The sequence below is a fragment of the Rattus norvegicus genome, chromosome 15 (genome assembly GCF_036323735.1).
Source record: "Rattus norvegicus strain BN/NHsdMcwi chromosome 15, GRCr8, whole genome shotgun sequence".
Taxonomy (NCBI): domain Eukaryota; kingdom Metazoa; phylum Chordata; class Mammalia; order Rodentia; family Muridae; genus Rattus; species Rattus norvegicus.
Genome location: NC_086033.1, coordinates 24,180,878 through 24,325,056, shown reverse-complemented (window position 1 = coordinate 24,325,056; position 144,179 = coordinate 24,180,878). Strand labels below are relative to the sequence as shown.

At 45.0% G+C, this 144,179-nt stretch overlaps 1 protein-coding gene and 1 long non-coding RNA gene across 13 annotated transcripts in view; one reads left to right on the top strand and one right to left on the bottom strand.

Annotated features, from left to right (window-relative positions):
• Positions 1–37,814: 37,814 nt before the first annotated feature.
• Tmem260 (transmembrane protein 260) lies at positions 37,815–111,399 on the bottom strand. Of its 11 annotated transcripts, none has more exons than XM_039093467.2 (16): positions 111,002–111,243; positions 106,682–106,713; positions 105,841–105,992; positions 84,810–84,987; positions 83,067–83,180; positions 79,680–79,859; positions 76,658–76,698; positions 73,690–73,773; positions 72,135–72,249; positions 70,342–70,511; positions 61,085–61,256; positions 57,384–57,532; positions 54,397–54,573; positions 52,055–52,108; positions 49,177–49,267; positions 37,815–41,706 (listed from the first exon to the last, which is right to left on the bottom strand). In XM_039093467.2, exons 1-16 carry the CDS (start codon positions 111,147–111,149, stop codon positions 41,683–41,685), a joined length of 1,881 nt encoding a protein of 626 aa, XP_038949395.1. In that variant the 5' UTR covers positions 111,150–111,243; the 3' UTR covers positions 37,815–41,682. The 11 variants fall into 11 exon arrangements, 10 of the variants coding, with proteins under 10 accessions (XP_038949395.1, XP_063130465.1, NP_001163946.2 ...); XM_063274395.1 differs by lacking the exons at positions 37,815–41,706; positions 111,002–111,243 and adding exons at positions 43,193–46,394; positions 111,268–111,399; NM_001170475.2 differs by lacking the exon at positions 37,815–41,706 and adding an exon at positions 43,193–46,394 and having other exon boundaries at positions 111,002–111,211.
• A 27,431-nt stretch (positions 111,400–138,830) lies between these two features.
• The window catches only part of LOC120097124 (uncharacterized), a 13,735-nt gene continuing 8,386 nt past the window's right edge, over positions 138,831–144,179 (top strand). Inside the window, exons 1-3 of one of the 2 annotated variants that reach the window (XR_005494380.2) lie at positions 138,831–139,107; positions 140,074–140,305; positions 140,409–140,521. This is a non-coding gene — a long non-coding RNA (uncharacterized LOC120097124). The remainder of the gene's footprint in view (positions 139,108–140,073; positions 140,306–140,408; positions 140,522–144,179) is intronic. The other variant, XR_010058131.1, reaches the window with a different exon arrangement.

Genomic DNA, 144,179 nt, shown 5'->3' with positions numbered 1-144,179 from the left:
GCCTCTCCAACCCCACCCCCAACTCCTACCCGGCCGAGCTTGCCCTCTGAAATACAAAATGGTTTCCTTTCTCTGGGCCACTGTTGTTCCTGGGCCACACCCTGGTTTTTCCTGATCTTATCTTCAAGAACTCATAGTCAGTGATTTTAAAGTCTGTCAAGGTTAGATTCACTAATTTCTAAATTTAGCCTTTAAGGTAAGAAAGAACTCAAGCGACCTACCTTATCTCAGGTGGGGATTGTCCTCTTTGTCCCTACCTGCCCAGGAATCACTGCTCAGTGGGCCGACCAGCACCTCAGAGCTCTTCCTATAAGACATGCCTACTTCGTTTGAATAGCCCAGCGGCTTTGTTCTCTTGGTTTCTAAACTCCTTTTTCTTCCCAAACTTCCCTACATCCAAAATAAAACCAGCCAAGCAACGACTGCCAAAAAAAACCCCTAAGTCCATTTTAACTTTTGGGCTTGACAGAAGAAGGACTGCACGATAATATTTTCTGGGATCAGTTTTTATGTGTGAATGTGAATCGGTGCTTGCAAGAAGGAGATAAAACTTGACTGTGTGAGAGACTCACTGTAGCAAGCAGCTCCTGCCAGCAAATCTCCAGCACACGACGGAGGCCTGGTCATTGTGAGCCAGGTAGACGAGACAGAAGGAGAGACAGCCCAGGCCTTCCTCATGGGCCTGCAAATGAATCAGTTGTTTGGCAATTACTGTTCCTGACAGCAGATCTGCGTTCGTGAGCTCTCTTAAGATAACATCTGAACTTGCTTCGCCCTCCTTACACAACGTGGGCGGATTCAAATCAAGGAAGCCCCACAGCCGGCAGACATGTTTTATTCACCTCACACTCGAGGGGCTCACTGACTGGAATTCAATAGAAAGTGTTCTCTGTGTGAAAGTAATTTCAGAAACTAATCTAGTTTATGGAAATGAAAGGCATCAAAACACAAAAAAACACTGTTTCTCTACAAGTGCTTTGCCTCAAATATTTGACATGGAAATTTGTATAATCCCTCTGGGGGCACATGGGTCTCACCAGTGTTAACATCTTTCGAAATGAATTTCACAAATGTTTATTTGCCATACCAGGCTGACAAATAATTTAGAATATCGAACTATCTTCCTGGAATCAAACGCGATGATATGGATCTCCAGCTGTGGAGGTTAAGAGGTGTGAATTTTAATTGGGTCCTGGAGATGACGTCATTTTCAACGACTGTTCCCACGGAGCAGAAGGTATCATCACTAACATGATCGGGGGCTCCAGATCTCCTGGCTATTTAGGTAACGCACCTCAGAAATGGTAACAGATCCTCAGCCGGGCATGATCTGCTTCATTTCCCACAAAGGAAACCATTCTTAGTGTACCAACCCGGAGGGACCGGAAAAGGAGGAAGGAAAAAGTAGACAATGTTGCCAAGTGGGACTGTTGCTTCTTACAAGGGCTTTTAAAAGAAGAGCAGCGGGAGATGACCCTCTCAAAATATTCCTGAGGGGAAGCTGAGCCAGGAAGAGGAGGAGCCTTATGGTGCCCCATCATCCACCGAGTCTGAATGTTCCCTGTTTTATTCCCTCGGGAAAGCACTGGATTCTTGTGTGCAAAGAAGGAAGTAAGAACAAGCCACGTAAGGTGGTAAGAAGGTTCTCCATGAAGTAAGAAGGTTCTCCATGAAGCCTGCCTCTGGAACCCACACAATAGAAGGAGAAAAAACCGAAAACAACAACAAAACCAACCCCCTTAAGTTGTCCTGAAATCGCCCAGCATGAGCTCTGACATGCATGTATGATAAATAAATCCGTGGCAGGGGGATGACTCAAAACCCATGTGGCCCTGGGAGAACCTTTGTCCCCTGGTGTGATGAGGGTCTTCCCTGGAGCCACAGTTTTATGAGTTAGAGTAAGAGAGTTAGAGTGGGCACCATCTTTACAGCTGGTCCAGCAATCCCAGCATGCATTTCTGCACACTAGCAATCCCAGCATGCATTTCTGCACACTAGCAATCCCAGCATACACTTCTGCACACTAGCAATCCCAGGATATATTTCTGCACACTAGCAATCCCAGCATACACTTCTATACACTAGCAATCCCAGCATACATTTCTGCACACGAGCAATCCCAGCATATACATCTGTGCAAGGGTCACAGCTTGCCTAATTCTGCTCGGTAGGTGAGGAGCAGAGCCAGCAGGAGACCCAGGGCTCGGCTCCATGGTGTAACATCTTTGCCACCTTGCGAGCATCATTCTCAACCTCCAGGATCTCTGAATACTGAGAATTGTACCCAGCCCTGAGGAGTCCTGAGGGAAGGCCTAAGTTAGGTCAGAGGGGTACATAGATCTGCAGGGATTTTAACAGGGAGGTGGGGCTATGTTCCCTCTTTTTGAGCCTTGGCAGGCCCTGTAACTGACCGCTGAAGCCTTAACCCAGCTTCTAAGAGGACAGATAGTTTTTATATCCTTACTTCATGGAAAGAGAATTCATGGAGCGGCCTGGAGACCCACAAGGCAGGAGAGGGTGCCCGAGAAAACTGTCTGCTAACTGTGGGTGCCGGCCACAGGAGTTACAGGTTTTCACTACTGCATTGAGAAGTACAACAAAAACAGATAAAATCAAATGCTTGCTTTGGTCTTGTTTTGGTTTTGGAGTCTGTCCTGGAGTCCAGACTCACGATTCTTCCTGCCTTGGCCTCCAGAGTTCCAGGATCACATTTACTCGTCTAAAAGTTAAATTTTCATTTGACTCAAATATTGAAAAAAGCTGGAGCTGGAGAGGTGGCTCAGTAGCTGTGAGTGCATGCTGCTCTTAAAGAAGACCAGAGTTCAGCTCCTAGCATCCATGGAGGGTGGGTCACAGCTGCCTGTAACTGCAGCTCCAGAGAATTTTTTTTTCCGGAGCTGGGGCTGGGGACTGAACCCAGGGCCTTGCACTTGGCAAGCACTCTGCTCTACCACTGAGCTAAATTCCCAACCCCCCACCCCCCACCCCCGAGAATCTTTAACCCTTTGCTGGCCTCTGGGGATACCTGCATGTGTGTGGGCGTTCTCACTCACAGACACATATACATAAATAAATTAAAAAAAAAAAGTCCAGCCAATAAGTGTTAAATACTAACATAGCAAAAGCTAACAGTAATAATTATTGTTCTTGGTAATGTTGGGGATTGAGCACAGGGCCGTATCAGGGTCCACTACTCAGCTACAACCCCAATCAACAACATTATCTAAGTGTTTTATATTTCTTTCTCACATGACGTCATCAAGGCCCAGAGATCTTCCTTACGTACAGTGTGCATCTGTCCAGAATAGCCACAGGCAGATGCTCGACAGCCGGACTGAACAGGTGTATTGATCTTGTCACTGCTGTATACTGGGACCCCTTCCCCAGTGCCACACAGAGGAACAGTTCCTCTATACATGAGCTCACATCAAAACGAAAACTCAGGCAATCCTCAAGGTGGAAGCCACCCAGGGTATGCCAAGATGCAAAACTCCCTCTGTGCTGTTTGGAGGCCTGAGGTAGGTGGAGAACTGCTCCACGCTTTTCTATGGGCCCCAGGCCACCCTCTTCCCCAGCGATGTCTCTACCCCTCTGTGTAAAGTGAGCCGGCCCTCCGTCCACCTCGATTCAGCAGAGCACCTGCATAAGCGTGCACACGTGCAAAGGAATTCAGCAACTTTTCCACTTAAGTTCACATCTGTCTTACTTAAACACTTCCGGTTTCTCTTTGTTTTATTACTGTTGTTTATTGTTCTTGGTGTCGTGTGTGTGTGTGTGTGTGCGTGTGTGCGTGCGCGTGCGTGTGTGTGTGCGCGTGCGTGTGTGTGTGCATGTGTGTGCGTGTGTGCGCGTGTGTGTGCGTGTGTGCGCGCGCGTGTGCGTGCGTGTGTGTGCGTGCGTGTGTGTGTGTGCGTGCGCGTGCGCGTGCGCGTGCGTGCGTGCGTGCGTGCGTGCGCGTGTGCGTGCGTGTGCGTGTGCGTGCGTGTGCGCGTGTGTGTGCGCGCGTGTGTGTGTGCGCGTGTGTGTGTGCGTGCGTGTGCGTGTGCGCGCGCACACTCGCGCATAGGCATGAGTGCCATGACAAGTGCATGGTTAGAAGATAACCTTGTAGAGTCTGCCCTGCCCTTCCACATTTCCTGGAGTTCTGGAGACTGGGGTCACCAGGCTTACACAGCAAGTGCCCTTATCTACTGCTCTCTCTCTCTCTCTCTCTCTCTCTCTCTCTCTCTCTCTCTCTCTCTCTCTCTCTCTCTCTTCCCCTCTCTCTCCCCCTCTCCTTATGAAACAGGGTCTCATGTAGCCCAGGCTGGCCCTGAACCCACTATATAGCTGAAGATGAAGTTCCGATCTCTTGCCTCAGCCTCCCAAGTGGCAGGATTATAGAGACGCACCGTGACGCCTGGATAATTCTGTGCTGGGGTGGAACCCAGGGTTTTGTGCATGCCGGGCAAACAGTCTAAACTGAGCTAGAACATTTCTCTTCTGTGTCTAGAATAAACCCACCTACTTAAAGCGTCCCATTCCATCTCACGCAGGGATCCCTCTTCCTCTGGGACAGAGCTTTGCCACGTAGTTCTGGTTTGTCTGGAACTTGTGTAGACCAGCCCCTCAAACTTGTGGGGGTCCCCCTGTGTCAGCCTGTCAAGTGCTAGGATTTCTACTGCTCCTGTCCCTCCAGCAGACAGACACCATAGGACTCTGCCAGTCTTTTCTTGGCCACTCCCACCGCTAGGCTTTGTCTATCTGCTTTTGCTGTGGGATATGGCCTCATACCACAGCCCAGTTAGGCTAAAACTTGCTTTGTAACCCAGGTGGCCTCAACCTCACCATAATCCCCATGCCTCAGCCTCCTGAGTACTAGAATGACAGGCATGAGCTACCAGGCTCAACAGTTTCACCTTTGCCTGGCTGATTTCCCTCCCTCCCCCTCCCCCCTCCTTCCCCTGCCCTTCTCCTCCTGTTCCTCCTCCTCCTCTGTGTTGGGGGTGGGGTGGGGGCTTCAATATATAGCCCAGATTTACTGAATTCAACAAGTAGTCCAGGCTAGCCTCAATCTCGTGTGTGACCCTCTTTTTTTTCTTTTCTTTTTTCTTTTTTTTTTTTTGTTTTGGTTCTTTTTTTTTTTCGGAGCTGGGGACCGAACCCAGGGCCTTGCGCTTCCTAGGTAAGTGCTCTACCACTGAGCTAAATCCCCAGCCCCGTGTGTGACCCTCTTGATCCAGTTTCCCAAGTGTTGGGGCCACAGGCTGAGTTATCCCTGGCTTCTGGCCACTGTTCTGAAATTCTCTAGGCTCCATCTCTAGCAGGTCCAGCCACATTGCGTGCCTTGCCTTACCTTACGGGGAGGGAGGCCCCGCCCAGGTTCTTTGCACTGAATAGACCAAAAGCATGACTGTGAGTACTTCAGGGCTACAGTTGTGAACCGATGAGCAGCCTCCGGAGATGCCTGGGCTCTTCCATCGTTTGGGTAAATCTGAAGGCTGAGGAGAGCAGGGGTAGAACTGAGCTGCTGAGCGCTTCCGTCTTGTGACGTCGTTCAACAGTTCTTCTTCCTCTGTACTTTGGTCCCACATGAAGTGGTCACCATTTAATAAGTACCGCCGCCAAATGAGTGTGCCTTGCCTTCTTGGAAAACCCAGCATCTGATTTAGGGGCTGGGCTGCCTCGGCTTGGCTTTCGTAGGCCCGCGGCTCCTAGAGCTGCTGCCCTCTGAAAGGCTCCGCTGCTTTTGATTCAGTGGCCCCGCCTTCTTCGTGTTTTACTGGATCCCACACATTTGTGTTTGGCCCCGTGAACATACACACTTTTGCTTTAGAAAAAAAGCGAATTGGTGCTGAGATGAAGTCAGTGCGGCTTTTAAAGTCTCAGGCGAGGCAGGTACTGGTTCCGGCAGATCCAGAGTGGGACCAAGAAATCCACATAAGGAGGTAAAGAGGGGCTGAGGAGGCGGACCCTTTGGTTTGTTTCTTCTTACGTGACACAGAAGTTCCCTAACTCCCAAATGTGGAGGGCCATCAGGAGTGTCCTCGATTTTCAAATAAACAAGCAAAGGAAGATGAAGGTAAAAAAAAGACGGGCCAGGCCACCGTTGATTGTTCTGCGAGGAGGAAGCATGCGCCATGTTGCCAAAGCCAACCTCTTTTCCCAATTTCCCCAGCTGCTTTGTTGACATAGCAACAGTGGATTCTGAGAGGGTTGTTACAATGTTAATATGTATTTCATGGTGGGTCGGCCCTGTGTTCTCCCCTCACCTTGGGATGCAAGCTGGAAAGGAGGCGCTTTTGGCTCCTGGCCACTGAAAATCCGAACGCCAAGGAGCAAGTGAATCCATTAGCTCTCTCCCACCACTGGGTGAAACTCCAGCCCCGCACCCTCCCAGGACACAAGGCCTTCCTCGGGGAAGGGCTGACTTCTTAGCTATTTGACGTAATAGCTGCACCTTGGGGTACATTTCCGTCCTCCACCTACTTGGGGTGTTAAATGTAACACCTGTGCGCCATTGTGCAGAAAATCAATTATACCTTGGGCCCAGTGATAAGAATTCATCCCCCTGAGCTCAATTTTTTAAAAGGTTTCAAAAGGCCTCCCACCTCTTTCCCTCTTTCCAATGCAAATGAGCAACGCTCGGGAAATTTGCATGCCAAATTCCAGCATGAGTTTCAATGGAGTAAACGGTCATATTTATTAGTCATAGCAGTCGATGAGTAAGCGGTATTTAATAAACGCACGTTGAATGGGCTGGCCTTTCTATAGCACTTAGTTTTCAATGCTCCCTTCTCCCTGCCCATCATTCATTCCATTCTTAAACAAGCAAACAAACAACCCAAAAAGCGGAGTGATGGGGACACTAGGGAATTGAGAGTTTCATTATTACTGAGGAAGAAAATAAGTTCTGAGAAAGATTTCTTTTTTTTTACATTTTTTTTTATTAACTTGAGTATTTCTTATATACATTTCAAGTGTTATTCCCTTTCCCGGTATCCGGGCAAACATCCCCCTCCCCCTCCCCTTCCTTATGGGTGTTCCCCTCCCAACCCTCCCCCCATTGCCGCCCTCCGCCCACCAGTCTAGTTCACTGGGGGTTCAGTCTTAGCAGGACCCAGGGCTTCCCCTTCCACTGGTGCTCTTACTAGGATATTCATTGCTACCTATGAGGTCAGAGTCCAGGGTCAGTCCATGTATAGTCTTTAGGTAGTGACTTAGTCCCTGGAAGCTCTGGTTGCTTGGCATTGTTGTACATATGGGGTCTCGAGCCCCTTCAAGCTCTTCCAGTTCTTTCTCTGATTCTTGGTTAAAACCACAGAGCTGATTCATGAGCTTGCTGTCTGCTTAGAGCTTGAATTTGCCTCCTAGGGCGCCCTGATTTCCTCTGCACTACAATGCCTCGTGCCATTTTCGAAGGGTCCTAGGGACAAAACAAGGGTTATGCTAAGTGACTGCAAAAAAAAAAAAAAAAAAGAGTATATCCAATAGTAGCTAACGTCTATTAAAGGCTTACTCCGCACCTGTCACGGATATGATCATCTCATTCCACTTTTTACATCGAGCTCTTTGGTTTGCACTAAGTGTAGTTTCACAGGCAACGGTGGGACTCAGCAGGAACGATGGCAGAAGCCCGCAGTTCCAGCTACTGGGGAGGCTGCAGTGGCTGGGTTACAAGTTCCAGTATTGCCTAGGCTGTGACTCCATCAAGTTCAGTGTGAGCTTGAACGGCTCAGTTGGAAACAGTGCCCAAAAGAATTGTTTTTAATTAACAAAAGAACGCAGGGATGCCGTGCTGGGTCCCACCCTAAGTTCCGGGTCTCTCCAGTGAGATCCTACGGATGCTTTATGCAGTTTTTCTCCAGATCAGGATCTTGCAGAAATACAAACAATGTCAGAACACTGGCATCCCTAGAGTCAAGAACACAGAATCCCATCAGGACACGGTCCCTCGTTGTGCTCTTTCAGGCCAACCCGCTTCTCTCCTACGAACACTTCTCCCTGCCTGTGACAACCTCGGTTCGCTCTGGGTACCTATAGTCACCGTAAGAGTATAGTTCAGACGGACTAAGCAGGAGGTGGGCTGTCATGTTCTCTCTCACTAAGGATCAGACTCATCAAGATTACTGCATGTGCTATAAATATCTTGCAGATGCCGTGTGGATGTACAGTGCCGGCTCTAACTCGGGATAAAAGGTTATCGGTTTGGTTTTATTTTTTTACCGAGTCACAGAGCTTAGCCGACAGAGCCCTCGCCTCGCATGCCCTCAGCCTTGCGTTTGGTCCCCAGCACTGAGGAAGCTGGATTTGGTGGCACCTGGAATCACAGCACTGGGGAGGTAGAGGCAGAAGGATGAGGGATTCAGGATCATCTTCAACTGTGGATCATCAGAGTCAGCGAGGAATAAGAGTGAAACCGCCCCGGAGTAAAAACTGCTGTAGAAAGCGATATTGTCAAGACATAGAACCCGAGGCTGGGCAGGGCTTCTAATTCAGATTCTTCTTTAGCTTTCCCGTAGCTTTCACTGGACTTTAAAGCAAAGGCTGGAGCTTGGGTTCTTACAATGATGGGCAGCTTGTCACATTTGCTTCTAGCCATTCTAATAGATGTGCATGGCTGCCTTTTTTCTTTCTTTTTTCTTTTTTTCAGAGCTGGGGACCGAACCCAGGACCTTGCGCTTGCTAGGCAAGTGCTCTACCACTGAGCCAAATCCCCAACCCCGTGCATGGCTGTCTTAACAGTGGCTTTATTTTGCTTTTCCCTAATAGTCAACCACAGGACATCTCCCCACATTCTTGTTTGTATTTGGATAGCCTCTCTAATGAAATTGTTATGTCTCTTGTCCATTTTCCATCAAACTGTTTGGCTGTTTTATTTTTTATAAATTGTTGAATTTTGAGAGTTCTTTATATATGCTAAATAGTATTGTTTTGTTTGTTTACTTGGTTGGTTGGGGATTTTGGGGGGGGGAGGTGGAAGTTTCGATAGAGTATGTGACTTTCAATATTTCCCCCTGTTCTGTAGTTTCAAGATAATGTTTCTCTGTGTAGTCCTGGCTATCCTGGAACTTACTTTGTAGACCAGGCTACCCTCAAACTCAGAGATGCCTGCCTCTGCCTCCAAAGTGCTAGGACTAAAGGCATGTGCCACTACCTCCTGGCTCCATATTCTTAACAGAATCTTTATTTTTTTTAATGATTTTTCTAAAGATTTATTTATTTCATGTATGTGAATACACCGTAACTGTCTTCAGATACCCACAAGAGGGCATCAGATCTCATTACAGATGGTTGTGAGCCACTGTGTGGTTTCTGGGATTTGAACTCAGGACCTCTGGAAGAGCAGTCAGTGCTCTTAACTGCTGAGCCATCTTTCCAGACCACGGAGCAAAAGTTTAACTTGGAGAGAGGTACAGAGTTTTGTATCAGAGTCTTTGAATAGCAAAAATAAAGAAATAATTAGTTTATTTTATGTTCTTAGGTGTTCTGCTGTGTGTATGTCTGTGTGAGGGTGTCAGATTCTTCAGAACTAAAGTCATGAGCCACCATGTGGATGCTGGGAATTGGACCAGGACCCTCTGGAAGAATGGTCATGACTCTAAACTACAGAACCATCTCTCCAGCCCACGGAACAAAAGTTTAACTTGGAGAGAGGTACAGAGTTTTGTTCACTTGGAATTGCTGCCTTCTGCCTCAGTTTCCCTAGAGCCGAGGTCATAGGCATGAGCCACCAGACCTAACAACATTTTTAAGTGTGGAGTGTCACTTCTTTTGAAAAATGTATTTGTATATATAGATCTTTTTCCCCCAAAATATGTCTGTGTACCTGAGTGCCTGATGCTCAAGGAGGCCAGAAGAGGGAGTTGGATCCCTTGGAACTGCAGTTACAGTTGGTTCTGAGCAACCATGTGGGTGCTGGGAACCAAACCTGGGTCTTCTTCAAGAGCAGCCAGGACCTTCAATCTCTGAGCCATCTCTCCATCCCTAAATCTAATACCTTAATTTTTTTTTCTTTTTTCTTTTCGGAGCTGGGGACCGAACCCAGGGCCTTGCGCTTGTTAGGCAAGCGCTCTACCACTGAGCTAAATCCCCAATCCATACCTTAATTTTTTCTTTTGGACATTCATGTTTGTGGTGTCAAGCCTAAGATCTCCCTGCCTAGCCCCAAATCTTAAAGATTTTCGTGTGTGTGTGTGTGTGTGTGTGTGTGTGTGTGTGTGTGTGTGTGTGTAGCAGTAAGTATTTAAAAAATGAATTCACTATCCCACACTATTGCTGGCTCCAGTGGGCCACACGACATCCTTTGGGTATTTTCATCTCATTCAGTAAAGCGTCTCAACTGCCTTGCTAAGTTTCCAATTTCCATCCCACACTGTCCCCAGCTACTCCCTGGCCCCAGCAGCAGCCACCTTCTTTCGACTCTCTGCTGTCATCTCTGTTCACAGTGCCAGCATCCGCCCCCTGTGATTACAGTCACAACTTCCAGTAACCTATTGAAATCAAAACACTAGAAACTTGTAATTTATCAATCGGATTTATATCGGTAAATTCTCACCCCACCAAAAAAAAAAAAATCCACACATTAAACTCTGAACCAATTAACATTAATATAAACTGCCCACCTAGACAAGACAAATTGTCCCATAAAAATCCATCCCTCATGAAATATTCATAACTACCGGTGGCCCTTTAAGGCCACACAGATCTGGGTCGTCATCGTCCTCCTCCATCTTGGTTCTTCCTCTTCCCTCCTCTCACTCTTCTCTTCAAAGCTCTGTGCCCGCCTTACTTTTCCACTGTCCAATCACAGGCCTTGTCTTATCTTGTGCCTGCCATCACCTGCGTATAGACAACAACAACAGCAGCAGCAGCAGCAACAACACACACACACACACACACACACACACACACACACACACACACACATTCACTTTACATTTTTTTTTTGTTTGTTTTTTTGAGACAGTTGTTACCATGTAATCCACGATGTTCTCAGTTTTCCAGGAATCCTCCGTCTCTGTCTCCTAAATTCTGTGGTTAGAAGCTGTTTTTGTTTGTTTTTGGTTGGTTGGCTTTTGTTTGTTTGTTTTTCACTCTCTACTTAACTCTGCAACTCCCTTTAGGGAAACTGAGTCAGAAGGCAAGAGTTCCAAGTCAGCGAACCTCTGTCCCGCTCTCCATGTTACAGTCGGTGGATAAGGAATATGACTGTGGGGGCTGGGGATTTAGCTCAGTGGTAGAGCGCTTGCCTAGGAAGCACAAGGCCCTGGGTTCGGTCCCCAGTTCCGAAAAAAGAAGAAAAAAAAGAAAAAGAAAAAAAGGAATATGACTGTGGTCGAGGGATTTTTTTTTTTTTTATCAGAGTTTGGGTTTAGCACGAGGTCAGCCAATAACTCCAGCAACAATTTTGTTTTGTTCCCCCCCCCCTCCGTTTTCCAAATATTTGAATTATAGTAGACCACTGCATCAGGTATATGTGATGCTGGGCACTGAGCCCAGGACTTCATGCATGCTAGGCAAATTGTCCTACCAATGGGGCCACGCCCCCGATGACGTCACAGAACCCGGCCTTCCTGGAATTCATTGTAGCCTTTACCTTCTTGCTGTGGAAGTTCAAGAAAATCTCTGCTCTATTCACTTTGTTCACTTTGCTTTGATTTAGAATTTTCATTAGTTGCAACCAAAGTCATCCTGATGGGGCTGGGATGTTGATCTGTGGCAACTGACACGCTCAGTTCCACCTCAGTGCTAGGAAAATAATCCCGATGAACCATGGTAGTTCACTGCCCCTGCCTGCGTCACGTACACGGGACTTACTTCAGGTCCCTGCCATTACTGCTTTTGTGACAGAGATGCTGTCGAATGCTCAGTTTCTCATCTAAGTAAGGGAGAAGCCAACTTCTTAAATATAATTTATTTTACTTTACATCCTACTCATTGCTCCCCCTTCCCAGGCACCCCGACCCACAATCCTCCCCCATCACCCCTTCCCCTTCTCCTCTGAGTGGGTGGGAGCCCCCCGGGTATCCCCCTCCACCTTGGCACTTCAAGTCTCTGTGAGGTTAAGCAGAGAAGCGGAATTTTAAATTAGAAGCCATGTGTGTTGTTACATGCCCATAATCCCAGCACTTGGGAGCCTGAGGCAGGAGGATTATAGTGAGTTTGAGACTTTGTCTCAAAAAGCCAATAAATAAATAAATACCATGACTTTGAAAACTCTGAGAATATCTGGGAAATACTAGTTTATTGTTTCTGAATCTCAGAGTAACACGCTAGGAAATTAAAAACATTGAGAGATTTATTTATTTTCCTCACTGTCTATGAAAATTAATTATGTCATTGTTAATGTCCCTTTTAAATGAAAATAAAAATAATAAACATTTATTTAATTAAAAATTAAATATAATTTAAAGTAAAATTAAATTAATAAATTTTATGTTTAATTTTGGTTTTTCTTTTTGAGCCAGGGTTTCTCTGTAGAGCTCTGGCTGCCCTGAAACTCACTCTCCAAGATGGCCTTGAACTTAGAGAACTGCCTGCCTCTGCCTCCCAAGTTCTGAGATTAAAGGCATTCCCTACCACTGCTGGACTAATTGATTTAATTTTCATTTTTTAAATTTAATTACATGAAAATAATTAAAATTTAAAATAATAAATAAATAAGTACATTGTTTTTAATGTGAAGATTTGCAGTTTTTCCAAGTCTTTCACTATAGTTAACTCTAAAGACAATTTGCTAGATACCATGGAACACACTGCCATCCTGTCACTTCAGAGGTGCAGACAAGAGGACCAGGAGTTTAGGGACATCTTTAAGTGTATTGCAGGTTCAAGGCCAGCCTAGCTACTTGAGATCCAGTTTCTAAAACCAACCAAACAACCGAACAACCCCATGAAGTCCGTGAGAGAATTGTATCTTGAGCTGCAGGATGGTGTCTCAGCTCTGTCATGAAGATCTTGTCCCCGACAAGGCTTTCCTTGCATTGAATTGCATAAAAAGTTATCGTATATAATGTTTCTGACATGAGCAGAGCTTGTGGACCTGTTTAAAAAGATCTGTCCCCTTCTTGCTACTTGCCTACCACAGGATGACTTTTGTCTTTTATCAAGGACTCTACACCGGGCTGCTAGAGCCCCGAGTGGTGTTAAAACCTTCGAAAAAAGACCCTAGCAATCTAGATAGAGTTCTCTTTATTTTCTCCATAGGAATCCTGGAGGAACCTCATATAGAACCAAATTATACACAAAGGCTGTGACTCATGTTTATCTGTCCCACCGGCTATTTATCCATTCATCTACTGAATGAATGCCTTTGATTTTGAGCAACTCTCTTACTTCATGGTCCATGCTGGCCTCAAACTTGGGCACCTCAGTTCCCTAAGTGCTAGAATTATGTTTGTGAGACTACACACAGCTTCAACATGGTGCAGATATATCTCTACTGTAGTCCAGACACTATAGCAGGCATGGGAACACATGAGTATACTGTCCCTAGACAGTGTAATATAGGAGACACAAAAGCAAGTCACGGCAATCCAATAGTAAGTACAAAAGCTGTAGAAGATTGTGCCTTGGTCAACGAGGAGACCTAGAGGTGGTCTACTGCCCTAGCACGTGACCTATGCATGCACATTCTACCCTGGAGGCAGCCGTAATCCTTGTATGGACACCCCAGCACTTAGAAGGTGGGAGCGGCACTTTGAGTTCAAGGCCAGCCTGGGCCACATAGCAGAGCTACGTCTAAGAACCAAATGAAGTCAAAGTACAGGCAAAAAAGACTCCTGGGTCGAGAAGGATTCCCTACCTTTAGTTCTTCCAAAAAGAGCCTGAGCTACAGAAGGATGGGCTGTTGTTGAGAAATGACCCAAGGCACTGGGAGAGAGACCCAGGAAGACACACAAGAAACAGAACAAAAAAACAAAACGAAACAGTATAAGAACACATAACAGATGGGTTGGTTAGTACAGCATGCAAATGGGCTTTACCCTCCCCCGTTACTCTCTTTGCCCAGAGTGGCTTTCTGAAGTTCCAGGTAGAAAGACATACCAAAAGATCTCCCTACACCGGCTCCTCTGTCTCCCCACTGTCTCCCTCCATGCAGCGTGGACTCCCTCACACTTTACAAGTGAGCCAGGTGGCTGTGCTGGTTCATGCTGGCAACGGAGGGAAAGAAGCCCCAGAGTAGAGTGCAAGAGAAAGAGAGCAGAGCTGGGGAAAGAGGGTGCCAGGCTGCAGTCGGGCATGGTGGGGTGCAGAAACAGTTGGAACTATACACTGTGCCTGAATTGACACAAGAAAATGGCGTTAAAGCCTTGAGTGGGGGTGGGGGGTTGGGGATTTAGCTCAGTGGTAGAGCGCTTGCCTAGGAAGCGCAAGGCCCTGGGTTCGATCCCCAGCTTCGAAAAAAAGGAACCAAAAAAAAAAAAAAAAAGCCTTGAGTGGGGCCCGTACCTTTCATCCTGGCACTTGGGAGGCAGAGGCAAGCTGATCTTAATGAGTTGAAGGCTAGCCTGGTCTACATAGTGAAACTTATCCCAAAACAAAACAGAACAAACAAAAACAGAAACAAAAGAAGAAAGAAATGGCATGGGAGGTGCCTGGATTAAAGAGAAATTTAATCTGTGGGACAGTTAATCAAGGTAATACCAGGCTAGTGCCAACCATGAACTTATGGGCATTCATCCACTGCTTGCTTGCTTTCTTCCTTCCTTCCTCCCTTCCTCCCTTCCTTCCTTCCTTCGTATGTGAGCACACTGTAGCTGTCTTAATATTCACTGAAAGAGGGCATCGGTCCCATTACAGATGGTTGTGAGCCACCATGTGGTTGCTGGGAATTGAACTCAGAACCTTTGGAAAAGCAGAGCTCTTAACCACTGAGCCATCGCTCCAGCCCCCCTTTCTTTCTTTCTTTCTTCCTTCCTTCCTTCCTTCCTTCCTTTCTTTCTTTCTCTCTTTCTTTCTTCCATTTTGTTGGGACCCACCCGGCAAGCATAGCTGTAGCCATTTTGTCCCAGCTATTTCATATTGTTGCTGTAGTGTGCCCGCCAGTCACTGACACAGAAACAACTTCACTCAGAGCAGGGTCACGCTGACCACACACCCTGTCATGTTCTGAATGTTATGAGGCTTGCTGGCCTTGAGAAATTCCACAACCATAAGCCTCACTCCTGAGTGACACTCCTAATTAGGACACTGCAAATTCAAGGTCGACATGAACTGTTATGTCTAAAATGGCTTGAGTCAGGGCCGACCACTGGGCAACACTGTCAGCGCCTGTCCATGAGCTCATTGTGGTTTCTGTGGTTTTCTTCTTTATGAGCTGGCCCTGAGAAATGTCCAGTGCACACAGCGTTTAGCTCTCGACTCTGAGCTCTTGCCCTGATGGGTCAGTCTTTAGGTGTATGTTCAATAACCATTCCTGTCTGACATCCGAGTTCATGTGGTTTGTGGGGCGACTCCTGAACCCCAACAGTTCTTGGTGCAGTAATTGAACCCAGGACCTCAAGTGTGTTAGGAAAATGCTCTACCACAGGACCATATACATTCAATTTTAACCAAGCTTTGTACTAGACTGAGTGTCCTGTGGCTTTAGGAAAGCCCTTCATGGAAACCATCCAGGTACAGGCAAGGTTTGATCAGTCAGTAAGGGAAGAATAATGTGGGAGCAGTGAACAGGGTCGGAGAGCCCCACAAGACCTGCTCAGATCACAGATTGCCAAGAAGATTCTGGAAAGAGGCCTGAGGTCTTCTGCGGAGAGGAGGGAAGTGCTACAGCATAACCACCCCTTCCGCCCCCCCAATGACCCCTCTCAAGGAGACATTCAAATAAATCAGCATAAAGACAGGAGGTCATCCGGGGTTTCACACAAAGCGGTCTGACAAGCGTGTAGGCCGTCGGAGAAGGTTGCGTTTTTTAGCGTGGCTTAGCACAGTTTCTCAGCTAACACTGCCTTGCAGAACACAGCAACAACACACGTCTGAAATATAAGCCACGCTTCCTCAGAAGGCAAGGCCAGTTTCTATGAACACTGGTCATGATGAATAGCCTTCTCCCTGCCCAACCGAACTTGGGTTTCACTGGAATTGAGTTACACCGCTGCAGCTCTGAACACACGATACGCCTCAGCTGGGAGGCGGGGCGTCACCTCAGTGGTCCGCAGCTCTGCACTTTAATAGGGTAGCTGTCAGAACCACTAGGCATCAACTCCGACTCCTCTGTCCCTGGTGTTGGAAAATACCTCAGATGCATTCAAAACTAAGTGCCCAACTGTTTACGACAGAAGACCCAACATCGCTGGGAATTCTCCACGGAACCTGGAGAACACGCCCGGCACTGGCAGTGTGCTCAAACCTGAACATTCAGGTTTTTAAAACTTAAACCCAAAGGGGCAAAGACATGTAAATGATTCACAGATTTAAAAGGAGTCCCCCACGTCTCCGAGGTCGTAGGTGTGTGGCTAGTTGGGACGGTGACTTCCTACTTAACTTTCTATGTGCCAGGCCCTGTATGAGATGTAGTTAATTCATTTGATCCTTACAAAAGAGTGGAACGGGCCAGTCTCCTTATAGCATAGCTAAGGAAATTTGACTAAGCAGATTTGCCCAAGATCACACAGCTCAAACAGGACCTGGGATTGGGAAGAATGATGTTTATAGGTCATTTCTAATACCCCTCCCCTATCCCCAAAGAACCAATACCCTCACCCTCTCCAAAAGGGCGAGTTTGTGATGTTTCTAATCATGTATTCTAATGTGTCAGGTTGGTTTTTTTGTCTGTTTCGTTTTCTTGTCTCTAGGGTTCTTGTTTATTTGTTCGTTCATTAGGGTATTTGAGACAGTGTCTTTCTATGTACCCCTGGGTTAGCTTAGAAGTCACTAGGTAGACCAGGCTGACCTTGAACTCACAAAGATCTATCTGTCTGCCTCTGCCTCTTGAGGTTCTGGGGTTAAAGGTTTGTGCCAACACCTGTGTGAGCTTTTGGTTTTATGGGTAGACACATCACTTTTTGTCCGTCATGGCCACTGTCCTGCAAAACTGAATCACCCCAAGGTCCCCATCACTCTTCGGTTCCGCCCTTTTGGAGGCTGTTGGAACGGTGGGGCTATGTAATCCTGATGTATCTTCCTTCTATGATTGGACTTCTCAAGGACTGTCATTGGCTGGCTACAGCTGAGGACAATCGTCTTTCCTTTTGGTCTTTGAAGGATATTTGATTGCATCCTGTGATACTGAGGATGGCTCCAGGTAGACAACTTATGACCTGGACTCTCCTCTCTGAGGAGGTATGACACAATGGGTTTGCCCTCTTTCCTATGGAGCCTCCGTGCTTCACATAGATGCCCACTGAACTCTTCGAACGCCATCTTTCAAGCCCAGCAAGACGTTTGAAATCAACTGAATGAACAACTTCACTTGTAAATCTTTTAGCAAGTTCTCCCATTGTGGTGTTCTTCTTGGTAGGCCCTTAGCGCCATAGCTGTGCTCTGTGGTTCTGTCATGCTCCCCCCCTTACTCCCCCCCCAGCATGTGGTGGGTTTCGCCTCCTCTCACAGAGCACAATCAATATTCTGTTATTCCCTGTCATTTAGACGTTACTTGTGCAACCAGCAGTTTTAAAAGAAATGACATCAGGAGCTCCGCTGTCTACGCAAATCAACAAGCAGGAGAAACAAGGAGTGGATTACTAGAGAAATCCTTTTTGTTCCCAACTGTAATCAACAATATTGGATGCGCAGGTTGTCCATTTTAAAAAATTTAATAATGGGTTTTGGTCTTCTCGGTTCTATAAAAAGGGCATTTATAAATATTAATATGGGATAGAATGGAAAGAACAATACATAACAATAATGAGACTCGCAGAATCCCATCACATTTGACACTACCATGTCACCAGCTTAAGGATTAGCAGGTTAACCTTAGAGTTAAAAATATTGCTTTATGATTAAAAAAAAAAACCCTCAGAATAAAAAAAAAAGCTCCTTATTGCACCGTGTGTTCCCTTTGGTTTCTTTATTCCTCCCCAGGTTATGGGATCATTGCTTCGATTGACATTTTGGGGGAGAGCAAGCAGGCTTAGAGGAAGGTAGGATCTGCATCCTTTCTTGCCCGAGTCACTCTGCGCTCGCTTGCCTTTTGTCTGACTCTAACCCCTGACACCACTTGAGTCAAAGCCCCCCCCCCCCCCCCCCCCGCAACTAACACCCTATTTAACTGCGCTTCCCCCACACCGGGCTCCAAAAGCTCTATTTTAAATGATAAAGTTACTCAAGGTGTCAGTTTTCCTCAGTATTTCTAAATGCATCTAGTTTAAAAAAAAAAAAAAGCAGCAATTTCATAGCAAATCCAAGTATTGAGATCTAATCACAGCCTAAGCTGGGGTGTTTTGTTTTTTTTTTTAATTCAAATCCGAATCACCAATATAGCTTAAGATGTAAATGAAGTGCAGAGAGAAACAAAGCAAGAAAATCTCCGATGGCCTTTCTAGCTGCTATTTGATGCGGGGGACCTTATCAGTCACTGAAGGAAGCTAAAAGGCAGTGGCGGTCTGGCTGCAAAGGCACCAATAGCTACCGTCCTCCCCGAGCCCCCGCCAAACAAAACACTCTCAGGAGCCTTAATATAAAACGGGGGTGGGAGTGGGGGGGGGAGGTCAAACCAGACAGGCTTTGCCAAATAAATCCTGAAGATCCATTCTAATTTCCACCTTCGGATCTTTTAAGTCGCCCTGGATGGTCCTTATCATACGCTTTCATTCAAACTTTGTGACTTGGTGTTTTTCAACCCGATAGCTTCACTTAAACTAGTTCTCAAAGTGTCCGCTAAGCCGCTACGCGCAAAACTACTTTGCCGTCATGGCGGCTTCTAATATCACCTAAACGCAGGCAGCGGCTCGGCGAATGAACCTGATCTACATGCGCTCCGTCTGAGCCTGGGAATTACTTCGCTTTGGCTTCGACTGGATGTTTCAGGAGGAAGGGGCACAGTCCTCTGCCGTCCAGACCCTAAGCCCTCCTGAAACCAAACACTAAATTATCTGCCACCCTGTGTTTGTCCTGGAAGCAATCTACACAGAACACGACTTTATCTGCTAAGATTTCCAACTGGGATTAACAGACGGCTAAAACATTCGGGGGAGGAGGAAGGGACCCACAGAGGAGGGAAAAAAAAAATGAAAATGAAGGTCTCCTCCAACAATGGTCGGGGGAATCCAGAGAAGACTCAGGCTAAGCTTCCACAGTGAGGGTTCTCGGAGAGGTGCATGAAGAACCAAGCTTTATTGACGTGAAGTTAGGACCTTTGGCCATCCTGAAAATGACTTCCGAGCTGGCTGGGTCTCTCTGGGTGAGAGTTACACACTCAGCTTCCCTCTACGCTGACTGAGAGGCGCCTTTATTTCTGTTTATCGCCGTGGTCAGGGTATGTTACTGCAGTCAATTATTGGCAAGGAGTTTCCACAGAGGTGGGGATCATTGTTTCTAGGGGGAAAGGGGGATTAAGCACAACATAATCAGGAGGGCAGAACAACAGATCCCAAACCCCTGTTGAATCTACTGTTGCCAGGGCTTCAGCTCATACCATGACCCCAGATGTTCTATCCAACACAACAGGACAGCCTAGTTCAGCATCCAGCTGCTGGGGGCTGGGGGGTGGGGTGGGGGTGGGGACAGAGTAGGAAATCAATGTCTCACAAGCTGGCCTGGCCTCTTTTCATGGGCTGTCTTCAGGTGTGGGGGAAAATTGTAAGCTTTGACACTAAAGCCTGTGATAACATTGATAAGCTCTCAGGTCTTTGCAGTCCACCTAACATGGCTGAAGCCTGTGAGCCATCAGCTGGGCGTTGGGAGTCACAGTATCTTCCTTCCAGGATGGAGAAGGAAAATACCCTGTCCTTGAAGCGTCTAGTCTGGCTCTTAGCACACGATTGATGTTGATATGCAAAATAAATATAAATAAATAAATAATAACATCAGGGTACTTATTGCTGTGACCTCTGACTCTGCAAGTGGCAAGGGCCAGCAGAAGTTTCAGTGCGCAGTGTCTGTCATCCTGTTGGGAAACTTCCCACTGTGGCTGAACCGTTCTGGATTCTCCTCAGGACTTGGGGATGGCAAGCATTTAATGCTCTATCTCTACCTGCCCCCCCACCCCCCAAAGCCTTATCAAATAGCGCACTGTAGAGAAATAAGGCACAGCGAGGCCTGGGTAATTCCCTGTGAACGCGAGGCAAGTGAAAAGGCCTGTGGGAAAGCTCGTACTATATTACTTCCTTCCCTCTTCCCAAGTCTCTTTCTAAGATGGCTGCAGTTGCTTCTCAGAAAGCCAGCAGTTACAGAGCATGCTCAGTGCTGCTCTCCCGGTTGAGTATCTCAACGCTTTTAGGAATTTCATTCAGATAACTGAAACTCTGTGTTGAGAACAGACGGGCACAGAAGCCAAAAGGGTGTGGGAGGAGTCCGTCCCTGGGTGCGATGCTTGCAGTCTGGGAGCACCCGGGTTTGGAATATCACTTCCTAGTTTTGATCCTCTTCGCTGATGCACCAGAAATGGGTTAATCATCTCTCACTACCCCCACAAGATGAAACCTAGAGACCCCTGCATGCTAGGGGAGCCCTTTACCAATTCAGCCCCATCCCCAGCAAGGGGTAAGTCACCTCTTTGAAGACTATAACAAAAAGTTCAAGAGCCTGGGTGGCTGGGAGAGGCTCTTCAAAGAGGACAAAGTCCTGGGCAAGGGGTCAGAACCCCTGGCCCTGGCTGTGTCAGACGCACTGTTGGATCTCTCAACCACATCCACATCCTTCAAATGAGGTGGCTGACACCATTAGCAGGGATTATCTCCGAACGGTGAGATTATAGGGAGAGCTTTCACTCCTCACTCAAAACGGCTTTACGTTTTTCCCCTTTTGAAATGACTACTTATTTTAACGATACAAACTTTAAAAAATGTTATCACCCGTTCACTTAATTGTGTATATGGGTGTGTGTATGCTTTCGAGGGAGCACATATCGTGACACATGTGGAGGTCAGAGGACAGCGTGAAGGAGTTCGTTGCTTCCCTCCATTGTTGTGAGTTTTCAGTATGGGACATGGTCACGGGCCTTGGCAGCAAGCGCTACTCACTGAGCCACCTCAGTGATGGACCCTACGACATAAACTTTTCATGGAATTTTTCTTCCAGGGAGACTACACTGGGTGTTGTGGAGCAGGGATGCCACCAGTGGCTGTCTCTGACCTAACGTGGCTATGGCTGGACATTTCTGTCTCAAGGTAATCTCCTTGGGTATCTCTAGGCTTGACACTTGATGCTTGTACCCTTCCGCCTTAAGGCCTCCGTAAAGTTCAGATCACTGGTTCTCTCAGACGTCTACATCTAGCGTGAGCACCTGCGCAGTGAGCCCCTAAGGATTCCTGAGCCAGGTTCCAGGGGCTGCTAGTTTGGGTGGCACCCAGAAACCTGCACTTATTCTGAAGCACTCTGGCTGTTTCGGTGCCACCAGGCTGCCACAGTGATATTGCCTGTGACATATCAATATTACTAGGTGATTCCTTTAGGGTGTCTCAGACCAGAAAACATAATCAGCCAAGGACAAACCATGCAGGCAGGTGACCTTAAACACAATCATGACCTGCCAGTGCCCCACACACAGGTGCAGGATTAGTGACGGGCCATGCACGCCTGGCCCGGCGTGTTTTGACAATACTGTGCTTCCTTATCCAATCCACAGAGCACTGTTCCTTCTCTGTCCCCACGATGGGAGGACAGCCGGCAGCAAAACTAACATGCAGTTACAACAAACCTCAAACAAACAAACAAACAAACAAAAAATGGCTGGGCACGAAGTGTTCTTGGTTTCCAGAGAATTCAGTCCAATTTGCCATCCATATCAAGGTTGGCTTTTGATGCTGTTGATGGGAAAGGCTGTGAACAAAACAGCCTTTCTCTGCTAATTAATTCCCTTCGAAGAACTCTAAAGATCTTTAATTACACAGTTTGAAAAGCAGCGGTCACCCGATCGGGGCGATCACCCGTGTGGCGTTCCTCACTCTGCCCACCTGAATGAAATATTTTCTTGTTTTCCCGGCTTCGAACACCTAGGATGGGCTTGCAGTAAATCCTGTCAGCTCTGTGCCTTACAAAAGTACTCTGATGTCAGGTATAAAGAATGCCACCTACAGCTTAATGTCTGAAAAAAAAATTCCTAGGGCTGCGAACAAGGAAGGGTTTTGTCTCCTTAATGCCCAGGGCTCGATCAAGTGGAGATACTGCCCCCATCCACAATCTATGAGTGAAATTAAAGTTGTTGAAAGACATGGAGTAAACCAGAAACCTTTGTTTCTTTACCAAACAGGAAAAAATTAAACCACTAAATGTTTTAGCAGATTTACTCAATTTCCAATTAAACCACAAAAATCTATTACTCTAGAGCTTCAGGTAAGCAGCACCTCTCTCTCTCTCTTTCTCTCTCTCCCTCCCTCTCTCTTTGTTCCTCTCTCTCTCTCTCTCTCTCTGTTCCTCTCTCTCTGTCTCTCTTTCTCTCTCTCTCCCTCTCTTCCTCTCTCTGTTTCTTTCTCTCTGTCTCTGTCTCTGTCTCTCTCCCCTCTCCCCCTCTCCTTCTCTCTTTCTCTCTACCCATCTTTAAATGCACACACATGTGCAATATGACATAGCGAAACAAACCATTATATATGTATTTGTGTGTGTGCATGGTGTGTGTGTGTGTGTGTGTGTGTGTGTGGTGGTGGTGTGTGTGTGTGTGTGTGTGTGTGTATCCTCAGTGTTTGACCTGCAGGGAAGTCGGGGTGAAGAGAGGGTTATACAAGCTTGAGAGTGAACGAGGCCAGCCCAGTGGTGGTTTGGGAGAGGGCCTAGATCAGCCTTTGGGAAAACTTGAATAATCTACCACCTCTCACCTCCCAAGTCTGGGAGGTTCCATTGCCCCCAGCAGGTCCAAGCAGCAAGCTGGAGAGCGGGGAGGGCATCAGATCCACTGTACAAGAGCACCCTCTGCCAGCTGGCACAGAGGACTGGCTGGGGAGGCCTGTGGGCCAGAGACAGGGGAAAGGGCAGAGCTGTTCAAAGCCTAGGAGGCCAGGCTGGAGAGAGACCCCATCTTCAAACCTAGACGGCACACTCACCTCTGAACAATAGCCGTGCAGGCGGGGGCAGCGCTCATTTCCAAGGGCTCTTCACATTAATCCTTCCCCAAAATCCAGTCCCTAGGAACCTGAATGGTCCTCCAGACACCCATTCAGTAGAAAATGATGGGTGATTTTTGCCCTTGTCTCCTGAGATCTCCGGTGAGCACCGCTCTTCTGGCTGACATGTGTTTGTGAAGATAAAGTACAGGGCTACTTTAGGGGCTCTCCCAGGCTATTACAAAAAGCAAATGGTGCCAGCTTGGGCTCTGTGTGGCTTTTCAGAATTGAGCTGTTACTTTTTTTTTTTTTTAAATATGCGACTCTTTCTGAAAAGGATTTGAAACAACTTAGAATAAAGACAAACACAATGAGGTCATTCAACCAAAATTAAAAAAGCAGAGCCTTGAAAAGGAGAAAGGGACAAGCCCTGGTTATTAAAATGTAAGGGAGTTCCTAGGAGTTAGCATCAGATCACACCCTGAGCTTCCTGGCAGCCAGTGCGAAAAAGGGTAGCCAGTTAAATAGTTTATACAGTCTACTGGCAGGAAGGAGGATGGTTCCCGGGAGGAGGTGAGTTCTTCCTTTCTGCTTTGTTTTAGACCGGTTTGCATAGGGAACTCTAAAAACATCATACGTATTATGTCTTAATCAATTCATGAAATTATTATTGTAGAGCTCCTTTCTTGCACAGCAAATACAGAAATGGTTCTGGTATACCTGTTTGCTTTTGTTTCCTTCCTTCCTTCCTTCCTTCCTTCCTTCCTTCCTTCCTTCCTTTCTTCCTTCCTTTCTTATTTTCGTTCTTTCACGTGTGTGTGTATTTTGTTTTGTCCTTTGTTTTTTTGTTTTTTGTTTTTTGGGTTTTTTTTTTTTTTGGTTTATTTTTTTGTTTCCCTCTTATTTTGTTTCTTGAGACAGGATCTCATGTAGACCAGGGTGGTTCTGAACTCACCACGTAGCCTAGAATGGCCTTTGACTCCTGGTCCTTTTGGCCTAGCGCCCCCAAGTACTGGGACTACAGAAGTGTGCCATGACGTGACACCTAGCCTTCATATACCTCTTTCTTGCATAATTTTCGGCATTTGTCGAGAGTCTACACCACAGCTCAGAAATGGTAACTTCGGAGGGGCAAAGAGCGAGGGAGGAAGAAACCAACTTGGCCGAGGCGATGCAGGCTTTGGGTGTTTCCTTAGCTGTTTGGGAAACACCTACTAAGTGCCAGGTTCTAGGGAGGTGTACAGATCAACAAAGAAGTAGACAAGCCCTCCTGTAGGGGTGTGGTGTGTAGGGAGGGGGTGTGATGATGTAAACAAATGCTTTAAAGCCCTCTGGGTCTCCCGAGAGGGGCGTGAGCAGGGGGAGCGACAGGGGCTTCCGGATTGAAGTCTTAGAAATCCCCCGCAGACCTGAATGCATGCTGATGATCGCTGGGTTCTGGCTGAGCAGGGTTAACGATGCCTACTCTGTGCTTTACCAACCTCACGGTTGGCTTCGCTCTGCGGACTCAGCAATTCTGGGAGTCTAAAGACAGAGGGCAAGATTCAGAATGAGGCGAGAGATGGTTTCTCCTCGCCTTGTTCTCACGGCTTGGCCTCTACTCCAAGTGGCAGGCTTCTTTTCTGTGTTTTGAGCCAGAATTATCCATTCCTGGTGTAAGTGGACCCGCCTTCAGACCAATCGACTCGCCACTGGCGTTAGCTTTCCTGCAGTGATGGATAAGTGGGAAGGGGTTGCCGGCTCTCAAGTACAGCCGTCGAGTGTTTCCGCGGATTCCCTGGGACTCGGAGATTTGAGTAGCTGAAGACTTGAGGAGTCTTGCGGAGGCTGTTGGGATATGTCTGTTGGACTTCAGTGAAGATATCCTAATCCTTGGCCTTACTTCTACAGTTGGATTTAATTCTGCTTCTGTTTCTTTAATTTTTCGTTTTCCTCTGGCTGACCTTGACCTCACAGCAATCCTCCCGCCTTAGCCTGCTGCCCTGGAATTACGGTTGTGTGTCACCAGTGTTTTCCTTTTGCTTTTGTGTTAGTCTGAGCTCTTTAGCAAAGCGGAACAGACAGCAGAACAGTGTGTGTGTGTGTGTGTGTGTGTGTGTGTGTGTGTGTGTGTGTGTGTGTGTCTGTGTGTGTGTGTGTGTGTGTGTGTGTGTGTGTGTGTGTGTGTGATATGTTCTAGGATTCCCAGAATGACGGAGAACTAATGGGGGAGGGGACGGCTGAGCATCTGCCCACTGGTAGGTAGCCTCTCAGTTTACATGAATACCTATAGTACCAATGTAGTGCTGACTGCCTGGAAGATACTTGGAGAGTGGCTTGTCTGAAATCTTGGGTGGAAGACAGAAGAAGCTAGATTCTGACATCAGTGGAGGATATCTCATCATCATCATCATCATCACCGCTGCCACCACCATCATCACCACCACCATCATCATCAACATCATCACCACCACCATCATCATCCTCCTCACCAGCAGCAGCAATGGTATAGCACATTGGCCAGCAAAGAGTGAAGGCAGGCAGGCACAAGCTGTGGCTCTTCCTTGAAGCTCTTTGTATCTAGGCCGCCCATCCAAAGGCAAAGGTGCTACTTACTCACTCTGGGGAAAGTCTTTTCTCCTCAGCTTTTCTTTCCCAGAAGTGCCCCCAGAGGGTCCAGTTGACCGGCAAGGTTAACCATCAGGGCAACTTGTTTCGTTTCCTCTCTTAGTCCTGCTTATGCCTATCACAAAAGTATAGCAACGAAGTCATCCTGTATCTGATTGTATCCACATTTAGTTCACCTTCCACACTGTCGCTATAATAATATTCTTGAAAGTAAATATATTAAACTGGGGGAGGGGGAGGCCTGGATGGTTTTATATGTCATTGACAAGGTGTCCTTGCTCAAGTAAATAATCTACCATCCAAGCAGGCAAGCATAATTAAATGCAGTGGGACACACACACAGAGAGAGAGAGAGAGAGAGAGAGAGAGAGAGAGAGAGAGAGAGAGAGGAAGAGAGAGAGAGAGAGAGAGAGAGAGAGAGAGAGAGAGAGATCATGCAGTCATGCAGGAGAGGCTAGAGAGATGGACACTGTGTCCTGACTGCTATTCCAACCAACTAAAATTCAGTTCCTAGCACCTACGGGCAGCTCACAGTCCTCGTCTTCTGGCCTCCAAGGACACTGAACATACAGCATAGACGCACCCATACATAGGTAAAGAGAAAAATTAACCTTTTTAAAAAAGAAATAGAAAGAGGATGACTCTTTGAGAAAAAAAGAGGAATTTGGTGGTTTGGGGAAAGAGATCAAAGTAATTCTACATATTATATTGCACATTATATATTATATATAATTATATATTTAATACATAATTCATTATACAAAAATACAATATATGTGTCATATATATAACATAAATTATTTAATATATATAGTATATATACTATATTATATATTATATAATTTTATATTATAAATCTTATAAAATATAAATATATTATAAATATTATAATATATATTTATATTATATCTATTTAAAAAAACAAAATTATGCCAAGTCATCTATTTCAGATTGTATCCATTTAGTTCATCTTTCACACTGTAGAATAGCTATATATTATTATATAATATATTATGTAATTATATATTATATAATACAAATACATATATATTGTATATATATGTATTTATGTATATATATATGCATGACAAGACCTGAGGCTTGAAGGCTTGGAGGTTGGAGAAACGAAAGTGTAGGTGATGGTTCTGAGACATCACCACACCAGGGAAATGGGCTAGACAGACATCAAGACCATGTACAAAAAGATCATTGGAAGAACTGACAGCATTGTCTCATTGGCATCAAAGAAAAACATCATCTGTCTCATGCCCCAGGACAGAGTGGAACACCTAGAAGATCGAAGAAGCAAGGTACCCACCACGCAGACGTGCCGAAGGTTGCCAATGACACACCGGACTCTGGAACATCATTTTTCCAAGTCGAGAGAAAGCCAAGTGGATTTCTGAAACTAATTGCTGTATGTCAAAAGGTTTTATAAAACATACATTTATATAATATATATGTATGTGGGTGTGAAATTGGGAGATAACTTAAAAATAAACATTATTCTCTTACTTAGCTCTTATTTGGCATGCTGTCACTTACCAAGTAAACACCTTTGCAGCCGCATGAAAATGAAATACTTAGGGCCTAGAGAGATGGCTCGAAGGTTAACAGCACTTGCTGTTCTTCCAGGGGACCCAGGTTCAATTCCCAGCATCTGCATGGAGGCTCACAACCATCTGTAACTCCATTTTCAGGGAAGCTGGTGCCTCTTCTGGTCTCCACAAGTGCCAGGCAAACACTCAGGCAAAGATGGTTACACATTAAATATTTTAAAAATGGAATATTCATCTACATACGAAAGTACACACACACACCACACACACTAATACACATACATACCACACACCACACACATATGCACGCACACACACATGCACACACACATATGCACACACACCCACAAACACACACCATACACACACACATGCACACACATGTACACACACGTGCACACACACATACCACATACACACACCACACACACACACACACCACACACACCACACACACACACCACACATCACACACTACACACACACCACACACACACACACACACACACACACACATGTACGTTTAAAGGAAGCTTACAAGACAAGGAAGAAGACCGTAGAACAGCTAGCCTCAAAAGAAGAACAGAGAGCTGATGGCGCTGAGCGTCACGACTCACGTAGAACTGTAGTCAATCAGCAGCATGGTGTAATACAGACGGCAGTCAACAGAACAGAATGCTGCCACAGAAACACACGGACGCAAGCAGTCAGCTGAGCTCTGACAGGAATTAAAGGCAAGTCTAAGACGACATCTACAATTCCCCATGCCAATCGCCATCCTTGAACACAGCCTTTACTTATTCTACAGAAGTTAATTAAAGTGGCCCATAGAAAGTGATAAGAAAGTTACCACGATAACTTCTACTACATAACATGAGAGAGCCCAAGTGACCTGGACTGGGTCAAGATGCTCTCTTTTCTTTCCTCCTCCTCCCTCCCCCCTCCTCTTCCTCCTCATGTCGTTGTGCATTCATGACATCATTGAATTCTCTCCAGCCCAAATGCACACAGTTTATGATAGAGAGGCAGAGGCATAGAGAAGTGTGGCACTGGGGGAGAGACAAATGAGAAAAGAGTTGGGAACACAAATCTCCTGCCTCTGAGCTCCCAACCATACACGATCCTTAGCTCTTCGTGTTTCCTGTGGTTGCCTGAAGCCACAGGAAGCAGGGATGATGCTACCTGAACTTATCCAAGCCCATTTTCCAGTTCCCGTTGGGAGTTTAGGGTGAATCAGAGGGCCACAGGTTTGCAGTTAAGCAGTCCTGGCCAGATGTAGCCTCCCCTCCAGATTTAGTACCCCCCATCTCATCGCATCTCTTTTGCATGCTCTCAGTAAGCTATCAGCTGTGCGAAATCTCTTCCCAGAAACAGGTCCTCCCTCTGGCTGGCACCAGCCTTTTCCTTTTTGCATGTGATTTCTTAGGAAATTCCAATTTCTTGGGGACCGCTGTTTCAATACTCTGACAGCCACAGGGAGGAATACAATGTCTCTTTAGAACATCCTCATTCCTGCCGATGGTTACAATATAGTCCTAAACTGGGTGACAAGGTCACAATTAGTCCTTCGTCTGTCCCATCCACAGCAGAGTAGCGTCGACTCCTGGGACACTTTTCTTGCTTACTCTTGACTTAGAGCTGGGCGGGGTGGGGGTCATGCCTATGCCAGTGGAATGTTGGCAGGGATTAGAGACACGCTGGCAGAGTTAGCCTTTACCTGCTAACTTATTGTCGTGATGGGGAGGGCGTGCTCTGCTGACCCCAGAAGAATGAGACACGGAGCAGCTAACAGCGAGCCCCGGCTGAGTCTCATAGGATCGGCCTCACTCGGTTACAGATGTTCAAGCTAGAAGTAAATTTTGTATGCTGCGTGCCATCTGCCTTTGACTCTCCTTCCACAGGAACAGCCATCCCTTTGGCCTGCTTTGGCTTTCTGATGGCGCTTGTGATGTCATTCAGGGTGACCTCAAACATCCCTTGCTTCATTCTCCAGACCTGCCACTAAGGCCGGCTGTCCTGTTTCCTCTCCCTCCTCCTGTGTATCTTCTTCCCTCTTCGGATTGCACTCTGTATCTCTGGCTAGCCTAGAACTCAATATCTAGAACAGGCTGGCTTTGAACTCACAGAGATCCACCTTTCTCTGCCTCTTGAGAGCTGGGATCACAGCTATGCTCCACCACCCCTCGGTTGTCATTGCTTCTTTTATCTATCCCATGCCCCCCCCCCCCCAAAAAAGCCACAGATTGTGGTTTCTTTTCTGTTTTCTGGAAATTTTTTCGTGTTTTCTTTTACTTACATTTAGGGACAAGGTCTCTTTTAGCACAGGCTACCCCAGAATTCTGTATGTAGCTGATGATGAGTTTATCTTTCCATCCTCCTGTCTCTGCCTTCCAAATGCTGGAGATTGCAGGCATGCCCCACTACTCATCCTGGCTTGTATTCTATAATACCTGGCATGTAGCAAGTTGTTGAAAATAAGTGAGATAATAAGATTAAATGGTCAATGGTAAAAGTAATGAGGATCTTAAAACGTTGGGACATCTGGCCTGCTTGCCTTGAGTACACTGAGATAACACCTAACACAGCTGATATCAGGGTCCCTGCCTCTGCAGGACTCACATGGTGGCTCTCCATGGATGTGAGAAGCTCTGTTAGTGGCCTGCAGGCGTGTGTGGATCTGCAGGACTGCCTCACGGTGGCTCTCTGGCTCTGTGCACTTCCTGTCCCCCTTACAGTCTGTGGTTCTTCTTGTCCTGTCACAGCTGCTACTTTTCTTGCTGACTTCCAGCTTTGGCAAGCCTCGGGGCAGTGTGTCTCTGGCAGTCTCTCTTGGGCCACTGGGGTACCTGGAAGGTATTTTCAGCAGCTCTCTTCTGGGAGCAAGACTTTGCTCCAGGCCTGCAGGATCCTGAGGACATATATACCCTCAGACACAGGGGTCTGAGGAAAACCAGAAGGTGCTCTGTTGGCCACCTTTAGCTCCTCTCCTTTCTAATCAATGTTCTGGTGAGTGCACTCACATAGTGGCCTTTGCTTGACTCTCTGTCACTTACATAAAGGAAACAGAACTTCCCATCACCCTTTGCTTTCTGTTCTCTCCTCTTCCTCACCTCCTTCCTCCCTCTTTCCTTCCCTTTTTGCTTTCCTTCTTATTTATTTATTTATTTATTTATTTATTTATTTATTTATTTATCCATTCACTCATTCAATCATTCATTCATTGACCCACGTGGCCCAGGCTGGTCTTGAACTGCTGATTCTCCAACCTCAGCCTCTTGAATATGATGGTAGCAAGACTTTGCTCCAGGCTTGAGGACCCTGAGGACATATGTACCCTCAGACACAGGGGTAGGTGTGTGTCACCTTGCTCAAATTCACTAATTTATTTCTAAATGCACATTTATTTTCGCTTCTAAAGGGAACTGCTCACTCTTGCACACCGTTTATAAATATTCCTTTTCGAAAACTATGTTTTTATTTCTGCAATTGCGTAAAGAACATGTACTCCAGCCACCTTCCAGATGCTGCCTGTGCCTGTAGAGGGCAGGAAATTAATACTGTGCTTCCCCACCATCCCTGCAGTGAGGCTTTGGACACGAGTGGGACTCCGTCATTCAGATCCATCATGTGGACCTGGGGGTAACTGCATACAACTGACTGTATTTCCTGCAGGCAAGCACAGATAAAGAGATTTGGTTTCCCTCTTGTGTAACAGTTTCCTCTGAGACTGAAACCTTCCATCCTGCAGAGAAGCTACTTAAGAAGGAAGGTAAACTACTCAAAATAGCTCAGGAAGTCCCTGAAACTGACCAGATTCACTAGGCCCCTCCCTCTCAGAGAAAGCAAAATCTGCTGAGAGTTATTTTCAGGAGAGCTAAACTGCTAAGAAGACTTGAGACAGGACAAGCTGCCAAGAAGACTGTGAGACTAGACCAGCTGCTAGGAAGAGTCACTCGGAAAGAATTCTCACCAGCATGTTGGGATGGCGGCAGGTGGTGCAGTGTGCTAGGACTGGTCTTTGGGTCATTTCTATAAATAATCCCTCACCTACACCCCTTTAAGTAATCCCCAAAACCTCAGGTTTGTTCAATTTAGTGGCATCATATTTTCTTTTTCTTCCTTTTTTCCTTTTCCTTTCTTCCTCTTTTTTCTCTTTCTTCCTCTCCTTTCTCTATTTCCTTCCTTCCTTCCTTCCTTCCTTCCTTCCTTCCTTCCTTCCTTTTTCTCTCTCTCTCTCTTTCTCTCTCTCTCTCTCTTTCTTTCTTTCTTTCTTTCTTTCTTTTTCTTCCTTTTTGAGATAGGGTTTCTCTGTGTAGTCCTGGCTGTCCCGGAACTCCCTCTGTAGACCAGGCTGGCCTCAAACTCAGAGATCTGCCTGCTTCTGCCTCCTGAGTGCTAGGATTAAAGGTGTGCCAGAAAAAACAGTTTTGTCATACACCACTTATGGTGAAGAGTCGCTGCCTGTGTGGTGAAGGGTGAGGCCAGTCCTGGTTTTGTGGGTGTGGGTTCTGTCTGGTACTGAGCTGATTCTGCAGGTAATAGTTTTCGGTGCCTCCCTGACTGTGGTAGCTTCCTGGGAGCGGCCTCGGTGTCAGGCTCTGGAGCACCAGCTCCCGTTGTGTCAAGAACTTCCTGGCTCAAGAGAGCTGCAGTTTCAGATGGTCTGGCCCGGTAGAGTTGAGTGAAACCTCTCTATAATAATCCCAACAGCCATCTCTGCTGTCTGTCTGTCTGTCTGTCTGTCTGTCTGTCTGTCTGTCTGCGTCCCCCACCCCCACCCTGTGCGTGTCTGTGTGTTTGTGACCACCATCTCGGCCGCTTCTTTCTTAGCAAACCAGCTGAGGTCAGGTCTGTCCTTTACAAGAAAACCCATATGTATGGGTTCTCATTTCACAATTCACCGTGCTCCTCGGCCTAAGGCCTAAACCACGGATCCCGCAGGCTGAACTCCTCTCGCCCTACCCTCCTGCTGACAAGCAACTTCTCTCCTTCCCAGCACACACTGGAACATGCTAGTGAAGGAACTCTACACAAGCAAAGTCAAGTCTCGAAGCGACCGTGGTAACAAGATGCGCAGCGCCCAACCCTCGAAGGGAGAATCACTCAGAAAGCACAAGAACAAGAAATCCTAACAGACAGGAGGGGGCCAACGAATCATTCTTTCCTCTGCTGGCCCAGCTTGCACTTCTCTGCCATGTCTGTCTGTCTGTTGGCCCAACTGCCCATCTGCCTGTCTGTCCACCTCCCCCCCTCGCCCCCGTGTGTGTCTGTATGTCAGTGAGGAAGCATGCCTGTGGTTGCCAGAGGACTAGTTCAGTTGTCACGTCTCTGGCTACCTTTTCTCTTAAGACAGGTTTTCTGACTGGCCCGGAATTTGCCTAGTAGACTGGGCTGGCTAGCCAGAGAGTTCCAGGGACCCACTGGTCTCTCCCTCTCCAGGGCGAGGATTACAAGCATGTGCTACCATGCTCACAGGTTTTTTGTTTTTTTTTTTGTTTTTTGTTTTTTTGTTTTTGTTTTTGTTTTTTTTTCCTTTTTACAAGTTCTAGGGAATTCAAGTCAGATTTTCAGGGTCACAGGGCAAGTGCTTCCTTGACCAAGACAACTTCCTTCTTTTGCTCTTTCTCTTAAAAAAAAAATAAAAATAAAAATCCAAAAGAAAACAAACAAACAAAAACCCAACCGTCTATTGTCTTCTGTAATAGCTACTCACAGTGCAAAATTTAAAACTACAAAGAGCATAGAGCACTGGTTCTCAGCCTTCCTAATGCTGCAAGTCTTTAACACACAGCTCCTCAGGTTGTAGTGATCCCCGACCATAGGATTATCCTGTTGCTATTTCATAACTGTAGTTTTCTTACTGTTATGAGTCATAATGTAAATATCCGATGTGCACCCCCCCACACACCTATATATGGTCGGGACCCACAGGTTGAGAACCCTGGCACAGAGGGGCAAGGGGAACTTTGGTCACATTCAGGTGCTCCTCCCTTGCCTTGCAGCTCCACCTATGGTTCTTACATCCCCTGAGGTGGCATCTCCAGATGCATTGCAGAGCTCTGGGGTGTGAGAAGGGGCTGTGGGGGGGGGGTGACAACCAGGATTCCAGGCCCATCACATTGATGTCTGCAGGAGGTTTGGTCAGACAGCATGGATCTGCCCAGTCCCTGCCACCGGATACTCAGGAAATAGTCAGTTCTTGGCAGGAGGAGGCCTGTACTCTTTTTTGTCTTTAGTTTTTGCCTGTTAGGTTTTATTACACTCTGTTTTCCTTCAGCTTTGCCTTGCAGTCAATTAGAGCACTTACGGGTGAATGTTTGTTTGTATATGTCATGTAGCTGTCCCTTCGGGGGTGGCTCTGTGCATCTGAAGCAGGAGACTATGTTTGTATTTTAAACTAAGTGGAACGGGCCAAAAACCCCTCCCAGGCTGTGGAAAGTTACCACCGAGGTGTGCATTTAGAGGGCCTGTGGGTGGCTGGGCTGGTTTAAGGCGCTTGCTGCCGTGCACGTCTGGCCACCTGAGCTGGATCCCTGGAACCCACCAAAAGGTGAAGGAAGAGAGCCAATGCCACCAAGTTGTCTTTGACCTCCACGCACACGCTGTGGCTTACGTGTCCACAGGCTTCAGGCATACGACAAATGAGTACATTTAAAGCCAAAATAAATCTTTAAAAAAAAAAGAGATAAATCTGTGCGGCTATAAGAGAGGGTGAACCTTGGCTAATCAGTGTATTGGCAATTCTCTTGTTCTCCGAGATTCACACCCTGCTTTACAACTCCGTGCCTGTCTGTGAGTCTTCAGGTCTGCTGTGCTACAGGAATTAGCTTCACCAGCCTTCGGAATGACTTGCCAGCCAGCCCCTCCAGAAATCTGAAGACATAATTCTTTTCTTCTCCAAATTTCCCATCTCTAAGCCTTCAAATTCTCCTTCAAATTTTCATCTGTAAAGTTAATGCGATCCAATAAGAAACTAATGTACTCTTGAGACGCTGACACGCTCAGAGCCATTTTATCCTGCCCTAAAGCCTGGAAAGTTTGAATTTTCCAGATTAAAAAAATAGTTAGAAATAATAGAATAATTCACTGTACTGTAACAATTAAATCCGACAACTGAACATCACGCATTGGTAAATACAACGTTCGCGGCAGCCGAAAGTCTCCCATGTACTTAGAGTCAGAAACAAAGTTCTAAATCGAAAGTGTCTATTCCCAACCACATCTCAAAATGTAAATAAGTATTCAAGCATGCGGCTACATATCTTTACAGAAGCAATTACAAACAAGTCTTATTATCAGTCTAGGGTAGTCTCCAGTGCACGGTCTTATCTGTTCTGCCCCCTACTGGAAAGAGCGTGCAAGGCTGGCATTACTTCTGATTAATTTTTGGCATCATTTCTCTGCGTCTGCTTTAGGAATTCAAGGCGTGAAATTTATAGTAGCAGGTTTAATATTCCATCTAGCCAAAATGATTTTGCTATAAGGATTTTACCTTTGGTGGAATATTTTGGGTTTGTTTCCCTCGCCGCCTTAAAAATATAGATTGCTTCTTGCTTTTGTGGCAACCCCCTGTCCAAATTCCTTTTAAAGCTGTCACCTAACTCAGTACGTGGCAGGAATAATTTCATGCTGAGGGAAATGTATTTAATTCCACATCTTGTAAGAATAATTACTTAGCATAATGCCACTTAAAATGTATTTTTATCTGCAAATGCTAATGAAGCTACAAAAGTCTGAATCATCTTTTGAAAGAATTAGGGTATTAAGGGTGCTTTGCCTCCACTCCCTTTTCTCCCTGAAGAAGAATCCAGAACCCAGGGACTAATCTGAGAGTAGATCCTGCTGGCGTTGAGCCGGTATGAGCCTGCTGGCTTTGGGGGCCATTTAGGCACAGAGGCTTCCTCAGAGCCTCCCCAAGCTCTGAGGAACTTTAGGCTTCCACAAGATGCTCTCTTCTCAGCCAGGACACCTGAATGACCACTGGGAGGGAGGAAAGGAGGGAAGAAGGGAGAGAGCGTGGGCCCAGGACCCATGCAGGCCACCTACCCTAATGGCCTGTCTGGTAGCAGCAGGCTGTGGCCCTTGTCATTAAGAATCTTAGCTCTTTGATCACTGGTGTGACCAACTAGCAAAGACCATTGTCCTCTCTATTGTTCTGCCCAAGGCCTGAAAGCACTCAGCAAAAGATGACAGAGTCAGGGGGAATAGCTTCCTGTGTGGATGCTTCCTTTAAACCCCTTTATGTTGGAAAAGTCCTGGAACTACAGCAACGTCACAAAGGTGATTCCGGAAGCACCTGTCTCCCCACCTTCATCGTGGGGATGTCCCACAGAACTCCACAGAAGCACACACCAGCACGAGGCTGTGGGCTGCCCCAAAGGCTTTAATCTTCCCAGTGTACACTTTGCTGCCCTGCCTACTCAGTCTTCTTAGCTCTGGGACTCCTTTCTCTGCTTCTTCTCGTCTTTCATGATGTCAGGACATCTGGACGGTGCTCACCAAGTGTTCTGTTAACTCTCTTGTTTGAGCAATGTTTACTCACAATTAATGAGTGGACATCCGGGGAGAGGAGACTACAGAAGCAAGGATTCTTTGTAGGTGCTCTGTGGAAGCAGGGCTGAACAGGGACATGTGCCAAGGCTACCTGAGATCAGGGGCCTTTGAGGAACCTGAGTAGTGGTTGTAAGGAGAGCAAGGTAGGTATGAGGCTGGGCCAGGGACACACTTGTCGACCCTCTCATTGCTTTTTCTATTATCATGGCAGATGGAGACCTGGGAACACTTCTTTGCTTCGGGAAGACAGCATTGATTTTATCAAGATCTGATGCCGTTAAGATCAGCAGAAGGACAAGAAGCAGCCAAAGAAGGCGAGACACTGAGGTGTGGGTGGTGCGTAGCAATGCACCAAAAGGAACGTGCTGGCAAAAAACTCTTTTTGGGTCTAGTGTAGCGCTTTGTGGATCCATCAGGGCTCCAGATAACCTGAGGATGAGAGGCAGACGTCTCAGTGGGTGGAAGCCAGTGACTGTGTTGAGATGAAATGGTAACTATTTCTTAAGCTGTGTTCCCAGCGATTGGATCCCCGTGCATGGGTCAGGTTTGTTAGTGGTAATGGGATCCTTATATACTTTTATACTTGCATTTATACCTTTTATACTTGCATTTTGCCTTTCTCCTCCCTCCTTAAAGGGCAACTTCCTAGGGTTTAGGGTCCCTGCCTGCTTAGTACCTATCTGAAAGCTGCTACTCAAGCCTGGTTCATTTTAGGGCTCAGGAAATGCTTTATTAAGGAATTTTTCTTTAAATGAGTGGATGAATAAACTTTTCACTTAAAAAAAGATAGGTGGGGCATGCTACTCTTCCCTCCTGAGAAATCTACGACCTTCACCTCAGGCAGGTTGTGAGACCCCAGCAACGGCCATGTGCACTGGACCTTCCTGCCCTAGGTGAGCAAGTATGTGAAGATGCTGGGAGGAAGGACTGTTCTCTTCAAAGTCTCTGGGCTCTAGAATCTGCGTCATTTGTAGGAAGCTGAGTAGTATCAAATGTATAGATGGCAACTTCTGAGACTGAGAAGCCGGGAGAGGGTGACATGGTTAGGTTTCCTTCTGGTAGCCCATAGCTTTGGAAAATGAATATAAGGAGTGGTCATCGTCGTGGGAATGGTACCATGTGGAGTAAATCATAAACATGTGGTTTTATATATACATGCATCTATCTATCTATCTTTTATCTATATCTATCATCTATCTTTTATCTATCTGTATCTACCATGTCCTTTATTGATCACCTATCTCTCTGTTTATCTTTTGTTTGTCCTTACACACATGCAAGGCTGAGATATGTCTCCCTAGCTGATGGGACTAGTTTCATTTACTTGCTCAGAGATCTTGGTTACCCTTTCGTGATTACCAATTATCTATATAATTTTGACAGCCTTTTTATAGTTGTCATGGCAATTTAAGTTGAATTATTAAGATTTTGAACGGGGTTGGGGATTTAGCTCAGTGGTAGAGCGCTTGCCTAGGAAGCACAAGGCCCTGGGTTCGGTCCCCAGCTCTGAAAAAAAGAACCAAAAAAAAAAAAAAAAGATTTTGCACACAGAGCTGGGGAGATGGCACAGTTGGTAAAGGACTTGCCACACAGCATGGAGACCTGATTTGATTTGCAGCACTCATGCAAAGCCCTGGGAATGCTGCATCCTTGAGATCCAGGCCACCAGAGAGATGGATAGACACAGGAGATCCCTGGGGCTAGCAGGCTAGCCAGCCTCATTTAACTAACAGACACAGGTCCCAGCGAGAGAACTTGTTTAGAAAAGCCAAGGTGATTGGGGTTAGAGGGATGGTTCCGCAGTTAAGAGCACTGACTGCTCTTCCTGAGGGTCTGAGTTCAGTTCCCAGAGACCACACTGAGGATCCATCCACACTCAGAACCATCTGAGGATCAATACGTACGACTGACCTCTGGTTTCTATACACATGCATAACGGTGTACTTGCATACACATGAACATGCACCACTCCTCAGAATGTACAAATTTCAGGGTATGTATTTAGTGGGCACATTTAAAGCACGTGAGAAGTAAAGTACCAGAAGGCCTGCCCCTCTTCCCCTTTATTTTTTTTCCCTAAGATGAGGTGATAGCCCTCCAACTCACCATCATGCCTGGCCACAAGGAGGCTCTGAAGACTCAAGGGACATAAAGCAAATAACCATTTTTATTGGTAGCCAACACAGCTGCCAACTCTTTGAGCAGCTGTCGAACAGAATGCAAAACTTATTGATCCTTACAGTCCCACCGTGGAGTCTACTCCAGCCCCGTTTCACAGAGAATAGAATTAAGACATGCAGAGCTTCCCGGGCAGGGGTGATGAATCCCAGCACTCAGGAGGCAGAGGCAGGCCAATCTCTGAGTTCAAGACCAACCTGGTCTATGAAGTGAGTTCCAGGACAGCCAGGGCTACACAGATAAACTGCCTCAAAAAACCAAACCAAACCAAGCCAAAGATGCAGGACTCAAAAAATCCTGCTGCTAAGTGGGGCACCGGGAGCCTAGCTCTAACCGCTGCATGATGTGTTGCTTCTAGAGCAGTTCCAGAAAAGGTTTGTGCTCTCTAGAACAGTCTGCCTCCTGAGACTGTGGCTAGGAGAGCTGGGAAGGATTAGATTCCTGTTCTTGGCTCCAAAGGAGGCAACATGAGCATTGGGGACAGGCTATTTCATGTGCTTCTTCACGCAGTATACAGGAGGACCTTGCAACGTCACCTCTCCCAAAGTCCTCACAGTGAATGCCTGCAGGAAATACTGTCTGGCTGGGGGATGTTAGGAGAGCGGTGAGGGTGTTTTGGGAGGTTTTTCTCAGAGCAATGCACTGTTTTAAGAAAATACAGTCTCAGGGGTTGGGGATTTAGCTCAGTGGTAGAGCGCTTACCTAGGAAGCACAAGGCCCTGGGTTCGGTCCCCAGCTCCGAAAAAAAGAAAAGAAAAAAAAAAGAAAAAGAAAATACAGTCTCACAGGATTCATAGAGCTGTTCAGCACTAATTCTGTGGGATGTTAGGAGACTGCCTTGAAGTAAAGCTGTTTGAATTTGTTCTTGGATAAGTTCATATCTTTCCTTGGTGCCAATTAACTAGCAATGTTCAACAGAACTGGGCCCTTTAAAGCAAGTACTGATTTGTTCGTGAGAGAACAAGCGAGAATAAGAACACTGTGGTATTAAATGCTGGCCCTGTGAAGCAGGCTAGCTCTATGTCTTTATCAAATACACAGGAAGCACACAGTACAGTTTGCATGGTTATAGACGGGAGTCTTAATTTCATGCGAGGCACCAAATTTACTTGCCTCCCAAAGATGAAAAGCCAAATTACTTTCAATTCTGAGTCAATAAAAAACTGATGTGGCCGCTGAAGCAATTCAACTGATGGCTAACGTCACCAAGACTATTGTTACAATAGAATTTACTACTATATTTTTTACAAACCATATATAAAACTCAGCCAGATTTGGAAGTAACACTCACCAGGATGGAACTGAAAGCTAGATGGTTCATTAATTAACAGCACTTGATGTTCTCTAGCAGAGGACCTGGGGTTTGGTTCCCAGTACTGGTACATTCTTCTGACTTCCTTAGGTACCACACACACACACACACACACACACACACACACACACACGGTACACATATATACATACATGCAGGCAAAACACTCATACACATAAAATGTTAATGTCTAAAAATGATTAAAAGCTAGATATGTATTATTTTAATATTTTATTATTATGTATGTGTACAATGTGTGTATGCATGTGTGTGTGTGTGAGAGAGAGAGGGAGAGAGAGAGAGAGAGAGAGAGAGAGAGAGAGAGCACATACATGCCATGATATGTGTGGAGAGAGTCAGGTCTCTCTTTCTACATTTTCCTAGATTCTCGGAATTGAACCCAGGCTAATCTTGTGCAACAAGCACTTTATCCACTGAGTCATTCTCTAACTCAGTGTCCTTACATTTTAAATAAAGTGGCTGAACCAATCAGAAGTCATAAATACTAGCACATGTGTTTTCAGCTACTGTGGGCAAAGTCAAACTCCAACTGAATGACCAACACAAGGGTACATGGCTTCCTCAAGTAGGTTGTGTGTTGAAGTTGACTTAGGCAGGACGAAGAAATGGAAAAAGGAGCCCAACTGTTTTCAAATAGAGCACCTGGCTGCTGAGTCAGCTGGAACATAATTTATGACAATAAGTCCTTGGATCGAAGTGACTCTTATCACACAGAACCCTTTTAATTTGGATATAGATCCCTGAATCCAGAAAGAGCAGGGAACTTTCCAAGGAAAAGCCAGGGATACATCTGGTCCTGCTAGAAGAAGAAAGGGAAAAGAAATCACATGCTGGGAGGTTGGACTACAGAAAGAAGTTTATATATTGGTCTACATACTCTCTCTCTCTCTCTCTCTCTCTCTCTCTCTCTCTCTCTCTCTCTCTCTCGTGTGTGTGTGTGTGTGTGTGTGTGTGTGTGTGTGTGTGTAGGCCAGAGGTTGATAGAGGTGTGTTTCTTGATTAATTCTCACCTTATTTTTTGAGACAGGATTTCTTACTGAAGCTGGTGCTCCCCAGTTTGACTAGACTGGGCCAGGCAGACCCGGGCATCCACCTGACTCTGCTTCTCCAGTGCTAGGATCGCACACACCTACCCCCTTTCTGTGTTTGTTTGTTTTGTTTTGTTTGAGACAGGATCTCACACTAGTGTAGGCTGACCTGAAACTACATAGCTCAGGCCGTTCTTCCACTCTTGGTAATTAATCTTCCTGTCTCCTCCCAAGTGATGCGATTAAGGTGTGACCCACCATTCCTGGCTTCTGTGGACAGAAAAGATGTGGAAGTCTGTATTCAGGGATCCCTTACTGGTCATTCTGGCATTAAGTTTTCCAAAACTGGTGTCTATGAAACATTTATGTTTACCATGACCCTTAATAAGAAATAGATATCTTATTTTTAAGGCAGTGTATTTGCTATGTAGCCAAGGCTAGCCTCAAACTCACGATTCCTATACTTCTGAGTACTGAGATTACAGATGTATACTACCATGTTCTGCAAGGGGTAAATTCTATGTTGCGACTCAATCCATACACTCAGATGTAGATATTAATAGCTACGTTTAGTATGATGTTATATATACCCATGTGCATATATGCAAAGTGAACTGAGTTTTATAAAATACTACCTCAGCTCAGCTTCTATTTCGTTAGGAAAAAGCTGGCTGGTTCTTATTATGCTGGCTTTATGATCCACAGGTTGACAGCCACTCCACCTTACATACGGAGAGGCTGTCCTGGCCAGGGCAGCTAAGTGCACAGGTCAGTGCTTCCTGCTCTGATTGCTGAAAGGTACGCGGTGGTGTCAAGACCAGTCATAGAAAATGAAAACGCTCTGACTTAGAATTCAGCAAGTTAAGTCAGAACCACTGAGAGGAGGCCTTCTCCACCAGTGAGTCACGCTACCATATGTTGGCCTCCAGCTGTTTTCCTAAAGATTTATTTTCACGTGCGAGTGCTTTGTCTGCATACACTTGCAATACGTCCTCTTTGCTTTTTTTTTTCTTTTTAATTCAAGAGCTTTAAAAGTGTCCTTTTAACTTTAGCTTCTTCCTTTCAAAGCTGATCTTGAAGGATGACATGGTAAGACGATTTGGGTCCTCAAAATCTTCAATATTTCCCATATTGGGGTTCAGGACTTGGTACAGCTGTGTCAAGGGGCCTTCTTGTCTTTTGGGATACTTGAGGTTCTGGGTGGTGGGCGATTCGCCAGGGCAGAGAATCCTGGTCTCATTTCCCAAGCTGTGTGATAGCTTTAGTTTTTTAGCACTTTCACAGCTAAGCCACAACTGCAAGCATTAAAGTTTCTTCCAGTGGTTCAGCTGCGTAAGGGAATAAATATTTCATTTAGTAGAAGAAATTTAAATTTTCCACTTTAAAATATTTCCTTACAAAATAATCCCTTTAAGGCACCACTTCTAAATAGACAACGTGGATAAAAAGGGGCAAATTTCATACTGTGTTTGTTTACTTTGTAATATGCAGCATAGACCAACATAAAGACTTGGTCCGAGGCTGGGGATGTGGCTCTGAGGAGGGAGATTGGTCTACTGTACTTCCGTTCTTCTAACAAGACTCAGACCAGACATAACCAACTCCAGACAGCAGTTTTGAGAGGATGAGCTCCTGGCTTGGGCTTAGGCCTCTGGTTTTGTTGTTGTTTGTTTTTTGTTTTTATTTACATCTGAATTTGTGTGTGAGGACACATGGGCAGAAGGGCCAGTGTTTGGATGCTGTGAGATGACTGGGGAGCAGGGGAGCCCCTGACCTACATGCTGGGCTTCTGACTGTTATCTTGAAATGAAAGCTGAAAACTTTAAGCCTCTTCAAAATATCTACATGACTGAGAATTGGTTTCAACCCGTAACACACTGGTTCTGCCAGGAAGTTGCCCTTTAGAGGCTGACAATTGCTGGCTTCACGTTCATGGTGTGGGGACCTCTATCTGCCCTCCCACCAACCAGTGGCCGCCTTTATTTTTTAACGGCATGAGCTAATCTTTCTAGCACCTGCTGTGTTGGTGAAGTTACTTCTTTTTTCTGCTGAAAAACAAAACAACAGCCTTTTCAAGATCCATCCAGGTTAGCGAGCTTCCCTACAACCAGGTAAGCCCACTGCAGTACTCTCTCACTTTGAAAGATATCACCCATGCTGATCCAAATCCAACAGGCCTTGGGAGAGGCCTGGCAATGACGTCTTCATTGAGCGCGAGCAGGGCTGAGCCTCCTCCCCTTGTTTGCTCTGCAGGGTTGTGCCAAGAGCTTGGCTTTTAATGTCCCCAGCATCCCTGGAAACCTCACTTGTTTGGCGGGCAAGCTTAAGAATGGTTTTGCGTCCACAACAGAAGTTGAGGATAAGTGGAAGCCGTGTGAGTCTCTCGGGGGTTGGGAATGACTTCCTTTACCTAGCTACAGCATGGAGTACTACAGAATCTTATTACCCAGTGATAGTGCATTTGTAAAATTATATCTGAAGTAGAACAAAAGCATTTGCTGTAATAGGATTCGTTTTTAACCTTTGAAATTGAAGTGTTTTTTTTTTTCTCCTGGATATTAAAAGCACTCATTTAACTGCTGACAGATATTAATGGGAAGTATGATTAAGGAATCACAATGTTTAACTTTTAATATGGAAATATAAAAATCTACTCTTCATACCCTAATCTGATGACACCGAGTTATTAGCAGAGTATAATAACTTGACCCACCCCCCAACCTGGCTTTAATTAAATCTCTTAATGGCTAAACATCATAGCTTCATCGTCAGAAAACACTGAGAATACGAGTAAAGTACCATTTGCAGACTCTATTGCAAGCTTTCAAATTTTTTAATACATTATAATTAATTTTCTTTTCTTTTGGCTACAATTGGAGTAACAGAACGAAACACGTATTTTTTTTTTAATGGTTCTTTTAAAAAAACAAGAGGGAACAGGCTCTAGGAACTGCGCATGCTCTCGAATTCACACGGCAGGAAGCAGAGAAGGGTGGCAGGTAGGATGTGTAGGAGCTTTGCTAGTGAATATGACAGCCACAGTGTCCTGTGCCCTCTGGTGTGGGCTAGCCCCAGGGTCCAGGCAGCAGGCACTGTGGTGTGGAGAGACAGACAGCTCTGCTGGCTCCTCAGGCTAACCTGCAGGCAGAAGTTGGCTTTGTGGGGTTCCTGTAGATCTGCCAACCCCTGGCACTCCGGGGACACGGAGGAGGATGCTGGCCAAATCCTATACAAGAAACCATCTCCTCACGCCCTCCTCAGCCGGGGGCTGGACTGAGGGGAGCCCTTTATCTGATTTTATGCTGTTATGCTCCAGCCAAGGAAAAGCGAGAACACAAGGAAAAGCAACTTTAGCTTCACACAGGAGAAAGGAAAAAAGTTCTTCCATAGCTGACTGGGAATGCAGGCTAGCAAGGCTAACCGTCCTTAAATGCTAGTTCCATTCGAAGGTTTTTCGTTTCCAGTTGGTTTTAAGGAATTTACATAGTTGTGGTGATTTCGTCTCACACTATTTATATTATTGCTTTGTCCAAGCCGTCTAAAGTCAGTGCTGTGCCAATATCAACCTGTGCCAAGCGCTAACACTCATGTGCAAAGCACACTCAGCGGACACGCCTACACGCCGGCACACATTTGAAAGGTGTTCTCAGGTTGCCACTCGTGAGGCCAGATGGAAAACGCTCCTTTTGATCAATCCCGGGTGCATATGTAGATCCTCAGAGGAACAGCCACACATATGAAGGATGTTCAGAAACAAACATGGTTGCCACACATACTCAAGTGATTTTTCTGAACCAATGAAGGCTTTCTGAAGAAACGTTTGGATTTTATTGTCCTTGTCCCCTAGAAAAGCTAAAGTCATAATCTTCCATAATTTCTTTGAGTCGATAGCCTTGGACAGTTTACCGACGCTTCCTCCGATTCTCACAGCACACTGAGCTCCAACAGGTTTTTGTTTTAAGGTGAACCAGGTTTCTGGCTCGTCCCTGTGGAGAAGTTACTTTCAAGTCAGTGAAAGTTCTTGGCCCATGATTAAAAGTCTTTGCCAATTAGTACTCAACAACTTCAATTCGGTTTTTTCTGGTTCAAGATGAGCAGGAGCCTAATAAGGCTGTGATAAAAGGGCAAAAGGCACCGAGAGCCAAAGCGGATTAATGAGCTCCTCCACGTATTTGTCTTCCTAACAGCTGAACTGTTACAACTATTGACACTCTTCAAAAGGCTCCGCTCTGAACCCTGTCCAGGCACTGCAGGCTCCAATGGACATCTTCAAATCCACAGAAAGGAGGAGCAAGAGCTTCCCCTGTGTGATGCCAAGACCAACAAAGCCCCACGGATCAGGTAATGAAACTGCAGCTCCCCCCTTTGAGATTTATTTACTGGCAGCTGACAAGGGGCAAATTCAGCTCGAATTGTGCAGTCAAGGCCCTGTCAAGCTTTTAGAGGTACCCTTGTCTTGAAGCACCTTCATGACTGGCATTTCACTCAAAAGCCCTCGGCACTGGTCCTTAACAGCTTATGACATCACAAAGGACACTCCAGACAGATGCCTACATGGCATCCTGCAGCATTTTAAAAGAGAATTAGTGGTTTTAATTATGGTCGTGGTATGAAAGGGAGCCATGCAAGCTCCACGGGGGACCTTTGATCAGACCCTTTTGCTAGTACAATGCTACGGAACTGTGACTATGCCTGGTAAGGGGCCTTTTCTTGCTGAATGACTCACCAGTGATCTTTGAATGCAGACAAGCTTCTAGCCCTCCCTCTTCATTAGTGAGCATTTCTATACAGGGGCCTAGATAGTGCTCGGAGTCTAGGAGCTATACAATCAGGGGAAGAATCCCTACAGACTCGGGCCTCTACTTAGGAAGTGCTGAAGGACTCTGAGTGACTTTATTCATTAAAACAGGTTGCTATTAATTAACTGTCATAATAAAATAAAGAACTATTATTATTTGCATTTCTTGCTCTGTTCTCTTTAGTAATATGTATAAAAGATGTTTGAAACAGAAATGGATTTAGAGAACAACTTCCTCACTCCCGCTCTGGCCCACGCCCCTTTGTTCATCAGGGCAGCCACTTACTAATTACTGGTCTAGATCTGTGAATCCAAAGAGGAGGACGACATAAATATGAAATTAATTAAGGATGTATAAAATGCCTCTTTACTTTGCCCATTTCTGCAACAGAAAGAGTGAATGTGAAACCAGTTTTCCTTTTCGGGGCCACAGAACTAAGATGGTCAAACTCAAAAGTTTAAGACAAGTCAGATACTTGGTATGTAGTATAAAGTTTAAGACTAAGATAATTATAGTTAACAAAGAGAAAAGAAATGGTAATGAGGTATATAGCAAGAATCGTTTTTTAGAAACGATCTTACTTTCAGGAAATAGAAAATGGCTTTGGTCTGCAATGAGTATTTCTTGAGAGTTTACCTTTGGATCCCAGTAAGGGTGGCCAACGGTTTAGGTCTGTGGAGACAGTTCCTTCTCATCTAGAACCTATGGTCAGTCGCTCTGTGAGGACTGCAGATGCTTATGAACGCTTCCCATGGACATGCTAATTTGGCAACGTGAGATAAAGAGGATTTTGCATAAGGCCTACATTTCAGCCATTACTTTCTTTCTGCTGCACTTGATAGCTTTACCCAGGAGATGCTGAGGTCTCCCCTTCTGTGGTGCTGCTTCTTTACTTGAGGGGAAAACTCTTGGACTAGAAACTTTGGAAGTGGAGCGGTAAGCAGAGCTACCCCCTGGCTGGCTCAGACCTCTTTAGTATTTCTCAGACTTCGCAGTTCTCGTCTTAGATGCTTGAGAGCAGCCATGATGCTTGCTCGCTGGGGGTCATTCTGTGCTTTCTGAGTATAGAGGTGAAAATGTCTGATGGTTTCAGACAGCAGGACTTCAGGGTCCTCGCCGGTCCCTGGAAGGCGCAGCATCCGCTCACAGGCGATGGCGTAGTTCTTGTGCCAATTCACTGGGTGTTCCTCTTGCAAGTACACGATCTCCTTATAAAGCTAGAAGACAGCAAATGTTGGGGTTCCATTGTTATCTTGGTGAATTTTCTCATTTCAAAACCAGAAAACAGAGAAGAATTAATAACACGAGGGGAAAAAAAAATCCAAGCAGCCTACAGTAAAAATCTAATCACTGCCAGGTCATGCAGAAAACACAGGGATGCTGCGTAATTACTGCAGTCGCAGGAGGCAAATGTGCTTCGTCTGAAGCTGCTTCTGGGCCTTCGAATGCTGCAGGACCCGAGACTCAGTGTGTCAGGACACAGTGCTCTTCCTCCAGAAAGCTGTTCTGGGAAAGGAGTTAGTTCTAACTGGAGACAAGCTATTTACTCCCAGGCCGAGTGGCTGAACCTCTGAATTTAGCTGCTGGGGGGAGGGGGCGGGAGGGGCAGCTTTCTTTAGTAGATAGTGTAGAAAAATGAACCTGGCGGAATTAAACTTCTATTTCGCATTATTTATGTGGATTTTTCTCTACATGAAACAATAGGAGTATTAGCAACAATCCAATCCAAACAATTCCACTGTTATCAAGTGTAGGAGGCATAGGAGAGTGGAGAGATTCCCTGAAAGGGCAATACTGAAAATCTTCACAGCACCCTACAATTTACCATCTTAATAGCCAAAACCTTGCTCATAGAAACTCAGAACTGTGAATTTCCCAATTGCAGAGGCAGTAGAAGCAAGCAGAATAAATTAAAAAAAAATTGCGTGTGTGCTCACGCATCCATGAGGGTGTGTGAGCACCACGGGGCACACATGGAGTTCAGAGGACAACTTTTGAGGGTTGGTGCTATCTTTCCATTACATAGGTTCTGAGGATCAAACTCTGGTCATCAGGTTTGGCAGCTGAACTATCCCACCAGGGGTCTAGAACTTTTGATACTGAATTTTCCAGAGGGAATGCATTAATATTTAACAAGGGGCTAAGTGGAGGCTAGTTTGCAAAATAAAACAAGATAACACGATGCGTCCTTCCTTAGGAATTTCACTGTCAAGTTGGCACTGGTTAACTAGGAGCGCTCCAGTGGACTCTCCGGATAGACCAGAGCAGTGGTCCTTTAATTAGGGCTGTGCTCATGATATCAGGTAGTTGAAATGGACCAATTAGATCATCTTCCTTATCTCCCCCACAGCAGCCAGATAAATGCCTACTGTGAGACAGTGCCCTTGTCAAGAACTCCACAGTCTGTGACTGCCCTTTGGGGATTTAATAACCCCGTCAGTCTCCAAGCTCCTTTCAGAACAGTTTCCTTTATTCCTGCACATTGAAGACTCACAGTTGACATTTAGGCTGGAGTGGGCCTAGACTCTGACCCTCTTAGCTGCTAGACAGAACTCTACAGGCTGCCTTTAAAAATTGAATCCCTCACTGTTCTTGAGTGGGGTACCCTGGAGGACTCTGCCTTTGCTCCTGTAATTATCTCCTGTGGCCCACCCTCCCTCCTTCCCTTTCTTGATCTACTATCCTATTTGGCTAGCTCATCCTGATATTCCAACATGGCACCTCGTGACCTCTCTTCCCAGCACTCAGGCTCAGTCTTTTAGGTCCCATAGCACTTCTGTCAGCACATGTAAGCATCATCTGTGAGGGAGGGGTGGATCATGCTCAACATCCTTTCTGAAGCCTGCCGCCTTTGTGATAGCAGGGACAAGACCATTCCTAACACACTGTGCAGCACGGACGGAGTAGGTGCTCAACAAATGCCGGGAGTGAGGAACGAATAAAAGTGAGTTAATGTTCAAATGTAGGAGCACAGTGAGTCCTGCTGACTGGACCCATGCTGCTTTACGTCAGCAGCAAGCAAATGCACTGGCTGATAGAACCACGGCAGCTGACCAAGAGGGAACTTGGCTACTCATGTAGCCAGGGCCAGGCTTGGTGTGCATGGGCCCTTATCTGGATGTAAGCTTCTACATGGCAAACTGGCTGACCTCGTGGTGGGGCCAGTGCTAGTACTGCCAGACTACCTCAGACCAGTGCTAAAAACCAGAGGAAACCAGAGCTCTGTCAAACGTGCTACTGCATGGCTCTCCTCTGTGCGCCTTTCCTGGGGAGGCTGTACGATGTCTTCTGAAGGTGTGATGGCCCCCAAGGCTAGTCAGAAGACAAGGCTCTTTCTGTGGCTTATCTGTCCTCAGGACTCCTTTATCAGCCATGGCCTATCATCTCATGGGTAGCCAACGTCAGGTTTGCATGAGGTGACATGGCGGAACTCGTTCTAGTAAAGCCATTATGTAAGTTTCCTCTTGATGCTGTAACAAACAACAGACTCTGGCTGAAAACCACAAAGGCTCACTGTCCTGCACCTGAGAGAAGAGGCTGAGGGTTGGCAGGGCTTCACTCCTTCTGGAGCTCTGGGGAATCTAGTCCTTCCAGAACCTTCTGCACCTGTCACCACAGTCCTCCTTCCATCTGCAGGGCTAGTGGATCCCATTTCCAAACCTCTCCTGGTTTCCCTTTGTAAGGCCCCTATGATCACAGTGAACCAATGGGTTACTCCGTGATAAGCCTGATCTCAAGTCCTTTAGCTCAACCACGTGTTCACTGTGCCCTTTGTCACAGAGGCAGTGGCACAGTGACCAGGCACTGTGGGGTGAAGGTGTCATTCTACTTACCCTGACATTGTTTACGACAAACTGAATGGTTTCCCCATGTGTGCCGCTTTATAATGCTCAAGATAACCTGGGCGCATACGAGGGTAAACATTCCCTTACATGCCCTGCCTCCACCCCAGGCACTTCCGCCTCCCAGTCCATGCCCTGCAACAAAACTGAAATGTACTTTATATGCGTGAGTGTACAGTTGTGCTTTCACGTCTGCAGGAACTGCGGCAGACTCTGCCAGGCTGAAGATGAAAAATGGAGTCTTCATCCTGCGGGGTGGGGGAAGAACCCTCATTAGAATCATCAAGATGGGGGATGGACACATATTTTTGTGTGTGCATTCTTCATTCTCTCACATTTATGGACATTTAATCTGAACCAACAGTAATCCAAAACATCAGGCTCACAGCACTCAGGCTCACAGGCTCACAGCACTCAGGCTCACAGCTCAGGCTCACAGGCTCACAGCTCAGGCTCACAGCTCAGGCTCACAGGCTCACAGCTCAGGCTCACAGCTCAGGCTCACAGCTCAGGCTCACAGGCTCACAGCTCAGGCTCACAGGCTCACAGCTCAGGCTCACAGCACTCAGGCTCACAGCTCAGGCTCACAGCTCAGGCTCACAGCTCAGGCTCACAGGCTCAGGCTCACAGGCTCACAGCTCAGGCTCACAGCTCAGGCTCACAGCACAGGCTCACAGGCTCACAGCTCAGGCTCACAGGCTCACAGCTCAGGCTCACAGCTCAGGCTCACAGGCTCACAGCTCAGGCTCACAGCTCAGGCTCACAGGCTCACAGCTCAGGCTCACAGGCTCACAGCACAGGCTCACAGCACTCAGGCTCACAGCTCAGGCTCACAGCACAGGCTCACAGCTCAGGCTCACAGCTCAGGCTCTCAGGCTCACAGCTCAGGCTCACAGCTCAGGCTCTCAGGCTCACAGCTCAGGCTCACAGCTCAGGCTCACAGCACTCAGGCTCACAGCTCAGGCTCACAGGCTCACAGCACTCAGGCTCACAGGCTCACAGCTCAGGCTCACAGCTCAGGCTCACAGCTCAGGCTCACAGGCTCACAGCTCAGGCTCACAGGCTCACAGCTCAGGCTCACAGGCTCACAGCTCAGGCTCACAGGCTCACAGCTCAGGCTCACAGCACTCAGGCTCACAGCTCAGGCTCACAGTTCAGGCTCACAGCACTCAGGCTCACAGCACTCAGGCTCACAGCACTCAGGCTCACAGCTCAGGCTCACAGCTCAGGCTCACAGCTCAGGCTCACAGCTCAGGCTCACAGCTCAGGCTCACAGGCTCACAGCACAGGCTCACAGCTCACGCTCACAGCACTCGCGCTCACCACCAAAGGCCTCAAAGGCGCAGAGGGACTCACACTCAACACTAAAGCTTTTGGGAAAGGTTCATCTCACCACTGTGGTTCCCTGCAGACGCCCATTGCTGTTACAGAAAAGCAGAGACGGGGAGCACTGCTAGGCTTCCCAGTACATCCCTGAAGGTGCCCATCCCATGGCTCACGTCACGGGCAAGCAGTTCCTCAAAACAGTGGCTGGGCATTGTGAGCACCCAAACGTCCTAACTGTGTTCCACACACCAATTAAATCAGTACTGTTCGGATGATGTCCCTCTTTCTTCTTTTACGTGATGTCTTTCCGCTCTCCCAGATTCAATCACAATGAACAATTGTGCTGAGAATCTGATCAGATCTCAATGCAAGTATTTGCCCCATAACTAGACGGGCAACTTTATGCCATTCTCTAACTTTCTCAAAAAGCCCTCTGCACTACAGCTATTTTGTGACCTTTATATTGGAGCCATGCTTCTTTCTTTAAAAAGAAGATTTTTTATTATGTTTTATTTATTTATTTTGGGTGTATGTGGGGGGACACACCAGGCTGACACACTCGGAGGTAAGGCACCTTTATCTGGTAAGCCATCTTGCTGGCCCAAGGAGCTATATTTTTTGGTAATTCTTAATAAATGTTTACACATATATAAATGCTTTGTACCCTAACTCTATTCTCAGAACATAGTCTCTGGCATAGATTGGGCATCGGTATATTTTTTTGCAGAAGGAAGAACTCCAAATGCACGAGAGACCCCATTCTCTATTGCCTAAGACTTTTGTATTAATGTTTTGACCAAAGTTTGCTTTGTATTGGTTTTATTTATTTCAATTTCTTTTTAGTTCTCTCTCTTTTTTTTAAGATTTATTTATTTATTTTACATATATAAGTACACTGTCGCTGTCTTCAGACACACCAGAAGAGGGCACTGGATCCCATTACAGATGGTTGTGAGTCACCGTGTAGTTACTGGGAATTGAACTCAGGACTTCTGGAAGAGCAGCCAGTGCTCTTAACCACTATAAAAGTTGGTTCTCATTCCAACCTGTGGGTTCCAAGGATCAAGCTCAAGTCATCGGGCTTGGTAGCAAGCGCCTTTGCCCTCTAAGCCATGTGGCAGGCCCTCGTTGGTTGATTATTTAAAAACAATGACAGGGACCAAGAAAAGCAGCAGTGCCACCAAGAGCAACCCGTCTGGAACAGAGTGTCTCTCTATGAGCAGTCCCAGTAGGGGTGATGTCTTTTCATGTGGCCTGCTATGACCAACAGCTCCATGAGGGCAGGGACTGTGTCACATGTGTGGTGTGTAGCTTCTGGCCCCTGGTAAGTATTAGCCGAGTGCTTTAACGACAAACTGGCATAGCACGAGTGGAGCCTTGGCTGCAATGCCTAATTACAGCACAGAAGCACAGGAGGCAGAGAGTGCCTCGGGGCTGCACTGCGAGTTGGACTCCATCGCTGTCATTAAATGCCCTTGGAAATCTGTCTGCCTCCTCCTTTTATAAAATGGAGAGAACAGAGCTTCACAGGTTATTATGAAGCTTATTAATGTTATTATGTATTACACATACATAATAATACACATCTTGAACACATATCTGTTCTGAAGTTATTTTTATACCACTCATCCACAGAGTGAAGAGCACGATGGGCTATTTCTTGACCATATTAAAAACAGGCTGCAGATAATAAAATGTGTATCGCTCACCTTGCTTGCCACATCTCCTCGTTGGCCACGGATTCCCAAGAAGATGGATCAAATCTGTAGTTACAAAAACCAAACCAGTATCCTTCAGTTGGTTACATTACAGTATGAACGCATAATGCCTGCTTTACAATCTTATAAGGCCACTGGAGCGGGCTGGCTCTGGGGTGCTGATAGTAATCACACCACAGCTTTGCATTTTAGTGGGTGCCTCAAGGGGGCAGAGGACAAAAGAGAAGAGAGAGGATGCAGGCAATGGGCAGTTGTCCCTGAGGCACAGGACTCACTAGGACACAGCCAAGAGCCAGGGTGAAGAGAGGCTTCCCTAAACCCCTGCTGGGCCATGGGCTTATTGAAGAATTCCAGCCAAACAACTGCTAGCCATAGTTGTATAATTAAAAATGTATAATAAAAATTAAATTTATAATTAAAATTTCTGTATGTGTTTAGGGAGAATGGTGCTAAGAAACTCTGTGTGTGTGTGTGTGTGTGTGTGTGTGTGTGTGTGTGCAATCTTCATGGCTTTCTGAAGAAAATGTAATTTTAAACTTTTTTTTTGAGAAAGGTTCTCACTATGTAGATCAGGGTGGTCTTGAACTCACGATCCTGACTTTGCCTCCTGGGTGGTGGGATTTTAGGCATGCACCACCACAACCAGCTGGTTGTAATTTACTTTTCTTAGGAATCAAAGTGGGTTTCCAAGCTCTTGCTGTTACTCAACGACTTGGTGCTGTCTCTCATTGTCTCACCTGTTAACACCATCTTTCTTCTTGCTATTTATTGTTAAATAATCCAGTAACATAAAACATTTCTATTTACTTGTGTGTGTGGGTATGCACATATGAAGGCAGGTGGCTGTGGAGGCCACAGGAGGACGTTGGACCCCCTGGAGCTAGACTTACACCACAGTGGACGCTGGGAACCAGAACTGGGTCCTCTGCAAGAGTGGTGCAGACTCTTAACCCAGCCCATAACACATAATTTAAAAAAAAAAATCAGTTAACAGGGGAGATTTGTTTCCATGGACTTATTTTCTACATACGTAAAGATAAACTTTATATAGAAATGTTTAAGAAGAAATTAATAATGCCCTAAGCAATATAACAAGGTTGACGACAAAAAAACCATGGAAAAGGTTCTCAGAGTCAGCCTTCCTTACAGAAACTGTCTGTCTCTCTACTTTTGTGCTGGAGACTGAGTAACCAAGCCATTCTAACCTCATGCTAGGGAAGTGCTGCCCCACTGAGCCACATGCTAAACTCACATCTGTACTCTTTTTTTTTTTTTTAAAGAGTTATTTATATTATGTATGAGTACACTGTAGCTGTCTTCAGACACACCAGAAGAGGGCATCAGATCCCTTTACAGATGGTTGTGAGCCACCATGTGGCCGCTGGGAACTGAACTCAGGACCTCTGGAAGAGCAGTCAGTGTTCCCAACCGCTGAACCATCTCTCCAGCCCACATCTGTACTCTTGAAGCAGGAACATGGCAAGTTCACACTTGTGGAAATTGCCAGAAGAGGTCCCTGTAAAGCTCAACCACAGCTCCTGAGTCCCCATCCCCGTGGAGGGTAATAAAGTCCAGGCTGCTGGGCCATGTGGCGTCATGGCCTGAAAGCAGAAGGTGCCATGCATCAGACTTAGGGAGCCCGTGCATCAGACTTAGGGAGCCCGTGCATCAGACTTAGGGAGCCCGTGCATCAGACTTAGGGAGCCCGTGCATCAGACTTAGGGAGCCCGTGCATCAGACTTAGGGAGCCCGTGCATCAGACTTAGGGAGCCCGTGCATCAGACTTAGGGAGCCCGTGCATCAGACTTAGGGAGCCCGTGCATCATACTTAGGGAGCCCGTGCATCAGACTTAGGGAGCCCGTGCATCAGACTTAGGGAGCCCGTGCATCAGACTTAGGGAGCCCATGCATCAGACTTAGGGAGCCCATGCATCAGACTTAGGGAGCCCGTGCATCAGACTTAGGGAGTCCGTGCATCAGACTTAAGGAGCCCACTCATCATCTTCCCTCAGATTCCCTAGACAGCAGGAAGAGAGAGAGAGAGACCTTCTCCTTCTGATCATGCTTTATGATCTGTTGTGGCCAGAAAATAATTGATTAAAAAACAAAGTCAAAAAATTATGAGGCATCTCAAGAGCCAGATGTGGTGGGTCAGGCCTTTAATCCCAGCAGGGGAGGGTGATGGCAGAGGATCCTGAGTTCAAGGTCAGCCTGCATAGGGAAAATTTGCCTCAAAAACCCAAAACAACGAAAGGGTATCTCAGAATGTAGCCCTTTTCCTCTATAGACACAGAGAACCCACATCTATGTAAAAGCACAGTAGCCACTCCTACCTTCCGTATTCCTCAGTCCAATTGTAGATGGTTCTTGTATGCTCAATCCACTCCTCTGGGTTGAATACAATCTTTGAGGGCACTAACTTGTCACAAGATCCCCACGGCCAAAGTGAATAGTCCTTTTTCCAGGTTGGGTCACCTTCATGGATCCCTATGCAAACAAATGTTTCTTTTCTACCCAAAACAGAAAAGCACACAATTCTAAATGTTACATTCCTTTAGTTCACAGAAGGTAGTTTTGGAGGTCGTTTGCCTTGGTTATTTATACACCATTTGTGAATACGTTGGTTTATTTAAATCTTCCCTAGGTAGAGTACATGAATTGTGTTTACTGTAAAAACAAAATGAAACACTACAGGAAGGAACAAACTGGAAACAGATAAGAAAGGTCTTCCTGCCCTCACCCTAAGACAGGACCTTATCACCAGGAACTCTGGTGTGGTGCTGTGTCCAGGTGAACCAATGCTTTCTTTGACGTCCTTTCTTACTTTACAGGTAGTTATGGGTCCCAGTCGGCACAGCCATTGTGCTTCCCGGTCTCTCTCCTCAGTCCTCTGCTTATTATTTGCATTTGTAAGTCTCCCCAAGAAGCCTGGAAGCGTCCCCAGGATAGACTCCCTGCATTAACTTTGAATGCCACACAGCACGAGGTTAACACATAATAAATACTGGCTGGAATTAAATTAATCAGATTTGAATAACTGTTAGAAACCTTAGAGCCTACAAAAGTTAGAAACAGAAATGCCTTAAACAATAGCTCTCTTCCAATTTGTGGTTGTTAAGAGGAAGAAGAAAAAAAAAAAGGTGGGTGGGAGGGAGAGAGGGAGCACGGTATTTGGAGATTTGAAAGTAAAAGGCTTGGGTAACTTTGAAAGAAGACAATGGGAGTGGAGATCTTACTTCCCCCTCACTCCTTTCTGCCTCTAAGATTTGAGGGGAGTTATTTAACTTGCTGCCTTCCCATCTGCCTGGTGTCCTAGGGCTGTGGTGGAACAGGTCACTCTGGGGAAGACACAGTTACATTCAGCTGCAATGGGCCAGGCTCTGGGAGGAAGCCAGCAGCAGCCATCTGAGGGGCCTGATGAGAAGGCCCCAGAAAGAACCCAGATCCAAATCAGCAGGGCTCCATCCCCTCTCCTTCCAGCACTGAAACAGGAAGGATGGACAAAGGCAGCTCCCAGTTTTCAAGCCCAAGAAGTAAGAAAAGGGCCCTGAGGATGGATGTTTAGCCGTGGGGGCTCCCTGTCCTCAGGCATGGGAGCGAAGCCCCAGAAGTTGTGGGTGCAGCAGTGTGGTGATGGTAGTTGTGGTTGGTTAGGAGCCCCAAATCCTGAGTTCCGGGAGCAGTATGAGCTCAGTGTGATGCCTGATATAGACAGAGTCTCAGGAAGGAAGGAAGGAAGGAAGGGAGGGAGGGAGGGAGGGAGGGAGAGAGGGAGGGAGGGAGGGAGGGAAGGAGGAGATGGCAGAAGATGAAAGCTTTCTGGCCCAAAGTACCAAGAAAGTCGGCCCCAGGGAACTGGAAAATACTGGGGTGACTGAGCCACCTGTTCACTGTGCCATGGAGTTCTGGCTCCAAGTGGGGCTTACACAATTGGCCAAAGTGCAAACCACACTCCCTAGGACTTGGACAGACTCTGAGTAATGATGAAAACTGGCCAGGCAGGGATGTGGGGTCAAAAGTAAGCCAAAAAAGTCCTTGGTTTTCCCAGCCGAAGGACAAAAAGACTAGAAATATTTAAGGGTGCTGGTGTGTGTTCTGGTTTGTTTAAATCTTCCTCTGTTTGCATAGCAATCTAATGAGAATAGCTTCCAGGAAGCTGCGAGGAGTCAGACCCCTTAGGTGCGCCCTAACTCCAGGTCAAAACCAGGATGGGGAAGAAAATGAACACCTTGTATGGAGGGGACAGCTGGACTGACCAGGTCACCCACACAGAGCCTCAACCTGATAAAAATGTATTGACCTCTAGAGCTGGGCACTCAGTGGCAGCCCTCGCCTGGGACCACGCTTGCCATATACACCTGAGCTTACTTCCTTTCTCGTAAGCCCTTACCTATAACAAAACACAACCTCTCCATTATCTGTGAAATTCACTCTGTGAGTCTGTGAGTCACGGGACCCAGAAGCCAGTGGCCTGGGTGGCTACGGTGGCTGTGGACTGTCTGTTGCCTGAACCGTTGCTCGCTTGAAGTGAGAAAGCCTCCATGGCACTCAAGGACTCCGGCCCCACCCCTGCTCCCTTTCTAGCACTTTGTGAGCCACTGAAAACTGCATTATTGTGGCTTTACCAAGGGATAGTAGGACAATAGATTTATAAAGTCCTTTTCTCAAGTCCTCTTCACAAGAAAACAAAGAAACAAACAGCCAGAACATGAAATAAATGCTTCTGTTTCAAGGCCTGGCCAACCCCACGCATCTCAGACAGAAGCAATCGATGCTCAGGCCTTAGCACATTCCTGACCTTACCTCCAAATCATTTTACGTTCTCAAGTACAGGATTCACAGTTCTCTTATTTTGTCCTCAGCTAGCATACACTGGAGGTGTTTTTCTTATTTATAAAAATGTTTTATCCTTTATAAAAATGCTTAAGCTATTTTTATATAGTGATTATTCCTGGGAAAAAAAATGCTGTACGCTTGAAAGGGGCCACAGTGCCGATCAGGAGGAACCTGTAATTGCTTGCAATTCACCTGCAATGATTTCAAGTAGGCAGGCACATCTCCAATTTCTCAGAATTGTGCTAAGATCTTATTTGCTGTTCTTGCTAATCTGTCTTGATTTTTCTTTTCCCCAGAACAATACCATTTATTTCTGCCTGGCCTCATTTATGCACAGATATTCAATTTAATTACAAAGATAATCTTACTGGTGACAGGGAAATAGGTAGAAAATTGGTCTTGGATGAGGCACACAGCTGCTTCAGAAACAATTTTAGAAAAGCTTCAGAGTTGAGAAAAGCTATTATATGAACAGAATGCTTACTGTTTATTCATTTCAAGAAAGTGATAAAGATTGAATGTGACCATTCCACTCGGTAACACTCCTTCCACAGGGTTCCACCGGTCCCCAGGAAAGTGCACTCCTGGCAAATGCCTTGCCACCTTGGGTAAGTACCACTCATAGGTCATCATCTGTCGGAAAGATCACACAAGGAGCCACACCTCAGCGAATGCTGCAAAGACTCAGGTTCACCAACACCCTGGGAAGGCTCCAAACTGTGATTATACTTGTTAATAATTGGGAAGAAATACCCATAAGGCAGTTTCCATGTCTTAGGAGATAACCACAGCCAACGACGTCATCACAACCTCTTCACACAGTTCCAGATGGTGGTCACCAATCTTAGACCTAGAGAACTGAACTTGATTTTTAGAACCACTGCACACACAGCCCTTGAGAGCCCTCATATGCCTCTGCCTCTGTACCTACCTCAGGTATAGTTCTAGGCCGACTCCTTCCTAGCCTAAGCTCCTAGGGGAAGAAACTGTGTCATTTCATCTCTGTGCCCCTAGCACACTGCAGAGCACACAACATGTCCCACTGGTTTAAGCTGTGGTTGGAATGTCTTTGATGGACAGACCAAATAACCTAGACAAGATACACAACTGCACAATTACCACACTCTTGTCTTTTTAATCACTGATCACTTATGATGGACATAGAACTCTGCCCTTGAGAAGCTCAATTATATACTTAAACCTAGGCCTCAAAGCTGAAAACTTTTTTGGCTAAATAATCTGAATTTATTAGTAGTACCTGATTAACCACATTCCTTCCACATCTTTTGTTTTTATTTTTGAGACAGGGTCCTGTTATGTAGCCTAGGCTAGCTCTTTTATTTTGTTTGAAACAGAGCCTCACTATGTTACTCTGGCTGGTCTAGAATTCACTTTTTAAACCAGGCTGGCCTTGAACTCACAGAGATCTGCTTGCCTCTGCCTCCTGAATGCTGGGATCAAAGGCCTGCACCACCATGCCCAGATGGCTTCAAAGTCTTGCGCCTCCTGCTTCTGATCCTGGGTACGTACATGAATGTGCCACCACACCTAGACTCGTATGTCTTTTCATTAAAATAAATTATCAGAAAGAAAACCACTATTGCTAATTGTATACTTAATTCTCTATTTTCATAGCGAAGACTACTACTTACATTTTGAATATGATCATTTAAGCAACTGTGCTCATACTTTACTTACCCTGAACGAGTCATTTAATTAACAAATGATGTTAGTTTTAAATGCATATATTGTACAACTCAGAGATTTTATTTCCCAGTGTTCTCGGTACTTGGGGGTGTTATTCACATCAGTTGAGCAGCAGGTTATGAACTTAATATTCTGCAGTTAATTCTCACCGTAACCTTACTATGATTCTGTCAGAAACCACTGATGACCCATTCAGTAGCTGCTACCTTCTTCATTATACACATCTCCTGACTGTGGCCTGCTCTCGGCCAGCCATGTGCCCAGGCACAGTGACTTGCTCACCTTTGCTCCTGAGTGTCTAGGAGTGGGCTTAGGAACCGAACTGCTGGGGTCTGCAGGAGCTCTGAAAAGCTATGCCCAACCCAGAGCTAGGCAGCAGGGCGAGAGGCATCCTGCTTTGCTTTAGAACATAGGATTTGAAGCTAGGCTCTGTGCTGGTTAGTGTTTGATGACTGGACACAAACTAGACTCACGTGGGAGGAGGGACCCTCAAAGAGGGACTCCTTCCATCAGGCCAGTCATCGGTGGCATATGTTCTTGATTAACGATTGATGTGGGAGGGGCCAACCCACTATGGGTGGTACCACCCCTGGCCAGGTGGTCCTAGGTGGTAAAAGAAAGCAGATTGAACAAGCCAAGGGGCAAGCCAGTAAGCTGTGTTCCTCTGTGGTCTCTGCTTCGGTTCCTGCCTTAAGCTTGTGCCTTGGCTTCCCTCGACGTGATGGGATGATAACATATGAACGAAACAAACCCTTTCTTGAGTTCTTTTAGTCAGTGTTCTATCACAGTGACAGAAAGCGAACTATAACACCGCTGACATCATTCAACTGTTTGCATCATCAGTCCTGAAACCTCCTCTCTGGATCACCTTGTGACGTCAAAGTTTATGTCACAGTTTAAACTGCTCTCAGTTGTGCGTTCTGTTTCAGGTAGGCAAAGGCCTCTGTCCCTCTGTGACAGAGGAAGAATAATTAGTCCTATCACACATCCGAGAGGTGACAGAATCAGAGTGTGATGCTGGGATCCATGGTTTCCAACCGCAGCCGCCGCTGCTTCAAGCAGTGTTTACAACTGTACTGCGTACCAAGTCACCTGTGTAGCATCTCATTCTGAGGAGCCGAACTGAGTCCAGGCTTGTCAGACTGTACAGCTCACAAACTGCCTGGACACATGATGTGCAAAATCCCCACACAGGGCATCTGCGAGCCGAGGTTCCTGAGGATTCCTGTCACTTCTCAAGTGACTGGGATGGCTCTCTCACCCCGACTAGTCACCCTACTCCTTCACGATCCAGCTTCTCTTCTCCCTAGGGACTACCTGAAAACTGGATTTGTTCCAGTTTTGCATTTATGATTAAAATAATCACTCTTATGATTAACTATAGTTTTATACTTTCAGATATTTGCTCTGTTTTGTAATTCGTTTCTGTCTTTTGAGACAGAGTCTTGCGTACATGAGGCTGACTTTGACCTCCTGAATAGCTAAGGACGACTTTTAACTTCAGATCTTCCAGGGTTTCCTCCTAAGTGCTGGGATTACAGGAGTGCACTCCCATTCCCAATTTATGTGGTACTGCTACATTTCCAGTCCAGGAAAACTGTCTTAATAGCACTTTAAAAAAAGTAATCACTTTTTAAAGCTTAACACTATATATACAAGTGTTTGGTCTGCACGTGTGTCTAGATCACGTACATGCCTGGTGCTTATAGAAGCCAGAAGCGGGTACTGCATTAGACGGTTGTGAGCTGCCATGTGGGTGCTGAGAATCCAAGCTGAGTCCTTTGGAAGGGCAGCTAGTAGTGGACTTAACGACTGAACCATCATCCGCTCTAGACATGAGTTTTTACAGACACCTCTACACAGACTTCTGTCGTAGAATCAATACTTTACAGAAAAGTTCTATCGCAGTATTAGAACCAATCATTTCTAATCTAAATGAAACATTTATTTGCCCACTTTTTTAAACATCCAACGAATCTAATTTTCATAGGTTGGCCAGGTGCAATGCTTTCTGCTGGGTGAAATGGCTAAACATAAAGATCCAGTAGGTCTTTTAACTGCAATTACTTGATTCCAAGATGAAGGAAACATTGATAAAATCATTTAAATGAAGAGCAAGTTATAAGTCAACCCAAAATAAACAGGTCTGTGATCTATCTATTCTAAGACTTTATGGCTGGTGGTACACAGTGGAAACCCTAGCGCATGTGAGGCCAAGGGAAGTATGGCTACTTGCTCTACACCGTGAGACCCTGTTAAAAGCAAAAACCAACTTCCTTTCTCCATAGAAAACCCACAAAAAGGAATGATTATGACAAGTACCCCAACCACATTAAAATGATGTCTGTTTATCTACATGGCATCATACTGTTTGCCTAGGCTGGTTTCAAAGTCTTGGCCTCAAGCCGCAGGCATAAGCCATTATGGATGATGTGGTTAAACATGGCTATGTGCTGAGGACATTTTTCATACACTTACTTCTTGGTCCACCAGGGAAACATCTGGCCTCAACCCCTCGCAGTAATGCAAGTAACGGAGCGCGTTCCCCGGAAGGTCTCCTCTCAGTAGGATGATAGCATCGGGAGGCATGGAGTTCAGAAGATTTCGTGCAAACTGATCAATCACATTATTGGTTCTTTGGTCACAAATGCTAAATAAAAAAGATTTTTGGCTAATTAAAACAGAAGTCTTGCTTTCCTCTGTGCACATACACTCACACTTCAGAGTTTCCCATTGGTGGCTCTGAGAAGGCACACACACTTCAGCAGAGCAGACTATGACCTCAGCCGTTTGTCTGTCTGTCTGTCTGTCTGTCTGTCTGTCTGTCTGTCTGTTTGAGACAGGGTTTCTCCATATAGCTCTGACTGTCCTGGAACTCACTCTCTGTGGACCAGGCTGCCTGAACGCAGAGATCTGCCTGCCTCTGCTTCCTGAGTAAAGGTGTTTGCCACCATGCCCGGCTAGCGTTCGCCCAGCTTCTTTCAAGGCTGCTAACTGAAACTAGAGAAGGAAAAGCCCACTGTATGACTGCTATCAATTTATAATCATGCCCATGAAAAGCAAAGTCTGTTCTCATGTGTAATTCTCCACCCTAAGCAATCCAATTACAGCTAACAAGAGTAGTTTCTGACTCTGTAGAATTAAGGCAATTTCATCTTAATTCCATTTTTTAGCAAAGACCTAGTCAGAAACACAAGAGGAATTCTGCTGACTTCTGACAAGAATTTATATAGCATTTGTGTGACTAGGGTGTGTGCAGGGTGAAGCCTTCCCACCACCTCTCCCCACCTCAGGCTTTCTGATCCCTGATCCCTGGAGTTCAGGGCCTCACGTTGGGGTTGGGGAGATGAGACCACTGAGAAGGAAGTGAGGTGCAGGTGCTGAGCTGTCCGCTCCCTGGTAGCTGTCTGCTGGTGCCAATGCTAACTCAAAGAATGGGCAGCAAAGCTCAAGATGAAGTGGGCTTTCTGATGTCAGAGAAAAGGGGGACAAGTTTGGAGGATAATACATGAAGGAAGAAAAGACTGAGAGGAAAAGCACCAAAACAACAAAACAAAACCAGCTGATGGCATTCCCTGTAATTCCTTGTTTTACTGTCCATCCATCTGCTGGGCCAAGGAGGGGCTGAGTTCAACTAATAAGTTGTTGTCACAAACAGAGGAGCCCTTCTAGAACCCAGTACCACCCTCGCCCTTGCACTCCATACAGCAAGGATGGCTTCCTACTTTGCTCATGATAACTAACATCTTGCCACCAGGCAAGTTGCCATTCCTTCTATTCTCCGGGGGCAAAGAAAAGAAAAGACAAAACCCAACCTAACATAACGGACAAACTGCCTGGCCTGTACAGTGTTGTCACTAGCGCTGAGACTGGACATCCCTCAAAGACCTGAGCCAGAGGATGGACATGAAAGACTGAGACCGGGCTGGGCAAGGCTAGAAGACAAGCAGTTTAGAGACCTCTCCCTGGGATCACGTGGGATGGACAGCTCTTCTCACAAGATCTTATCCCAAAGAGAAAAACAGAAAGTAAAAAAGTACCGGAAAAGGGCTCAGCACATGACCTGGGACTGGCCCAGAGAGTGCCAGACACAACCTGGGCGGTCTACCCTCTAGAAAGCCCACAGCTCTCCTGGTGCGGGGTTTTGTGAGACAGTATTGCTCCAGCAGCTAAGAAAAGAAACCCCATGTTGTCATTCTGTATGACTCAAACGGCGTGGCTGGGCACTGTCTTGACAGAGAGTCCTTTCTTAAATATCTGAGCTACCCTGTGAGCAGAGGTCATGGAACAGCCATAGGCCAGGAGTCTCAATTTGGCCAGCCACAGCCTGTGGGTGAGGGAAGGCTGAGAGAGGCAGTTGTGGAGAGGTGGAAGGACAGATAGACACTGCAAACAGACGGGGTAAGTGGCAGGAGGCTCAGGCTGCAAACTGACAAGGGCAAGGGTAGGAGGAAAACTGGGAGGGAAGGAAGGAGGGAGGGAGGGAGGGAGGGAAGGAGAGAGGGAGTGTGCGTGTGTCAGGGATAGAATCCCCCAGCACTTACCCTGGCGTTGGACAGCTCTAAGTCTGAGACTGTCGGGGTTAGAATCTGGAGCTACCTGTCTCTGTCCATGCTGCAGAGTCTGAGAACTCAGGTTCCAGGGATGTGCATGATACAGCCGCACCCATCAACAGGGAGCCGCGCTGAGGAGACTGTGCAAGTAGGAAGGCAGGCTCTCTGCCCACGTTCCTGTCAGCACTGTGGCTGCCTCCCACACTGCCAAGACACATGGGAGACACTCCTGCCTGCAGAGAGCATGATGTGGGGAGTCTCAGGGTCAGAGACTTCCCAGCACACAGACCGCAAAGCCAAGTGTGGCCAGCAGAGGGCCCTGACACATAAAGAAGGAAGATGGCTGCTGTGAAGACCGCTCTGGTGGACACTGGACCTGTTCAGTACAGACTCCTCAACAGCACAAACAAGGAAACACGGGAGTCTATGAGTTCAAACCACCCCGCTCCTACGAGTAAGCAGGAGTCTCCAATTCTCAAGGATCCCCACGAGAGACTGACGTAACGCCTCATCCCCCACCCCACGTGGCTCTCTTTATTTCCACATATTTAGTAGGAATTGTACTTCAAATATGTTTAGTCTGCAGAGGGTAAAGGGCTTGCTGCCAAGCCTGATGGTCTGACTCTGACCCCTGCTACCTGGAGAAACGATGGCAGGAGAGAAGCAGCTCCCTCAAGTTGTCCTTCAATCACCCTGTGCATGTGCATGTCACCTCCCAAAGAGAAAGAAGGCGCAATATGACTAAAGCCTTTTCAAACAAACGGTTTAGAAATCAAAGTCTTCATTTGTTATCCCCCTCAAACGCTCACACACTTTTGTCTACACGTTTTCTCATGGGCAGCAACGCACTTTCTGAGTTTATTCTTTATCTCCACTCTCTTTCCCCCTCTGTTGACATCACGAGCTTTTAAAGTTCTTTCATCTCTTTCTGCTTTTATCTCTTCTCGCAGCTGCCTAATTTCTGTCCTGAGCCTCTTTACTACCCAAGATCCTTTGCTGCTGCGTCCTCCCCACTCCCTTCTTTCTCCCTTTATCTTTCTAATCTGGCACCCGTTCCTTCTCTCTTCTTGGTTTCCTTCCTTTACCGTTTCCACACTTTCTCTATAATTGCTCACTTTATTATCCCTTCGCCATGGTGTGGTCATCGTCAGGTCTGTGGTCACTGGCGATGCTGTAGTGGACTTGATGTATTTAAATGATTTGATGATATCGCTGCCACAGCTCTTTGTTGCCTCCTAACTGGAAGAGTTAAGCGTCTCAGTAAGATCCTCCCCCAAATCCAGAAGAGACATCCAAACCAATAGCTACATAAATTCATTGCAGACATTCAAGAAACAACATGGCCCCCACAAAAGATCATAATCCCGCCATCACTAAACTCAAAGATACTGAGATAGGAGGAGTGCCAGGTAAAGATTTCAAAAGTGTTCTGGTAATGATGAGATAAAAGAAGATGTCAACAAGCAAAAGAATTTAATCCACAACCTAGAGTAGGAGGCCAGTAGCCCAGAGGGAAGCAAAACGGATGAGAAAATGAGCAATGTGGAAGAAAACTGGAGATTTTGGAGGTGGGGGAAGGAAGGAAGTGGGAAGGTTGGAAGAGAAACCCTCAACGAATCAAACAGAGCACAGTGGAAACCATCACTAGTAGATTTGCCCAAGCTAAAGAAGGACCAAGGGAGACGGAGTTCAAGGTTGATGAACTACAGCATTCAAATGCTAATAAGGAAAAAATAAGCAGAAGTGACCACACTATTCATGATCTCTGGAATACAATCAAGAGGCCACATCCAAGAACCCACAGTTGAGGAGGAGGAGGGCACGTAAGAAACGCTGAAGGCTCAGAAACCTATTGGATGACATGATAGCAGGGCATTACCTAAAGCTAGAGAAAGAAGTGGACATTCAAACACAAGACGCGTTAGAAGCCATATACACATGACCATAGAAGAACCTCTCAAAGCCATATTTGAATAGGCAAGATGTCAAAACTTAAAGAAACAATGACAAAAGCTGTAAAGGGAACACACCAACTCATCCATAATAGTAGAACCATGAGGCTAACGTTGGCTCTTTCATCAATAACCCTCAAAGCCAGGAAACCATGGAAAGATATCATTCAAGCTCCTAAAATAAGCAACTGCCAAGCAAGAATGCCACATACAGCAGAGGTGTCTTTTAAAATTGATGGAAAAAGCCCAGTGTGGTGGCCTCACCTTTAATCCTAACAGTGTGGATGTGGAGGTAGAGGCAGGCAGATCACTGAGTTCAAGGCCAGACCAGTCTGCAAAGTGAGTTCCAGGACAGCCAGGGCTACAGAGAGAAATCCTGTTTCAAACAAAGAAGCAAATACATAAATAAAATTGATACAGAAATAAAGAAGTCTCAGGAAGGCTACTGACCATTAACAAAGAGGAATTCATCAAGATGAAACAACTGTAAATACATATGCATCATATGTTGGAGAAAGGTCTCGATTTCAAAACAAGCCTTAGTGGACATAAAAGTCCTGAGACAATGACAGAAGATGATTTCAGTGTTCCACTGCCATCCAAACAAAAGCATCCAAACAAAACCAACAAAGAAATGTCGCAGGTAAACTATGCCACAGGTCAAATGGACTTAACATGTACATGTGCAACAAAATCAGAATGCATAGTCATTTCAGCAATTCATGGAACCTTCTCCAAAACAGATGACATTCTAGGCCATAAAATCAAGTACTAACACAAAATACAACCAGATACCAAATACAAAATAACAAAACCCTCTGATAGCTGTAAGATCACAGTATAATAAAACTAGACATCAATACCAAGAAAAATTACAGAAGCCACAGTTATATGGAGACTGATCTTTATACTTTTGTATGAATAGTGGGTTATTAAAGAAATCAGGGTGGAAATGAAAACGTTCCTGGAACCATCAAAAATTAATGTAATTTGAACTGAAAAGGGAAGGATTATCACAGATGCCAACCAAATCCAGAGAATCATCAGGGAGTAGTTTGAAAACTTATTTAAAAAATTAGAAAATCTAGAATAAGTAGATAAATTCCTAGTCACATATGACCCAACAAAGATTAAATCAAGAGGACATAAACTTAAACAGATCCATTAAAAACTGCTGATATTGGACTAGTAATAAAAATCCTACTACAGGCCTGTCCACACAGGTTCACTGGGGGAATTCTACCAATTCTTTATCAATGTTCCTTAAACTATTCTATAAGACAGAAAGGGAGCAAACACTACCAAACTAGAATAAGATCAGGGCACAGCACAGAAAACTAGAGAGCAATTTCCCTGGTGTTCAAGGGTGCAAAATTTCCCAATAATTTTTTTGGAAACTGACTCAGTAGTAAAGAGCACACACTGCTTTTTGAGAGGATCTGAATTTAGTACCTAGCACCTAGACTGGGTGGCTCACAAGCCTCTATTGCTCTAGCTTCTGGGCAATCCAACATCTCTAGTATATGTGGGTCACTGTACTCACAAAGTTACAATTGACACACAAAATGTCACAATTTTCAACATTCCACCATAATAAAAGCCATGAAGTCATTAAGAATAGAAGGCGCATATCTCCACACAAGACTAGAGACAATGCTGTACTAAATGGGAAAGACTGAATTTCCTCGAAGACCTACAGACAAGGGTGCCCACTCTCTCTTCTTCAGTCTTACTCAGTGTAACTCCTGAAGTCTTAGCTAGAGCAAACCGACAACAGTAACAAACAAAAGGCATACAAATAGGAAGAAGTCAGTTTACCTCTATTCGCAGACAACATGGTCCTGTATTTAAAAGACTCTACCAGGAAGCTCTGAAACCTGACAAACACTTTCAGCAAAGCATCAGGTACAAAATCAGAATATAAACACTCTCAGGTTTCTGTGTGCCAATGATGAACTTTCTAAGAAAGAAATCAGTAAAGACAAAAGCAACAACAACAGAAACACCATTCAGAATCATTCTAAAAAATACCTAAGAATCATCCTAATCAAGGAGGAAGAGACCTACTTATCTACAGTAAAAACTTAGCTACCGAGGAATTTCTTGGAGTTACTAAAAGATGGAAAGACTTGTGATTAGGCAGAATTAATATAATGAAAATGGCGGGCTGGAGAGATGGCTCAGAGGTTAAGAGCACTGACTGCTCTTCCAGAGGTCCTGAGTTCAATTCCCAGCAACCACATGGTGGCTCACAACCATCTGTGAGGGGATCTGATGCCCTCTTCTGGTGTGTCTGAAGTCAGCTACAGTGTTACTTATATAAATATAATAAATAAATACATCTTAAAAAAAAGAAATGGCTATGGTATCTAAAACAGCTAAGTGATTTTGTACAATGCCTATCAAAACCCCAATGACTTTCCTCATAAAATGAGAAAAAGTCCTAAAGTCCACACGGAAGCACCAAGGACCCGGATAACTGAAGCCATCCTGAAGGGAAAGAACAATGCTGGAGCTGGCACAGTACTAGTCTCCTGTTACTGAGCCAGAGTCAGAAGAGAACGAAAGATGGTAACGGAACAAAAACAGCCAGGTAGACCAGTAGGATAGGAAGACCATCCAGAAATAAATCCATGTTCTACAGCTACCAAATGTTTAAAAAGCTATCAAAGACAAACTTGAAAACAAAAAACTAGATTTCTGTATTAGAAGAATGAAACTAGATTCGTAGTTTTTCACACCCCCTACCCCAACACACAATTCAAAGTGTATCAAAGCCTGTTATGTAGGACTTGAGACTTTGAAACTGCTAGAGGAATGCACAAGTAGACACTTCACAATACAGGGATAGGCAAGGATTTTCTGAATGAGACAGTAGCACAGGAAATAATCCCAGGAGGTGACAAGTGGGATTACAGGACGTTAAGAAGCTTCTGCAGAGCAAAGGAAACAATCATCAGAGCAGAGAACTGAAAAACAATGTTGACCAAAGTGCACTGACTGAGGATCAATATACAAGATATACAAAGAACTGCGATCAATAAACAGGCCAATGGATTGAATGCAGTTTTCAAAAGAAGAAATACAAATGGCCAATAAACAGCTGAAAAAATATCTAACCTCCTCAGCCACGAGACAAATGCAGATTAAAATAGCTCAGAACAGTGGTTCTCAAGCTTCCCAATGCTGTGACCCTTTAATACATTTCCTTATGGTGAGGTGACCCCAGGCATAAAATTATTTTTGTTGCTAGTTTCCAAATGTAATTTTGCTAACTATTATGAACAGTAATGTAAATATTTATGATTTCCCACAATCTTAGGTGACCCCTATAAAAGGATGGTTTGATTTCCCAAAGGGTTGAGAACCGGTGGCTTAGGCAGTCCCATCTCACTCTAGCCAGAATTGCTGTTCCAAAGAGAGCAGCAAGTCTAAAGGAAGCAAGGATAGAGGAATCTTTATTCACCTTTGGAAAGTGAGCTTGTGCAGCCGCAGAGGAAGAAGTATGGCGCTTCCTAATATCTGAAACTAGAGCTACTGCGTTACTCAGTTCACGGCTCTGGAGCATGGAAGCAAAGGACTGCATATGATCACAACAGATATGCGTACACATCCGTGCGTGTGGCCGCACTATACTTGTTAGCCAGGACAGGAAACCAGCATAGTCCACCCACAGGTCGGAGGGTAATCAAAGTATGGTGCGAGAGCTCGTGGGCACACACACACTCTCACACACGCACACACACACACTCACGCACGCACGCACACACACGCACGCACGCACACACACGCGCGTGCACAGCTGTAAATCACTTTGATAACTAAACAGCCATACTCAGAAGGACACGTGCTGCAGCTTCCTGTCCCAAGTGGATTGTAGACCTAAAATTATGTGTGTATGTACCTGTGTATGTATACATGCACATGTATGTATATGTTGTATATGTATGAATCTACATGTATGTACATTATATACGTGTGTATATGTATATGCAAGTATACATATATGTAAACGTGCATGTATGGGAGATAGTATATAAGTATAAATATATATGTGTCTGTGTGTTTGCAAGTCAAAAAACTAGAAAGGGTTCATAAGAGGAAAAGAGTTCTTTTATCGCTTATCTCTTTTTTAAAGATTTATTTATTTATTTTATGTATGTGAGTACACTGTCACTGTCTTCAGACACACCAGAAGAGGCCATCCGATCCCATTACAGATGGCTGTGAGCCACCATGTGGTTGTTGGGAACTGAACTCAGGACCTCTGGAAGAGCAGTCAGTGCTCTTAGCCTTCTCTCTCGCCTGGAGGAGGAGGTCTTGAAGACAATAGGGAAGTAATGGGAAGGAGAAGCTCAGGGAAGAGCAGGGAGGGGACTGAGAACAGAGGGCCATGGGGCACGGCATGAAGATGCTAACCAAAGTCCACTGCTCACCGGCTAACCCAGAGCTTACTTACTTAACTAGGTATCACTTCATTTATTTTCAGACAAGGTTTCTCTGGGTAGCCCTGGTTGTCCTGGAACTCTCTATGTAGAGCAGGCTGGCTTCGAACTCACAGAGATCTGCCTGCTTCTGCCTCCCAAGGGCTGGAATTAAAGGCATGAGCCACCATGCTCCACAACAATTAATTTTAAAACGCTAAGCTGCAAGAGAAAATTCAGTCTCTTAAAATCATACTAGTCAAAATTGCTATACAGAATTAAGGAGCTCTGTCTTCTGCTTCTGTAACTTGATCCTGACAGAAATACGTGAACTGCCATGCAGTACTTGAACAACTGTCAGTTACTCTGGAGTTTTCAGGTTAAGGCTACTTAAAATTTTTGAATAAAAACTTGTAATACCATCAGTAATAGCTAACTTTTAGAACTTAACTTTAAAATAACAAATACTTTACTACAAGGTAAGTGGAAAAGGGCCGGGCCTTACTCAAAAGATGAAAAATTTGAAACATAAAGGGAATTATTTTAGAACACACAAGAACTCCAAATCTTTCAGTTCTCCATCTAAGGGTATTTTAGTTATGAATTTTACATATACCCAGACTCTTCAGTGTGTATCCCGAGTTCTTTAGAGGCAAGGGCATGGCTACTCATTTCCCCAACCAGGCATCCTGCCCAGCTGTTTTCACTGGCTGGTCTCAGGAATCAGAAGGAGACAGAGCAGTCCCAAGACCTGCAGTGTCTCAGGTGTAAGTCCCACGCTTCGTAAGGTGGCCGTGTGCTGTTACCTGTAGTTTGAGTACACTTGATAAGCAATGAAGAGGGCCGCTGACAGCCACTCCAGGTTCCGAACCCCATTCCAGCTGAGCACTCGGCTCGTCTCAGACACAAGCGTGGCCAAACCAAGGCCAGCGAGAACGGCCACCACCGCATTGCTCTGCATCCAGAATCGCTCCACCTGGAAGGAGACAAACAGTGCGTTCAGCTGACAGGTTTACGGTCAACTACAACAGTTGTCGCTCACACTCAGCTGCTACAGTGCGTTCAGCTGACAGGTTCTCGTGATCAATCGTAAGTTATTGCTCACACTCAGCTGCTTATATCTATTACCGTTAGGCATTGTTAATTCCCTTTTCCAGCCCAGTCCCGCGTCATTTTCTTTCCCAGTTTCCCAATGTTCCTCCTTCCCCACTGGGCATGGGCTTCATTTCCACTCTAGCAATATGCAGGAGGAGGAGATATAGAAATGACTTGGCTTTCCTCTGGGGAGAAACACTTCCTCCTTTCCCTATGTACTCCTGCATGTCTTTTGTGGGGTGAGGGGGACTAGTCCATGGAGAACTGGCAGCTTCCACTGGGCCAACACAGCCTTCTCTTTCCCTCTCTATGTCTTGAAAGTGAGCCGCCCGCAACAAGCTCTGGTTCATAGTGGATTCTCCTGGAGGTCCCAGTGGGTGGGGCTGACTGGTGTGCAGCACTGCCTTTCAGTGGTGGCTAGGACTGTCTACCTGGGAGGACAGCACAACGCAGCGCCTTGCGCACATGAAGAAGTACATTCTCCAGTCTCAGCAGCCCCAGCACTAAGGTACCCACCCCACCAGCTCAGGGGAGCCTATCTTCTTTCTCATTTGGTTCAAAGCTTGGAGGTCAAGAAGCGCATGGGAAGTTAGGTTTCGAGGACATACACGCAGGAGACCAGGCAGGGCCAGCTTTCTAAACAGGGCTACTTTACATCTATGGTTTCTAGTATGAGAACTAATAGAACCAGAATGGATGGCTCCTGACCATGGTCCTAGCTCTCAGGAACCTGAGGCGGGAAGATAGGAAAGTCACTACAGAAAGACTGGGCTATGGCGAAGCCTTGTGTCAAACAAAACAACCACAAACAAAAACCCTTATCTCCACCTCAGAGATGGCTGCCAGAAACAACACAAGAATCGTGCATGCTGTGCCATGCGTGCTTGCATCATGCGTGCTTGCGTCATGCATGCCTGCACGGCTTGAGAGAGCTGACAAAAGAAGACATGACAGGAGGCCCTTCCTCCCTCCTCTCACAGCTCTTATGCTATTCTAAAAGGAATTCCAGGCAAAATGCAGCTGCTCCCTGTATTTTCAAGAATGCACACATGAAATTATTAAATCTGCTTTGGGTTTATTATTATTTTTTTTATTTAACTACTCTGTTAACTAAACAGAACATTTGCTGGCCTGCTTGCTTGCCTGCCTGCTTGCTTGCCTGCCTGCTTGCCTGCCTGCCTGCCTGCCTGCTTGCCTGCCTGCCTGCTTGCCTGCCTGCTTGCTTGCCTGCCTGCCTGCTTGCCTGCCCGCTTGCTTGCTTGCTTGCTTGCTCGCTTGCTCGTTTTGAGACAGGATTTCATAGCTCCCAGGATATCCTCCAACTCACTATGTAACGAAGGCTGGCCTTGATCTCCTGCCTCAGCCTCCTTAGTGCTGGGATTATGTGTGTACATTTCATATGTTTACTAGTTCTGAATTAGTTTGTCCTTTAATAAGGTTCATGAAGGGAAAAGTTGTACAGTCTTCACAAATTTACTGTGTAAAAGGTATGTTGAATACTTACCACCCCCATGAAAAGTGGTTTTGAAATATCTAAATTTGCTCGCCAAGTGAAGAATAACGAGTACACGCAAAGCATCCCAGTGAAAAGCCATACTACTGACGACTTCCGTCTGTCCCTACAAAACCCAAAATGCATCCAAAATTACCCACATGTATGAATATCAGTAATATGAATGGCTTTAAAGTACAGGGGAATATATGAAGCTTTGAAACTTTCTATTTTTAAGAGAAAGAGCAAAATCTCCGTGGGACTGGTGAAGCCAGAAGCCAGAAGAGTAGCAAGCACAATTAGGCTCTGCAGCCAAGTTAACTTGCTATGGTGTGAGAGCAGAAGGGAGTTCACAGGAAGCACACACTAGTGGTTCTGTCAGACATAAGTGGTCATCAAGCACTTGAAAATACAAACACACCTTTCTGCTAAAAAAATAAGGGTTTAAAATGGCAAATTTCAAAGTAAGGAATCAGCGGTGCTCTGACAAAGTACCCTCCAATTCTTAAGGGAAGAAGGAGACTTGGAAATCTCTATCAATCTCCTTAACTTACAGGCACTGGCTCGGTGACCTGGCGTCCAGATACACACCTCCAAGCAGTAACCAGAAAGGCAAATAAACACCAATCCACGAGTGCTTTAGTTTAATGAGCCTCAAACAGGAGAACACTTAATTCCCCAGTACATCTGCAGATACAGCTCAGCCCAGGCAGAATACTGGCTATGCATGGACAGGGCCCTGGTTCATTCCTCAGCACCACAAACAATATATAAATTAACTTCCCCACCACTACAAATGGAATACATTATATAGACATTTAAACAACCTAAGATTTTTCTTTTTTTTTTTTTTTTTTTTTTTTTTTGGTTCTTTTTTTCGGAGCTGGGGACCGAACCCAGGGCCTTGCGCTTCCTAGGCAAGCGCTCTACCACTGAGCTAAATCCCCAACCCCAGGTTTTTCTTTAGTATGAGAAAAATGTTAACACTCTTTTATAATGTTAACTGTTAAGCAAATCTTATATGTGTATATATATATATATATATATACACACACACATATATATATTCTATATATGGATTTATGAACAAATACATTTATATTCAACTGAACAGAATGTAAATGAATAAAAAAAGATAAACAGGGTTTTCTTATGTAAGCTGGCCTCAAATGCGTGGTGGTTCTGCCCCAGCCTACATACTGGGCTTACCGGCATGTGTCACCGTGCCTGAGAAGAAGGCTCTTTTTTTCTTTTTTAAAATTACTGGAGGGATTATATGGCTGCAGGCTTCTTTTGCAAGTCAACAACATCAGCTATGGGCAGAGGAATGGGTCCAATCCAGGGTGTGAGATGCTCAAATCTTTTAAGTCACACACACACACACACAAATACACACAGACAGACAGACAGACAGACAGACACACACACACACACATTCTTAATAGAAAAGATTGGGAGTCATTTATTGTAAATCTAAGGCAATGCTGGCAGCACCCTATAGTGATCTATAAAACGCAGATTCGACGAGAGAACATGGGAAAGCAGCAGCAAAGGAGGCATCACTCACTTTCTAGGTAAACATACATTTGCCCAAACGGCAAGAGCTTGGATATTGAATGAAAGTTCGGTCTTCATATTTATTATCTGTGAACTGAAAAACAAAACAAAGCACTTTATTGTTGGCATAAAAGAAGTTCAGTAAATTCCAAACAAAATATTTTACCAATAATACATTCATGATAATAATACATGATAATAATACACCGAGATGCTCTAAGGACTATGGTCCTATTTTAAATTATTTTTTCTTCCTTCCAGTTTTGAAGCGGGGTGAGAAGCATCACTGAAAGGTGCACAGTTCCAGCAGTGTCTGACCGTCGTACTTGGTCTCAGCACGTGTGATTTGGGACTGACACAGTGTAACGGCTCAGGTGAGAGTCATTTTGAACTTCAGACAGTTTCCCTGCTGTCACTGGCAATTTAGTAACTGAAATAAAAATTAATCTAAACTCTTTTCTGAAGATCCAGTTATGAAGGGACAAAAGGCCAAGAGAAGGATTTTGTTACTTTTTCCGGGGTTTCTTCTTCCTTAAGCAGCTTCTTTTTTTTCCTCTATATTATGTGTTTTGGAAAATGTTGAAGCAATCTCAGAAATGTGTTCATCTTATTTTGTATAATTGAGCTAAATTCTTCCATTAGCTAGCAAGCAGCTTTAAGTGCTGAGTCCTAAGATCGGAACACTAATTTCTATAAAAAGAAATCGCTCTACACACTATGGAAAATTCATTCTCCCTACTGGCAGTTTTCCTGGAGAAAATGCGATGCTGTAATTACTGGAGCCACACAATGAACATTTGACTAATGGAGACACAGCCGCCATGAGACGCTACCCTCCCTCATTTACAAACACACATGAAAATTTGATTCTGGTGTGAGGTCTGTTTCTTCTAAAGAAATGCAGTCTTGGAATTAATTCTTAGAGATCTGCTGCTTAAATGTAAACTCTAAAAGATGCCCGTTGCCTAAGGTTAGATTCAGTAATTTCCTTATACAGAATTGCAATGTACAGATATGTGAAGGGAAAGGACCTAATTTGCTTGACTGGGAAAGGGTAGGTGATTCCATCCCATCACTTTGTGGAGGCTTCTCTTGTAAGTTAATTCCGCACCTCCTTTACAACAGCCCACCAACTGAAACAAGTTAAGTCCAGAAATCATCTCTCTCAGAGTGCGAGGGTTCTGTCTCCAACCTGCAGGACCCACGGTTCATGTGTGGTGGGAGTGCTCCTCTCCTGTGTCACCTCTGTTCTCCAGGTAACACCTCGAAGCTCCTATCTAATGTCAGTGCCCCAACAGATGACTTTTATGTACAACTTTAACAAGCCGGATGTACGGTCTAGGACACTCTTGGAAATTCTTTGGAGTTCGTGTGGGACTCGCCGAGGGGGAATACAGCGGTGATCCCAGAGGCAGAAAAGGACAGTGAGTCTCTGGGCATGGGGAGAAGCAGAGGCCAGGAAAGCTCAGAGCCAGCAACAGTGTCTACAGAGGAACACTGGCTCTCTCCACCTTCCCCTTCTCCACCTCTCCACAGGAGAAGAGAAAGAAGTGCTGTAAAAGTCTGAGGCGAACACCAAAGGCAGCATCATAAACCAGTTGTGAGAGAAGTAGCTACGGCAGAGAAATATTTTCAAAAGCTGCTGGAAAGTATAAATAAACCAACAGAATTGTATGTGTCTTGTGAACCCATTTTAAAAAATTTTAAAAATTGCCAAATATACACAAAATATCAATGAGTTAGTAATAGCGTTTATCTCTGCATGTTCAAATTACTGGTCATTTAACTCTCTTATTTTTGCTTACTTGTATTTCAAAAATGTCTATTATTATATATCTTATTTTGGAATTGGAAAAAAAGTTTAAAAACAAAGACTATCAAAGATAGAGGTACACCAACACTCTGGAAGCCGAGACAGGAGGATTGTGGGTTCAAGGGCAGGCCGGGCTATATATTAACACCCTAACTCCAAAAAACATCCAGAGAGTGAGGGGGCATCTGTTGAGGACCACTGAGCATGGAAGCCAAGGTGTACAATTCTAACTAAGGCAGGGGGATTGCTTGTTGTAGACTGGCTTGGGCTACGAGGCTAGGCCTTGTCTAAGACACACATACAGACAAATGGATTTTTCTATCGTCAATCTCTTATTTGTCTGTGTATCTAAAGATAGAAAAATAGATACAGATGGGCAGACAGGCAGACAGAGATCTAGGTAAGTAGGTGGGTGGGTAGGAAGGTAGATCTTTCTTTTACATAATCCAGAGAGTTCCAAACTAAAAATTAAGAGAACACTTTAATGTTATAAAAACTTATTTTAGTCTAAAATTTCTATTTGAAGAATTATAACTGGTATTGATACTTTTTAAAGTCGACATGGATAGTTTTCAAGTGCCTTAATCTCTGTAGGTTTTAAAGCAAACATTAATCCATTCTTCAAAGAAAGCCATTGGTTAATACATATGACATATATTTGCTTAAGCTGGCTCTAATAAGGTTGCATGTTAAAAATATAAAAGTCAAAAATAAAGCTTACGACGGCCAAAAGGGAGTCATGAGCGAGAGTACATATGCTCAGCTCTTAAGGATTAAATGAGCAGAATTCAAATCAAAATAACAAGAAATTGTTCCAATCGCGAGGAATGCTCCGAGAACGTCCCTAAGAGAAAGATAATAGGAAACCATAGGGAAGAGCAAGTCATTTTCAGAGCACCACGTACGGGCAATTTTACACGCAGGCGGAATGTGCGGTGTGAGGCACCGCCAGGCTCCCACTGCCTCTGCTGTGCTGCGGCTTGCCTCAGGCCTGCTCTTAGTGGAAAAGCTGAAGTGCTTGGCAATACGGTGCGCATTAATTGTGGAGGGGAAAAGTACTTCTCAGACAGACTTCTTAAGAAAGGGACTAGTAAGAAATCTCCCCCAAATCATCTGAAATAGCGAATAGGAAATTCATTTAAGATAGTTTTGAAATCATACTCACAGCAGCACTGTAGACGCGCTTGATCCTACTTCAGACTTGGCCTAAACACAAGAGAGTTCAGTTGTGCAAGCATTAAATCGAAGCTCTGTGAGATGACTACGTTTTTAATGATCTTGAGTTAAGAGCTTCGTATTTTAAATATACAACCCAACATTTTCCCTTAGTCTTTGAAGCTTTCAGAACCTATGAAAACTAAACGTGGGCACCCACTAGGAAGCTTTTAGGATAACTGGTTAAAAACCAGTTCAACTGTTTCTGAAGCTATGAGCTGGCCCACAGAGAACTCCCTCTCTCTTACATGTCTGCTGCACCTCTCTCTGTTCTTTGGGCTTTAATGAGAGTCTACTGTAATCTGAGAGCTCGCATTTCTCAACAATGCAGGGATGATGTGAATCTTAGGTCTGGAAGTGCCCTCAAGCTACACTTGCTGAAAAACCGACTTGGAACAACCAAAAGACCTGAATTCACATGAAATCTGGGGGGAAAAATCTTTGGCGGTGGTGACACCTTTAATCTCAGCACTTGGAGGTATAGGCAGATGAATCTTCATCAGTTTGAGGCCAGCCTGGTCTACAGATTGAGCTCCAGACAGCCAGGGCTACACAGAGAGACCCTGACTCAAAACAAACAAACAAACAAACAAACAAACAAACAAACATCCCCAAAACCTTGCACATATTTATCATGTATGTGTGCACAGGTGTGACGCCATGGCCACCATGGCCTACATATGCAGGAGTCAGTGATCTTTTTCCACCATGAAGGTTCTAGGGGTTGAACTCAGATCAACAGGATTGGGAGCAAGCATCCTCATCTATTGGGCCGTCTGCATTTTTATAGACTAAACCCATAGTAAGTAAACAAGAGTATAGATTGAAAGAGACAAACTCCCTATATCAAATAGTAAGTAGCAATCATTACTTTATTAATGTCTTTGATAATGAAACATGTCCTAGATATGTTACATATGTACACACACACACACACACACACACACACACACACACTCACTGTACACAGACTTTGAACCCAGCATTGGAAGGTTGGGGCAGGAGGACAGTGAGTTCTAGGCCAGCCGGGGTCCATGGGGAGACCCTGTCTTTAAAAGCAAACAAAAGAAAAGGAGATAGAGGAAGGAGACTCATCAGTACCCCAGGAATCTCACAGACCTGCGGCTCCTCCTTCCTTCATTATTCCTACGTCGTTATGTATTTACTCATTTATTCATTCAGATGGCCTCACTACCGCCCGCTGGCCTAGAAGTTGTGACCGTCCTGCCTCGGCCTGAGTGCCATCTTGCCTGGCCTCTCCCCACTTTTCAGAAGGCTTCACTACTCTTGCCCATAGCCTTGAACAAAAATGTCAGGTTTTGAGGTTTGGAATTCTGCCAGTGGTATCGCATATGCTCCTGAAGTTTATTTTCTTTTGTTTTTTTGTTTTTTTAATTATATATTTATTTATTAGGTACACAATGTTCTCCCTGCGTGTATGCCTGTGTTAGAAAAGGGCACCAGATTTCATTACAGATAGCTGTGATCTACCATGTGGTTGCTGGGAATTGAACTCAGGACCTCTGGGAGAGCAGCCAGTGCTCTCAGCCTCTGAGACATTTATTTTCTTAACCAACACAGAGAACAAGACCCACTATAAAACCCCAAGGCCAGTGTCTACATTACAATAACCTACTGTCCACTTTCCCTTTCTTCTTTTCATGAGTTCCTCATTTTTTCCTTTAGTGGGTATTTTTTATTTACATTTCAAATGTTATCCTCTTTCCCGGTTTCCCCTCCAGAAACCTGCTATCTCCCCCTGCTTCTCTGACGTTGCTCCCTCACTGACCCACCCACTCCCTCCCACCTTCCCACCCTGACGTTCCTTTACACTGGGGCATTGAGCCTTGATAGGACCAAGGGTCTCTCCTCCCATTGGTGCCCAACAAGGCCATCCTCTGCTACATATGCGGCTGGAGCCATAGGTCCATCCCTGTGTTCTCTTGGGATGCTGGTTTAGTCCCTGGGAGCTCTGGGGCGGGGGGGGGGGGGGGGTGTCAGGTTGGCTGATATTGTTGTAATTCTTATGGGGTTGCAAACCCCTTCCGCTCCTTCGGTCCTTTCTCTAACTCCTCCATTGGGGACCCCGTTCTCAGTTCAGTGGTTGGCTGCGAGCATCCACCTGTGTTTTCGCCATGCTCTGGCAGAGCCTCTCAGGAGACGGTTTTGTCATCACTGTGGTTATATTTATCTTTCTCCCTACCATGTCTCTGGGAAGCAAGGCCTGCTGACTTTCTTAAGCACAGCATCTCTAATTTATCAAGCTTGCATTTTTCTGAGCACTGACAGATTTTCCACTTAGAACTAAACAGTAACATTAATACTATTCATCAAGTACATTTTTTAAAACGGAAATCATGGGGGTGGAGAAAATGGCTCGGTGCTTAAGAGAGGACCCAGATTTGACTCCTAGCACCCACATGGTAGGCAGTTCACAACTGTCTGCAACTCTGGTCCCAGGAGACTCAACATCCCCTTCTGGTCTCCGTAACTAGTACACACACATGGTGTGCAGACATACGTGCAGGCAAAACAGCCATGCACATAAAAAGAATAATCAAAGTTTTAAAAATGAAAAGAAAATGTTAAGCCAAATGTGGGCACACAGTACAGTCCTAGCACCCAGGAAACAGAGGCCTGAGGATATAAGGTAGAAGCAAGCCTATGTTATGTAATAAGAAGTTGGCTCATAAAATTAAAACAAAGTGTGTGTGTGTCTGTGTGTGTGCGTGTGTGTGCGTGTGTGCACGTGTATGTGTGTGTGTGTGTGTGTGTGTGTCTGTGTGTGTGTCTGTGTGTGTGGTATGTCCTTGTCCCAGTAAACTGTACAGATGAAAAGTCACACTCCACAGGACTAATCTAGTAACTAGAATGACAGTGTTATCTGCTGCTCTGTCAGTCATGGTCCAGACCAAGCACTCAAGCTTCAACATTTGTTCCCTTCCTCAGCAGGACTTTAACTGTAAGTTTACCAGGCTGAATGTTCCATATTCTTCCCTGAGAAAATGTGTTAGAAACCCTCGCAGTGTCGTCTGGTCTCCCCAGGTCCAGCGGGCATGACTGAGGTAGGATGAGACTGGCAGGTAGACGTAGGGCAGCAGGCCAGCAGAGAAGGCCAGGGCCAGCTTCAGCAGCAGGCTAAGGGTGAGTTCCTGCACAGGAGACACAGCAGGGACATTCAGCTCATTCATCCCAGAACTTAAAAAACACATCAGGGGAAACATCAAATGTGTTTGCTTAAGGCTGATCTCTCCATTTATGTTGTCACCTGCAGAAGACCATATTAAACCTGATTACTGCAGATTAACTAGAAAATTTCATCAGCCTGGATACCTTTTCGTGGCAAAACCTAAGTGAAGCAAATATTAGCAAAGATGTGTGAGTATCAAGTGTAGTGCATGTTTTACATTTAAACCATGACCTGACACGCAGCGCTACACAGCTCAGATGACCCACTCGGCAGCGACTGCCTGTCATCTGCTCCTAATATCATTTTAATGCTAATTCACTTCACCACCGTCATTAGCAGGGGCTTTAGTGTACACTTCATTACAAGTACACAGATTCTTTCCAAGACCTCGGGATAGTTCATGCAAGTGTTTGGTGTAAACAAAGCTAGCTCTTAAAGACCGCCAGGGGCACCCACGTTTCTCTCCTCTGACTACGTGGTGGAATTTGTTATTACGTGTGACTGTGTTGTCTCATATGCTCTCCTTGGAGGAGTCCTTCACCTGTACATTTATTTCTAGAACAAAATGATATGAAAACGATTAGGTCCTAACGATGTGAATTCTGGTTTCTAGAGACATTCGAGCCTTGTTTGCCTTAATAGGTGGGAAAAGGATCCCTTACAAACATCATAACTGCCAACTCTCTCCCTTACAAAAACAAGAAATTCATCAATGACATAGGAGCCAGGACTCGGGACCGGCAGCCAAGTGAGCAGCCGAGCTCTCTCTGCACTTTCCAATGAGCATCCTTAGTTGAAAATGAAGTGTTTGTTATAGCACGGACCTCATTTGTGATTTCTACAGCAGAAACTAGATACGTGAGAGTGATGACAGGAAAGCAGAAAGGTCTCATCTGTTCCTAAAATGTGGGTCCCGGGAAATGAATGTTTACATTTCTGGAGGCACAGCACGTTAGGAAGTTGAATTTAGAATGGAAAGAAGCAGTTGTTATATTTATTGTTTTCCTTTTGTATGAGAAATAAGCAGGGGCAATTGCAGGGCTGTTCCAGACAGACTGCAGCTTCCTAGTCCTCCACTGTGACCGCCCGACAGGGATCAGGTCTCAGTGTGGTGCACAGACACACCTCTGTATGCACACAGAAGCATGCACATGCGCATACACATTCTACCGAGGCTCCTTTGACTTCCCTTCTGCTGTTTAACAGAAATGAAGGAGGGACACTGAAGAGTCACGGTTGCCAATCCAACTGTTCATCGGTGGCCTACCTGAGGACATGATAGGTCCTTACCCAGGCTCTCTCACTGTTAACTCTGAGTCCTGAACACTTTACACAAATTACATGGCTCTTCTTCCAGTCAACGTCAGGAGCTGTCCAGACAATAAACCTGTTGTCTCTGCTCAGGTCAGAGGTCGAAGCTAGAACTGGCAGGGATGTTCCCCTCCCCCATCCGGGTGCCTGCTCCCCTCCCCCATCTGGGTGCCTGCTCCCCTCCCCCATCCAGGTGCCTGCTCCCCTCCCCATCCAGGTGCCTGCTCCCCTCCCCCATCCAGGTACTTGCTCCCCTCCCCCATCCAGGTGCCTGCTCCCCTCCCCCATCCAGGTACTTGCTCCCCTCCCCATCCAGGTGCCTGCTCCCCTCCCCCATCCAGGCGCCCACTGATGCTGGAAGAGGAGTGTGTGCTACTCAGTTTAGTAGTCCACAGAGAAGCCTTTGCTGAATTATATGATTAAATGTTATCTCTTTGCCTTACATTCATATATGTTGGGATATAAAGCTAGCTGGCCTCAAACTCCCTGTAGTCTGGGCTGCTGTCAAACTCTCTGTGTAGCCTAGATTGGCCTTACACTCTCAAACCTTCTGCTCCACACTCCTGAATGCACCTAGTTATGTCTTCAACTATTATCAAGGGCTTATACCACAAAGCATTATTGAAAGAACTTTCTGTGTACTCTATAGAACTACTGTTAGGCACCCTGAGACCCCCGTGTCAAAGAAGCAAACATCAATAAACAACTATCTAAGGAATATGCCACTGGCTAAGCTGTTTAATGTAATGTCCCCACGGAAGGACTTACTCCGTTGACGTCACAGATGTAAATTCTAAGAAACAGTTGTTTTTTGTTGACTATTGTCTCCTTTTTATTTAATCACATAATAAGAATTTTATAATCTCCACATTACTCCCTTTGCCTTGTTACCAAGATGTGTTAAAGTCCAGTAAATACAATTATTTAAAGCTTTAGTACAATTATTTCTTATTTGCACATAATAGTTTTATTATATGCTTTATGTGTTTTCTATTGCAATCCTGACTGTAGTTGGGAATAACTAACAAATAATAAAATGAGAAATAAATATCACTGAGGTTCTTAACAAAGACACAATAAGTAGTGTGACCCCCAGCTCTGCCTTATAGCTTACCTTCTAGAAGAACTCTGATGATAAGGACATTTATCTTCTCAGAGGCCCTGTCTAACACACTACCGTCTTTTCCTACTTGAATCTCCCAGTGTTTAACAAAGTCTCCAGAACTGCTTTCTGTCATTTTAATTAACCTTAATGTTTTTTCCAAAGAAAGATAAAAAGTGAATGAACAGCTTCAATTATGAGGAGGAATTCTTGGATCCGAGGACACAGGACTGAGTCTGAGTTCAGTGAGCTCACTTTAGCAGATGCCATCTCCAGCACGGGGTCGCACACACAGGACGGTACTTTAAGGACCGCTACTTTCTTATTTGCACATAATAGTTTTATTATATGCTTTATGTGTTTTCTATTGCAATCCTGACCGTAGTTGGGAATAACTAACAAATAATAAAGTCAAGTAGCATTGCTACTTGACTGTTTGATTCTTACGCTGTGCAAGAAAACCAGTTAGGAAACGTGATACTGCTGTTCCCAGTCCCTTCTGCCCCTGTGCACGGAGGCGCTGTCAACAATCATGGGGAAGATTATGGAGTCAGCCAGATACCACCATAATCAATACTGCATAATTCGGTAAATCCTCTTTTTAAAGTCAATATTGCTAAGGCCTCGGGTCACTTATACTTTACATAAGACTCAAGAAACACCGAAGCCCTAAATGTTTAGATAACACAAAAGTTGAACTGAACCTATGTGAAATAGTAAGAATTTTAGTCTTTATAATTAAAAAAACAAACCTACCTTCTCTTTCAGGAGTCGGAAAAGAATCCAGGGTATTATGCATAAAACATAGAGGACTATTGTGTGCTGATTACACAAGCTGAGGCCACATGAGAAAGCTCCAATGGCTGCTATCTGGGAAAGAAAGAAAACACTAAGTCAAAACTTCACCCCAAACTAAACATCACAGTAGAAGGCCCTCAGTGCGTGCACAGCTTCTGTGTGCCAGCTTAGAGCCATGCCCTGAGGTGCCAACCACCACATAGTCACCATTAGTGACAATACGGTCATCACTAATATTCATCAGTGGCAGCTTTGGGTAATTTTCCCCCATTCTCACAAAGCCCTCCAGTTTGAGCTTGAGACTATCTTCAAAGTGACTACCGAGAAGCCCTTACAATGACTGCCAGTAACAGGGGGCTGTATACTCCTAACTGAAATCTGTCATTAAAGTCCAACAATTCTGCTTCACCCGACTAAATAAATAAATGTTATTTAGAACTTCAGTTATCTCATAGGAGGCTTTGAGCTGTTACTGAACATGCATGTTTCATAATTGAGAGTCTCTCCTTAACACATAGCAATTAGGCCCTTTCAACTATTCTCCACTGTCCAATCACAGGACGGATCCTGAGCACCGCCCCCACTCCACATCCCACCTTCCACAGCTCATCAGGGGCCTGCTCCCTCACAAGCATTTGGTTTGACCCAAACCTCCCTTTATCTCTATGTTTCCTGTCCCTGCCAGCTCCTTGGCTATAGATTTCTACTTCTCTTTGTACCTGGAGTTAAGTCTGCTACCATGGTCTCTATGGCTGAATGCTTATGTCCCCAACGAGTACATGGTATATATGTATATATATGTGTTTTTCTTTATCATGATCAGAAAGGGAGGTTGTTTTACATAGAACACTAATGGCTCTGGAGCTTCATGGGAACCACGGATACCCATGGTAGCCTTTGTTCTGTGCTCTAACGGCAGGCTGCTCGGAACTGAGACCATGCAGCCTTTCTTTTTTCTTTTCTTTTTTTTTTTTTTTCCTTTTCTTTTTTTTCCGGAGCTGGGGACCGAACCCAGGGCCTTGCGCTTCCTAGGCAAGCGCTCTACCACTGAGCTAAATCCCCAACCCCCATGCAGCCTTTCTAAGGCACAAGGCTACCAAGTGCGTAGATGACAAGGCTCCTTCACATTGCAGGTGATGGCAGTGGCCATCTCTGAACCACTTGGGATGCTACATTTGATGCTCTTTGTCTGGCAAAAAATAATTTATTACTGTGCTCTTTCCCGTAATTAATGAGGAATCCATGTACTACCATTGTATTTACCTAAGGTGGTCCATTCTTGGCCTCACACACACACACACACACACACACACCACACACACAGATACACACCACACACACACACCACACACACAGACACATACCATACACACAGACACACACCACACACACACACACACACACACACACACACAGAGTGGTGTATGAACCAAACACCTTCTTCCCTCAGGACTCCGTAGACACTCTGTAATTCTCATTCTCCACAGCCTTCTGAACTGGAGCAGGGTAAAGCGCCACACTTGAGAGCTACCACGGTTCCCTTCCTAGCAAAGGGTCTGAATGTGACAGTCTCCACCTGCCAGATTACCGCTAACAGGAATCAGGATAGATGAGTGTGGTCTAAACCAAAGTTAAAAAGGAAGACATTTCTGCCTAAAAACTGAAACAAAAACATATTTCACTTTGATCAAAATAGCTTACCTTTGATCTCTCCTTTGCGGCTGTTGCCTCCTCAAAACGCACGGTAAGCGCCATGAGCAGCCCCACAAACAGATTGTTTAAGCTAAAAACCTCGGCTGCAATGGACCACTGCCATGTTAGGCGAGAAAACGAAAACACCCCCGCAGCAAGGATTCCTCCGGCACGTGAGCCAGAAAGCCTGCAAACACAGATAACATGAAATCTCTCTCCACACAAAAGGAGCTGACTTTTCTCTCAGAAACCCGCCCAGCCCTCTCCCAGCACACTACACCCAACACTCTCCTCATCAATAATTCCAACAGATTCTAGTCAGGAAGCCCACATGTCTACGGACAGAGGAGGCTCACCCCTCAGATCGAAGGCTTGAGCCAGGTCAGACAACCTGAAGCGATGGCTACGGATAGCCCTGGGTTCATCCTCCACAGCCACAAATGGACTAGCTGACACTGACACTCACCAAAAGGCCAAACGCCCACTCGGGAGCATTCCATGTCACTCCTCATGGAGTGCTGGAGCCTAGGGCCTTCTACCAGAGGTCCATTTAGAGATGTGACTTGTGACTGGTAACATGACCCAACCCTAGCCATATCTCGCCAGAATAAGTCCCACCTTGCTATAAATCTACAACTACAAAATTTAAAACAACTACTTTCAGGAGTTTTGGAACTGCATTAGCCACCACTGAGTATATCTATAGTAACCCTTACTCGGCCTAGCAATCGATACTAATTGCTCTAATTGTTAGCGTTCAGATAGTTTATATAAAAATATGAAGTAATTTCAATCAACCGCTGTAGAAAAAAGTAAAGTAAAGTTTCAACACGGAGTTGGAATAGCGCCCAGGGGTTAAGGGTGCTCACACCTCTAATCCTGGCACTCAGAATTAAGGTGCAGAGTCCCCCACGGAATCACTGCATGGCTCTGGTTGACATTTACGGAGTGAGCACTTTGTTTCCTGGTGTAGCCTTTGATTCTTTACATTTGTTGAAATTTACATTCCCATGGCTTCTTTAGAAAAATACAATTTATCTTTACTTTGTCTAAAGCAACCTCAGACAGAGGCAGGTGAGTCTCTGAGTTCAAGGCCAGCCTGGTCTACAGAGTGAGTTCCAAGACAGCCAGGGCTACAGAAAGAAACCCTGTCTGGGGGCTGGGAGTGAGGGAGGACAGGCATGCTTACTTTTCTTCCAGAGGACCTGGGTTCAGTTCAGTCTGAATGTTGTCATAGATGAGTCAGCCTGGAATCCAGTCCTCCAATATACTGGGCCCCATCCTTTGGCCAGTAGCAGCAATCTGATCTCTGCTGACTAGCTGTCTGCCTCAAAGCTCCCTAATGTGCCATGCGCATCAGGGCTCATGTTGTACCCCTCAATACAATGTCTGCCTTTCTCCCTCCTCCATACTGGTTTCTTATTCTTTTCTAACTTCTCTTCAGTTCTCAGACTTCTAGTCCATCTCCCGTTTGCTCCAAACACACAAAGGAAACAGGAATGAGTGGGTTCGAGTGGATTAGTCTTAAAAGCATTTTTGAGTTTTGTCTTCTGAAATAGGGTCTCACTTTGTAGCCCAGGCTACCCTCACACTCACCATAATCCTGACTGCTGGATCGTAGGTGTGTGTCACCACAGCTGGCTTTACTTACAACATTTTAATAGAACTTAGTTTCGTCCATGAAATTCAGTTTTGCAAAGTTGTCAGAAGACACAAGCATCCTTCCTTTGGTTAACACATAAATTAGCACCCAGGGAAAAATGACAGACTCAAGGGTAAGGATACAGTGAGTCTGAAACAAATTCATTTCTTTAAAGTTTTCGTATAGTCTAGATACTGATCAGTAAGTGGGCAAATGAATCGAAGGATCCTTACGTGAAGAAGTACAAATGCCAATAAATTATGAAAAAGTGCTCGCCATTCTTTGCCATTAGAAGTATACAAGTCAAGATTATATTGAGATTTCATCTCCCCCCGTCATTATGATTATAATGTAAAAAACCACAACAGACACTGGGAAGGATGAAGGTAGGAGGGTGCCCTCTACACTAGGTAGGGATGGCAGTTAGTGCAGTCAGACATTCCTCAGAAACCAGGAACCAGAACTGACGTAGAGGTCAAAGTCTTCGACACTTGCACAGTGCCTAACCTCCATACCTGCCACTTCAGGAATGATACAAGAAGATGGCTCTTGTACCCACGGAGTTGTCGTCAAGTATAAAGAAGAATGAGAGCGTCCTCTTGTAGAAAAGGTTGGGACTGGGGCTACTGTATTAAACAAGACAAGGTAAGCCCAGAAATATACTGCATTTTCTTTTATGTAGCATTTTAGACCTAAAAAATAAAAAAGGTAGCCAGGCATGCTGATCACGCCTTTAATCCCAGCACTCAGGAGGCAGAGGCAGGCAGGTCTCTGAGTTCGAGGCCAGCCTGGTCTCAAAGGAAGTTCCAGGTCAGTCAGGGCTAGATAAAGAAACCCTGTCTCAAGAAACCTAATTACCCGATTAATTAATTTATTTATCAAAAGGACTTGAAACCAGAGGGGGAACTACGGGTGGGGGACAGAAGAGAATAAGGAGGAGTAAGATCAAAATATAGCTACACCTGTATGAGACCGTCAGAGTGAAATCCATCCTGTTGTGCCTTACACACAATACCCTTAAAGAGTAACAATTTCCAATTTCAAACAAAGAAAGTGGGGCCCACTTAGGTCGGGTTATTTTTCCAAGGTCCTGTGGTGACTTATGGCTGGACCAGCATTCACACTGTAGCTGCCCAGTGCCACTATGTTGTGGATTCAAAGACAGGTATTTGGGGTTGGGGATTTAGCTCAGCGGTAGAGCACTTGCCTAGTGAGCGCAAGGCCCTGGGTTCGGTCCCCAGCTCCGAAAAACAGAAAAAAGAAAAAAAAAAAGACAGGTATTTGGGTTTTGATATGAAATGATTTATTCGGGATTAGTGGCAAATTATGTTTTGATTACCGTGTACCTTCCGGAATGAGGAATGGACTAGAATAAAGTTTTGGTAGTTACTAGAATTGTATCTGTTCCCATGTTACATTGAAACAACATTTTACTGTGTAAGACTAAATTATATTTAAAACCTCTGTTTACTGGTTTAATCTACTTTTTTCTGGTAGAAAAGTTTGTCAAAGTTTAAAACCACCAGATGGATAATTAAATAGAATCAAAGAGACTGATATTACTGATATCAATAAATCCTCAGGAAGAAAGCCACGGATCCCCTAATGTGCAGTGATTTTATATCTAATATATATCTAATGTAGGTACTTTATATCTAATATATATCTAATATAGATATTATGCTCAGGATACCCAGTTGCTTTTCGCTCTTTCGGATATTTCACAGCATTGGAATATTGAACAAAACAAGGAACATTACTGACGTCACTAGAAGATGTAGCTAGCCACCTTAGACTTACCCATGCTTAGGTACAGCTTTTACTGAACATTAACCTCATGCCAGCAAAATCCGACTGCTTCAACCTCAGATGAGAACGGTTTGGCAGTGAACTGTAGTCTATGGCACTGAACTGTCCTCAGGGCCAGAGGACTACTGTGCGAACCTGTTAAGTAGAGTTACAGATGGCAAAGGAGGTGCTTCCCATAGAGGGGATGGCAGAGATCTCGTCTATAAGCTTCATCTTTAGCATCTGAGGAGCTGGCTCAGAGTTGGACTAATAGCTCTGGGCTGTAGTTCTAAGGCAAGCTGATGACAGAAGGCCATGGGTCTTTTAATGTGTCTGTTTTTCAGCAGCAGAGTATGAGAGGCTGGATTTTTATAGTTCAACTCTGTTGTTTCCCAGACAGGGTTTCCCTGTGTAGTCTTGGCTGTTCAGGACCTCACTCTGTAGAGCAGGCTGACCTTGAACTCACAAAGATCTGCCTGCCTCTGCCTCCCCAGAGCTGGGATTAAAGGTGTATGCCACCACTGCCCAGCATTCTGATCTGAATTTGTAATCCAAGCCAGTCTAGTAGGTGTGGAGTAGCTGGTATCCTAAAGACACCATGCATCTTTCTTCTGTCTGCCTGCCTTTTGCATACTTGTTCTTGTGCCACCCCATTGGCCCTGTCACAATTCTTAAAATTGGGTCACTTGCCCTTCTAAACCAAACTGTAGAGTTCTCCTCAGCTTCTTTTGTTGTTTTAGACATGGTCTTATTATGTAGCCCTGGCTGGCCTGAAACGTTCTGTATAGACCAGGCTGGCCTTGAACTCACAGAGATACACTTGCCTTTCAGGTGTGGAGATTAAAGTCATATATCATCTTACCTAAACTTGACTCTTTAAAAGTATACTTCTTTTCTACTAAACACAGCCAATCAAATGGTTGCAACCAAAAATGCTCACAAGACACCATTCCCCTTTGTTACAATTGCCATTTTTTCCAGTCCTACTGTGAGAACACTGCCTAGAAAGCAGAGAGGCAGACGTGCACATGCAGGCAGGAAGTTATGTGTATAGCACAGACCTATTGGGCTCTGTTTCCTTTTTTGAGCCAGGTTCTTGTGTAGCTCAGGCCGGCCTTTGAATCTGTGATCTGCCTTTTACGGTCTCTTTAGTTATCGCTACACGTATTCCAACATAGAACTCGCCAGGCATGACGGCACAGACCTACAATCTCAGCACTTGGGCGTGGAGGCAAGAGAGTCATGCCTGAAGGAGCCAGCTGGGCTTCACGGTTAGTTCCTGGCCAGCCTGAGGTACACAGCAAGACTGTGCCGTAAGAAAACCAAAGAATAAAGGTGTAGTCTGTTGAATATTTTGGAGGACTTATCATTTGAAAGACTATTAATTTTATTTTTCATAAAATAATCTATATAGGCTGAACTTAAATGCATTTCTTTGATTTCAACATCATTTTATGGAATCAAACTGAATTTCCCCTAAAATGCCCATTTTTTTTCTTTTTTTGATGGCCTCGAGCTCAGAGATCTGCCTGCCTCGCCTCCCGAGAGCTAGGATTAAAGATGTGTACCAACAATGCAAGGCTCTAATGCACATATTTTAACACTGTTTTTATGCTAAGATTCAAAATCAGTATTACGGACTGCATAATACAGCATGCATGAAGTGGTGCATTAAGAAAAGGAGGTAATTTGACATACTTCCTGTGAGAAAGGTCAGCACTCAGGAGTGATATATACAAGACTGTCCCCCAAACACACACACACACACACACACACTCACACACACACACACACACACACTCTCACACACACACTCTCACAGACACACACACACATATACACACACATATACTCTCACAGACACACACACACACTCACACACACTCTCACACACACACACACACTCACACACTCTCACACACACATATACACACACATACTCTCACAGACACACACACATACACACTCACACACACATACATACACACATATACACACTGTCACAGACACACACATACACACACATACACACACATACACACACATACACACTCACACAGACACACACAGACACACACACTCACACACATGCACACAGACATATATACACTCACAGACACATACACACTCACAGACACATACAGAGACACACATGCATACACACACACTGTCACAGACACACACATACACACTCACACATACATACTCACAGACACACACACTCACACACATGCACACAGACATATATACACTCACAGACACACACATACTCACAGACACATACACACAGAAACACACATGCCTACACACACACACACTCACACACACCAGGTTGGAGCTTGATCCAAGGGCCTCCTGCTTGCTAGGCAAGTGCCCTGTTGCTAAGCTACATGCCCTGCTGAACACAAGGCTTTGTGGACAGTGAGGAAGAAGAAGGTGCAGCTGAGGTGGGAGACTGCAGGGCCTACAGCTGTGGAGTAGCCTGGAGAGGAAGAACAGGAGGACAAGGACAGAGTTCAGGCAGGAAAGGGAAGGGATGGAGACTGGATTGGCTGTAGGAGGATGTAAAGGCAGTCACGAAAGGCTGGAGACTAAACATGTAGAGCAAAAGGCCCAACTGAAACCTGAAGTACGCTAGAATCGTGTTGGAAAACAAAGTACAGAATTGTTAAAGGCTGGAGTAGGCCGGTTACTGAAAACTGGACTCTGACTGAATGCATATCTGATAGAAGAGTCTCATGAGACAATTCTCAACTTTCTAAGGCTTCATTAAAGTTTGTATTGAAAGGCAAGTGGCTGTGAGAGACGGGCTCTCTACTCCAGGCACGGCAAGTGGAGCCAGCGGTGTTTGCTGACCAGCCAATCGGGCAAGGACCAGGTCCGTCTACAGCTTTGGAGATGGAGCCCTGACCACCCTGCCCAGCAGAGCCTGCTTCCATCGCTCAAATCCTCCTCCTTGGCACTTCCTGCTGCATCTTCCTGCAGTGCAGCAGGGATTCTAGTGAAAAGCAATCTGGTCTCCGGATGCATTCAAGAAGCTCAGCGCCTATCCTATCTGCCTCGTGGTCTTGCCCTCTAGTTCACTACTGCAAACCACTTCCACCCATGCCCCATCCCAGTGACAATGGGCGCTCTGGTCCTCTACTGTGCTGTCCACTGGTGTGAGAACTCTTCAAGGCCCACTCTGTAGGTCTGATATGTGGGACCCCACGCTCCCCTGCTCCATCGTGCATAGTCCTAGATATTCCTTTGCATTTTCTATCCATGTTTCCACTTTCCCCATGAATTCCTAACACTGATCTTTGCTCTAGTTTCAAGCTCTTCAGGCTGAGAGGATTGCTCCTCATTCTGCATAGACTGGTTTTATCTACTGTCTCACTTTCAACTGGAAACCCCACATTGAAAGAAACAACCGAGCATACTTCACCCCTTAGTTCCAAACTTATTATGTCCAACTGGCTACCGTTACTCCAAGTCGGATGTCACAAGTCAGCCAATACCAACCGGAACAAAATGAGCCTCTCCCTCTCCGCCAGCCATGCTCCTGCTATGTTACTGTCTATTTCATGATTTTCGTTACTTATTTTCCTTGTCTGAGAGAAATGAAGGGCAACATTTCCTCTGCCTCTCTCCCTGCCAAACATTTTACAAGTCACCAAATTTATTCCTAACGACTTTTAAAAAATACTTATTTTTATTTTAAGTGTATGAATGTTTGCCATGCAGCTGTGTACCAAATGCATACAGTACCCACGAAGGTCAGTGCCCACAGAGGTCCACGGGGTTGTCAGGGTCCTAGAACTAGGGTTACAGAGCCACCGTGTAGATGCCGAGCATCGGAGCTGGGCCATCTGCAAGAGCAGCCAGCACTCTTCACTGCTGGGCCACCTCTCTAGCCAGCCCCCATCACTGTTAAACCAACTCCTCCACCTGTATCATTAACTGCCTGGTTCTGGCTCCTAGTAATCACCCTGAGCTCAAACCAGTCCTGGAGCATGACAAACCACCCGGGTGAAGGAGTCAAAACAAACCCAGTCTGATCTGTTGGCATCTGACCCTTCCTCTTCCTTCGCAGCCATAATCGAAGGCCATGACCACAGTCAAGGTCTGTAATGACTGTGTCAGCCTCCATGCACCCTCTTCCTCCTTCCCCTCTTCCTTGTGCTATCCTCTCCCTCCACAGTCCTCCTGATCCCTCCCCTCTCCTCTCCCACTGAGTCAGGGCCAAGCTGAAGCAGAACATCACAGGAAAAGGACATGGCAGTAGGGAGCTGGTTACCTCCTGGCAGCCAGGCAGCAGCAGGAGTGGCAAGAGTGGCAAGAGTGGCAGGCCTTCCAAAGGCTGTCTCCAGTGACCCGCTCCTCCTACCAGGTCCCACTGCCCAGCTCCCATCACCTATAAATAGTGCCGTCACACTGTGAGCCCTGGGGGAAGCCACAGATGATGCTAGAGAGGACCATCAGCACTAGTGGGAAGGAAAGGGTTCAGAGGGAGACAGAGCGATGATGAGAGGAGTTGATGCAGGGGCATGGGTATCATTAAAATACTATATACATGGATGAAAATATCAAGAAGTAAATTAACTAAAAGTAATTAATACCCATCGGCTGGCCTTCAGCACTCAAACCTTTGGGGGGCATATTAGAGTCAAACCGTACGACAGGCTGTTTCCCCAACTCTGGGTTTCTCCAGGGCCTCTTTCTCCAGAGCACAGCTTGCATTCACTTAGCTACCTCACTGCATATCTTATACAGGCACCGGGTTTTCTAAGTTTTCCCTAAAATACTTTTACTAAGATTAAAAAGTCTGCCTGTCCTCCAGGAGGTCAATAATAAATGTATTAAGTGATACTTAATAGTTTTTTTATGTTTCTAAAAATAACCAATCCTTAAAAATATAACCTTTTTACTGTAAACAGTCAAAAGATAGGAAAACCATTGGGTAACTTAAAATCCTCTATATACAATATATTACAAAGCAAAAAATACAAAATTCCGGACTACTGATCCCACGGGATAGCCATGCCAACGTAACAGCGAGTCACATACATCTCTGGGGAGTGCATGTATGGAGAAAAGCTACTTGACTGTTTGACGATAAATGCTTTTCGTACTGTGTATTTTATGTGTAAAACATAACCTTAAGCTTCAAGTGGGCTCCGAAGAGCAATGGCTCTAACTACCTCAACCTCAGCCTAGCAATTTGTCTTTCATTCTTTTTCTTCCCCTTTGAAGTACTGCGGATTGAACCTCGGACCTTGCACATGCTGGGCAAGTTCTCTACCACTGAGCAACACAGCAACAACATCTTTCAAATCAAGTTTATAATTATCCCATTATTTAGAAAGAAATCTTAGTGTGACAAGACGGCTCAGTGGTTAGGCCTGTTTGCCAAGCCCAATAACCTAAGCTTGATCCCGGAAACCCACAAAGGGTGAAGAGAGTCTTTTAACTGTGAAAACAAAATGTATCTTAGGCTTGGGGTAAATTTTGTTTCCTTTAGGAATCATGCTCTTGGGGGCTGGAGAGATAGCTCAGTAATTAAGAGCATTTGTTGCTCTTGCTAAGGACCTGGGTTCAGTTCCCAGAACCCACGGGGAGGCTCACAATCATGGTAAATTCAGTTCCAGGGGATCCAATGCTCTTTTCTGAACTTTATGTGAACCAGGCATGTATGTGGCACACATACATACATTTAGGCAAAACACTCAGACATGTAAAATCAAATAAATAATTCTAAAGACATAAACAAAACCATACCCCTACAAGCTTGTTCTCTAGAACTATAAAATGTGGTATCTTGGCAACAAGTAAGGCAGAAAACTAAAGGGTTCCCTCTTTGTTACGTTGATGCCCGTGTGGACGCAGCTTCTGGACGCCAGGGTATGCTCACTCCTCTCGTTATTCTGTTCTTTGATTTCAGATACTCTTGGGGAGGGAATGGGAATAACTTATGCAAAGAGCACCTCTGTCTTTCATATGACTTGACTTACTCTTTACTTACAAAATTATTATCCAAGAGGATAATAAATACAGAGGGGTCACAATTACACTGCCTTTCACACAGATGTGTAAAAACGTTCCTTCCGGTTTCCCAATGTTTTGACAAAGTCACACCATTCCCATTGTTTGTTTTACTGAGTCACGTATGGGTGAGGACTCCATATCAATAAAGCACAGCCATTAGAGGCACAAAAGCATTAATCGTGCAGCGCGTTTTCCTACATGATGCCACAAAGCTTTTAATGGTGAAACTGTCCAGAGTGGGTGTGCTCTTAAATGTGTTAAGAAAAGAAGTGACGAGAATCCTAGGACTTTACAGAAGTCCTCCAGTCGCCAAGGATTTCACTGCCCCTTCTGATGACTGAGCCCTGGAATTGGCCTTCCCAACAGTGAGGGAGAGGCCTGTGAGAGATTAGATGAGTTAGTTGAAATCTCTTCTAGGAGAAACCTTGAGCAAGAGCACACCATCTCCTCTGCCCCACAGAACTACAGCATGTCATTTCTTCAGTAGAATAAAATGTCCTTAATAAATGTCCCTGCATATGTAACTGCTCGATGACTTAATGGTCCTAAAATCTTTCTAAGGAGTCTTTCTTTTAAAGTGGTAGGAAACTGAGCTGGATAGTACACGTTTAGAATCCTAGCATTCAGGAGTCGGAAGCAGGAGTGTGCAGTAAGAACTAGTTTAAAAACAAAAAACAAAACAAAACAAAACAAAAAAGAGGGCTCCTCCAGTCGAGCAAGATGCCCAAAGGAAAGAAGGCTAAGGGGAAGAAGGTGGCCCCAGCCCCCACCGTCATCAAGAAACAGGAGGCCAAAAAGGTGGTCAATCCTTTGTATGAGAAAGGGCCTAAGAACTTCGGCATTGGGCAGGACATCCAGCCCAAAAGAGATCTCACACGCTTCGTCAAATGGCCCCGCTACATCAGGCTGCAGCGGCAAAGAGCCATCCTCTATAAGCGGCTCAAAGTACCTCCTGCCATCAACCAGTTCACCCAGGCCCTGGACAGGCAAACAGCAACTCAGCTTCTTAAGCTCGCCCACAAGTACAGGCCAGAGACAAAGCAGGAGAAGAAGCAGAGGCTGCTGGCCCGCGCTGAGAAGAAAGCTGCTGGCAAAGGGGTACGTCCCAGCTAAGAGACTGCCTGTCCTCTGAGCACGGGTCAAGAAGGCTCAGCTGGTGGTGACTGCCTATGATGCTGCACCCCATTGAGCTGGTGGTTTTCCTGCCTGCCCTGTGTTGAAAGATGGGGGTGCCCTACTGCATCATCAAGGGAAAGGCCAGGCTGGGGCGCCTGGTCCACAGGAAGACGTGCACCACTGTTGCCTTCACACAGGTTAACTCAGAAGACAAGGGTGCTCTGGCCAAGCTGGTGGAGGCTATTAGGACCAATTATAATGACAGATATGAGGAGATCCACCGTCACTGGGTAGACAACGTCCTGGGTCCTAAATCTGTGGCTTGCATTGCCGAGCTGGAAAAGGCAGAGGCTAAAGAACTCGCCACTAAGCTGGGTTAAATGTACACCAAGTTTTCTGTACATAAATATAATTACAAAATTTAAAAAAAAGAGGGAGGATATCTAGTCTGGCATTAAAATTTGACTATGACTTTTAAATGAAATTATTAATCTAAGCCTACAAAACACGCTGTCATGTACTACCATAAAGCCTACCTGGCACATTAACTAGGAATATTTCCCTAAATAAAACAAAACAATAGTCACCAATCCAATGACTAAGTTTGATGATTAAAACAACAACTCGACAACAACAATGACAACGACGACGACTTAACCAAAAGCCCCATTGTTGGGCTAGGGAGGGCTCAGTGGTTAAGAGAACCGGCCATTCATCCAAAAGGCATGGGTTTGATTCCCAGCACCCACATGGCAGCTCACAACTTTTAAGCCCAGTCCCAGGGCACCCAACACATTCCTCTGGCCTCCACAGGCTCTGTGAGCATGCAGGAAAACCACCTGAACACAAAACCCACATTCACACAGTCACACCTGCACACCCCCACGCTCACTCACACACACACTTGGACACATGCACATGTGGACAACCCCCCCCCACACACACACACCATTGTGTTTCACTTGGCAATCCATAAACTCTATCTCAATTTTTCTTTCATTTTCTTGAACAAACCTAAATAAGTAAATAAATAATCTTTCCAAAAAGCAAATAGTTAATAATGTGCTAAGTTAGGATCTTGAAGTTAAAACTTAGTTAAAACTAAAAGACATACAAAAATGTTTGACGAATTCATAAGCCTTGGTCGCATTAGTATTGATCACAGACTCATTAAGATATTGGAAACAGTCTAAAGACACTATTTTCCAGTTTAATTTAACACTTTGTGGTGAGGCAAATATAGTATTTATTAATCTAGTATTTTTATAAAGTGAAGTCAAAGAAAGTATTGCTTCAAATAAACAACACACTTTTAGAATTCCTGTGACTTACAGGAAGGGATAACCTAAAGAGCCATACACTGCTGCGATAATTTAAATAAAACAACCACTGTGTTGTAAAGGGAAGACGCATATCTTCAATAACCAAAACCAAGTTTTTATTCTGCTGAAGTGGTATACTTAATTCTAAGGTGTCCCACCAGTAGAGAAAAAATACCAATGATTTAACAGATTCAAGTCACTGAAGAATGTTTTTTTTTTTTTATTATAGTGGGGTTTGACGACAGGGTTATAGACACAGTAGTCAAGTGAGCTGTCACTGAGCATAAAGTCCAGCCCTCTTTGAATTTAACTTTTGAGAGAGACAGAGAGAGAGACAGAGACAGAGACAGAGACAGAAAGAAGACTCTGTGTGTGTGTGTGTGTGTGTGTGTGTGTGTGTGTGTGTGTGTGTGTGTGTGTGCATGCGTGCGTGCATTTTACTAGGGACTGAACTCAGGGTCCTTGAACACACTGAGCTACATCCCAGGCCTCTGTAATTTTATTTTGGGGATAAAGTCTCTTTAAGTTCCCAGACAGGCCTTGAATTTGTTGTACTTCTACTCTATTCTCTTGAGTAGCTTGGATTATAGGCCTGGACTGTCAGGCCCAGTTTGTCTTATTTTTATAAACATATTCTATGTATAAATATATTATGTGATGTATTTGTGGTAAATCATCTTGATTGGGGGGGGGTATCACTAAAATCATGTGGTTCACAGCCAAACATCAGGCAGAGAGAGATCTCAAATTAGATGTCTCTATCAGGTCCCTCCACTTGGATCTCTCAGAACCCTGTGGAAGAGGGGAGGAAGAGTTGTAGGAGCCAGAGGGGTCAATGACACGAGGAGAACAGGGTCCACAGACATCAACCAAGCAGGGCTCACAGGGGGCTCACGGAGACTGGAGTGGCAGTCGTGGAGCCTGCGTGGCTCTGAACTAGGTCCTCTGCATGTGTGCTATGGTTGTGAGCTTGTTGCTCTTGTGGGACTCCTGACAGTGGGAGACAGTGGGTCTGACTCTTGCCTGCTCTTGGGACCCTTCTCCTCCTACTTGGTTACCTCACCCAGCCTTGATATGAGGGTTTGGGCCTAGCTTTATTGCATCTTGTTATGCAGTGTTCAGCTGATAACCCAGAGAGACCTGCTCTTTTCTGAAGGGAAACAGAGGAGGAGTGGATCTGGGGTAGGGGAGGAGGAGTGCAGGGAAGGAAATCTGTGGTTGGGATGTATTGAAAACAAGAATAAAATCATGTGGTCCACAGGTTAGGAGAATGCAGTGCTCCTGTACAATGCAGACAGACAGGCAAAGACAGTATGGGAAGGACCCTCAAGTCTTTTCAATTTCACTGAGCAACGCAAATGGCAGATTTGCTCCACTGAAAGAGAGCAGCTGTGGTGGCTTTACGAAAGTCCATCCTAGCAAGTGTGAGCATCCTAAGACCCAGAGAGGGCTCCTAAGAAAGCTACTGACTGTGTAGGTGTTTTCTGGCTGACAGAAAAGCATTCGTCTGTTGACTCAATGGATAAATCAGGAGGTTACAGTTTACAGCACCAGCACGGATTTGCTATAGATGATGCTGTGCATTTTCTCTTCCCACTACATGGTATTTGATTTTCATGTGTAGTCACATACTTGTCTAACCCCCAATCAGAAGGCAAATAACAGAAACCTGAAATTCGTTCCAAACACACAGTTGATGCGCCTCATAAAATTCATGAATCCATTTGATATCAGGGATACCTGCATACAAAGAACCCTACCGGATGCATGAGCTTTTATTGAGACTGAGCGCGCCTACTTCAAGTAAGTGGAAGGGGAAGCAGGCCAAGCATCAGCATATGCACATCCCTGGTTACTGAATTACTATAGTGTCACTTCCTCCTGATAAGGAGAGAGGCACAATGGATTAGGGGAAGGAAGAGTGCTAAAGCAGGCTAAATCAACTGCACCTCTCTCTCTCCTCACTCTCTGTCTCTGTCTCTCTCTCTGTCTCTTTCTCTCCTCTGTCTGTTTCTCTTTCTCTCTGTCTCTGTCTATCTCTGTCTCTCTCTTTCTCTCTGTCTCTCTCTTTCTCTATCTCTGTCTCTCTCTATCTCTATCTCTGTCTCTCTCTATCTCTATCTCTCTGTCTCTCTTCTCTCTGTCTCTGTCTTTCTCTGTCTCTCTCTGTTTCTGTCTATCTCTCTGTCTGTCTGTCTGTCTTTGGTTTTAGTTTTCTGAGATGGAGTTTCTCTGCTGTACTGAAATTCATTCTGTAGAGCAGGCTGGCCTTGAACTCAGAGATCAGCCTGCTTCTGCCTCCCGAGTGCTGGGATTAAAGGCATGAGCCACCACTGCCTACCACATGCATCATTCTTATCCTTCCATATTCTCATCTTCCTAGGCTTTAGTCATGAAAACGATGTGAAAGTTTCCTTCTGGCTCATTCACATTATCGACATCATAGTTTCTCATCTCTCCAGGCTATGTGGAGAATGGTCAAATCAGCATCTCAGGGAACAAAAACCCAAGCACTGTTACATTTCTTTCTTTTGTTGTCAGTCAGCATCCTTGGAGCAAATGTTCTCTGAGCATCAAATGTGTCAAGTTCTAGGCAGCTGAGAGCAGGGGGACCCAAACCTTTCCACCAGATGAACAAAAGGCAGCAACTGGGGACACAGTATATTCAAGTTTTATCTCCTCAGCCACCACCACTAGGCTTCAAATGTGATAATCTTTAATAACTTTGAAAGTAAGTCCTTATCCAACATTTTATAAGAAAAATCATACCAAGGTTACTTCACTTCCTGAGCCAACCAGGAATTGTTTCCCCAGTAATAACTAGTGATGGTCAGAAAGGAAAACCGCCACGCGTTAGTCGTGATTTAAAACCATAAAAGAGTCCAGGAAAAATTTAAAGCCTCAAAAAGAAAAGAACTACGTAGCACAACTAAAATGGAAGGAGTCAGACCATGAAGAGTTTCCGGGAGTAAATACAATCAACCAATTTCGGTGGGAACTGAGCTCTACAGGCTGGCACCATGGTTCAGCAGGAACAGCGGCTTGTGGCCAAGCCTGAAGAATTGAGTGTGAGTTCCAGGACCTACGTGGTGAAGGGAAAGAACCAACTCCCTCAAGCTGTTCTCTGACCTCCAGAGGTAAACTGTGACATGCGCCCATGCCTCCACTTCCATAAGATTTTTTTTTCCAAAAAAGATTAACCTAAATATAGCTATATAATAAAGCTATAAAGTCTAAAACAGTTCATTTTCTCACTATCTTGTACCTAAACAATCTAGAAAGAAGCACTGTACTGGTCTTTAGTGTCCCGCTGTCTCTTGTACCAGGCACTTGTATGAGGAGAGCCAATGCCTGCTGAGGTGCGGCCGACTTCGAAAGGCTTACAGAGCACGCGAGCTCAAACATGCAGTGCCTGTGAGCCTGCTACTCAGCCTTGACAACACGCTTGGCGTTCAGCAGGTGAACTGAGACCGCCTCCAAGCGCGTTCCAGCACATAACTGTCAAAGGTACAGACCAGGACACGTATCCCAACACCCGAAGTCCTTCTAACCGAGCACTTAGAAGGTGTAGCCTCATTGCCACACTAACACGGCACCAGGGTAGGAAGGAAACACAAAGCATCCAAATGATTAAAACCAACATAAGAACCAGGGAAAACAAGAAATGGGGGTGAAGTCCCTGAATCACCCGAAGCCATGAGGTGCATGCTTACATTCAACTTGTTAAGGTCATCAGCTATCTCTGTGAGTCTGAGAAGCTGCAAGTCTGTGTGAGTTACAAGTTATCGTTTTATTTGTAATTTTTAGAAATATGTCCATTTATTGGCCGGCCAGTAATAACTGATGACTAGCTCCAGTAGCAAGGATCTCGGCAGGAGACAGATTTAGCAATTTGAATGTTTTATAAGTTTTTGTAATTGAGGAAACTTTTCATAATCTGACATTTGTTAAAACCACTTATTAGAAATTATGCAGCACAGTAGCTGTGGAAATATGAGCTGGCTTCACAATTATGAAGTCAGCCTATGCAGCCCTTTCCTTTTGTACAGAGTGGCATAAGCCCCACGGCGGCCTATCAGCTAACTGGCAGGCAGGGGGCTGCTCTATTCAAAGTGAGAGATACAAGCTGCAGGGCAAAAACCTGGCAGCTCCCATCTGACCCCACAATCCCCTACTGGTGACAGCTCCAAGCTCCATGGCAAATTAGGCCTTCTCATATTACAATTGGAGAAGACAGATTCCATTAGCAGTATCTGAAATTGAGTGGAGAGCCGCACTGTTATCAGACTTGACTCATAAGCACTGCTATTAATCAGAGCTATGATAGCATTTATATATTTCAAGCTATCTGCTGCTGCTGTGATATTCTGCTACAAAGGGTTGATGGGACTTAGGAAAGTGAACAATAGCGCTTTCTGGGAAAAGCAGAGTAAATCAAGAAAGTCTATGACTTCCGCACATTCTGAAGGGATTGCGGTTTACATAAATTTTCTCCCAATTGGAGACTGAGCTCTTCCTCATCTTACACACGGGATTTAGTTGTCACTCAATGGTAACAGCTGTGGAAAGGTGACGCGGCCCACCGCTCAGAATACTGCCTTCGCTTTTAAAGCAATTAACCCATGAACAGGAGGATACCTGGTGATATCAAAGGGATTAGGCCAGGCAGTGCATTATTAACATCTCCTTGAACTAATTCTAACTCTGACTAGCTGTCAGAAAAGACTCTACAGTCTTAAAAGAGTTTTGGCCTGCTTTTCTCCCTTCAAAATGAAGCACTGCTATTTGAGCCTAATATGTCCCTCAACTTATAAGAAAATGCAAATGAGCTGGGCTCTTAATGTGCTTAACCAGCCAAAGTCAATGCAATTTTAATACGAGTATGAGAAAAATATATGATCAATTAACCAGGGATCAAGACAGATATTGCCCTGAAAGGAAATGAATGCTCTGGTACTTCCCATTCTTTCCGAGCTCGAAAGCTTGGTGACGACTTGTTACTTATGCACTGTTACTTCCGAAATTAGGGAGCAGGCGCGTTATTCTCTATGGCAATAATCTAAAACACTCTTTGAGTTGGAAAATCCAAATGTCCCTTAAGCAGGAGATCTGCATTCTCGAGGTGTGGCATTTTCTTTATTGAATGGCATCTTAATAGGAGCTGTAAGAATAGCGGATGGACTGCTTAGAATCAAGCACTTCCCCAAACTATAATCAAATTAATTTCAGCAGTGAACTGATGCTTAGAAATAATAATATAAAATGGCAAAATCCCATGCATAAAATATGGACCTCGAATAACCTGTCAGAAGATACTCGACTATTATTGCTATAATTGATGATAATTTCTTTGGAGTTCCAATATACCACTGGTTATTAATATGCAGATAGTCTACATTTGACACTAAGAGATCTGCTTACTTACCACACAGTGCTAATGGCCTCGGTGTATTTTATAAATTTCCAGAACAAGGACTTTTAGAATGTCTGAAAATATGTTGATTTAACAGAGGGTTTATCTTAGTTTCTATAAAAGTGAATTTTGTTGTAAAAACTAGAAGTGTTTTACTTTCATTTCTCATTGGGTGCTCAATAAGTACCATGGCAGGCGTTTGTGTGCAGTTCTACCTGGCGGTGGCACCACCACCACCACCCTTACTGGCTGACTTTCAAGGCTACTGAGAATGGTTTTCTTACCTTATACCTCCCCAAACAAATGATACGGATGTTCCCTGACCAGAGACTAAACAGTTCAAGTTTCCTGAGGTGTTTGTACAACACCATCCGTCCGTGTGCTTTCTTCTATTTAAATGATAGCAGCACGCAGGAAGTGTATTTGATGTAGATGCTTGACGAGGATGACATTGGCCCTCTTCCTGGGTCACTACATAGCATTAGCTTGATGTCTCCTGGCAAGTAACTTTGAAATTCAAATAGTAAGTAAAGTTGGATAGCATTCATATTTGTGATCAAATTACCTATAACTTTAAAAAAAATTATATATAGCATCTAGGGGTAACAAATAGGATACTTAAAATTACATTCCACCTCATTTTAAAATGATTTACCTCAGTGGTCTTAAAAAAAAAAAACCAAACCCTGTTCTTTTAAAACACTAACTTAATTACATAGTCTTAATATAAAGATATAAGGATGAGCTGAGAATTAGTTCATTAAATTGAATATTAGTTCCTCTGACAAAACGCATGCTTTCAAATGCCCCAAAGGGAGCGCTACGGACAGCAGTGCTACCAGGCTCTTCCTACTTCTACTTCGCCAACTGTGATGACAGCACACACTGCTTTCAGTGTGCTTTTACCCATGTGCTTCGACGTTAGAGCAGATCAATACAAACGAGGCTCTGCAGCCATTAGGAAGACTGACAAAAAGTGAAGTGTTAATGATATCTTAGGGCTTTTCAAAAGCAAGAGACGGATGCGAGAAAAGCAAAGATTACATAGTAACTGGAAACAAGGAATAAATTGTTCTTTCAATATAAGCCATGTTTACCGAAAAAATGGAGCTTTTTACATCAACACATTTAAACAGAAATTTCCTTTTGAAACACATTCTTTGTTTAAAAGGTACAGAAGGTCTTTATGTCCACCCCAAGAGCTAAATATAGTGAATGCTATGTGAACAATTACCTGAAGAAAAGAAAAAAAACCCTAAACCTATTAAAAGAATTAATTTACTGCACACCAGTCAGCACGAACCCACATGTACAGAAATTCTCTAAGTGTTGGGGGGAAAAAAAGAAGCAAACTGCTTCCTGGGTCAAAACCCTTCAATATTCAACAACAAAATAGAAAGACAATTCTGTCTGTAAGTGAATAAGTAGTGAAATGCCTCCTAAACGGATGTTAAGGAAGGAAGGAGCCTGTAAAGGAATATATTTACTGTACGTCAGGACTGGTGGAAAGCCTGGTGTGATGGTTGCACAAAACCTCTCCTGCTGCTGGGTTTATGTTCACAGAAGAAAGGTTCCAGAGGTTAAGTTCAGGTCATACAACAAATGAAATTGTAACAAGCCAGCTGACACTGTATAATGTCTTCTTCCACTCAATCAATAGGCTACTGTTGGTCCTATTACCATAGAGATGGCTTCTCCTTTCTGAAGGGTGTCTATTGTTTGACAAAACAGATTTGCCACTTGAACTGGGTTGTTCCCAAAGGACGTGTACCTTGTCAGTTATCTGTGTTCAAAATAATGAAGTATTTTCCATCGTAAAGTGTATGTAAGCAGTGATGTTGTTACACTCCTTTTCAGGGAGAAACAACTTTTCTGAAGTACTATATCTGTGACACTACTTAGAGGGCCAGTTTGGTGGCATTAGAATTCTGAACTGAAACGTCAGCAAGTGTAACTGTTCACCAACAATGCTGTGTATTAAAATCAGAGTCACATGGTAATATGCTCATCTTCACCTCAGATACTCAAGCACAGTAAGTGAGAAAAGCTATTTTTAAACTGGGAAACTAAAGGGAAATTATTGTCCAAAGCTATTTGGAGTAAGAGGTTTTTATATTCTTTATCTTTTTTTTAGAGTAATGGCATCCTGTGGAATGGTATCAGTAATATGTGAGAAAATATGAAAAGTTTTAGAGCACCAACTGCCTTACTTGCCTCAGAGCATGCATACATACGTACATGTGCACACACAAATTCATAGTACTGAAGTGTCTGTCTTAAAAGTTTCTTGTAAAAATTAGTAACTCGTGTATTCAATATTGAACAGGTTGAATTTCAAATTTCAACACAAATATTTAAAAGAAAAAATATCAATTTTTCTCTCAATGAAAACACTGGGAAGTACTTAGTCATAGAATATTCAGAAGAAATAGTTTTAATCAAAATTATCCCCCCTTTTTGAAAAAAATATTCATAGCACTAAACAAGCCAGCAAAGCCCTTATTTCACACACTTCCTAAGGACTATCAGTGAAAATATAAGATTAAATGGAGACAGGTCAAGTGATATGAATTACATGAATAATCAAAACTGTAATGGTTGATTCTGAACCCTTTCTTTTTTTTTTTTTTTCTTTTTTCTTTTTTCTTTTTTTCGGAGCTGGGGACCGAACCCAGGGCCTTGCGCTTGCTAGGTAAGTGCTCTACCACTGAGCTAAATCCCCAACCCCTTCTGAACCCTTTCTACAAATAGGTTTAAAAGTAAATTTTAGAATTATTATTATGTTAGCTTTACCACTTCTATAAATAATTCAAAAGAAATTTAGAACGAATTTAAAGGGCAACACTGTGATTGTTAATTAAAAATCCTAACTGCCAAAATTATCAGCAAAAATGGAATCTACTCAAACTATACTACATAATTTATTATTGTTACTGTTATTGTTATTGTTATTGTTATTGTTATTGTTATTATTATTATTATTATTATTATTATTATTATTATATTTAAGGAAGCTTACAAAAGCTTTTGGAAGCAGTATTTCCCCCTCCATTTTCTACAACATACAATTTGTATTTTTTGAGTCATCCTCTTAGGAAACGAGTTTAGATTAAGTTAAGAATGGAGACAGAAACATCGAAGGCAGATGAGTTCACCAAGATTCCAGATCAGTAACCAATCTGTTACAAGCATAGTAGCTTCCAACTATGAATGGCCCCATCAAAGAAGTCAGCAGGATCCATACTGTCTCCCTCTCCAAGGACCACAGTGGACAACGTGAAACATCACTAAAACCATACCCCAAATGTGATTATCTTGGTTAACAGCCTCATTTCCAAAGCATGCAGTTATGTTCATATTTATAATATAATTGGGTATCGGGCATGAGGGGCAGCTGCCCGTCCGTCAGTAGCACGGAGGGTAATTAGGTGAACTGACCACGTCTAAGACAAACTTGGTGCTGCTGAGTTCAGTCAGCCCACCCTCATCTGTGCAAAGTGACAAACCTCGTTAGTTCTGCCTAACCGGAGAAGTGTGACAATGAAGGGACAGGTGACATGCTCGCCCCACTGTACAAAGCGGAGCCAAGCCTGTACATCTGAGGGGTAAGGAAGTGAAATCACGTGACTGAGGGAAGCCACCTATGCAACCAAGGATTTTACTACTGCCTGAAGCTGGCCATGAGGAACCCGCAACTCTAATTCCTCAAAGTTAACTAATCAACCACTTTACCTGAAAACGGTGAAGAAGAGGAGCGAAGCCGCTACCGCCCCGAATAAGCCACAGAGGAGATTGACGCGGTAGGCGACGGAGCCAAAAGGAAAGAGGGTGATTGCCAGGTTAGCCACCAGTGTGAAGAGCGGATAGCCGGGGGGATGGGCGACCTACGGAAAAATAAGCAACAGTTAGCTGTTTTCATCTAAAAAGATGTGTCACTCTGGCTTTAACTCTGGCTTTCTCGGGCAAGCAATGACGGAATGTCTCAACGGAGGCTCCCTACTGTAATAGTCTCTGTCAATATGGTTATTTTCTTTAATGGACCTGGCTCGTCTATCCTATGCTACCTCGCCTAACTAAACAAAGGATGACAGATTCCACTGTGTCCTTACGCAGTCTGTGCTCCTGGCTCACAGGACATATTCGGGTCATTTAAAAGGTTACTGAGCAGGCAGGTCCTGAAATCTCATCTTGGTTAGAGTTGAAAGACCACACTGCTACCGGATTACCACCACGCTGACAGTCATAAGGTCTTGACTAAAGGGATCACACACTATAATAAAGTTTATTAAATAATAAACTTATTAAAATTGTTAACCCGATTTATTCTCCACGGCTTATACAAAATTTGGGGTGATAATAAGCCAGCTACTGTATATATAGTAAAGGCTTTGCCTTATAATTTCAGCTAATTGGATTTAAAACTTAAAGTAAATTGTCACGTACTGTACTTATAAGTTACTAAAAACTAGGCTTGAAAATAAATTAATCTACTTTATTCCATGCTTAATTAAACTTTCTTAATTCCTAAAACTGTTAATGAGAGCATTGATTAAACAATAAAACTAATACTTACTCCAAGCTCATGTGCGGCTGTGATCAGTTCCCCTGTGAAAAAATAATGGAAAACCAATAATTACTATTACAGGATGACACTCCTCCAAAGTTTTCAAAATCCGGATGCTTGCATTGGGGTTTTGCATTAATTTGACTGGATAAAACTGTAAATCTGGAGAGATTTAACAGCATGAAACGGTCTAACAGGACTTCCCCCATAGGTCTTATTAACTCTCTTCCATAACTTCCATAACTTCTTAAATAACTGGTCAGTAGAAATACAGGTGAATTCTCATTTAAAAGAAATCATCTTCCTTCCTGAAAGTTGTACTCAGTTGCACATATACAAACGCACTTACAGAGCATGACTGAGACCTGGTGAGACTGCCCCTCCTACAAGAACAAAAAAGATGCAGCTGTCTAACATAAAAAAATGTGCAGAGGCTTGAGGATTGGACACTATCAGATGGGTCCTGTTACCCCACGGAGGCCCTTGGATAACTGCTTACTGAAGTTAGGTATCTTTAATCAATCATTTTGGTAAGCAATCCCAGACTACTTTGCTTTAAACCAGTAAGTCATTGCACCCTTTGCATGGGGCTCCTCAGTGTGACTGGTGCTAAGCTCACAGCACTCACAGCACAGTAGACAATGCAGTGTCTGCTACTGGCAGTAACTTGAACGCTACTTTTGACTCCCACCTCTACACAGCAACCCAGTAAGACATTAGTGCATAATCGTGAGTTGTGGACACTACTGCTTAATAGGAAAAGCCCCTGTGTCCAATTTCTATTTCCTGACAGATATCAATACTGAGCCTTTAATTTCTACTGTCCTAGTTACATTAGACCACCACCTTGCCTGGCTTGGGTTTTTCTACTTTAATGTATCTTCCGTTCCTAAACTACTCTTGACTACAGCACCCTTCCTCCCATGTGTAAAAAAACCAAGAAGCTGGATTCTGGCCCCAGTCTATACTTTCAATGGCTGCTGTTACTAATGAAGTTCAGGTATCTTAGCAAGAATAAGGGCTTCTTAGGTCAGGCCCAATGGCTTCAAGGTCCCTTTGGCAGCCTTGTTTCCACACAACCTATGCTCCCTGAATGACATATTCCACTAGGGTAGTCCTTTATCCACACACACATCACCATCTCTCATCTTCTCATCCTGAACTATTTCTCAACCTTTCCCCCGCCCAAACCTGTCACTTGAATAACACCTCTCCTTACACAGCTCCAGCCCCAGCATCCTCTTTGCGCTGTAATTCCTTCTCCTCCACAGAACCCGTCTGACAATTTAGCACTTTCCTATATGGGATTATATTCCAGCTGGTTGCTTTCATTTCCAAGTTTAAAAACATCATCATATCCGGTTTCAGGATCCCGCCAAGAAACCACCACCAGTCCCTTCTCTGAGCACCCACAAAGGATCAAACACAAATCCTCTGTGATTGGAGGGTGGTTACGGCCTAGCACCTTGTCATCCTTACCACTCACAAACCTCTTAAGTGAATGACAGCCTCGCAGAAGCCTCCTAAGGCAATCAGATACATGTTGCCTACGTAAACCAGTTACTGATGTTGGCACCTCAGAAGCGAAAGGTCTTTTTGTGCCTGAACCTCTTTCAGAGAAATTGTTGCTAGTCTAAACTGTTTGAACTGTTCTCTGTGTAACTACTGAGACAGTGATCCTACAGTTTTACTCCATGACAAGCATATCTCCGTCCTCTTCCACTCAGAAGAATGTATTTAAACTACACTTTAACATTGACACCCTTTCCTCTGCTTTCACACACACACACACACACACACACACACACACACACACACACACACACACACATCTGTATTTTTTTGCAAAGTCCATCAATTCTTGGCAATTTCAATCTAAACAAAAATATGCCACTGTTACAAATCTATAATGTCTTCCTGATCAAGAGCAAAGGGAATGTTCTTAAAGTGAATGTGAAAGAGAAGGCAAAGTCAATACGACATAAACTCAGTGCCTCCTGAGCTCTTGTTTTCTCCCAGCCCTTGTCGGTAGGCTTTCCCCAGTCAAAGGGCTGTAAGTATCAGAACCAAACTTCCTGAAGGTCTTCTAACATTACCACTTGAACCTTCTGGGCAATTCTGAAGTATATTCAGGTTTGAGACACACAACTTTGTTGTCCCAAGTGCAACTCAGAAGCAAGCCCAGAGCTGTCTTTAGATGCTTCAAGTGCACATATGTTTAATGTGGCCATGTATCACCCATTAGAATAACTATACTCAACATACATAAATCCACCTGTAAGGATATGAGAACTGTCCGTGAATATGAATGTCTAGTAATGCAAAAATAACTTTGGCAACGCCACTCACTGCGATATCTCTCTAGAGTAAAACTTAACACTAATCAGAAAAAAAAAAATACATGTTTTATTTGGTTTTGAGATGTGTTCTGTTTATTGACAGAATACATATTCATAAATATTCAACACAGAAACAATATAACCAAAAGTAAGCATAAACAGAATTTCCACATTGGTACGTAGTTGAAAAATAGCTCACTGATGATTCCTGAAAATGACCATAAAATATCAGAAGCAACCCCTATTTAGCATTCGAGTAAACAAATCAGAACACATAAGAAGGCTGGTAATTAGATAAATACACAACTTTATTCTTTTGGTAACACATGAAATACAGAATTTAAGACCGCAACAGTTTCAAACTTATTATCGCTATGTGTGATGGGTAATTTAACAATGTCACAAAACTCTTTTGAGTGAGGATTAAGAAGAATGTTCCAGCATCAATCCGATTAGGTTCTTTTCAGGAGACCCTCACTCACTGTGACTTTGGATGGAGGTTAGCCTTACTTTTCTCATCTACGGAGATCTCACCTATAGCACCTACCTTCTAGGGCAGCTAGAACGTGGCACATATAGCAAGGGCAATGGTATTCTTCTTAGCCCGCATCTGTGGCTCAAATAAGTTGTAGATCGTTTGTAATGGGTACAGAGCTGACCTCTAAACTCTCCAACATCAAATCCCTTCCTACCCTGAAACTACTTCACTGTTTAGTATTAATTTTAGGACAGTGGTAACTCCGTTTCCAGCATGCTAATGAAGCACCACCCCCATTAGGTGCTCAGTGGAACCGGAAGGAGGAGATAACCTGAAAATGGAGCATCAAGGATTCTTTCCGAGGCAGGCAATCTTGAAGACAGACCTGGTAATCCCCATCTCCTGGCTTTCTTGCCGTGTAATCCTCTCCCCTTTGAACTGGTCTAGATTTACTGACTCCTCCAATAAAACAGGACAGTGGCATATCACTTCCAGGATTAGGTTTCAAAAATGACAGAGGTGACAGAATGCGCTCTCTCTTTTGACAGGAATCAGCTATCTTATGGAGAGAGCCACACAGCAATGGGCTAGGCTTAAGTTTGGAAGTGGATGCTCCCTAAACGGGGCCCTGAGAGGTTGCAATCCTGCCTCCCACCTTGACCCGTGTTAGTGAATTCAGCTAAACTGCATCCAGAGCAGACTAGTCCACAGACTAGGAAATGATAAATGCTCCCCGCTTTAGCCACCAAATCTGGGTGAACGTGTCAGGCAATGAAATTATAAACATGTTCTTCAGGAAATAGTTTGACTATGGTCCATTACAGCACCATTCTCAAGACACTGTTTATTATTATGAGGAATTATTGATCACTTGATCTGGCCATAAAAACAAGTTGGGAAAAAAGGAACTTGTTTCCAATCTCAAATATGGGGCAATTATCCCCTGGCTTAATCTGTGTGAAACATGCTTTTCGTTTTCACAGAAAGAGCCTTAAATTGCACCTGGCATCCTCTTTTATGAGTTCCCCTCTACATTTTCTGCATGACCCTTTCCTTCGTAATATTCAGGTTCTAACTAATACATCCCCAAGGAAGTCTTTCCTGACCTTCTGAAGGACCTACTCCTCATGACCACTCTCAACCATGTGCCTCCGTAACTCACCACCACTTAGAATGTAGTTTATTTAATAACCCGTTGTGTCGGCTCTAAAGAGTAGAACGCTATTTGTTAACTACTGTCAATCTTTTCCTCTGTGATACTGTAAAGGCTCGACAGTGATATAGGTAAAAATGGTCCAGGGAAAGTGGACAGTGGTTAAGTTTCAGCAGCTGAAACCCCCAAATGCTGGACAGCTCGAGAACACAGGGGCCAGAGATGCAGAACCGGAAAGAGAACTAGTTTTGGAACTCAGAACGTGCACGGAGCTCTAGCGATGGGACGCGGGGCCGGAAACCCAGGCGGCACCCGGAGACAGGGGGGTCGGGGAGGAGGGCGGCCTGCGAGTACTTTACCCGAGTCTCCCCCCGGCAGCGAGCGGGGCAGCGTGAGGGTGAACACGGCAGCCACGGCGGCGAACACGGCCACGCTGCCGCAGAGGCCCCCGGAGCGCCACGGCCCCGCTCCGGCTGCCGGGCCCCCGCCGTCGCCATGGAGACCCATGGGCCCGGACGCGCGCAGCTCGCGGACCGCGACCCTCGCCGCGGCGCGGACCTTCCCCGGCCGAAAGGCGCACGCAGCCCGCGCGGCTTCCGGTCTAGCGGGACGGAGCGGACCATACCTTCGCCCGTCGGGTGGGGGAGAGGGAGATGAAAGGAGCGCCCCGGCACGGCCTAGGAGTCTTCTGGGGGTCACCGTGCACGGTAGTGTGTCTGCTTCAGTGTGTTTTGAATAACGAATCACAAAGGAGCATAATTCCCGACGACATCAACCATGTGCCAGGCCTACTCACGCTATGCAGTATCTCTCCCCCCCTTTCCGCAGTGATTTGGTCGGTTCCGACAGAGACGGAAGTGGCGTCGAAAACAACGAGCCAGAAAGCGCTGCTCTGCCCCCTGTGGCCTGGGGTGGAACTGCACAAAAGAGCTCCCTAGTCACCCAACAAGGTCCCAACCACACAGAGTAACCCACAAATACACTAATTGCTATTCTGTTTTTCAGTGGACACATTGTTCGCGGCTATGTATGTATAGCGATTTGCCTCATTGAAATTAATGTAAATCCACGTGCTAATTATTAGTTCACTAATCTTAAGATATTAAAATGTGCTAGTCGATTTTTTTTTTTTTTTTTTTTGTGGTTCTTTTTTTCGGAGCTGGGGACCGAACCCAGGGCCTTGCGCTTCCTAGGTAAGCGCTCTACCACTGAGCTAAATCCCCAGCCCCTCGATTTTTTTTTAACACGAGAACTCAGCGGGTGAGTTGAAATAGTTAACAAAATTAACTTCATGATAAAACTGTCTCCTACTTAAGCGAAGAGGAATGGTTTTGGTGGAGACTTGCTCTGAAAGTGGGAAATGAAATGGAGACATCACATAAATAATGCAAATGAAATGTAGAAAGAAAAATGGGAGCTACTGGACAGCTACACTACACACTGCTGAGAGTTGAATCTAGAGCCTTACACAGCTAGGCAGGCACTCTGCTACTGAGCTATCCTCCCCGCCCTTAGTAAACATTTCAAGCTTACAATTTGCGTTATTAGACTAGGAAGGGCAACCTCCATAGATTATATGTCAGAATACACGGAAAATGAGCAGCATTCACAAATGTGCTATATGCAGTCTGACAGGAACACGGTGTCCCAACTGTGAAGTTAATTGGCAGGAACCGTGCCAACCCATCCTAGTCTTTTCCTGGTGTTTATAAAATGTTTAGTCGTCTGAGCTCCTGGGACATGGGTTGGGCAGTATACTTTCCTTATTGCGTGAGAAAACACTACGACCAAAGAAACTTATAGAAGAAACAGTTTATTTGGCGTTATGATTCAAGAAGGAGAAGAGATTGTCATGGACAGGAGACGTAGTAGCAAGTTCACCAGTGATCTCCATTAACGCCTTTCCTAGTAGCAAAGGAGGCTGGGAAATATACCTTTCAACTAGACAGCTTGTCCAGGATTTTCTTGTATGTGTGAGTGTAGTGTGTGTGTGTGGGGGGGTGTGTGTCTATGTCTGTGCGTGTAGATACCAGACGTCAATTTTGGATGTCTTAGACTATGGCTTTCCACCTTGGGTTTGTTGGTGGTGGTGGTGGTGGTGGTGGTGGTGGTGGGTTTTTGTTTTTGATTTTAGTTTTGGTTTTGGTTTTTCACTTGGTTTTATTTCGTTTTTTGATAAACTGATTAGCTGGATCTTCCATTGAGCCCACAGAATCCAACTATGTCCCAATCCCCACCAGTTCTAGAGTTACAGGTGCCAACACCATGACTTGTATAGGTACCGGAGATCCAAACACAGTACCTTACTTTTTCACAGCAAGCAGCATACCCACTCATTCACCTTCCCAGCCCCAGCGTCTAAGTCACTGTTTCATGTCGGGAAGACACACCGTGACCAAGGCAACTCTTACCAAAGAAGACTTTTAATTAGTAGCTTGCTAGCGGTTTCAGAGGGTTTGTTCTTTATTATCGTGGTGGGGAGCATGGTTGCAAGCAAGCAGGCACTGGAGAAGTGGCTGAGAGCTTTGCATTCTTATCCCCAAGCAGGCAGAGAGTAGGACACTGGACCTGCTCTGGGCTTTTGAAACCTCAGCGTCCATTCCCAGAGGAACACCTCCTCCAGCAAGGACACACCTTCCCCAGCAAGGACACACCTCCCCCAGCAAGGACACACCTCCTCCACTAAGGACACACCTCCTCCACTAAGGACACACCTCCTCCACTAAGGACACACCTCCTCCACTGACACACCTCCTCTACTAAGGACACACCTCCTCCACTAAGGACACACCTCCTCCACTGACACACCTCCTCCACTAAGGACACACCTCCTCCACTGACACACCTCCTCTACTAAGGACACACCTCCTCCACTAAGGACACACCTCCTCCACTAAGGACACACCTCCTCCACTGACACACCTCCTCTACTAAGGACACACCTCCTCCACTAAGGACACACCTCCTCCACTAAGGACACACCTCCTCCACTAAGGACACACCTCCTCCACTAAGGACACACCTCCTCCAGCAAGGACACACCTCCTCCACTAAGGACACACCTCCTCCACTAAGGACACACCTCCTCCAGCAAGGACACACCTCCTCCACTAAGGACACACCTCCTCCACTAAGGACACACCTCCTCCAGCAAGGACACACCTCCTCCACTAAGGACACACCTCCTCCACTAAGGACACACCTCCTCCAGCAAGGACACACCTCCTCCACTAAGGACACACCTCCTCCACTAAGGACACACCTCCTCCAGCAAGGACACACCTCCTCCACTAAGGACACACCTCCTCCACTAAGGACACACCTCCTCCAGCAAGGACACACCTCCTCCACTAAGGACACACCTCCTCCACTAAGGACACACCTCCTCCAGCAAGGACACACCTCCTCCACTAAGGACACACCTCCTCCACTAAGGACACACCTCCTCCAGCAAGGACACACCTCCTCCACTAAGGACACACCTCCTCCACTAAGGACACACCTCCTCCAGCAAGGACACACCTCCTCCACTAAGGACACACCTCCTCCACTAAGGACACACCTCCTCCAGCAAGGACACACCTCCTCCACTAAGGACACACCTCCAGCAAGAACACACCTCCTCCAACAAGGACATGTCTCCTAATATTTCAAGCAATTCACCAATTGGGGACCAAGTATGCAAATATTTGAGCCTATGGAGGCCATTCTTATTCAAACCATCACACTCAAGGTTCTCCTACAATGAATAAGTGGAGAATATGTGCTGGGAACTAACTACAGCATGCCCTTAATAATTAGATTTGGGGGTTGGGGATTTGGCTCAGTGGTAGAGCGCTTGCCTAGCAAGCGCAAGGCCCTGGGTTCGGTCCCCAGCTCAAAAAAAAAAAAAAATTAGATTTGATGACCTGTGCAATTTTGAAACTTGGATTATCAAAAGCTCAGTTCCAGTAGAGTGGTAGATATGGAAACCAGGTGCCAGTGGATTAAAAAAACAGATGAGTGAAAATAGAATATATTTGTAAGGAGTTTAAGGAAAAAGAAGTGTGGAGATTCATTCAAGTGCCAGGCAAGGTTCATTCTGTTTTCTCTCATAGTTTAAAGGAGTATCCGGAAAAAAGATGAGCCTTTAGGGATGGAGCCAAGGGAAACAGAAGAAGGTTGAAGTTAGAAAGAGAAGAGGAAGGGACAAGAGAACACCCTGACTTACACATGACAGATGGGCTTGATTCTGGCATAGACCAAAAGATACAGACAGAACATTATTGTTCAGACTCTACTTCATCTCACTGTAGTTGTGTTAGCATTGTCTAAGCTCCGCCCCACAGTTACCTGGCAACAGCCAGGTGTGCCTGACACTATAAAAGGGGCTGCACATCCCCTGCTCTCTCTCTTGCCCCCTTGCTCTTGACCCCCCTTCATCCCTCTCTCCCCAAGTGCTCATGGCTGACCTCTACTTCTCTACCCCTCTCTCCCTCTCTCCCTCTCTCTCTCTCTCTCTCTCTCTCTCTCTCTCTTCCCCCTACTACCCTCTTAACTCCTTTCCCCATGCCCTGAATAAACTCCATTCTATACTATACCATCGTGTGTCTGGTTTCTCTCCAGAAGGGATACCTCAGCATGGATCAGCAGAGACAACCCCTTCCCCCATACCTCACCATACCTCCATAGAACATTATCTCTTTATCTTTTTATAAACACGTCAAGCTGGAGGCCAGTACAATAAAGACCACAAAATGGAGAAATGTGTAAATCAGAGGACATATGTACTGTGAGGTATTTTTTGCAAATCATTATCCAGTGAGATTCTGGGAACTGGCCAAGCAGGTTTGGAACCCACAGGAAAGGCCATCAGAAAATGCAGGCTGGACTTGGGCTTGAGTACAAACTTGCTGTTCAACTGAAATGTTAGGGAATGTTGCTAAAGCCATGTTGCATATCCAATAGCCATCACAGAGACGATCAGAACATGAGTTAGAAACAGCCATCAGACTAATGGGAAAATCACTTCAAAGTAACTATATTTTATGCAAAATGCTTAGAGCTAGGGATTCTAGAGAGGTGCCTGGGCAGTTATGAGCGCTCGCCACCCCCGTAGAGGACCTGAAGTGGATCCCCCAGTGCCCACGTCAGGCAGCTCATGACTGCCTGCAAGTCCATCTCCAGGAAGCCTTCTCACTGCCTTCCATGGATGCCCACACTCCTGGCACTTGCATAAACTGTTAAAACCCAAGGGAGTTTCTGATGCTGATTCCTGTTGACCATCTTTCTTCCCAGGAGGCCTTTGGTGCTCCCTGTCTAACTGGGACAGGTAGAAATGCCTTCTCCTGATTTCCTGTGACATCCACTGTCACCACATTGTGGGTGAGGCAAACAGGGGGCTCTTCTGAGATGGTAATAAAGCCCCTAACCCTCTAGGCCCCTCTGATTCCATCCATCAGGGAGGTGGAGGGCATTCTATTACTGCTGTGTACGGACAGATGTCTGGGAAGTGGACTCCAGTGGTGCCATTGAAACCAAGAGCATCACTTATTACCTGAGGAGAACAATTTGCACCTTCCTCAGCCTTCTTTGGTACCATCTTGCAGGTTATATTGGAGCCCCGGGAGATGGCAAAGGTCTAAGCTTCCTCCCCACTCAGCCCTTGTCACAGCTTGTGCAATGATTTAGGTCATAGTAGAACCACGTGTCTTTTTTCCATCGATTTCTCGATCCATTTGTTAAGCAGAGTTAAACGAGGGGCCTTTGTCGATTCATACTTCTTGCTTGCTTTTGTCCACGCCCATTGGCACCTGTGAGTTGCCAGCCCCTCTAGCAATCAGTCTGAAAAATAAGGCCAACACAGAGCCAAACAGAAACAGCAGCAGCAGCAGCAGCAGCAGCAATAACAACCCCTTCCTAGGACCTCACTACTGTGCCATCGTTCCAAGAGTAAAGCCATCCCCTCTGCAAATTTCCTACGTGTGGAGAAGTAGCTTTCCGTCCATCTTGTGTACGGCGTCAGGCATTTCCTTGTATCCCACAAGACCTGCGAGCATGTCTCCTTTCTGTAAGAAGCCACTTACCCTGTGTTTCATTCTCTCCAAGCATTGAGGATCGCTTTACGGGGGCTTGAGAGAGATGGCTCAGCAGGTAAAGATGTTTGTCACACAAGCCTGAAAGCGTGAGTTCAAACCCCAAACCCACTGCAAAAATGGGGTGCAGTGGTGTAGAGAGGTTAACTGTAAACACAGGACTTCTACATCGAGATGGAGACAGAAGCAGGAAAACAGCAAGAAATAACAAAGATAGTCTCTGAAAGAAAAAAAAAAGACAGAGGGAGGGAACTGACTTACAGATAACATGTGTATGCCATGAACTGCAAAACAGTTACTTTATAGACATTAGTGCACTAGAATTCTACAAAAAACTCAAGTCTACTCATCCCCAACCACAACTAATACAAAACCAAATATGTCTTTATCTCCCTAACACCAATGATACTTTGCATTAAAAACTTTAGAATGAAAATTAAATATCTGGAGTACTCTTGCATAAACCTTCAGCAATAGAATAACATAAAAGACACAAACATCCCTGCCAATTGCCTTAAGAAAAAACATCAGAAATTCAAAGAGTTTGGAAAATAAAGCCTAGTTTTCACCTTTCAGTTTCACAGAGATATTTAATATTCATAAAGTAATGAAGGAAATTGGTATACCATTTGAGAGATCAACTTAGCTAGGCTTATCAGAAGTCTGTAAAGTTAATGTGATTTTTATCTAGAATTGCCAGTGAACACACAAGAAGAGGTGAGCAGAGAAATGCAAATAAGAACGATGGTGACATACGGTCTGCCTGCTAGGTTAGCAAAACTCAAGGCCTGAAAACATATAATGTTGGTAGTGTAGGGAGCAATGTGACCTGGTGTGAGCAGTTTAGAAAACACGTTTTTCTGACAGAGATGAAGAGGCAGACCTTCAAATCTAGACGTGACACGTGAGGCGCCTACCAAGAGAGGACAGGAGACAGATCCAAATATTTATAGCATCGTTGCTCATAGATGCCAAACAGGAACAGCTATGGACATGGAATAGATTCACTCATGTAGAATACACAATGCAATGGAGAACAACAAAAAGACAGCAAACTAAAACCGTAGTATATATAGTATTATAGGTAACCGTAACAAGCAGACTATCGAGCAAAGGGAAGAGTTATAAAAGCATAGAATGATTCTGATGTTTAAAACACTAGAAGATGGCTCCTCAGATATTTGTAGTGTTTAAAGAGAGCATTCTTATTGTTTTTGACCACGTGTGTGTTGTGTCTGTGCACATGAATGCAGGTTGCACACAGAGGTGAGAGGCGTGGATCCCCCAGAGTTCGTGTTATAGGCGGTTGTGAGCCACCCAACATGAGTGCCGGGAACCAAACTTCTGGGAAAACAGTAACAGCCTTTAACTGCTGAGCCATCCATCTGTGCATCCCTATCCATGGTGTTTAAAACTGTAAAGGACACAAGGAAATCATGACCATAGATGGTCAGTCAGTCACCGTGGAGCTGATGAGTAAACACAGCTATGAATGAAGAAGGTAGATGCGTTTCTCCTCAGCACCCAGCTGGTTTTTGTGTTCTTGACTTAGACTCCATCTATGTGGGTCCATCCTTTGAAACCATTCTTTTAATGCTTTTTAGATCTACTTATGTGTGTGTGTGTGTTTATGTTGGTAATGCAGACACCACAGTGTACATATGGAAGTCAGAGGACAACCTGACAGAGTTGGTCTTCATCTTCAACGCCTGGGATTCTAGGAGGTCAACCTCTGATTGGCAGGCTTGGCAGGAAGCACTTTAACCTGCAGAGCCATCTCATCAGCTCTGAAATGAGTCTTACATGTGCTTCTCTGTATCCTTCTACTGATAGGATGCATTCTGAGAAAAGCAGACAGGAATAAAGATTCTGGAATGCCTGCCTGTGGCATCGGCCAAGGTTCTTTCTAAGATCAGAACCATTGCAGGGTGTGCACAAGTGGGTGCACGCACGGGGGCACACGCACTTCTGTACACGCCTGCATAATTACATAAGAGGATTATAAAAGGGATTATGAAACATTTTAAAGTTATTAACTCGTTCTTGTGCGTGCATGCAGCTGCGTGTTTGCGCGCGCCCTGGTGTGAACGCGGAGGTCAAAACACAACTTTGGAGACTTGGTTCTCACCTACCTCCCTAGCTAGCAGCATCTCTCTTGTTTCTGTTGCTGTGCAGCACACTCCGAGCTAGCTGGCCCAAAAGCTTATGGGTGATCCTCCTGTCTCCGCCTCTGTCATGCCATAGGAATGCTGGGATTGCAGCTATGCTACTACACCTGGCTTTGTACATGGGTTCTGGGGGAGGGGGATTTGAACTTGGGTAGTCAGGCTTGTATAGCTACTGCCACAGGTGATGGCAGCAGTAGGAGCTGGACCCCTTTAGGAAGAGTCATCCTTGCATGCTGGATGGCTTCCTCCTCTTGTCCCTCTATGTCCCCAGCCTATTGGATGTTACCGCCTACATTAGAATGTTCATCTGACCATAGCAGAAGACTCTCGCAAGTGTAAGGCCCTGCTCTTGCAAAGCATCAGTGATTTATTCTTAGAAAATTAAAATTTCAACACTAAAATTTTTTAGTCTAGATCACATTGAGAGACATTTTACGTCTATAAGAAGGCGCCAAAGTGATCTATCATACGGACAATGCCATGTTGAGCCCCAGGACGGTGGATTCAGAACATGAGTTCTCAACAATTATTTGCTGGCTCCTGGAACTGGCGTTACAGGCAGTCGTGAGCCACTGTGTGCTTCCGGGAATCAAACCCTGGTCCTCCACAAGAGCCGCAAGTGCTCTTAACAGCAGAGGCATCTCTCCAGCTCTGGTTTTGTTTCTAATGACAATCAAATACACACAAAGTTTACCCTCTTCACTACTTGTTTTGGTTATGTCCCTTAGAGTTCCTTTCTTCCCGTCCCCAACTGCACCACAGCCTCATACTACAGGTAGATGAGGCTGTCCCCCTTCAGTTACTAAACTGTATTGTGTTACAGTTTCCACATAGGACTTTCATCAGCCAGAATTATCTTCAGATTTACCCCATTTCACATGTTATTTGCTTTTTGACATATCGATATTCACACAACTCAAACTAATGGGTCTCTAGGACGGTTTGATACACATTTGTCATCATATTTTGTCCTAACACATCCCTTTCCCACTGTTGTCCCTCAGGCCCCCTGCTACCCATGGCTAGTTTTCTTTTTCCTCCTCCAAGAGTTTCCTTGTCACATGGATCACCTTACTGTCCTCTTTTCCTGCCCTTCCTTAAAACTTCTTCCTTTCCACTTGTGATCTCCATTCCAGGTTCAACACACATGCATGTATGCATGCACTGACACACGTATGCGCGCGCGCGCACACACACACACACACACACACACACACACACACACACACGAGCACATGCACACCATGAGATGGGGTAGGGGAGGGAAGAAGAGAGAGAGAGAGAGAGAGAGAGAGAGAGAGAGAGAGAGAGAGAGAGAATGTATATCTATGAAGACGTGTAATGCGGCAATAAACATGGATGTGCCGATACGTCCTAGTGCACACCCGTACAAACAGTCACTCACACATCTTTAAGTCAGTATTTCTGGGTCATATTGACTCTAGTCTTTTCTATGCATACCCAGGAGTGGGACAGCTGAATCTAGGGTGCTTCTTGTCATTTCTGAGGAAGCTCCATCACAATTTCCACAGTGGCTGCACAACTGTGTCTTCTCAAAGGCCGAGAATAAGAGTCCACATCCTTGCAGACATTCGTTGTCCTTGGATTTCTTGATGACAGCCCTTCTGACTGAGGTGTGTCAGGGCCTCACGGAAGTCTTCATTTGTACTGCCTTGCCCGCTGTGGATGCTAAACTCCCCTCAGTATCTATCAGCTACCTGAACTTCTTCTGAGAACTGTCTATTCAGTTCACTCACCCATTTATCAAGTAGTTGATTGAGTTTCTTCATGTTTACCTGTTACAGTTATTTATATATCTTATATATGAATCCCTATTTGATGTGTAATTGGCCAAGATTATTATTGTTATTATTTTTGTTTGTTTGTTTTTACTATTCTGCTGGCTGTCTCTTCATCCTGCCGATCGTTCCTTTGCCATGTAGGAAAGTTTCTTAATGTCTTGCCATCTCATCAGTCAGTTCTTAGGGTTATTTCCTGTGCTTTTGGGTTCTTTTCAGACTTTGTTTATGCCATATGCTGGAGTGTTTTAACCTGTGTTGTCCCCTAGAAGTGTCTACTTTCCAGGGCTTACTATGTCAAGGTCTTTGATCCACTTTGCATGGATTTTTGTGAAGGATGAGAGCTATGAACACTTTTTTTATTCTTCCCCATGTGGAAATCTAGTTTTCTCGGCACCAATTGTTAAATAGACCATGCTTTCTCCAATGTTTTGGACTGCCTTGTCAAAAATTGGGAGTCTCAGGCTGCTGGGTTTCTTTCTCAGTCCTCTCTTCTACTCCATTGGCCTATGTGTCAATTTTATGCATCACCATATGTTCTGTCATCACGGCTCAGGAATATAATCTGAGGTCAGGTATTGTACCAGCTCCAGCATTGTTCTTCCTTTGGTTATTCAGGGTCTTTTGTGCCCACATGTGAATTTTATGGTGTTTTCCTAGTTCTATGGAGAATGTCACAGCATTGAATTTATAGATACTTTTCTGTAATTCTGCCATTTTTACAATGAGAGGAATGAGAGGTCTTCCCACCTTCTAGTGTCTTCTGAAGTTGCTTCCTTCAGTGTTCAAGCTTTCCATTGTGTGGGCTTTGTCCTCCTTGTATTTTTTGGGAGAAGTTAACTGTGAACAGGACTTTCCTTCTTTGGATTCCCTCACGGTGAGTTCGTCGTGGGCACACAGGGAAGCTATTGGTTTTGTGCTTTGGCTTTGCATCTTCCAATGTTGCTGAAAATGTGATGAGTTTTCTGGTGGAGACTTTAGGACTGTGTTGTCTGCAGGTAGGGATAACTTGGCTTCTTCCTATTTGTATCCTTTTAAATCATTCTCTTATTTTATTGTTCTAGCAAAGACTTCAAGCACTATACTAAACAACACTGATAAGAGTAAGAAAAAAAAAACCTTCTCTCCTTCCAGATTTAAGGGGAAATGTTTTGCTTTGTCCAATTAGCGTAATGTTGACGTCAGGCTCACTATGTGTAGCTCTATTGTGTTGTGGGCCATTGACTCTGGGCCCCTCTTGTTCAGCCTTATTATGCCGAGGAACGGACTCTCTAGTCTTAATTTTTTTTTTCAGGGCTTTTACTATGAAAAGATATTGACCTCTCTTGACGGCCCTTTCTACATTGATCACGTGACCTCTGTCCTTGTCTTTTATATATCGTGTTATACTCACTGATTAGCATATGCTGAACTGCCAGTGTGTCTCTGCAGTCACTTCATGATTTGGTTTGAAGCTCTACCCACTTAATGAATATACCTATTTTATTTACATTTTGTTTTTACTTGGTGTTCCTCTGAAAGGGCGGGCTCGTGGAGATTATTCAAGGGGTTTCCTAGGCTAGCTCTCTATGTGTCCACCACACAGGAAAAACCTTCAGTGGAAGAGCATTAGCCAGTATCCCCCACAGCTGAACACGGTGTACTGTCTGTGATCTGTGTGTAGCCCAGACTGGCCTCCTCCTGCCTCTGCCTCCCTGTTGCTGGGATCACAAGCACGCAACTGCCTCCCCATCTTCTAAACCCACTCAAAGTTGCTGGGAGTAGGGGTGTGTTATGTATAATACACATGGTAGGGCACCTATGGGGACCCAGACCCATCAGTGTCAAAAGAAGCATAGCACACTTGACTGCCTCAGCTGGGTCTCTGCAATGAGATATTCAGAGTCGATCTGTTTCTGAGTGACTCGTGGAGCTAGCCTCTGAGCTGCCACTGTCCAGGCAGAACCAGTGACATACTTTTGTGAAAGTGGACTCGGGTGAGACAGAGCCCGTGAGCCTCAGAGGCAGTCACCACTCCACCCTGAGTGGAAAGACTTGGACATCCATAGAGTAAAGTGTTCCCAGGTGCGAGAGCCACATTCTAGAATATATTGTAGCAGTGAGTGTAACTGGCACTCTGGAGGAGAAGTCATTTGGAAGGTGTGAAGCTATTTAAAGGTCTGGGATTGAAAGGATTACACATTCCTGGAGATATCAGGGGAACTGAAAGGCTATAGGGCTTGGGGAGCCCTCTTGACCTGTTTGTTCCTGGAAACAGGAAGAGGAACACCCACATCGTGGTCTCAAAGGAGGGTGCAGGGGAAGACGTTGCTGGAATCACGAAGAGGAGCATAGTGTTGCCACAGCACGTGAACAGAGCACATTGGGACCATGCTGTCATCACACCCAGAGCGCTGGAGACGGAGGGAAGGTCTTCTCCCAAGGGCTGGGGACAAAGACAGCAGTCACTCAAGACAAATCTTTTCCTTCCCGGCACTGTATTAGTATTGGGAAACCTCAACTCCTCAGATGGTGGTTGAGCTGAACTAAAAGGCTGGGAAGTAATGCGTAGCTGACATTTAAAAAGAAGAAAAGGTGGCGTTGATAAAAATAGTATGTGTGTCAGGTGGTGGTGCACACCCTTAATCCCAGTTCTCAAGAGACAGAGCTCTATGAGTTCAAGGCCAGCCTGTTCCTACAGAGCTAGTTCCAGGACAGCCAGGACTACATAGAGAGACCCTGTCTTGAAAAAACCACACACCCTATTCCCCAAAAGGAAAAAGAAAAAAGGTAGCTGCAGTCTTGCTTGCCTCATCTTCACTCTCTCCAAAGCGGTTAATTCTGGCCAAGTAATTCTACTCTCCACTCACATGCTGGGATCACTGGGAGTTTGAAAACATGAAGTTAAAGACTTGGTGCCTGAAAATGTAGTTTGTAGATGGTGGGAAGTACCTCTTTCCACTCTATTAGAGCTAAGTGAAGCTAATTCAATGACACACACACACACACACACACAGAGAGAGAGAGAGAGAGAGAGAGAGAGAGAGAGAGAGAGAGAGAGAGAGAGAGAGGTTGCTCAGGCTAAAACCTTTCAATTCTGCTGTAATCCACTGATAGGCATAACCCAGTCTACCGGAGACCATTAAGGACATGTTTGTAACTGGAGGGAGAGACTCTTCTAGGCACTTCACCCACTCACCCTGCCCACTGTGACAGACCCTGTGATCCTGTGGCACTAGAGCAGACTCTAGTGGTGGTGAGGAAAAGCAGTATCTCCCAAACTGCACAGCCTCTGCACCGCTGGGGAGTCCTATGAGGGAAAGGTCCAGCGGGCTTGCTTCGAAAAAGAGCAGAGGAAACCAATAGGCTGTTTCAGAAAGACAACTCCCCACCTTAGAATAAGGAATCCCCGGGTCTCACAGTTCTCAAAAAATAAGGCAAATTCCCTCCTACCCTTTGCTCAATACCAAGAGCAAACAAACAAGAATTATTAAAAAAAAAATCTTTCGACAATCCAAAATGGCATCCTACGTAGTGAAGCTTCAGAAAGTCTTTGCTTTTGTTTTCCTTCTTAAATCCGAGCCACATTCAGATTTTCTCCTTGAGAATTCTTTAAAGAAGGGAGAAGGAGCAGATAGGAGATGTAATTCGAAAAGCAAACTCCCTCCAGCCTCGACTGCTATTACAGACTCCAGTGAGTACCATTATTTTAGATAAATAAGAACAATGGACCAGAACCGATTTTACATAAGGAGATACTGTTCAATCTGCTGCCAGCTTTGCTAAAGTCTCCTCTGCTCTGTGGAGTGATAGTTAATTAGAAATAAGAATGTTTGCTTTTGCTTAGCGATAGCACTGTTAGGAAGTCATACTGCAGACATTTAACCAGGTAACGACATTGTCTCATGTGTGCGTGTGCGTATGCATCTGTGTGTGTGTGTGTGTGTGTGTGTGTGTGTGTGTGTGTCCAAACTGAAGGGCTATCTTCCTTTAGTTTTAAATGTAAATTCTACTCTCAAGAATAAAACTCACATAAACTGGGAGAAGAAGAAAATTCACCACCTCCACTACACACCTAAAGAAAAGAAAATAAACTCTTAAGCCAAATGCTTTGTGTACTATTGTGTTTAGACTCAAAATATAGAACTGTTTAGGACGAATTAAAGAGATTATGTTTACGTGACTTCAAGTTATCTCAGCAAGAAGCACATTTTTCATACCTCTTTGGTAGAACAGCAGGTCAAATCACATTTGTGAGTGACTTTGAGATATTTCAGCCACACTGCAGGGTCCATCTGACCCAAGCTCCGTAGCTTGAAGCAACAAAAGCTTATGTTTAAGTGTTCCTTTAAGAGACTTTCTCGGGGTGGGAGAGTTAGGACGCTGTCACGGGCATTTTTTGTCTTATAACTATTCGATTTAATTATATTTCCAACTTACGACTTGGGATCATAATTAATTTCTCCAAACGCAAACATTATATAGTATAATTTTGCAGCTTTGGAAGAATAAGCATGATTTCCTTCAAAGTCACCCACATCCTCTAAACTCTGAAGAGTTCCCCACTACGTGCAATTTCTTTCTCTTTTTGACTAGCTTTTTCCTTTTGCATTATGTTCAGTGGCAAAGATGGGTCTTTATTATTAATGCTAAAACAAGGAACCAAACAGGTTTGTTTCAGAGGAGATCTAAACTCCGAGAGAGCAGTTGGCTTTATTATTAAAACAAAAGGCACACACTACTGTGAGGTTAAATGGGTCCGCAATTCCCTTATTAAATGGTACAATTAAATTAATGTCACACAAGTTTGAAGATCATGGGCAGCAAGACTTCATTGACTGTTTCCGAAAGCAATTATTCTGAATAGAGGGAAAACCTCTGTTCAGAGTGTAACTCAATATAAGGACTTATGAGTCAAACGTTGAGCTCTAGAACTATGAACCTTTGTTCCTGTCTTTATGAGAGCAATTCTGCCATTTCCATTCAAGGGAAAGATTGCCAAGGTTGAAATAAAAGGCCTTAATAGAAAACAAAAGCAATTCTGACCTCCTTGCTACACCTGATGCTTCCAATAGTGATTTCCTCTGACTCCTGCTTTCTTCACCTCCCTTGCCCCCGGGCTTTCATAATCCAGAGAGAGAGGGAAAAAAATGAATTTCACTTCCCAAATGCTAGAGCTGCTGGTGCAGAACGGAACTAAATACCAGCAGCTGTGCCAGGTCACCTGGGGCCACAGAAAGAGCCTTACAAAAGACTCAGTGATGAACAGGAGCCCAGCTCCCTGCTTCTCCTGGTTTCTTGTTTTAAGAAGTGGAGGGAAGATTGCAACCGTGCTCTGTGCAAAGCAAAAAAGGGTGTGTTTGGTGGAGGCTGTCATGCAAAGGACAAGGTAAAACAGATCTTCCTAATACTACAAAAAGGGACTTGATTTTTGCCTCTACTGCTCGTGACTTATGGCTTCTTAACCGAGTGTACAAATCCATCCCAAGAGGGTTCATTTAAGATGCAGATTCCAGTCCTGTAGGTGGGGCCTGGGACTCTGCATTTCTAACAAGCTCCCATGTGGTGTGGGTGCAGCTTGAACAGGGGCTGGGACAATTCTCTGCCTTTCCCATCAATTTGCCACTGTCGCAGTTACACCTGCTACTCAACTCAGTAAGAGATTTTTTTTTAGAGACAGTTGTTGTACTGTACAGTCTGTTCCCTTGGTGCTTACCTTAGCTCCTGGCACAGCACAGAGACAACAAGGAGAAAGACAAGCATGATAACAGTAAACTTTGCAGAGATGTTGGTGACATAAACTTAGGCTCCAGGATAGCAATTCAGTTTGAGCAGAAAACATGTACCAGAACCTCGTTCGTGTCGATACGGTCAGTCTCATTTTAAGAACACAACCCACAGTCTCCTCCCACCTCTGTGTCCCTCTGTGCTGACTATGCCATCTCCCAGGAGAGGCAGCAGGTATGACAAAGAAAGGACTGGGTTTTCAATGGGAGGACTCTCTGTGATCTTAATTCAGCCTTTAAAATGAGTATTCTTACCTAGGAGTAGATCTGAAGGATGAGAAAGGCAATGTAAACTCGTTATTCTAGCCAATCAGGGGTTGAGGCAAGAGAATCTCAAGGTTCTATCCTGCCTGGCCTATGGGGTGAGCTCAAGACAGGGTGGCCAAATTAGCCAGACTCTGCTCTGAAATGAAAAGGCTGGATATAGTCCAGCGGCAGAGCACTTGTCTAGCACACGGCCCTGTATTCAAGCCCCAGTCAGTACCACAGAAGGAAGGAAGCACCTATGTAAAGCACGGTAGCTACTCATTGAGGTGTAGGGCAACTCTCGGGCTTTTTTAGGGTGTGTAGCCCCACACACTGCAGCCTAGGCTGGCATTGAACTCACATTCCTCCCATCTAAGTCACACGAATGCTGGATGTACAGGCATGAGCTCACCTCCATATTTCCTCCCCGGCTGGCCCAGCCGGCTTTCCTGTGCATTCTTGAGCAAATCTAGTTAGCAGCTCTCCTTGCTATCTCCTTGTCATATCGCACTGCATCTATGACATCAAAGTCTACCGTGGTACAGTGACTAGAAGATAAAACAGGGCATGCACAGTACATTAGCTTAGTGTAGCGTCAGCTATGTTTGATCAGTGTCCAGGCCTTCTGATCAGTAGGTAGCCTCTGCAGCATGTGGTCACCCTGGCCGGGTGCTACATTTGCCAGGCTCTCTGGCTTCTCCCTTACAGGTCCGGCTCCCAGTCAGACTGCCTGTTTTGCTGTTCACGTGATTGTCTGCAGATTCCCTGGTAGGAGGTGCAAAGAGTTTGTACTTTATAGGCATGGAGATCCCCAGACAGTATTTTGGGGAGCTACAGCATCTCACTTAGCTTCCTGTCTTCTCCTTTTCTCCCACTGATCAGGAATAAGCCTTATACTAACCATTCTACACCTCATCCCTGACATACTGTTCCCAGACTGTACTCCCTGACTCACTATCCATGTCCTTTCCGGGAGAACTCAGAGGGCCAGCTGCACAGGATGACCCAACATTGCTAGAAACAGATGGCTCTTCAAGGAATAAAGTTTGGGTCCTACATGGGGCATTGAGGGGTTTGTTGACAAGGGGCCAAGGCCTTTAAGGGACAGTGGTCTGTCTCTACGGATATCATATTTTGCTACCAATGACGATCACTGTCATTTGGTAGGTGAGCCATAAATATATTCACATATGTATTTAAAGAAGGGCTAATTCAGAACCACAGAGTATAATGACAATAAAAGGCCATATAAGAAACTGCTCAAAGCCAGGCATGGTGGTGCATGCCTTTAATCCCACCATCTGGGAGGCAGAAGCAGGAGGATCTCTGAGTTTAAGGCTAGTCTGGTCTACAGAGTGAGTTCCAGAACAACCAGGGCTATAAAGAGAAACCCTGTCTTAGAAACAAACAAACAAACAAAAAGTCAAAGAAGACATTATATGTGACATAGATCTAAGAAAATCTCCAAAAGAAAGACACTAATGCCTTAAACAAGAGAAACACGCTAAAGAGCACGTCAGCGCGCTAGCAAAGCAAAAGCGCACTGAGAAGTGAGGAGAGCAGGTAAAAGGCAGGGCACCTTTTATTCTCACCACACACAGTTCTGGAACATACAAAATTAGCCTATTATCACTGTGGTCTATCTACTATTGCTTTAGTAACTGCCGGCAAACCGCGGGAGAGCTCGGCGCTTTTTACGTCTCACCGAGAAGTTAGGTATCCTTTTTGTCTTCAGTGTTTAAACCCCCATTGCTTCTGTCAAGAAAAGTAATAAGTATGGCTGTTGCTGCCCACTTTAGACCATGCCTAAGTGTTAGTTTACAAGATGGATAGATGGGTGGGTGGATGGATGGGTGGGTGGGTGGGTGGATGGATGGGTGGGTGGGTGGATGGATGGGTGGATGGGTAGATGGATGGGTGGGTGGGTAGATCGATGGGTGGGTGGATGGATGGATGGATAGATGGATGGATGGGTGAGTGGGTAGATGGGTGGATGGATGGATGGATGAGTGGGTGGGTGGATGGATGGATGGATAGATGAGTGGGTGGGTGGATGGATGGATAGATAGATAGATAGATGGATGGATGGATGGATGGATGGATGGATAGATAGATAGATAGATAGATAGATAGATAGATAGATAGATAGATAGATAGATGATAGACATACAGACAGATAGATTCCTGATGACAAACTACACAAACAACTTAAGGGAGAAAGGGCTCACTTTTGGATCATGGTTTCAAAGGCTTCAGCCATAGTCCTTGGCTCCATTAATGGTGGGCTCCTGGTTGGCAGGATATTGTAGTGGCAGCAGCTTGTGGTGGAGGCTTCTCATTTCATGGGAGACAGGAACCACAGGAATAGACAATCAAGAAGCCAGGAAAAAAACACCTCCGAGGACCCACTCCAGTGGCCTACTTCTTCCAGATGGGCCCCTGTCCCCCAAATTTTTTTGCATCTCTTTGACCACCACCAGCAACTGGGGACAAGCATTTAATGCATGGCCTTGGGTGAAGGGCGGGCCACTTCATATCCATATCCATAGCACTGAGAACTTTGTGCTTTCTGAGAGTCCTTTCTGGAAAGCATGGTGCTTTGGGAAAGTTGAATCCTGTTCTGCTTTAGAACAAACATGGGAAGTTGTAAAGAAAACAATGCGCATGTGTGTGATATTTGTGAGTTATGGATTCCCAGAATTATGCCTTCACCCTCACGGGATCCCTTATATAACCTGCAGTCCCAAACAAAATCAGGCAGCCCCCAGGTTTTGGGTGGATGGAGCACAAACTCAAGAGAGCAGGAGCCTTTGTTTCCTTCCCTGACACATTCCAGGAATACAGCTTGGTTAAGGGAGCTGATGAGTGTTTGTTGTCCCAAAGAAAATGCAGAGTCCAGATGACTCATGTTTAAAGTCTTTATCTCCTGATAAAGGCCTGAATCTGAAGACCTGGGACCCCCCAAGATGAAGCAGTATCAGGGTCATCCACAAGAAGAGAGGCCTCAGTGTCCTGGGAGCCACGGTACATTGCTTGGGGTCTTTATGCCTCCTGCATGAGATGGCCGGAGCAGGAACATCTCAGCAGCTGTCACAATTGTTCTTTCATGGTCTGCTTCTACAAGCCGGTAGGCTGTTTCCTAATGAAGGATGATGGGGAGGGAAAAAGTAGGGAGAGGGGAGAGAGGGAAGAGGGGGAAATAAGCAAAAGTTGAAGCTAGAACAACTAAGATCTATTTTAATTCTTCAAGAGTCGAGTGAGCTAGCAAGGGACCTTCCCTCTCCCTCCTCGACCAGGAATTCTCACCTGGACAGTTGCTAGACACGGGCAAACCATGCTAATTTCATTAGATGGGAACGTTGCCCAATGCTGCTGCCACTGAGATTTGCTTTGATTCCAGAGTTGCTATTTTGGCAACCAGGGAATTGAAGTCAGACTCATTGGAGGCATTTTAACATTTCCTTAGCAAGGGAATTTGGACCTGGTGCACTTTGAAACACATAGCCAAGAAAGCAAACCAGACAAATTCTACCAAGTCCAACTCTTTGTGCTGGGAATGCAGCCTGAATATCCCAACCAAGTCCGATCCCTGGAAACATGCGCTTATAAGAGATGCTGAGACACAAGGGGAAATAAGCTGGGCTAAGACCATCCCTCCCCCAACCTCTAAGGCCCTGGGAGCAGCATCTCCATGCATTGCTAGCACCAGGTCACTATCAGCTCTCAGTGTTTGAAGGTATTCAATTGATAATTGGACCCATACTCAGTCAGGAATTGGGAAGGCAGGGTTAACAGGCTGTGGTGATTTGAAGGTGGCCCCCATAGGCCCACAGGGAGTGGCACTATTAGGAGGTGTGACCTTGTTATAGAAGTATGGCTTTCTTGGAGAAAGGGTGTCACTGGGGTGGGCTTTGGGATCTCAGAGGCTCAAGACAAGCCAATGTCTCTCTTTCTTCCTGTTGCCTGTGGATCTGAATGTAGAACTCTCGGCTACCTCCCCAGCACTGCCTGCCTGCATGCCGCCATGTTACCCAACATGATGATAATGGATGAGACCTCTGAACTATAAGGCAGCCCCGATGAAATGTTTTGCTTTATAAGAGTTGCCATGGCTATGGCATCTTTCCCCAGCAAGAAAGTCCTAACTAAGACACAGGCAAGTGACATTTTACTTCGTGGAAGGATTTAAAATCCCGCCGCCCTTTCTTGCTGAAGCAGATAGAATCCTCTGTGTTTGCCAGTCTCCCCGTCACCTATCTGGGGGGACTGTGCACTGTCTGAGGAGGTCGGCTGTGAGCAATTTTCCTGCTTTGAGTTCAGGATGTTAGCTTGCTAATTTTAAGTCAGTCATAGTAACGATCAAGCTTTTCTGTCCCGACAGATGTGTTTTAGGGTATGTTGTCGGCCTTATTCATCCCTCACGAACCAGAGCGATGCCTGTGCTTTTTTTTTTTTTTTCTTTTTTTCGGAGCTGGGGACCAAACCCAGGGCCTTGCGCTTGCTAGGCAGGTGCTCTACCACTGAGCTAAATCCCCAATCCCGGCTGTGCTCTTTGAAAACATAGGCAGACTACATCCCATCTACGGATGATTTCCTGCCTGCCAGGAGCCTCATGTAACTGATTCCATTCATTGGCACCAAGGTAAAATGTCACTTCAGCGTCATGTTCGTAACCCACCACCATTTAACCTGTAAAGAAGGAGTCTTGCAGACGGCAAGCTTCGTGAAAGCAAGGGCAGGAACTAGACTTCTATGTAGTTACAGTTTCTGTTAGAATGAAAGCCATCAGAGATGCTGATGTAAAGAGTCAAGAAGTGAGACAACCAGAGAGACTTAGGATAAAAGCCGTTTTCAATCAAATGGAAAATGAGAGAGATGCGTCTTTAATAATAAGTAAAAGTTTATTTTCAAAAACAATTAAAATAAAACACATGATCTGCAGTCCACAAGTTCCACATCAGAGTCAATCAGCTATGAACTTTATACACACACACACACACACACACACATACATATATATATTCATATATATATATATATGAATATATATATATAACAAAACCCTCCATCTGTATTATTCAGACAGAATTTCTTTTAGTCTTTATTCTCTAATGACACAAACACCATTTGCATTGCATCTATAGTGCACGATGTATAAGTAAGCTGGGCGTGATCTATTTAAGGTATATATGGCTGGTGCACATCTGCTATATACACATAGTTTGCCATTTTTTTTTTTTTTTGGTTCTTTTTTCCGGAGCTGGGACCGAACCCAGGGCCTTGTGCTTCCTAGGTAAGCGCTCTACCACTGAGCTAAATCCCCAGCCCCAGTTTGCCATTTTATAGAAGAAATTTGAGCATCCAAGGATTTCGCTGTGTGCGTCTGTAGGGATGAGTTGCTCAGGGGATGGCATGGGGGGCGTGGTCCTGGAACAAGTTCGCTGGGCATAGCAAGGTGTGATTGGCAATATGGAGTGTCAGTTCAACTTGTAGTCTTGAGTCACGACGGAAGCACAGCTTTGAGTGCGTCAATGAAGTTGTTTCTACAATGGTTTAACTGAGCTGGGAGACCTACTCAGAAGTGAGAGGTACCACGTCACGGGCTGGAGCCATCAACCGACTCAAACAGACAAACCTGCCTGCATTCATAGCTCTCCGCCTCCCTTATCGGCTGCCTCGTACTCAAGCGACTGTAACTTCCCCCACCACAATGGACTGCGCCTTTCAAACCACACGCAACACAAACCTTAAAAGTTGCCTCTGTCTCATCTGACCTCAGCAGCAAGGGACACAACTGGTACTCGAGGACAGTCCCAGCTGCTCCCGCGCCACTTCCGACTGACTGGGAACTCAGTTGTGAACCCCGTACACAGGTGCCTGGCGTGCTCACGGTCACCAGCAGGTCACCAGCAGAGCGTGAAGCAAAGCTGGCCTTAGGCCCCCTCTTGTGTGACACCCCGTTCACTTATCCTTTCTCAAACGGTCATCGCGGCTTTTCCTCTGCTGCTGAATGAAAAGGTGACCTAAGTCTTAATTAGCATTCCCTACCTAGTGTCACATATAGTGACGCCTTCTAGAAAAAGGTTGGGGGATAAAGAACTAAAGCCCCATACATAATAGCCAGTAATGGGCGCACATGTTTGTAAATGTTTGTTTTAATACTAATGTCAGATTATTTAGGACCTAATCCTTCCTGTTGATTGGACTGAGTATACGTGGGGGGATAAAGATTTCTATCCCTACATTAACACATTTTATGGGCTTCAAAGCCACTCCCCCCACCCCACTAAAACACAAGGTCGTGAACTAATAGAACCCTCATTTTCCGAGTGGTTCGGTAATCTGCCGAGGAGCCCTGTAGATGTACTAGGTAAACAAACTGTCTGAATTCTTACGAAATGCATCAAACCGGTGAGCGCGCTCCTCAGAGCATCTGCGGGGACTGGAACAGAAGGAAACGCTAAGAAGCGCTCTGCCCCAAGCCACTTACGTAACCTGTGCTGCCACAGATTAAAATTAAGCTATTCGAGGCAATCCCAAGCCCCAAAAGAGACTAAAAGGAAAGAGACTAAGATCTTCTCATGCCTTCTCCCCGCCCCAGAGGATTACAGTGCCAACCTTATAATCGTTAGGAGCTGCAATCCTATGTGATCTTCTGCTCCTGCTCCACCGTTTAGTCTGTTTCCCCTTCCCTCCGTCACACGAGTTTTCGTTAGACATCTGTTTTTCATACCACAGAATCACCATTTCAAGGATTAAAAATTAAAAAAAAAAATAATGTTCAGGAGTCTGGCGAGATGGCTTAGAGGGTAAAAGCACTTGCTAAGCCTTACAGAGTTCAGATCCAGCCCCCGTATAAAAAGCCACGCATGGTGGTAAGTGCCTGTAACCCCGTACGTCACGTCGTCGGGAAGCCAAGTAGGGGAGGCTGGAGAATCATGGAAACTTGCTGGCTGCTTTCAGCGTCACTGAAAAACCCAAGGTCTCCAGATGGGGTGAGAGATCCTATCCAAAGTAACGGAGGACCCCTGACGCCTTCCTGTGTGTCAGCGCACAGACATGCACACACACACACACACACACACACACACACACACACACACACACACACACACACCCCACACACACTAAAGCGCAGAGAGGAATATAATTATCTCTTTAGTTTTTAAAAAGCACTGTGATCAGCTGTCTTCGCTGTTCAACTACTTCCTACCCGACACCACAGGAAGTTTCTTCTCTCCCTCCTCATCCTCAGGGCTTTGCTGCTCTGGAGTTTCAGCAGAATCGCCCACTTATTATTCTTCCTTAGAGATTGACTGGGATGCGTTAGACTCTGAGACCAAGAGCCGAGCTCAAGAGGGTTACCTGTCACTTTCCGTCATCTGTCCTTGCTATCTGTGACTCACTGCCCTGGGACACCCGACAGTCCTTCCCCCAGGAAAGTCCAAAGCCAGGGGTGTCTGTTCCCAGTGTAACCTCTCTGAATCATAGCCTCACTAGCACTGCCAGGGCTTCCCATCTGAAGGAGAACAGCCTGCTGTAGGGTGTTCCCAGAGCTGGAACAAGAGGGCTTCACACGCCAGAGGCCCCAGGTCAGTTCTGTTTGTCCAGGCAGGAACTTTAAACATTAGAGTTTTCCTTTTGTGGGGTGAAAAAAGCAAGTCTGCAATGTCAGATGGTTTCTCGCAGTTATTTTATTTCTTCGTCTCCCATCCAACCTGTTCCTCCCACCCTGTTCTCACGCTCTACCTCCTGCTCTCCCTCCCACTCTGCCCCTCCCATGTGCTTCCCACTCCTCTCTCCCATCCTCTCTATTCTACGGTCTCCACCCTTTCCTCTCTAGCCCTTCCTCTCCATTCCCACCTTTGTCCACTCTGTCCTTCCTGTCCTCCTCTCCCTCACACCCTCTCTTCCCATCTTTTTACTCCTTGCTCTCTGTTCTCGTCACCCTCTGTTTCTGCTCAATCATCTGTACTCGTGGCATTGTAACCAAGAGTATCCTCCACAGGGCTCCTAAGAAGTCTTTCAATAGAAACGCTATTAGGTTGTTTCACTCCCAAAGAGTCTTCAACATTTAACACCATTTAAGGAATCAAGAGCCTTGCCCATTGAGAAAGCAAAACGTGTGGTGGACAGCTTAGCTTGCGCCCTCCCTCCCTGAGCGCGTGCCATGCTCACAGAATAGGAGCAGGTAACTTCCCTCCTCCATCAGATTAGAAAAGAGCAAAGGCAAAGAGGCTCTGCTGACAGAGATGGCTAGGCTAGCCCCCTTCTCCAGAGACGACTAGGCTAGCCTGCTTCTCCAACAAAACAAAACAAAAACAACAACAAAAAAACCCCAAAACAACAAAACCCGAAACTGTACTCTTGGCCTAGCCTTCATCCCCTCTTGTTCTGGTATTCAATTACTGAATACCCACTATAAAACCATCCCTGTTCTTGATTGTTCTCATCAATCAAGTGCTTCTTTAAACCTCTCCAGGACCTCCCACAACAGCTCTGGTCCTGTCCCCCAGCTCCCTGTCACTGAAGTGTTCTGTACACCAGCTTTTCACTGGTTCGTCCCACAATAAGCTGAATACATTTATCTACCCGGCTTGGGAGTGGTCATCAACGGCATTGGCCCATTCTCTTCCATGTATTTCTATCTTTCGCACTGCATGCTCTGGTCATCCACAGCAAGACTACGTGTAATACCCCAAACAGACCCTTCGGCATGGAAGGTTATTCCAACACCCAACTCTCATATCAAGTCCTCTGTAAAGACTTGGGGGAGTGTCCGTGTCATCTTAGTTCGATCTCCCGTGCCTGGAGCCTGTACAGAGACTCCACGTCTGTGGGCGGAAATCAGAGATTAGGTTCCAGTTCTGGTTTTGCTAATGCCTGGCTTCAAGAAGCTTGCTCATTGCTCACAACGGGCTAAACCACCATTTCCTCCAAAAACTAGGCCACTCGTTACTTTCCACTGACGCTTAAAGTGATGCCCAGTGAACCCCACTGCACACACATCAATATTGCTATGCTCAGCTCAGAAGACTTCAACTTTTTTTAAAGATTAATTAAAAATTTTTTTTTACTTATTCACTTTATGTCCTGCTCACTGCCCCCTCCCAGTGACCCCTCCCACAATCCTTCCCCCATCCCCCTACCCTGGGATACCCTCTCTGTATGGATCAGGGCTCCCTGGGTATCCCCCCTATCCTAGCACTTTAAGTCTCTGCAAAGCTAGGCACTTCCTATTCCACTGAGGCCAGACAAGGCAGCCCAGCTAGAAGAACACATCCCACGTACAGGCAACAGCTTTGGCCATCCCCACTCTAGTTGTTCAGAATCCACGTGAAGCCCAAGCTGCACATCTGCTACACATGAGAGAGGAGGCCTAGGTCTAGCCTGTGTATTCTCTTTGAGAGCCCCAAAAGTCCAGGTTAGTTGACTCGGTTTGTCTTCTTATGGAGTTCAATCCCCTTCAGGGACCCACAAGACTTTCTCCTATTTTTCCATAAGAGTCCCCAAGCTCCATCCATTGTTTGATTGTGGGTGTCTGTATCTGTTTGGGTCATCTGCTGGGTGGGGCCTCCCAGAGAACAACATGCTCCTGTCTGCAAGCATAACAGAATATCATTAACAGTGTCAGGGGCTGGTGCTTGCCCATGGGATGGGTCTCAAGTTGGGCCACTTATTGGTTGGCCATTGCCTCAGTCTCTGCTCCATCCCCCAGGCCCGTATTTCTTGAAGACAGGATAAATTTTGGCTTGAAAGTTTTGTGGGTGGGTGGTGTCTCCTACTGCTTCTCTGGGGTTCCTGTCTTGCTACAGGAGGTGGCTTCTTCAGGTTTCATATCCCCAGTGTAGTGAGTCACAGCTAAGGTCACCCCCATCGGTTCTTGGGTGCCTCTCTTATCCCAGGTCTCTGTCTCATCTTGGGCATGCCCCCCAGCCCCACCTCCTCATCCTGTCAGTTGCAGATTTCCATTCATTTTCATGGCCATCTCGCCATCTCGCCATCTCTACTAGGCAAAGGACACTGTCAATAGGGCAAATCAGCAGCCCACAGGTTGGGAAGGGTCTTCAACCCTACATCTGACAGAGGGCTGATATTCAAAATGGATAAAGAACTCAAGAAGGACCCCAACAATTCTAATAACCCAATTAGAAAATGGGATACAGAACCAAACAGAATTCTCAACAGTGGAGTCTCAAATGGCTGAGAAGCACTTAGAGAAATGTTCTAAGTCCTAAGTCATCAGGGAAAAGCAAATTAAAACTATCCTGAGATTCCACCTTATACCGATCAGAATGGCTAAGACCAAAAACTCAAGGGATAGCACATGCTGGTGAGGATGTGGAGCAAGGGGAACACTCCTCCATTGCTGGTGGGAAAGCAAACTGGTACAACCACATTGGAAAGGAATTTGGTGTTTTCTTAGAAAACCCGGAATAGTTCTACCTCATTCTTTTAAACTGGACCTTTCTAGGTAAGTTGTTCTCAACCTGTGGTGTACACTAGGGTCATCTAAGGAATTTAAAAGCATGTCTGTGCTTCCTTCTCAGCCCCCACCCCCTAAATTCTGCACAGGGCTTGGGTGCTGGCAATTTTCAAAAGTTTTCATAGTTTCAAGCATTGGCGATCTGGGTCCAGAAAGGATTCTATGGGCTTTATAAACACAAAGTGATTCCCAACACTGAAAATGGGCACTAGAAAGGGACAGAAACGCTATTTTAAAAAGTGAAGACCGTAGGGGTTGGGGATTTAGCTCAGTGGTAGAGCGCTTGCCTAGCATGTGCAAGGCCCTGGGTTCGGTCCCCAGCTCCGGAAAAAAAAAAAAGTGAAGACTGAGAAGTGAGCAAATTTTACAAAGCCCCTAAGTATGTCTGTGTAAGCACCAAATCTTCCCAAAGGCAAAGGGAACAAAGTATCTCAGGGTCACAGTGAAATTGAGGCTGCAGACTTTAAAACATTGCACACCTTGGAAATATATATTGTTGCACAGGTCAGAGAATAGTGAAACGGAATGGGGTCAGAAGCTAATACATGGAAGCATTTCTGTCTGAACATTTCTCCCAAGAGGCACAGAGATCACAGCCGGTTTGTCTACACAAGTGACAGGCGTACCAAGCATGCTGCCGCCATTGCCAGGGCATTCGGCTCAGGTTCCTGTGAAGGTGAGAGTAATATCGGACTCATTAATTGTCTACATTTCCGATATGATAAGACTTCAGTGGATGGTGTTAATTAAACGGCAAAACAACCCCTCTTGTGGTGGTGTGCATTCCAAGTTAGAGCAATTAATTCACTCACTTAAACTGATCAAGATTTAATTACCATCACTCCGTGCAATTACTCCATAATTAAAGTAATTTGGTTCCTTCCACTTGCTGACGGTGTCACTGAACAGCCATTCACGGCACCAAAAGAAGTGATAATTAACTTAAAGAATAGCTCAGGGCCGTTTTACCCACACAGGCTCACTGCTGATTATCCCTAAAGACCCTAGATGGAGTTAAGCATGGAAAGAAGAATCCTGGGATCATTTTAAAGTAATAATAATAATAATAAAATAAACAACACCTTAAGTCTTCTCCCCACCCCTCCCCAAAATGAGGTCCCTTAGAAGCTTACGCACTTCTTAGAAATTTAAATGATGGTGGTTGCCGTCACTATAACCTAACCATAAATTAGTGTCATGGGCAAAACAAACAGAACTTGAAAAAAATTAAGCACTTAAATATCGGTTAGGGCTAATTACTGTGGGAGAGTAGAGTCTACTTGGCAGTTGGTAGGGGTGGTATAAAATATACTGGTACAAAAAGAACACTCGGGATCTTTGGGAAAGGACAGAAAAAGATGTCTAAAGATTACGTCTCTGCGGGGTTGGAGAGATGGCTCAGCAGCTAAGAGTGTTCGCTGTTCTTCCAGAGGACCAAGTTCAGTTCCTATCCCACATCAGGTGGCTCATAACTTGATGCCCTCTTCTAGCTTCTGCAAGCGCTCATGTACAGACTCGCAGACATCCCTATAAATAAAAGTTTTTATAATTAAAAGTTTTAAAAAAGTATAACAGTGTTGGAAAAGAAAAGCATTGGAACAGAGGGGGGGAAGGGAGAGAGGGGAGAGGGAGAGGGAGAGAGAGGGAGAAGTAGAGAAGGGAGAGGGCGAGAGAAGAGGGAGAGAGGGAGAGAGGGGAGAGAAGAGAGGGAGAGCTCAGCTGTCTGTATAGCTTCTTGAAAAGGTCATTCTCCCCACCCCCCACCAGCAGAAAAAGGTGGATGATCACTTTTGGGACTCTGGAATCGGACAGCATTATGGAGAAATGCTCAATCCCAGGGCTGGCTAAGCTCCTTCACTCCTAGGCCCAGGTCAAGGTTGTGAAGACCCAGGCTGGAGTCCAGCAGCTTCCCAAAGTGCATTCAGAGGTGAGTTATACTCTAAGGGGCAGGCTGAGTTAGATGGAACTGGAGAAGAGGTCTGAGTAAAGACCAAAGGGCCTCCATATTAGCGGGCTAAATGAAAATACAGGGGTGATAGCAGCTCTCCTGGAGCTTCAGGAATAACTTAGTCCACGCCTGAGTTCCCTACGTGGAGAGAACCGCTCACACTGGCAGAGCCTTGCATTGCCCCCCTTCCCCCACCAGTGTAGAGCGTTACTCCTGGGTCCTGCGTTGAGAGTCTGGGAGGCGGCAACAAGAGGAATCCTTTGCCCGGGTATCATTCAGATGTAACTGTTGTTGTTGTTGCTGCTGCTGTGTTACAGGTAGGGAGCAAAGCCACGGCTTTGCCCATGCTAAGCAAACAAATGCTCTGCCACAGAGCTACACTTCTAACCCTGAAACGTCATCCTTTACTAATATAACCATGGAAACGTGGAGGGTGCAAAGGGTGAGGCTGCCCTTCTGCCGCAGTTGCTTGGAGCAGTGCACACAGAGGACTGTTGCAGGGAACGGGGCTCCGCCCACGGTGTCCTGGTTACACTGGTAAGAATGCTGAGGCACGGAAATAGCATCAGCTGCCTTCTGAGAACAAGCAGCTCAGACCACAGGCCTTGCCGGTGCTGGAGTGGAATCTCAAATTACTGTCTCAGAGCTGTTGACAAACAGTTTTTGCTGGGCAGTTGCTAAAGCAAACTATGACATTAGTAGCTCTTTAATCAGATCACAATATCTTCCATATTCAGGCCACTTCCAGGAATATAGGTGGCTTTTCACAGTCAAGGGTTCCACAGATTCAAACAGAGGCAAACAATTTAAAAAAAAAAACCCAAACAGAACCTTTGCTGAAGCATACACAGACTTTTCCTTATTCCCTAAGCCATATAGCATAAGGATCATTTACGTAACATTTACATCCTGTTGAATACTAAAACATGTGGAATGATTCTATAGGTTATATGCAAATTCAATACCATCGAACGGAAGGGACGTGGCTTTCTAAGGCTTGTGTATCCATGGGAATAGGAAGATGTCCTTTCTCAGTGTCCTGCTCGTGATAGAGATACTATGACGGTTGGAGGAGAGGTCTCTGTGCTGTTTTGTCTTGTCCCCTTGATGGTTTCGGAAGCCACTTAGGAGACACGTGGAGTGCCTATGAGGGAGTTTCTCAATTACGCCAACTGAGGTGAGAAGACACACCTCACTGTATGTGGTACCATTCTGTGGGCTGTGGTCCTGGGCTGCATAAAATTGAGAAAGAGCTGAGCCTTCGTCCTTCTCTCCTTCAGGACTGCAGACACTCTATCAGCACCTGCCTTAAGACTTTCCTACCACAGACGCACCAAGTCTCCTTAAATGTAATTGGAAATAGCTTCTTCTCCCTCGAGTTGCTTCTTGTCAGGTATTTGGTCTCTATAATGGGAAAAGTAACTGATATTGTATTTGTAAGAGTTTGTTATTGAGTAGAAACCCCAGCTACATTCATAACTATCTATGGCCCTGTTCCGTTGCCTATCTGCATGTCCCTTTATCTGTCTATTATCTATCTGTGTATTGTCATCTACCTATCTATCTGTGGTGGTTCAAATATGCTTGGCCCATGGGAAGTGGCACTATTAGGGGGTGTAGTCTTGTTGGACTAGACATGGCCATGTTGGAGGAGATGTGTTATTATGTAGGTGGACTTTGAGGGCTCTTAGTGCTCAAATTCTGCCCAGTTCAGAAGAGTCCCCTTCTGCTAACTGCAGATCAAGATGTAGAACTCAACTGTTTCTCCAGAACCACGTCTGTGTGGACACTGCCATGCTTCATGTCTTGATGATAATGGACTGAACTTCTGAAACTCTAAGCCAGCCCCAACTGAATGTTGTCCTTTAGAGTTACCATAGTCATGGTGTCTCTTCACAGTAATAAAAACCTAAGATCTGTCATCTACCTATTGTCTGTCTGTCTGTCTGTCTGTCTATCATTTATCTTTCACCTATCAATTGATATATCTATCACATATTACCTATCACCTATCATCTATCTATCTATCTATCTATCTATCTATCTATCTATCTATCTATCCATCAATCTATCATCTACCTGTCATGTGTATATAGATTAGGATTAGGTCATGCAATTACTGGGGCTGGCAAGGTCCATGTCTGCAGGTGCACTGGCAAGGTTGAGACCCAGAAAGCTGATGTGGCCATAGCTGAAGACAGTGGGCTCCAAGTTCGGAAAGAGCTGATGTTTCCACTCAAATCAGAAGGCAGGAAAAACCATGTATCCATTCAAAGGCATTTAAGCAGGGTATTGGTTTATTATTGTTCTCACTGCAGTCCGTTGCTGTTAGAAAATACCTTGACTGAAACAACTTAAGGAGGAAAAGAGTCAATTTTAGCTCATAATTCCAGATTGTCACCTATTACAGTGGGGAAGTCAGGGGGACAGGAACTTGAAGCAGCTGGTCACATTTCGCAGTCAAAAGCAGTAAGAGAATGAAAGCATGCATGCTTACTGGTGCTCAGTTCTTTGCTATACTTACCCTGTCTGGGATCCACAAGCCTAGAGAATGATACCTCCCATAGTGGACAGGTCTTCTCATCTCCCAGCTATAACCGTAGGCCAATTTCATCTATACAGTCCCTCTCCAAGACTTCTTCCCAGATGATTTTATATGGTGTCAGGTTGACAGTCTAAAATAACCATCCCAGGAATGAAGGATTCTCTCTCGCAGGACAGTAAGTGCTCTTGTTCAATTCGGGCTCTTAGATGAGTACCAGCTGCATTCTGGAAGGGAATCTGCTTTTCGCTCAGTCTACTTATTTAAATGGTAATCCTATCTAAAACCTCCCTCACAGAAACACTCAGAATAATGTTTGACCAAGTATCTGGGGATCCTGTGACCCACAGAAGTTGATACATACAATCGAGCATCATACCTCCTGAAGTCTCTTCCAACCTCCGTGCTATAAAAACCCTAGTTATCCTGAGTACACAGTTGAAATCCCCCTTAAGTAGAAGCTGGGCTGTCTTCTCAGCCATTCCCTGCATGCAGGAAGCTTCCAACAGCTATAAAAATGGTGTGTAGAAGGATGACAGTGCAACAGAAAAGGCCCGTGGTGGTTCTGACCTGCCCTTCCCGGGTGGTTCAAAGGTAGGAAATACTTCCTTTCCCAACAGACACCAAATAATGACTCCTTGTCCTATAGAGAGACAGACTGAGCAGGAATTTTGTAAGCAGAGGAGGCGAATATCTGGAAATGGTGTGATATGAAATGGGTCATCTAGGCTGAGACCTGAGAGCGAGAGGAAGCTGGTGAGCTGGTTAGTAATGGCCACTCAGGTTGGGATACTCTGTAAGCACAAGACACATAACAATAACGACAAGGTCAAATACCACAGCACCTTCTAAATAACTGATCGTGTGCTGAAAGGAAATTATTCTGGACCTGGCTCTGGTTTCGTATGTAGTTTGAGTGTGTCTGTCTAGAGTGTGTCTTCACTTGGTCCTCAGTACAAAGATGTGAGAAGGTAGATCCTTTAAGAAGTGGGGTCTGCTTGGAAGTAATTAAACCACTGAGGCCTTGGAAGACATTCTCATGAGCTCCTGTGGAACCCTCCAAGAAGTTCCTCAGCCAGTCTGGCTTCCCATCCCACCATGATTTTCCCTTCTTTGTTCCATTCATGAAGCCATCCTCTTTGCGGTTCTCACCAGGGACAGCGCCATGCTACTTAGATGACCAACTTCCAAACCTGTGAGCTACATGAACCTCTTGGCTTTATAAAGTACCCAGCCTCAGGTACTTTGTTGTAGCAATGGAAATGGAGTTTGAACTTAGACACTGTCACAACAATGATTGCTCCACCTTTATTACCGACTTCTAAGTAAGTCTGAGATGCCCTACTGTTAAGAAAGGTCTTTAGACTCTTACTCCCAGGTTTGTGAGATAATTTAATTATCCTTTGATCAACAACCAAATTTTGGTAAATTATTATAGGCAGAAGATTGAAGTTTTGACCCCCTTACCACAGTATTAAGCATAAAGCTACTAACTGTATAAATATATATGTTTGTGGCCTTAAACAATTGAAGTATCATTCAGGAAAAAAAATCTTTGTACCAGTTTACATTTGATCATTGTGTTCTCAAAAACTTGAACTGCAGACATAAATTTTGTCACATGATCCTAATAATAGGCACTTCACTTAGACTTAAGTTAGACAAAGAGGGCTTACAATTGAAAAGATACATATAAATATAGAATTATCAATCTATCTATCCATCAATCATCTATCTATCTATCTATCTATCTATCTATCTATCTATCTATCTTTCACAAATAGGTATGGGAAGGATTAAAAAGAGTGGAGGGACTCCAGGCTTTCAAAAAGGCTATTCTTGAAAGGATTATAATATGACCATAGTTTAAAAATCACCACAAAGTTAGGGTTTCCCTTGTCTGACCACTGAATTCTAGTCACTTTTAGTGGTGGCTTCAATCCAAATTTATTTATAAAGAATTACTCATCCAGGTACATCACCCCAACTTTATAAGTCATCTAAGACACTGTAGAAAGCGACAGATCTGGTGCCTTTCCCAGGACTGATTCAGCAGGCTTTCTTGCCCACAAACGAGGCATGTTTAGTAATAGTTGTATGTGGGCATAATTCATACTAACCTCAAACGTTTAATACCATTAATTCGTCAAAACTAATAATATTAATTCATTCAAAAAATGAGATTAAACTGGGGCACCCCTTGCAGCCAGAATCCGTGACTGATGTCTCCGTGACATGGATGGCTAGCACCACCCCGCAGGGCGTTTGCACACAGGTGGCCAATTTTGGTGGGGACCATCAGCTTCTCCTGTCTCCAGTTAAAGAATCTTGGGAGGAAAGGGGGGAAAAAAGATGAAGAAGAAAGAAAAGGCTGCTTGTCTCTCTGCACACCTTGAACGGTGCATTTTATCAGCCAGACCCATGATTGATGTTTAATGCCAACAGGGCCCCGTCATACAATTATTTTTCTAAGCAGCCTTTAATGGAAATCAGCAGGTAGGAAGAGCCC

Bases quoted from the DNA above. Each gene is read 5' to 3' on its own strand.
- Tmem260 (NM_001170475.2), bottom strand. From the start codon at position 111,149: ATGGGTCTCCATGGCGACGGCGGGGGCCCGGCAGCCGGAGCGGGGCCG. The intron at 83,181-84,809 runs GTAAGCTATTTT...TTTCTTTCCCAG, and splicing joins CCGCAAAGGAGAGATCAAAG to ATAGCAGCCATTGGAGCTTT. The intron at 76,699-79,679 runs GTAAACTTACAG...TCTTGTGTTTAG, and splicing joins AATATGGAACATTCAGCCTG to GCCAAGTCTGAAGTAGGATC.